The sequence below is a fragment of the Phragmites australis genome, chromosome 3 (genome assembly GCF_958298935.1).
Source record: "Phragmites australis chromosome 3, lpPhrAust1.1, whole genome shotgun sequence".
Classification (NCBI taxonomy): Eukaryota; Viridiplantae; Streptophyta; class Magnoliopsida; order Poales; family Poaceae; genus Phragmites; species Phragmites australis.
The window spans coordinates 42,632,539-42,773,119 of record NC_084923.1 but is presented as its reverse complement, the minus strand read 5'-3'; the positions used below and the strand labels follow the sequence as shown (position 1 = coordinate 42,773,119).

At 46.2% G+C, this 140,581-nt stretch overlaps 10 protein-coding genes and 1 pseudogene across 14 annotated transcripts; 6 read left to right on the top strand and 5 right to left on the bottom strand.

Moving 5' to 3' along the window:
* Positions 1-8,954: 8,954 nt before the first annotated feature.
* LOC133913191 (cyclase-associated protein 1-like) lies at positions 8,955-20,351 on the top strand. Its single transcript, XM_062356262.1, has 10 exons — positions 8,955-9,454; positions 9,770-9,941; positions 10,035-10,099; positions 11,017-11,338; positions 11,437-11,605; positions 18,195-18,304; positions 18,378-18,433; positions 18,524-18,580; positions 19,102-19,245; positions 19,935-20,351. The coding sequence occupies exons 1-10, from the start codon at positions 9,173-9,175 to the stop codon at positions 20,019-20,021; spliced, it is 1,464 nt and encodes a 487-aa protein (XP_062212246.1). The 5' UTR covers positions 8,955-9,172; the 3' UTR covers positions 20,022-20,351.
* A 40-nt stretch (positions 20,352-20,391) lies between these two features.
* Positions 20,392-23,110, bottom strand: LOC133913192 (glucan endo-1,3-beta-glucosidase 7-like). Its single transcript, XM_062356264.1, has 3 exons — positions 22,816-23,110; positions 20,845-21,899; positions 20,392-20,743 (listed from the first exon to the last, which is right to left on the bottom strand). The coding sequence occupies exons 1-3, from the start codon at positions 22,883-22,885 to the stop codon at positions 20,537-20,539; spliced, it is 1,332 nt and encodes a 443-aa protein (XP_062212248.1). The 5' UTR covers positions 22,886-23,110; the 3' UTR covers positions 20,392-20,536.
* Positions 23,111-33,315: 10,205 nt separating this feature from the next.
* LOC133913190 (ATP-dependent DNA helicase DDM1-like) lies at positions 33,316-39,850 on the bottom strand. 2 transcript variants are annotated; one of them, XM_062356260.1, is made up of 15 exons: positions 39,697-39,850; positions 39,216-39,341; positions 38,638-39,105; positions 38,436-38,537; positions 37,547-37,893; positions 37,291-37,477; positions 37,024-37,199; positions 36,054-36,310; positions 35,861-35,965; positions 35,688-35,782; positions 35,442-35,561; positions 34,416-34,535; positions 34,087-34,185; positions 33,905-34,006; positions 33,316-33,764 (listed from the first exon to the last, which is right to left on the bottom strand). In XM_062356260.1, exons 2-15 carry the CDS (start codon positions 39,318-39,320, stop codon positions 33,537-33,539), a joined length of 2,511 nt encoding a protein of 836 aa, XP_062212244.1. In that variant the 5' UTR covers positions 39,321-39,341; positions 39,697-39,850; the 3' UTR covers positions 33,316-33,536. The 2 variants fall into 2 exon arrangements, with proteins under 2 accessions (XP_062212244.1, XP_062212245.1); XM_062356261.1 differs by having other exon boundaries at positions 38,436-38,534; positions 39,697-39,848.
* Positions 39,851-41,725: 1,875 nt separating this feature from the next.
* On the bottom strand, positions 41,726-48,104 carry LOC133913189 (SWI/SNF complex subunit SWI3D-like). 4 transcript variants are annotated; one of them, XM_062356259.1, is made up of 8 exons: positions 47,516-48,102; positions 45,471-46,003; positions 44,223-44,921; positions 43,976-44,142; positions 43,673-43,899; positions 43,352-43,537; positions 42,244-42,440; positions 41,726-42,127 (listed from the first exon to the last, which is right to left on the bottom strand). In XM_062356259.1, the coding sequence occupies exons 1-8, from the start codon at positions 47,919-47,921 to the stop codon at positions 41,882-41,884; spliced, it is 2,661 nt and encodes an 886-aa protein (XP_062212243.1). In that variant the 5' UTR covers positions 47,922-48,102; the 3' UTR covers positions 41,726-41,881. The 4 variants fall into 4 exon arrangements, with proteins under 4 accessions (XP_062212243.1, XP_062212241.1, XP_062212242.1 ...); XM_062356257.1 differs by having other exon boundaries at positions 43,352-43,549; positions 43,625-43,899; positions 47,516-48,101; XM_062356258.1 differs by having other exon boundaries at positions 43,625-43,899; positions 47,516-48,099.
* Positions 48,105-57,616: 9,512 nt separating this feature from the next.
* Positions 57,617-58,636, top strand: LOC133913187 (uncharacterized). The gene has a single exon (XM_062356253.1). It carries the CDS (start codon positions 57,617-57,619, stop codon positions 58,634-58,636), a length of 1,020 nt encoding a protein of 339 aa, XP_062212237.1.
* A 1,528-nt stretch (positions 58,637-60,164) lies between these two features.
* Positions 60,165-60,928, bottom strand: LOC133913188 (probable histone H2AXa). The gene is made up of 2 exons (XM_062356254.1): positions 60,652-60,928; positions 60,165-60,552 (listed from the first exon to the last, which is right to left on the bottom strand). The coding sequence occupies exons 1-2, from the start codon at positions 60,844-60,846 to the stop codon at positions 60,334-60,336; spliced, it is 414 nt and encodes a 137-aa protein (XP_062212238.1). The 5' UTR covers positions 60,847-60,928; the 3' UTR covers positions 60,165-60,333.
* A 6,866-nt stretch (positions 60,929-67,794) lies between these two features.
* Positions 67,795-71,319, top strand: LOC133910745 (uncharacterized). The gene is made up of 4 exons (XM_062353034.1): positions 67,795-67,874; positions 68,636-69,353; positions 70,088-70,370; positions 71,164-71,319. The coding sequence occupies exons 1-4, from the start codon at positions 67,795-67,797 to the stop codon at positions 71,199-71,201; spliced, it is 1,119 nt and encodes a 372-aa protein (XP_062209018.1). The 3' UTR covers positions 71,202-71,319.
* A 4,382-nt stretch (positions 71,320-75,701) lies between these two features.
* On the top strand, positions 75,702-77,712 carry LOC133910744 (uncharacterized). The gene is made up of 5 exons (XM_062353033.1): positions 75,702-75,816; positions 76,126-76,270; positions 76,345-76,733; positions 76,828-76,974; positions 77,690-77,712. Exons 1-5 carry the CDS (start codon positions 75,702-75,704, stop codon positions 77,710-77,712), a joined length of 819 nt encoding a protein of 272 aa, XP_062209017.1.
* A 3,892-nt stretch (positions 77,713-81,604) lies between these two features.
* On the top strand, positions 81,605-88,432 carry LOC133913186 (uncharacterized). The gene is made up of 2 exons (XM_062356252.1): positions 81,605-82,369; positions 88,152-88,432. The coding sequence occupies exon 1, from the start codon at positions 81,757-81,759 to the stop codon at positions 82,366-82,368; it is 612 nt and encodes a 203-aa protein (XP_062212236.1). The 5' UTR covers positions 81,605-81,756; the 3' UTR covers position 82,369; positions 88,152-88,432.
* A 1,883-nt stretch (positions 88,433-90,315) lies between these two features.
* LOC133910743 (hypothetical protein At1g04090-like) lies at positions 90,316-93,640 on the top strand (annotated as a pseudogene).
* Positions 93,641-93,834: 194 nt separating this feature from the next.
* Positions 93,835-134,586, bottom strand: LOC133913185 (protein ILITYHIA-like). The gene is made up of 60 exons (XM_062356251.1): positions 134,396-134,586; positions 132,630-133,003; positions 132,416-132,547; positions 131,886-132,267; positions 131,585-131,728; positions 131,321-131,505; positions 131,035-131,161; positions 130,868-130,941; positions 130,413-130,489; positions 130,289-130,325; positions 129,952-130,118; positions 129,611-129,794; positions 129,456-129,533; positions 128,556-128,675; positions 128,412-128,471; positions 127,586-127,708; positions 127,253-127,346; positions 126,997-127,175; positions 126,063-126,365; positions 125,832-125,948; positions 125,644-125,745; positions 125,415-125,555; positions 125,103-125,267; positions 124,478-124,654; positions 124,278-124,400; positions 124,108-124,188; positions 123,919-124,035; positions 123,611-123,783; positions 123,156-123,233; positions 122,935-123,082; positions 122,307-122,429; positions 122,164-122,220; positions 121,975-122,085; positions 121,669-121,860; positions 121,331-121,504; positions 120,714-120,824; positions 120,553-120,622; positions 120,408-120,486; positions 120,214-120,316; positions 119,957-120,127; positions 119,689-119,811; positions 119,493-119,606; positions 118,872-118,978; positions 118,747-118,798; positions 118,565-118,671; positions 118,414-118,473; positions 118,218-118,332; positions 117,928-118,035; positions 117,699-117,836; positions 117,501-117,623; positions 117,268-117,339; positions 116,964-117,076; positions 100,160-100,318; positions 99,988-100,084; positions 99,708-99,890; positions 94,954-95,148; positions 94,703-94,870; positions 94,485-94,617; positions 94,196-94,280; positions 93,835-94,065 (listed from the first exon to the last, which is right to left on the bottom strand). Exons 1-60 carry the CDS (start codon positions 134,523-134,525, stop codon positions 94,026-94,028), a joined length of 7,875 nt encoding a protein of 2,624 aa, XP_062212235.1. The 5' UTR covers positions 134,526-134,586; the 3' UTR covers positions 93,835-94,025.
* Between the last annotated feature and the right edge of the window lie 5,995 nt (positions 134,587-140,581).

Here is a 140,581-nt window from a genome sequence, read left to right as displayed (position 1 = left end):
TTCAAATTCATCTTACACCCTGCAGGGGTACCCCTTTGCCCATACGACATGAGGATCATTCGGCTTGTGCTACCCGCTAAAGTACACACAAGGGGTACTCGTGACAAAATTTTCCAATTGAGCCTCAACCGTTTGAACATTCACCTATGGGTGCGGAGGTCCACTAGAGCTACTCTCGGAGTACCCTAGTTACGCCTAAATGTGTAGATGTAACTAGAACTATTCATCGAGCAAACTAGATACCTCTACAAGCCTATTATGCCCACAACATCTTTACGACGTTACCTCTACAAACATATTATGACCACAACACCATAGGCTAACAAGCCAAAAAATCACAACTATAAAAGGTATTCGGCTTACCTTACCATTATATTGACATGTGGTAAGTATGAAAAGTGCTAAAGTCAACTACAACAATGGTCGGTCCTTAAACGATTCAAGCGGGTCTATAGCATCCGAAACTCCCTTCTCAAGTCATCCATATTGCCTATCCGAATCTCACCTCCTCCTTACTAACTTACACATCCCTCCATCATTATTGTAAATAAAAGTAAGCCCTAAGTTCACGAACGATGGTCGAACCACCACTCAACTTTTACCGATGACCTAAGCCTTACAAAGCATAACATATTCATTTTAAATTAGACCATTAAGTGCTACTCCCTGAAATTACAATGGAGCAAAGGATAACAATAATAAGGAAGAGTAATGCAACAATTAGGATCTAATCTAAAAATCCGACTTCGACTAACTATCATACGTAACATACATATAGCATATTTTATCAAATTAAAGACATATGATCCAAAGTAATATGTGCAACATGCTCAGATGCCTTTCTTGTTCAAGTGCTTCACACAAAATATCATAATCAAGTTTCACCTCAAGAATACCTACGTCGCTATCTAGTTCGTCAATCTCTAAAAGAAAAAACGGTGCATCACAATTAACGTAACAAAATGCTATAATACATGCACCAAATGCCATAAAATTAAATGGGATATGAGGTACTGAGTAAAGAATATGAGGCAATAAGAATAATAAGAATTGAAGTGTGAAATCTTATAGTATAAAAGATTTATTTAAGATCTATTAAAAAAGGACATTAATTAAGCTAACTATTAAGACATGATATCTTATGGTATAAATTAAATCTTATGGTATAAAATTAAATGATCTTCACAATTTAAACAACACTTTCATACCAAAGTATACTTTTTCTAGATAGCACTGATCATAACTTGAATTGTCCAAGTGTTTTCATAATTTTAGGACATGGTATTAATTAACTGTGATTTAATTAAGTTGAAGCACATTTAATTAATTAATTAAAAGTATTTTATTGAGTTATAACATTTTTTACATGTATTCCATACTAATACGAAGCTAACACAATTGATTTCATAATTTTTAGAGTTCGTATGAATTAACTACAAAATATACAAGCTATCAGCAAAGTTAAAAAAAAACCTTAGTTGAATAGGAAATCAGTGAGTTCCGGGTTCGAGCGAGGTTCTCTGTTAAAAATTGCTTGGATTAATCCGGAACCTCAAGGTGAAGTTCCGAGCGAGATTCTCTATTAAAAATGCTCCGGTGTAAACTACCCATTGAATATCAGATCATCCGGTGAAGGCATTTCCCATCTCCTGTCAGAATTGCTCTGGTATGTACATTCTTGAGCATTGGACCAGCCGGTAAGTACATTTTTCTTAGAACTTCTCCAATTCATTCAAGCTTTGTTCCGACTACGGCGGCTTTTCATATATTACATCCATAAGATCTAGTAACATATATATTTGACAAACATATTAATCCTAATGACTATTATCATTAATCACCAAAATTGCAATCATGCTCTAATAGGGCTATTTTCGCTACAACTTCTCCCGGCCAACCGAGCGCACGATGAGCATCCCACATCCCTCCTTCGTCTATGGCCTGCGCCGATTCGCCCGTGACCCATTGTCAGCTCGGCCGTCCGGACAAACCGAGTGTCATCGCGATATGGCGCTCACCGCCGGTCGTACTCCGGCTAGACCTATCGGTCGACACCCACATGAGCTGGTTCCATGGCGCGGCGGGGAGGACGGGCGGGGGCAACCTTGGAAACCACAGGCAGGGCGAGGGAAGTTCGATGGCGGGGTGGCCATAGCTCGAGCGGGCGTGGGGGCAAACTTGGCAAGAAATGGGAGAAAAGGTCGAACCGTTTCACCGATTTGGGTCAATTCGATGGATCATTTCGAGTGAAAAAGTTTCGGCAGTCACCGTTTGGATGTCGATTCACGGGAATCGGTCGTGAATCAGAACCACTCTGACCATCCAAACGGGGCCTTATTTTAACTTTACTTCCAAACAAGTTTTATGCATTATTTTTCCACAGCAGCTTAGAAAAAAAAAGCGCATCACACTTGAACTACAAACAAACCCTAAAGTCTAAGTTATTTGGTCTTTGAGCATGGCCATAACTTGGAAGATATTGTTATTGGGCTACAGGTGAATTGATGACGGGTAGTGAAATATTTAGGCGCGAGGTAAGCATATTATTGTTTTCTTAATGAGAAGTTAGTGTGGTTTGCACGATAGTGGTAGATTAGAATTGTTGCATGGGTATAAAAGTGAGAATGCACATCTATTTTAAGATTATTTCGACAGAGAATTGAGCAAAGCAAATGCTTTCCAGTCTCTTTCATATTTGCTATTCTCATTCTGAGGATTTTCACTTGTTTATAGACCAGAAAGATATATTTGCCCTAAAGAAAAGTTCAAGAGAGATTATTTCCATTTCACATTCCAATGATACACATTTATCTACAACATATCTCTACAATATAAACACGACTTGGCTCCCGCATCATCTCTTATCTACTTTCGTCATCCAGTCTTTCTGGCTCGTTACTAGCTATGGATATAAAATATATTTTACTAAAAAAATAAATAAAGAAATTATGACAAAACTTAGTTGAAAATCTCCTCATCTTTTTCCGGATTCTACCTGAAATAAAACTACGACAAAAACATTACTCCCGACATATTCATTTGGCAATACTTTCGTGGCTCATCATATCTATATATATCTTGAATTTGTACTTAATATTACCACATCGATTATTTATATTTTTGTTGCATGAACAAGTTAGCTAGTATTTATAGAGTACAAGTTACATGAACAAGTTAGCTAGTATTTATAGAGTACAAGTTACATGAACATGCAAGTAAAATGTCCTACATCTTGTAGCTACAACTTCAAATAACATATATTACACCTATCCAAAATAAGGCGCGCTACACATTTTCTTGGTCCAAGTATTTGATCCGCAGCAGTTCCTGCGCCGATCCAACCCTAGAGTCGCTATCCTTCCACTCAACAATTGTGTCTCTGGTCCATGACGCTGAAATAGCGAAAGGATGGATGCTGATCTAGACTGCAGTCAGACTCCAGCAGCCATCCATGATCCATCGGACGTTTACAGAAGATCTTCCAAACCAACCACAGGCTGGTGGTGGACCACATTGGCACGCCAACACAAGGACCGTTTCCTCCCAAACACCAGCGTGTCCTGCCGATCCGTGACGTCTCCCTGCCCCTCGGGACCACGAAACCCCGAGCCCCACCTGCCAATAGGAGCAGCCGAGGCAGGCAGCCGCGCAGCGCAGCGCACGCCCGGGCCACGGACCCGGAGGTGCCCAGCGATCGATCGCGTCCGTGGCCTCGGCCGCGGCCCGCGATGGCGTGCTGCGCCCGTCCCTGCCTCGGTACGTCGCCCCTGACGTGACCGTGCGTTTCCTTCGCTCCCGCCCGCGCGGCCCCCACCGCCCTGCGGCTCTGGCGCGGTGCTGCGCTCCGCGAAGGGAGTGATGGACAGCGCTTCTCGCATCGGCCGTACAGGACATTGACCGTCCTGCCACGTCTGATCTGCAGCATCTGCTGGCACTCCTACTTGCTACTCGTGCTGGTCTATGTGGCGGTGGGGCCCGGGGTCTTAAACCGGGAGTGAATGCCGTGGAACAAACAAATGCTGCGCATTGTGCGGCCCCTTTCTGCCCCCTGAATTCCGGACTCGCCGTAGCTGTGAACTCGTGATAGGCCAGCTCGGCCGACCTACAACCACAAGGAATTCTGCGCACGAGCTAACTCTTCAATCATGTGCCAGAAAATATTACACGTGCAGCTGAAAAATCATCATAACGTTAACCGAGTCTTAGATCTCAAAATTCGTCAAGAAAATGGGTGGGGGGGGGGGGGGTACAGGGTACTGCTGTGCCCCACATCCGAGCTGTTGAAGGACGAGTCAGGGTTGAACCGTCAAAGGGAGGCTCCTCGTGTCGTGTTCGTATCAGCAGCTAGCGGGTCAGGGCCACGCCCACACTGTGCAAAGAGGTAGCGTCTCAACTCTCAATGCCATCGCATTGATCTGGCCCTTGCCTCGCCGCTGGTTGCACGGCGACGACGTCCGCGCGCGAGAAGGCAGCGCAGGGCACCCGGCCCCGGTGGTACGCTCCAAAGCTCGCGTCCGTTCCCGGTGGTACGCTCCAAAGACGCGAGACCGACAGGTTATTTTCTTGTTTCCCTTGTCTCGAGATTTGTCGGCTTCTTTTGCCCTTCCTTTTGCGGCTCGCAAATCTATGCGTTCTCTCCTCTGTGGGCAGACGCGAGTAGGATAACGTTTAACTACAACTGCAATAAGCAGTGGGGCGGTAGGTTCTTTTTTTCCTTCTCCTTTCATACCAAAAAAATGAGGGGGTGGCGGGAAGAGCTCACGCCCATCTACCTGGGCACATTTGGGAGCCTCTGGAGGACGGTGATATGTATCGGTGTACGCTCTGTGATGCTGGGACCGATATGGAGTTGATAATTGGTGAACAAATACAGTACATATCGTGTGTCGAACCGTTTCTATGTACAATAGTGTATTGCTTTCTCATAGGGGAAGATTCGTCTCCTTTCTACTGGTAAACATTTTATTTGCGAGGATTAATACAGTCTACAGGTAACACAGTAAGCTTACTTTAGCAATAAAAAACTAACTTCGTGATAAGTTTGTTTACATCGTTTCATGCGCATGATTAAGCAAAATAAATAGATTGTGGCACTGCAATCACCATGTCTAACCGTATCGGAATTCGGAACCAGGGGAAACCTTATCTCACCACACACCAAAGAGCTCACTTTATCATATAGATTAGTATGCGCCCTCGTCATGTGCACGGCTAACGCGGATGACGTGTTACGGGGCCTGAAAATGATTGTGCCGCGACTTTGAGGACCAAATTATGTACACTGAACATCGATCCCGGTCAACAGTAGATTTTTGTAAGCGTTTGCGCTGTCAGGACGTGAATCTCGAGTCCTCGGCGGGGGAAACGTGCGTCCGGCCCTACGAACTGGACAAAGGAAAGGAGCACTATCATTTGGTCTTTACCAACCTCGCAAGTTTACCAGTCCATCACAGCCACCTCTTAGTCAAATTTCACTCTTTATATTTTTATTAAGTTATCCATTTTAAAAGATTTTCTCTTTATATTTCTACACATTTCAACAAACTAATTAAATCTCATTCTTCATATCTCATTTATCTGTATTTTATTGGTAACAGTTAGTTTTTTCAAACGGCTATTTTTTCTTTAGGATGACTATAAATTGGTACATTAGTTTAGATGAATTTTCATTTAAAATTTGTAAGAGATTTTTAGTTAGAACCAGTTAAAATAGGTTTTATGTTGTTTATTCTATACGCATAAAAATCGGTGTGATTTTAAAAACTTCAAAAATTCATTTTTTGAATTTATAAAAGAAAGGAAAAAGAATGAATTTTTGAAACATGTTGCAACTGGCTGTCTTCTCTCGTCTCTCCTCTCTCCTACGTGCACAGGAGCCCAATGAACACGCGTCCGAGATGGCGAGGCAAGCGCGCAATTTGGCGATGCTGTTGGAGGCGCGTTTTCGCGGGACGGCGATGACGAGCCAAGTGGCGAGGCCGCTGGAGCTCCTCTAAGTGTTCGTAACCGTACTCGCGTAAGCTTAACACAACCTTTTTGGCCATTGGTTACTGCCTTGCAGGGTTCACGTTCGATTCGTGGTTTTCTTACGTCTTTCCCTCTGGAATTGGCAAAGCATGAAAGGTTAGTTTGAATTTTCTGCTCCGATGGATCTTATTGGTCGCTCACGATTGGTGAGTAGCAACGAGTCGTGGTTTTCGTTACCACTTGCCGCCTAAAAGTACCCAAGAAAAGCCGAAAAGAGCGCACCAGCTGAGAGTTGCAAGTCCCGGGGACGTAAGCAAATCCAATCCACCAACCGAAAGCCCAAAAATGCACCGAGGTCAAGCGGCGCCTTCACACCCGCCCCGCAGTGCGGACGTCGCCGACGTCGACCGCGCCCGCCCGGGCCTCGCGTCGTCACCAAATCGGCTGGCGCGACGTCGACGCTCGCGCGCGTGCTTGAAACCTGCCAAGGCTCGCGCGCGTCGTCGGCCATGCGCACGTCCCTGTCCGAGTATGTGCACGCGCCACTGATCCTTGACCCCGCTTTAACTGGTCTCCAACTACCAGCCAGCTTGCCCGGCCGCGACTTAAGTTGCCGGTCGTGTTCAGACCCGAGACCTCCTCGCTTGCCGTCGCGCCCTCGTGCGGCTGGCTCGATCGGCAGAGGTGGGCGGGGAAGTCGCCCGGATCGCGCGGACGGGGCCGCTTTTTTTTATCGCGCGCGCCGCCGAAAGCCGCGGGGCCGCGTGTATTTTCGGTGGCGTCCGGCGCGAACTGACGTGGGCTGTATGAATACCGGTGTTGGAGCGCCGTTGCTGCGGACTAGTACAAGTGTGGTCACGTCTCGTTCCTTCATTTATCGTCGGGATATTGAATTATTCTTCTTTTTCGTTTTGCCGTTTCTAATTCGGATAATTAGCATTGCTTGTCTTGTTGGGCATCGACTGAGATCATCCATTTTGGAGAGAAACAGAGAGACCCGTTCCGTAAGACTTGGATGGTCGTCGCCGACGCTTGTCAGGTAGCCCGGTTTTCAGAAACGTGCCGCGGTTGCAAAGGTAGCGCAAACAGCCAAGGTTTTCGAGGGTGCGTCAGATGTTGGCATGTTGCTTGGAGCGCTGCATTGCTTGCGTGTTCGAGATCCAGCTAGTACAGCCGATCTAGTAACCTAGCTGTCTCGAGCAAGTCATTCCAACCGCGCCGTTTCCGCTTCGAAGAGAAGAGTGCCTCATGCGTTGTCTGCAGCGCACGCTGCATCAATAATCGCCCTGATCTTACGTACGTGCAGCTGTTTGTTCGTAGGCCAAGCCGTGTTTACCCTGGATTCAGAAAATAAGTCTCGTTTACCCTAGATTCAGAAATCGTGCCTGTCTAGTGGTAGCTCTTTTCTTGTAGCCGGTGAGTCCAGTGATTAGTGTCGTGCCTCATACTCTCACTGATTAGCCTTGGTTGTCTACTTGTCTTATTTTTTATTTTTTTATAGCCAAGTCCTCTTTCTAATGCCTACATTGAAAGCATTAAATGGAGGTGCACGTCCGGGATCAGCAAAGTCGCACATATTTGGTCATCCACACCTAGCAGTGTCTATATGGGCTAACTGCTGTACGGCGATTACTACTATACGTAACAAGATGAATCCTGAAAGACTCTAAGGTGTGTGCGTATGTCGGTATGTATTGTGAGAGAGGAACGACTGAGTGTGTGTGTGTGTGGTTTTTTTTTTTTTTTTTAGGGAAGAGAGGAACCACTGAGGTGTGCTGCAATACTAGACAGAAAGGAGACCACCAGCCCACGGGCACAACAGGCAGACCACTGGCCGACACAGCTCGCGATTTTGAATCGGGCCGCATGGACGGTAAGCTCAGCGGGAGAAGAAGGGCCGTTCGAGTGCATCGTCAGATTTCAAGGAGCTTTGGGCCGAATCCGCACGGGCAGGCTGAAAGACTAGTGAGGTTGCGCCGACTGGACTCGTACGGAGCTCGTACAACAGATGTGTTTTCGTCTCTGAGCAAGATCTGGCCTCATCAAGCTAGGGCCTCGTACTCTATCGCGGAGGCATTCACTCATCACCTGAAACTCTGAATGTCTTAAAAAAAACTGAAACTCTGAATTCCCTAAAAAAACTGAAACTCTGAAAGCACGGCGCTTGCAAGTTCGCACTGTGTGTGTTTGGTTGTTGGTATTAAAGGCATTATGGCTGTCTGTGTGTATATTCTCGTTGAGAAGCTCCTTTGGTTTACTGTAGGTATGATTTTTTCTTATATCTAAGGATGTAATTATATGTTTGGAGTCTGGTTCGATGGATACCTCCGATTCGAGTTTCTCTCTATAACCTGATCCAGTTAATGTATTGTATCTGCTATAGTGTACAACGAACCTACTTGCTAGTCTGACATATAAAGTCGTTATATACGATCATGTAGTTAAACAAATATCTTCATATGATCATTCTATCCACAAGTAAAGATTATTATATCTGCTGTAAACAACCAAACACTCTTCTATTCAAAATCACTGCATTCACTCAACCTAGTACTTCTATATATCTTTGTAGCTAAAAACCTACATGCCCAACCAAACCCATCCACAAAGTTCTGGTTGGTCCTGGTTGATGTGAGTAGTCGAACAACAGTGAAACTAATCTGCTGATGTTGCCCAGCCTCGCCTTCTTTGTCAGCCTTTGGTTGCCTCGACTTTCGGCAGCTAGCCCAGCTCATCAATTCGGAAAAGCCGGAAAGATCATGTGCAACCCCGTCATGTACAGCCATTTGCTGTAACATTTCGGCCTGCAGAATTCTTTTGCTCACAAGAAATAAAAGTGTTCTTGATCGAACCACGCGAAGGAATTGGCGAAATCGTAGTATCAAGACCTACAGATTTCGCTGAGAGCACGGGAAAACCTAGAAAGAAAAGGTAAGGCCTTCAGTTCTTACACATCAAGGCTGATTGGCCGATTCGGTGATTCTTGAAAAACGATCGACCACACCATCTCGGGAATTTCCTGTCGCCGCAGAAAAAAAGAAGGGAAAAAAAGAAGCGGCACCGCAAGCCGAAAGGCGCAGAGCTATAAAACCGCCACGGCTGGAAGCGGCGTCCCAGAGACGCGCACGCACGGACGAGACAGAGGAGCGCACGCACGGAGGAGAAGAGAGAGGAATCGAGAACCCAAGGCGGGTTTGATTCAGCGATGGAGACGGCGCTCGTGGAGCGGCTCGAGGCGGCGGTGGCGCGCCTGGAGGCCGCCGTTGCCTCCGGCGCCTCGCTCTCGGCGGCGGCGCCGCGCGAACTCGACGTCCCGGCCGCGTCGGATCCGGCCATCGTGGCCTACGACGAGTTCGTCGCGGAGGCCGTCGGCCGCCTCACGGCCGCGGCCGAGAAGATCGGTGGGAAAGTGCTCGACGCCACCAAGGTGCTCGCCGAGGCCTTCGCCGTCGCCAAGGACCTGCTCGTCCAGGCCAAGCAGCTACAGGTACCGGACGGACGACCTCGATCTGGTCGGGTTGCATGTGCTCGGCGCGTAGATCTCTCGCTGTATTGCCTACCCGATGCGTGAAACTCCGGTGAAATGACCCATTGAGCTGAGATTCGGAGGCACATTTAGGAAATTTCGGATTTTGCTGATCAAGAGTATTGGGCTTGCTAAGATCATTCTGTTCGAGTGGTTTCTCTACAATAACTTGTTGTAGGATTATTTGCATACAGGTTACAAGTTATGCAGGCATTGTTGGATCTGAACAATGCTTCTTGTTACATCAATGAGCAAAATTTTCCTTTCTTTATGCAGAAACCTGCATCAATGGCTGACGCACAGGATTTCTTTAAGCCCCTCAGTGATGTTATCACAAAAGCAACTGCAATGACCGAAGGAAGGAGGCCCGACTATTTCAATCATTTAAAGAGTATTGCTGACAGTCTCCCTGCTTTGGCTTGGGTTGCATTTTTGGGGAAGGATTGTGGTTAGTAAAGTTGTTCCTTTGGCTTAATCTATTTACTCCTGTCGAACTGATACGTGATATCGCTGATTTCCTTTTCTTCGTACTCTCTGTAAGGCATGAGCTTCCCAACAGCACATGTTGAAGAAAGCTGGCAGATGGCTGAGTTCTATAATAACAAGGTATGCTTTTTTATGACCATTTTATATTATTGCTCTACTATACCTTGGACATCTATGCTTATAGTTGCAATTAGGTGCACATTAAAAAAAAGACTATCACAACGCTTCAAGGTTATTCCTTTCTGATGGGCTCGTATTAGATTAGTGAGACATAGTGCCTGCTGCGATTATCTTCAGCTTTGGCGTTCCATTTTGTTACTAGAAGTTTATGGTAGCAGCTAATCAATTTTGTTTTTGAGAAATGGGATTTGATGCAGTTTTATTACAGATACCCCAAATGACATTGAGTAACGCAATACCGTTTCGGGCAATATTTCTGCAACAAGAATTCAAAGAAAACAAAGTAGTTCTAGCTACAATAGATATGAAACCTTTTTGTTTATCAGCCATTAATTTAGAGGAAAAAAAGTAGTATTTACTGCTGCAAAGAAACACAATAATAAATATGCCATTCTGAAACAGAGAAATGCAACTCTATAAATACATTTACTCCTTCCTTTTTTTTATTTGATGTCCTAGAATCAGTGCCAAATTAAGTTTGACCATTAATATGTTTAAAATTATCACGATTGACTTATGAAATTAATATCACTATATTTGTCTTCAGAAATGTGGTCACGAAGTATAATTTTATCAGTATATATCGAGATAAATTTACGGAAGTATTATGTCTCAAACACTGCAAAAAGTCAATAGCGTCAAATTGAAAAGAAAGGAGGCATATGCAAACAAAAGACGACTATCCTTCTATAAGTGCGTCTCTAGAAAGATTATTTGACTTAACTTCTCTCGTCTGCTCCGATTACCAATTAATTAGCAATTCAGCTGAAAATTTTAGTTCTACTATCACTATGAAGCAACTGCTTCCTCATACTGAGTAGGTTGATGAAGCATATACATCATTTTTTTCCTCATAGGTTCTTGTGGAGTACAGGAACAAAGACCCTGATCATGTTGAGTGGGCTAAAGCTTTGAAGGATCTATACATACCTGGTCTGCGGGATTATGTTAAGAAATATTACCCTCTTGGTCCTGTCTGGGGTCCTGCTGGAGGTTCCCTTGTTTCCCAACCGAAGGCTGCTGCCCCAACACCTAAAGCACCAGCGGTTAAGGCTCCCCCTCCACCAGCTCCTCCTTCAGCGCCTCTTTTTAGCACAGAGAAGTCTCCAAAATCTTCACAGCCTAAAGAAGGGATGTCAGCTGTTTTTCAAGAGATTAGTTCAAAACCTGTGACTTCAGGTAGATGGGAAAACATGGTTTTTCTAGGATGCGAGGATTTATTATTTTACTTCCATATCTGAATAACAGACGCATTGAGCCACATTATTGTTGCACAGGGTTACGAAAGGTTACTGATGACATGAAGACTAAAAACCGTGCTGCTAGAAGCGGTGTTGTCAGCAGCACTGCTGCTGCTCCTGCTGCAGCTCCTGAGAAGACTTCTCGTGCAGGGTCATTCTCCTTCAAGTCTGGACCCCCAAAAATGGAGCTTCAGATGGGACGCAAGTGAGTTTCGCTGTGGTTCTTAAAATCGTACACCATCTAACATATTATCTAAGGCACTAGATTAGTTGGTCTGCTGGTATATTATGGGTTTGATGATTGGCAGCCTGTAACAACACCAATCAGGCCCAACCATGTTGAATATTTGGGTGACCAATTGTTTTGTTTGCTGGGTTGCTGTAGCTGATGGGATAAGTCCTTGTGCAGCACATGGTCTTTGTGGGGCTGCTGCATGGTCTTTGTGGGGCTGCCACATGGTGGTGGTCTTGCTGCCCATATGCTTTAGGACAGCATCTAGGACACTAGGACAGCATCTAGGACAGCATCTTAGACTAGAGGACAGCATCTAGGATAACATCTTAGACTAGCATCTTAGACTATAGGACAGCATCTAGGACAGCATCTTAAACTAGCATCTTAGACTAGCATCTTGGCATATGCTTGGCTGGCCATGAGCCTATAAATATGTATCCCCAACCCCTCAGGTTGGCATGGCATTTTTGTGTGAGAAATAAAGGAAAAATTGTCCCAACTCCTAGTGTCATCCTCTCTCGATGAGAGTAAGAATTCAGCTACTACCAAGAGTAAGAATTCAGCGACTAACAACTGGTATCAGAGCCTGTTTATCCTGTAGCCTGAGCATCTCCTGCTCATCTCCCCCCTCAGCCTCGCAGCAGCCCTAGCTAAGAGCAGCAGCAGCCCCGGTTGCTCCTGCTCACCCCTCTCCCTCTGCGCAGAGCAGCAGTAGCTCGTCTGAAGCAGCCCTCTCCCCACGCAGCAGCCCTCCCCCGGTAGCGCGTCATGTCCGCAGGGCAGTCTCAGCGCTCGGTCGCCTCGAGCACGCGGCGTCGGCAGGAGGCCGAACTTGCCGCGTCAGAGGAACGTGAGCGAGCGGCGGCAGAGACCGCTGCGGCGGCGGCAAGGGCGTCGAGGCTGGCAGCGGCGGAGCTAGTAGCAGCCAGAGCGGAGGCAGAAGCAGCGGCGGCGGCGGTTGCAGCGCGTGCGGCGGCAGCGGAGGTCGAGGCTCTGCGCGGCAGCACCGGCAGCTCCATTTCTGCTGACGACAGCGCCGACGCGGACCTCGAGCTGCCGGAGGCAGAGGCAGCGCGAGAGCGGGCGGCACAGTGGGCAGCGGCGCACGCCCACGAGCGGGGCGGCAGCCCAGACAGGCGCGGACGCGCCGGCGGCGCTCCTGGAGGAGGCGCGCACGGCAACGGTGGCGGACGGGTCGATGGAGAGCGCGGCCTTTACAGGCGGCGTGGCTCTCTCTCCCCGGATCGGTACCGTGGTCACCACGGGTTCCAGGCTGTTGTCAGGGATGTCGGCCCCGGCGGTGGGTGGCCTACCCTCACTAAGACAACTACGTCGAGTGGGCTGCGGTGATGAGGGTAAAGCTCCAGGTGCGGCACATGTGGGAGGCAGTCCGGTACGGCGACGTCGACTACGACCAGGATCGACGGGCGCTGGATGCCCTCATCACAGCAGTCCCGTCCGAGATGCAGTTCTCGCTTACCAATAAGCGGACTGCCAAGGAGGCTTGGGACGCCATCGCTGCGGCACGCATCGGCAGCGACCGCGCCCGCAAGTCCACACTGCAGGCACTTCGCAAGGAGTGGGAGAACCTGGCCTTCAAGCCAGGTGAGGACGTTGATGACTTTGCTCTCCGTCTCAACACTCTGTTGCAGAAGATGGTGCAGTTCGGCGATGACACCTACGGCGAGGAGAGAGCTGTCGAAAAGCTCTTCCGTTGCGTCCCCGAGAAGTACAAGCAGATGGCTCGCTCGATCGAGTCTCTGCTGGATCTCTCCACGATGTCGATCGAGGAGGCGATAGGTCGCCTCAAGGTCGTCGACAGCGATGAGCCACAATCTCTCTCGGGGCCCATCACCACTGGCGGGAAGCTCCTTCTCACTCGGGAGCAGTGGGATGCCTGCCAGGGTGACCGGAGGAAGGGGGAGCCTTCTTCCACGACAGGCGGCCGCAAGCGTGGCAAGCCGCGCAAGGCGCGCAGAGACGCCCAGGTCGGGGCGCGAGGACGTGCCGAGGGTGATGCCCGCGGAGGCGCCCAGGGCGGCGCCGCCGGCAAGCACAAGCCGGCACGAGACGACACCTGCCGCAACTGCGGCCGGCTTGGCCATTGGGCCAAGGACTGTCGTCAGCCACGACGCGGCCAGGCCCACGTCGCACAGGCGGAGGAGGAGGAGCCGGCTCTGTTCATGGCTCATGCGAGCATAGAGCTACCTCCAGCGGCACCGGCCGCAGCGGCTCTCCTCCACCTTGACGAGCCAAAAGCACACGCCCTCCTCGGCGACGGCTCCGGCAACGACAAGACTGACGGGTGGTGCCTCGACACCGGCGCCACCCATCACATGACCGGTCGACGGGAGTTCTTCACCGAGCTTGACTCTAGCGTCCGAGGCTCCGTCAAATTTGGGGATGCCTCCGGCGTGGAGATCAAGGGCGTCGGTTCCGTCATCTTCACCGCCGTGTCTGGTGAGCACAGGCTGCTCACCGGAGTCTACTACATTCCCGCGTTGAGGAACTCTATCATCAGCTTGGGACAGCTGGATGAGAACGGTTCGCGCGTGGTTGTTGAGGATGGAGTCATGAGGATTTGGGATCGCCGTCGTCGCCTTCTTGCCAAGGTAACCAGAGGCACAAATCGACTCTACATCCTTAACGTGCAGGTGGCACAACCCCTCTGTCTCGCCGCTCGTCGGGACGACGAGGCGTGGCAGTGGCACGAGCGCTTCGGGCACCTTCACTTCGAGGCCCTGAAGCGGCTCAGTGCCGCAGAGATGGTGTGAGGCCTGCCGTGCCTCGACCATGTGGAGCAGCTCTGCGACGTCTGCGTGTTGACGAAGCAGAGGCGACTCCCCTTTCCCCAGCGGGCGAGCTTCCGAGCCAAGGAGAGGCTCGAGCTTGTGCACGGGGACTTGTGTGGCCCGGTGACACCGGCCACACCGGGAGGACGACGCTACTTCCTGCTGCTCGTCGACGACCTCTCCCGCTACATGTGGGTGATTTTCCTCGGCAGCAAGGGAGAGGCTGCGGACGCCATCAGGCGCGCGCAGGCTGCTGCGGAGGCGGAGTGCGGCCGCAAGCTGCGCGTGCTGCGCACCGACAACGGCGGCGAATTCACGGCGGCTGAATTCGCGTCGTACTACGCTGATAAGGGTATTCATCGCCACTACTCCGCGCCGTACAGCCCGCAGCAGAACGGCGTCGTCGAGCGGCGCAACCAGACGGTTGTGGGGATGGCTCGGGCCCTCCTCAAGCAGAGGGGGATGCCGGCTGTCTTCTGGGGAGAGGCGGTGGTGACGGCCGTCTACATCCTCAACCGCTCGCCTACCAAGGCGCTCGACGGCAGGACGCCGTACGAGGCTTGGCATGGGCGCAAGCCGGCGGTCTCCCACTTACGGGTCTTCGGCTGCCTCGCGTTCGCCAAGGAGCTTGGCCACATTAGCAAGCTCGACGACAGGAGCACTCCGGGAGTGTTCATCGGCTACGTGGAGGGCTCGAAGGCCTACCGCATCCTCGACCCGAAGACACAGCGTGTGCACACGGCGCGCGACGTTGTGTTCAACGAAGGGCGAGGATGGGCGTGGGACAAGGCGATGGACGACAGATCGGCTCCGACGTACGACGACTTCACTGTCGAGTACGTCCACTTCGAGGGAGCTGGGGGAGTAGGCAGCTCTTCTTCGACGAGCGTGTCTACCCCAGTCCCTGAGCCTCCACCGACACCGGCGCCTGCTACTTCGACAGCACCACGTTCTCCGGCCAGGACCTCGGCTGCGATGAGTTCTTCGCCGGCTCCACCACAGCTGGCAACGCCACGCACTCCAGCACCGACAGGCACCTCTCCGGGCACGTCTACTCCAACACCAGCTCGTGTCGAGCACAGCCCGGTTGAGCTCGCTACTCCGCTCTCTCACGACGAGGAGCGCATCGACGCGTACCACGACGGCGAGCCGTTGCGGTACCATACGATGGAGAACCTTCTCGGCGACCAGCCGGTGCCGGGACTGGTGCCTCACGATCTGGAGGCGCAGTTGCACCTTGCGTGTGACGACGGCGAGCCTCGGTCGTTTGCAGAGGCCGAGAGACACGCGGCATGGCACGCCGCGATGCAGTTGGAGATGGATGCGGTTGAGAAGAACCGCACCTGGGAGCTTGCTGACCTCCCTCGTGGTCACCGAGCGATCACCCTTAAGTGGGTGTTCAAGCTGAAGAGGGATGAAGCCGGCGCCATCGTCAAGCACAAGGCTCGCTTGGTGGCACGAGGTTTCGTGCAGCAGGAGGGGGTCGACTTCGACGACGCCTTCGCTCCCGTGGCACGGATGGAGTCCGTGCGACTCCTCCTTGCGCTAGCTGCCCAGGAGGGCTGGCGTGTTCATCACATGGACGTCAAGTCGGCGTTCCTTAACGGCGACTTGAAGGAGGAGGTCTACGTGCACCAGCCGCCGGGATTTACGATCCCCGGCAAGGAGGGCAAGGTGCTCCGCTTGCGCAAGGCCCTCTATGGCTTGCGGCAGGCACCGAGGGCGTGGAATGCCAAGTTGGATTCCACGCTAAAAGGGATGGGCTTCGAGCAAAGCCCGCACGAGGCGGCCATCTACCGACGGGGCAGTGGAGGAACTGCTCTGCTGGTGGGTGTCTACGTCGACGACTTGGTGATCACCGGCACCAAGGATGCGGAGGTGGCGGCATTCAAGGAAGAGATGAAGGCCACCTTCCAGATGAGTGACCTGGGACCTCTCTCCTTCTACCTGGGGATCGAGGTGCACCAGGATGACTCCGGGATCACGCTTCGACAGACCGCCTACGCCAAGCGCGTCGTTGAGCTAGCTGGGCTCACCGACTGCAACCCAGCTCTCACTCCGATGGAGGAGAGGCTGAAGCTGAGCCGCGACAGCACGACGGAGGAGGTGGACGCTACGCAGTACCGGCGTCTTGTGGGGAGCCTTCGCTACCTCGCCCACACACGGCCGGACTTGGCATTCTCCGTCGGCTACGTTAGTCGGTTCATGCAGCGACCGACGACGGAGCACCAGCAGGCTGTGAAGAGGATCATCCGCTACGTTGCGGGGACTCTCGACCACGGCCTCTACTACCCTAGGTGCCCTGGGGCGGCACACTTCGTCGGGTACAGCGACAGTGACCACGCCGGCGACATCGACACCAGCAAGAGCACGAGCGGGATCCTCTTCTTCCTCGGCAAGTGCCTCGTTAGCTGGCAGTCGGTCAAGCAGCAGGTGGTGGCCCTGTCCAGCTGCGAGGCCGAGTACATAGCGGCCTCCACCGCTTCGACTCAGGCGCTCTGGCTCGCTCGACTGCTTGGTGATCTCCTCGGCAGAGACACTAGAGCGGTGGAGCTCAGGGTGGACAGCAAGTCCGCTCTAGCCCTGGCAAAGAACCCCGTTTTCCATGACCGGAGCAAGCACATCCGGGTGAGGTACCACTTCATCCGAGGCTGTTTGGAGGAAGGGAGCATCAAGGCGAGCTACATCAACACCAAGGATCAGCTTGCGGACCTGCTCACCAAGCCTCTTGGGAGGCTCAAGTTCCTTGAGCTCTGCTCCAGGACCGGGATGGTTCAATCTTCCCACAAGACGACGCACAAGACTTAGGGGGAGAATGATGGGATAAGTCCTTGTGCAGCACATGGTCTTTGTGGGGCTGCTGCATGGTCTTTGTGGGGCTGCCACATGGTGGTGGTCTTGCTGCCCATATGCTTTAGGACAGCATCTAGAACAGCATCTTAGACTAGAGGACAACATCTAGGACAGCATCTTAGACTAGCATCTTGGCATATACTTGGCTGGCCATGGGCCTATAAATATGTATCCCCAACCCCTCAGGTTGGCATGGCATTTTTGTGTGAGAGTAGCGAGTTGGCACAAAATGTGCGCGACTGGGACTTTGGCCTTTGGGCATAGGAAGAACCAGGAACCAGGAAGGGAAGCTAAAATTAAGGAGTTAGTTTTCAGCACTGCGTAATGACTTGATTTGATGATTTATTTGCGTGTGTCAAGGATTTAAGGATGGAACAAGATGGATTAAGGATTATTAATGGTGATTAAGGTTATTAAGGTAGAGTAGACAAATAGGTCTCTTAGTTTCCTTTTCACCTCATACGTCCTCTATTTGCATCACACATCCAACCAACCCAACACCATCTTATCATCATCTCAAGCAACCCTCACTTGCAATTCATGGTCGTGTTCTGAGTTTGGACAAGATGGGTTCACCTCGGTCAGCCAGCTTGTACTTTTGCATTCAAGCAACCACAGCTTACCTGTCCAGCTTGCATACTAGGCATGAGGCGATTGTGCATGTCTTATGATCTTCTAGAATGATTACGGCATTCTTAAATAGTTAAATACAATAATGATAAAAAATGGCAAAGGCCTACCCCAACTTGCTTGGGACAAATGCTTTGTTGTTATTGTTGTTGTCCTAAGCTATAACTAGGCATAAACAATACATCATTCCAACTTCTGTTACACTTGATATAATAATGTACTAACGTGTTACCATATGATGCCCGCCTGTTGATATGTGTTCCATCCTGTGTGACTAATGGCAGATGGGTGGTCGAGAATCAGGTTGGTAAGAAGAACCTTGCTATTGATGACTGTGATTCCAGACAATCCGTCTATGTATATGGATGCAAGGATTCTCTCCTTCAAGTAAATGGTAATGTGTATCTTAGTTTGGATGTACACTCTTCTCTATGTTTTGGTCACAGCAATTATATACTTTTTTGTAGGCAAGGTTAATAATATAACTGTTGACAAATGCACCAAATTTGGAATCGTTTTCAAGGTTAGTGTAAGCTGTTCTGGGACAAGAGGTCCTCGAACTAATTTATTGTATCATCGTAGTAACAATAAACTTAGCTACCATGTGTTTCAGGATGTTGTTGCAGCTTTTGAGGTTGTCAACTGCAATGGTGTTGAGGTCCAATGTCAGGTATTCAATGTTTATAATGTTTATATTTATATTTGTGAATGTATTTTAACTTACCTAGGTGTAAAAATGGTTTCTTGTAATTGTCCCTTACAGACAGCTCTCTGGTTCTGAATATTTTAGTATTCATTGCCTGGGATCTTGTTTTCTGCATTTTCTGCACTGTTATTCTTGCAGGAAGACATCTAGTCAGTCTATTGTAGGGAGAATATATGATATGGTTGTGGCCCTATGTATGATCTCTAATTTCTCTGCCCACTTATATGCTTTAAAATAGCTTCTTGTATTATGATTTGATTGCTTCCTTGCTTCAATGAGTCCTTCAAATCTGAGCACTCACATGCTCCTGAAAACCTTGATTATAAACTTTATTTCCTTTCCTTTTGAATTTTGTTATGTTTAAAAATTCCAACAGGTAGAATTGCCCTATAGTTTTTCATTCTCTTTAGTATAACTGACATCCGCTACATAAGTTCACTATTTGAATGTAAATTTTGTTATTTTTTTCCTACTTATACTTTCAGGGTACAGCACCAACAATATCAATCGACAACACATCTGGGTGTCAGCTATACTTAAGCAAAGATTCGCTGGGAGCTTCAATTACTTCAGCTAAATCTAGTGAAATTAATGTGATGGTTCCAAGTGGTGTCACTGATGGCGATTGGGTAAGATGTGATCTTAACTTTTTTTTCCTTTCAGTGTATAATACTGACATAGTTAACTTATTGTAGTGTCAAATGATTAAAAAAGGGGAAGAAATTTGGTAACATGCTACATTTTGGAAAGCTTTTAGGCCCATAGAACACTGATGTACAAATACTGATGGTATATTATTGCGAGTTCCTGATTATGCAGAAACAGAGTAGATGACAGTTCATTGCCACATTCTGATTTGATTTTGGAAGTTTGTTTTAGATGCAAGTTTACTATTACAAGTACCTTTATTGATTATTGTTTTATCGTCGTCTTTTTAGTTGGATATTGTGGGTTTCATCTCTAGCCTACCCCAACTTGCTTGGGACAAAGGCTTCGTTGTTGTTGTTGTTGTTTTAGATGCAAGTTTTAAGATGCCAGAATATGTTTCCTTTTCTTTAACATTTGTCTACATTCTTCTTTGCCCCTGTACCAGTATAGTTTCTCATATTATGTGACATCTTGGTACACATGCATAGCATTTTAACTGGGCAATGTAGTTAGCAGTTATGATGTCAGACTTCCTCTTCCTATTTTATTAGCATCCTAGATTCTGTCACTCCTTTAGTCGGTAACTTGGGATTGGTTGACATATCACATATCTCTGTTTCTGTAAACGTGTTAAAACTCTTTGCACCTAACTTCAGCTTTTATGTTACAGGTGGAGCATGCTTTGCCTCAGCAGTACATCCATAGCTTCAAGGAAGGGCAATTCATCACGTCACCAGTTTCACACTCTGGAGCGTAAATCTGATTACATCTGATGATGGCTGCTATTCTGTGCTTGTTTGTTTGTTGGACGCCGCCTTTGCTTGCCTTGTTTGAAGATGTTGGCATGTTAAGAGTTGTGAAGATGGTGGTATGTTGAGAGTTGTAGCCGTTTTTGGTCTCTGTTGGAGCACTGGATTGGGTCTGCCATTGTTGTTTCTGTTGTCCTTGCTCGGTGTGTGTTTTGTTTACACATGGTTCCTTTTGGTTGGTATATTTATATGCCAACAAAACTACTTGTGTGTCTTCAGCTGACCATTCTTTAACGATGTGCATCTCATTGTATTGTCATTGATGTGGATGCTTGCTTTGTTGGGTGCATCTTTTCGGCTGACTGTTCTTTAACAATATGATCAAATTTCCAGCCATGAAACCATGGGAATTATGCTCATTTCTTGACGAGATACAAGACGGGAGTACGACGCACCAGCCACCAGGAATACAAATTGCGCCACGCAAAAATAATAAAAAATAAAAGGCGCCACAATGAATTGGCTAGAAAAAGTATAAAGAAAAAGGCCATGTTAAAATCTGCAAAGCTATGAACCAGAAACCAGGAATCATAGGGAGCACTGCCAAAGGGCGAGACGATTCAGCGGCACTAGGAAGAGAGCAGCCGGCGGCGGTCCCCCTCGCCGTCCCCGGCGTGCACAGACCGGAAGGCCCTGCCGCTGCCGTCGAGCCTGGCTGCGCCGGAGTCACCTGCACCAACGGAAGCAAGAGCTCCATCAGAACCCAGATGTTCAGAAGAAGTGAATAAACTTAAACCAAGAAGAGGACAACATCAAGTGATGTCACAGCACCTGTGGCTGCTGCCCTGGCGTTGGCATTTGCGCTGGCGTCGGCGATGGAGCCGGCGCCATGGCCGGCCCCAACCCAGCCGTGCCGTTCCTGAGCAGCCCCGTCGGGTACGTCTCGGTGAGGTTGGTCTGGAACAGCCCGAAGTACCGCTCCGACGCCTTGCCGGGCTTGAGGTCCTCGTCGTACATGGCGAATATGTACGTGTCCACGGACTTGCCGGGCACGCGCGGCGTGCCGGCCAAGGACCGGAGGTGGGACACGAGGCCGGACACGAACGCGCGCGCGTTCTCCACCGTGGCGCCGGACTCGTCGGGGTCGCCCTTGTGCGGCCACCCAGTCTCGGCCACGACGATCTCCACGTCCTTGTACCCCTTGGCGTCCAGCGCCGCGCGCACGGCGTCCAGCTGCGCGTCGAACATGTTGGTGTACGTGAGCCCGGACCCGGCGTCCGGCCGCCCGGCGTTGGGCTGGAACAGGCAGAAGGCCAGCGTCTCCGGGCGCGGGTCGCTGACGTACGCGAAGTACGGGTAGGGGTTGATCAGGAACGGCGAGCCGGTCTTGCTCAGGAAGGCCAGAAGCGGGTCGAGCGCCGAGGCGAGCTCCGGCTTGAACGCGCCGGAGGACGGAGGATCAGATTGCGCGAGCACGTCCATGGCGTTCACGGTGGAGACCTTGATGCTGGAGTTGGGCGGCATCGCGTCGTACAGGTTCTGCATGGCCGGGACGAGCTGCGAGCCGAGCGTGGCATCGCCAAAGAGGACCTCGTTGCCGACGGAGACGGCGGTGATGGACGGCCCCGAGGCGGAAGCCGGGAGGTGCGCGGCGACCCAGGCGGCGGCCGCGGCGGGCGAGGACGCGAGGTTGGCGATGTCGCCGTTGGCGGCGCCGAGGAGGAGGGAGATGCCCGTGCCGGCTAAAGCGGAGACGATGGTCGGGTCGGTCCCGTAGAGGCGCACCTTGGAGATGGTCGTGGACTGCAGGAGGCGCGCGGTGGCCGACGGCGGCGGGAGGTTGTCGGCCACGTTGCCGTAGTTGATGCCGACGAAGGACTGCGGCGCTGCAGGCACGTGCGTTAGCGTACTTTGCACTTATATTATATGTAGCTGACAACATGCACAGCAGATGCTCTGTGACTTACTAGCAGTACACTTTTTTTTTTTTGAGATATAGTAGTACACTTGTTAAGGACACTAGAAATTTACATGGTTTCAAGAAAAGCTTCGCGTTCTTATGAAATTCCTACACACCTAAGCTAACCAGTCCTAACTGGAACACAAAACAACTAGGAGAATGCAGCAATCCAGTGCACAACGATGGTAAAGACCTTTCTTTTCTATTTATAAACTGAGTTTAGTCGCAACCAATTGACGTAAATCATAGGCTCAAATTCCAAACTTCACATGTCGAAAGCGAAGTCCTAGATAAAACATGTCAAAGCTCAAAATGGCCTAAAGCATCTGACAAACTGGCAAGCTGCACGTTGGTAGCTCTAGGTGTCACCGTCTCACCGGATCAGCGCACAACGCTACATATCAGCGTCGCATGATGGCAGCATGACGACCATGTCGACGGTAGGATCAATTTCCGTGTGGTTCAGAAAACTCCAGCAGATGCAAACACGGTTCTGTTCTACACGGGTTCTGTTCCTTTCGCTATCAGACAACGACGAAAACCATCTCGAGTCGTCACAGAGAACCAGTAGCTTGTTGTGGGGAAAGGAGGACGCAGAGCACAAAAAGAGATCGAGCTAAAGAACTTGGAAGCTACATAGTTTGCAATCGGCAATCAACAGCTCGAGTTACGCTGAATTTCTCTTTTAGCCTGGATTTTGTGATTGGCAACCAATAGCTCGAGTAGTTGAACTCAAATTCCCAAATATAAGAAAATAGAAATAAAAGGAAAAGGCTTTCAAGAGCTTCGGCAAGAACACAGCTCAGCCGAACAGATAGAACCATGGACAGGGAGACCCTCACCTGCGGGAGGAAGACGAAAGAGCTGCAAGAGTCCCAAGAGAGCAAGCAGAAGCCGCCGCCTCCCCGTCATCTCCACCCTCTCTCTCACACAAGCACACAGAAACAGAGAGGTACGATCTGACTCCGTCTCTCTCAGCTGTGCTGCTTCTTGTGGCCTTCACTTGCTCGCTTTTCCCTGCAGGCTGCAGCGATTTAACCCTCGATTTAGCGAGGAGGAGAAACGAAGAAAGAAGCGATGGGCGCTCTCTGACTCGCCCTCTAAAACCATCTCCAATCATATTCTCATTCTCTTATCTCCAACAATTTCACTTCAAATGAAATCTTAAAAGTAAAGAAGAGAATGCTGTTATAAAGTGAATGAACCTGAGAATCTTTTCGTAACGGAAACTGTAAAGGGAAACTGTTGGAATGCTGAAAGGAACAAAAATCTCTTCACAACAGGAATCTAGCTCATGAAGGTAATCTTTTGGGGTTAGTCTTAGACCATCTCCAACCATATTCCCTTTATTTTGTTCCCTTCCCGATTTTCTTTCTCGTTCTCATTCCCTTTATTTTCTCTCATCTTTAACAGCTTCCCTTCGAGGTGAATCCTGTCCTGAAGGAAATGACACTTAGAATCCCATCATGACGGGAACCGTGAAGGAAACCGTTGAAACGCCGAAAAGAACGAAAATCCCTTCACGACGGGAATCTAACCTCTAAAGGGAATCCCTTGGAGCTATTCTTAGGCGGAACAATAGTAAGGGCATCCCAAGAAATTCCCTTCGTGAATGAGAATTTCTTTGTAAAGTGATTTTTATTTTCTTCAGTATTTTAATAGTTTTTCTTCACGATTTTCATCACGAAGAGAATTTTAAGATCATTTCCTCTAAAACAGGATTCTCTCTGCCCTTCGAAGAGAAGCTATTGAAGATGAGAAAAAAATAAAAGAAATGAGAACAGAAAAAAAAATAATAAAAAATAAAATAAAGAAAATATAGTTAAAAATGGTTAAGGTTGTTGCTAGAGCGGGTGTAAAAGTAGACACTAAGGGCATGCGCGGTTCGGTTTTTTGAGTTTCTGTTTCTCTAGAGCTAAAAACCGAACCAAAAAATTTAGCTATGAGTTATTTTTGATAAAACTAAAAAGCTATTTTCTGATAAAATAAATTAAAAGTTAAAAAGCTAAAAATTTATTGTAAAAACTAATTAAAATATCAACTAAAAGATAGAAAAATCAAAAACCAAAAGGCTCAACTCAAACAAACATACCTAAAATCTTTTAGCAGTGCTTCTGCTCTTAGCTCCATATCAAATTTTAAATTTATAGTTTAAGATAACATAATTTAATTCTTTATTTTTATATTAAAATAAAAATAAAATAACTTACTAAACACTCTCTACATATTACAATTCTAACCCAACTAGCTCTAAATAATCTTAAGAGTTGTAGGTCAGCCAAAATAGCCTCTAACGCGCTAAAGCCCCCAACCCCTGTGCTAAAAACAAAGGCTCACTTGCGCTGGTAGGTCTTTGAACTGCGTGCCAACGAAGCCGCCCGGTTTGAACTGCGCAGCGAGGCAGGGAGGGAGGAAGGCGGCCAAGGATCAAGGAATGCCGGAGCGAGACGGCTGCGCTTGGATGGGTGACGCGCGTGCACGGCAGTCCGGGCCCGGATGTAAATGTTGGTGCATATATGAGCTTTCCTACTGAACACACATTCCAGCAACTCATCTCGCAGCGATAACTTTTCGAGGGAACAGATTCCAACATTTGGAGTTGGGACTGTTAGGAAGGGTCGGTGTAGCAAGGCTGCCATGTCTTCGTCGAACCAAAAATTCCACTAAACCATAAACATATATAGTTTATTAGAATTGTTTATTTACATTACGATTTATATTATAAAGAATAAATTATAAAACATATAAGAAATAAATAAATATTAAATAGAAAAAATAGATGATCTATATAGCCCGTATATTCATACCCCGCACGTGAAGTTGCCTTGCCGGTCTTACTTGCCGTGCTGTGCTTGGACAATGGAATCCCGGTCTTACTTGCCGTGCTGTGCTTGGACAATGGAATGCGGTCCGGGCGAATTCCTACCTACCACTAACAGTGCTGCAAGTGGCATGACGGGCACGCGTATCATATGCCAAAAATATGGACATGGAGATAGCTAGCTGATAGGTTTGCCGGTCGTTTGATGTGCAAATGGGTGCCTTTTGCGTTTTTCCTGCTGCTCCTTTGGGCTGGGTGGTCAGGTAAGCCATACGCGCCAAGGTTGACACTTGACTACGGGGAAATGGCTCACGTTATAATACTGTGCATTATTTCCCCAGAGTATAATTTCGTGCATTATGCGAAGTAGTGGTTCAATGCTCTAGCCAGCAGTGCAAATTAAAATATAAAATTTAAAGCGCACTAAATAGTCTGATTTGCGGCCGCCAAGTGTTGCTTTAAGATTTGTCTAGTTCACTCCATCATATTCTTAACCTAGAATTCTAGATTTGGACATATGGTGAACATCCCAAAATGAGATGTAAGAGCAAACAAAGGTGTAGGATCACATCTGATAGCCTTTTAGGTGAAGTGATATGAGAACTTGCCACCAATTTATCTGACATGCCAGTAGTTTCGTCTACTCTGTTCTCTGCTCTTGCTCAAGTCATAGCGGATTGACTGCTTACCTAAAAAAGCTTGCTCTTGTGAGCCATTAGTCCGTTGCGAACTAGCTCAGAATGGTGAGTACACAAAGTTATGCAATGCCACGTTATCGCGTAGCAACTAGCAAACAGATGAAACATGGTGTCTTTTGTGACCCAGCAGGGTAGCGTTTGCTATCGGGCGGACAAGGAGAGGCCTAGCGAGAACACGAGTCTACGTTTAGATTCTTGTTTTTTTTTTATGAATTTAGGTATTTTTTTAAGTTGTAAATACTGGGTCACTGTTATGCCCCTTAATTTGTGAGCTAAGTCCGCCCCTGTTTACTGTTATGTGAGGTCAGGTGGCACTTGGCAAAATTTAGGTATGGGCAGGGGACCTTTGCCTTTGTTGACAGTGGCTCTATCCCCCTCTTTTTCCGGGCAAACCTACATGATATGGTTTATATATTTTAGGATGGGTTTTGTTAGAGAATGATATTGAATAGGATAAAGTTATCTATATTTTTAGAATGAGATAATTTTATTTTCTGTTTGGTGGGGATAGATAATATTAGCTAGTTTTCTGTTTGGTTGGTGGGATTAGAGTGAATAGAATAAGTCAGTTTTCTATTTGGTTGGTGAGATTAAAATAAAAAGTATTATTCATTCATATTTATATGTATTTTATAAGCATTTGGATGAATTTGCGCATGTTTGAATTCAAGTTGAATTATATCACATGAAATAATAAAACATATCGCATGAATAATAAAAATGCATATAAATGGAGCATTATAAATGAACTTATTTTTTCACCAAATCTATAGTTAGAAACATTTTTATAAATTAATAAATCACATGAGAAGAATATTAGTGATTTTTGGAATTTATTTGAAGCATTAAAAATTACTAGAAGTTATAAAAATATGCTTCTTTAGAGAATTTTAATTAAATATTGGCTCATGATTTTTTTATCAAATCAATTAAAATGGGTTGCTCGTGAGCTCTAATTTACTCATGAAAATATGCTTCTTTAGAGCTCTAATTAAATATTTTTGAACCATTTTTATACTTCTAGATAAATCGGAGAGTTAAATGAAAAACACTGCCCGGTCCGCATGAAGCTGGATCACCGGGTCTGGCTGTTTTCTCTGGATCTCTCCATTCAGCATTATAAAAGTAATTTTTAAGATAAATCTATCCATATTATTTTTAAGTATCTAAACTCAATACATAAAAATTATTTATAACTAAAATTTAAAACCGTTAACTACACACAACTCAAAACAACCTTATTAGACTGGAGGCTGTAACAGTCTGTTTTCCATGATAAGCAAGGTGGCACTGCTTGGTTTCCGTTCTTGGCAATAGTGGGCCGTTAACTTGGCTGTTGGATAACATTGTGGGCCCACATGTCAGACGGCGACAAGGAAAATGAAGATGAAATGGAAACACATCTGGTTCACCTTGTCCAAGTTAACAGCATGCGTCGAAAAGTATTGTTTTCTGATAAACTGTGCAAAGTATATGCGTTCTTTGATAAAGGTGCCAGTTTTGTGAGAATTTTCATACATATGTGTAGTTTTGTGGAATTTGCTCATACAAAGATTAAATTCGTAGTGGTGCTGAAGAACTGCATGATCCGCAACATACCACCTATTATGAAGCTAACATGTGTGATCCGAACACATACGTTGGTGGGACATCAATGTCATACCGGGAACGTACGAAATTTTCCGCACATTAAAAAGACAAGCAAGTGGCATGTGCTAATAACGAGGATAGTCTCACGGTAATATTTTTGTTATGATAACATTTAATTAAAAATTAGTCTCTTTATTTTTTTATGAGGTCAATATCATTTAGTTACAAAATGTATAAAATTAAAAAAAGATAAAAATTATATTAGTGTAAGATAAAATTATTTATGCTCCAAACTTGTACTTAAATCGTATAAATGCTTTGATTCAATTCATATACATTTTACTCAACTACCAAAATCATACATCAAGTGTAGGCAGCCTAACTAAAATCAGAATAAGTTTGTCTTGTCTATGTGTTATGCACTGCCTTGTCACCTGCTTGATGTGATGACATTAAGTTATACGGTGCTTCTTAATCTATTATCTTAATAAGAATATTGAAAAAAATTCATTATTTTTAATAAAATTTAGCTATTGATCAATTGTATTTTACATTGACTTTTTATTTAGGTATTTGATTTTTGTAATAATTTATTTTTCTAAGACTATATTTGATATGAATACTTCTTTTTTCTATTCTTACCTCAATTTCAAACATTATTAATTTTATTTTACGTGGACTCTTTGTTTAGATACTTTGCTTCCCAATCTTTATGGAATCGAATTGCTAGTTTTCTATAATTTTCAATTTCAAATTTAGTTCTTTATTAATCATATTTGATATGAACTCTTTGGTTTAATCTAAATCGTTAGATGTTCATAACAATGAGTGATCTAGATTTATTAACGTAGTAATTTTGTGACATTGAGAGAGAACGTGGTGGTCCTTTTTAACATTCAAATCACAATATAATAGACTACGAGGGTGTTTGTAGGGGTGAAAACGAGCCGAGACAAGTCAGGCTCGACTCGGCTTGAATGAGCTTGCCTTAGGGTGAGCCAAGCCAAGCTCACTCAGATAGGTTACTGAGCTAAACATTAGACTCGGCTCGGGCTTGAAGCTGGCTCAAGCTAGCTTGAATAAGTTCGTGAGCCAATACAGGAACAAATCATGCATGTTCAGAACTCATACGAAGGGGAGAAATTGAGGTGCACAACATTATGAATCTAATTTCAGATGTTCAGAGAGCGGCGCCCGGCAGGACGGAGAGACGGCGGTCGGTGACTCAATGTGTGGAGAAGCGGCGGTCGACGGGTGATGACTTGGCTATCGCTCTGGCTCAATGCGGCGGCTGGCAGGACGGAGAGGCAGCAGTCGGCAGGTGACGACTTGGTTGTCGCTTTGGCTCCATGCGATGGCTGGCAGGACGGAGAGGCAGCGACCGGTGGGTGATGACTTGGACGTTGCTCTGGCTCCATGCGGCGGTTAGCAGGATGCAAAGGCGGTGGCCGACATGCGGAGAGACTATAGTCGGCGGGTGATGACTTGGCCACCGCTACGGCTCCATGTGGCGACTGGTAAGACGGAGAGGCGGCGGGCGGCGGGTGACGACTTGGCCATCGCTCGAGCTCCATGCGGCGGCTGGCAGGACGGAGAGGTGGCGGGCGACAGGTGATGACTTGGTTGTCGCTCTGGCTACATGCGACGCCTGGCTGGATGAAGATGCGGAGGTTAGGGGGTGATGAATGATGAAATGACAGAGAGGGGACTCGAGGTCAGGGATGATGGTCTACGGGAGTCGCCGTGTCTGAGCTCTGGCTCTCTGTGGTGGCCGACACGGGTTCATAGGGACACGGGTGGTCACGGCCTCACGAGCACGGGTGGTGAAAGGACTTGACCTAGGAAACACTAGACGTGAGCTGGGCTAGGCCGGTGAGTCCTGACTCAATGAGGAGACGTGTTGGGCTGAGCCGACTGCCAAGCCACCGAGCCGCTCATGAGCCAGCTCAGGCTCGGCTTGGTTGGCCAACGAGGTAGGAAGGTGACTCAGGCTCGGCTCGTTTAGCCATCGAGTCGGGCAGAGCCGAGCCAGGTCGAGCTCGAGCTGGCTCACGAGCCTCGAGCTTTATTTCTAGCACTAGGTATTTGGTTGGTGGCCCAACAATGCCACACTTGCCGACGGGGAGTTTGACCAAATTAGGCAAATGTTTAGTTGCACTGCAGTAGGTATCATTGGCGGCAATGTCCAGGCGGAATACGAACCTGCCAGGCCAGATCAGGAAGTTTAGTGTGTTGATGGCATCAGGCAAATGTTGTTGCATTGCAGTAGGTACCTTTGATGCCGCTCTTGCGGATTGTCCTCCTCATCGTTCCACCTTTCAATTAGATTCTACATCAGGAGTGCATGGGACATGCTTGGCCAAAGCACCACAAGGTCGGCCATGGCCTAGGTCATCTAGGTCTCTGACTATGCGGTATATTGGATTGATTATGGCGGCATCTGCTATCGTCACGCAGAGCTTTGTCAATTGTCAGGACGATAACAAGTTGCACCCAGAGCCTCCAAAGCCCAGGGCCATCCTTAACCTTTTGGAGGCCTAGGATATAATAGATGTGGAGGCCCTTCAGATTCATATGAACATGTAATCACGAAGGTTTATCTAGATCTAAGTGTGATTTTGTTAATTAATAATAATACATATGAACTAACAATCATGTTGAGAAGTAGGTTATTCCATATGTGATGCATGGAGGATTGATCATGGATTATTCCATATGTGATGTATGAAGGATTGATCATAGATTCATTGAGGAATGATATATAATCAAGAGACATGCATCAAGATAAATGAGCTTTAGATGATGCTCGGATAAGTAATGATAATACTTATAGACTAACAATTATATTAAAAATTGTTAGTAGATTATTCCATAGGAAATGTATACATCAATGTCATTAAGCTTTAAGTGATACTCATGAGATAAACAGGAAGCTCAAGAAAACTGACGATAAATCTTAAGAAAATTGACGATAAATGTGAAGGTTAAATCACTTGTGGAGATCAAGTGATTTAAGGTATAAAGTTGTCAATTAGATTTTATGAACTAACCCATGTATTTTGTGCTTGAGAGTGAGTTAGGGTTATATTTCATAAGAAGGCGTGAGTTGAATTGAGATATTCAACATGTCAAGTTGGAAGAACAAGTCTTTTGATGGGTTTGAAGGTGTTTTTCTGGTGCTTGCAAAGGCTTGAGAGATGTTGTAACTTGGTGTTCCACCTTTGAGCGCTCCCTTTCTCTTTTTAGGATTGCTTTGTGATATCCAATGCCCTTTATGGCTTAGTGAGTATAGAACGAGAGGTATGGGAGGTGTGGTGCTTTGATAGGCTATAGTTGACGTATTAGTTGGGTGTGTTTGAGCACTCGGTGTGGATCATGCGTGAATCCAGGAGTTTGTTACTCTTAGAGAGCATCGTCTCCTAGATAGTTTGGTGGTGGATTGTCCGTGATCTCCTCAAGTGAAGATTGTAAGGAGTCTCAGAAGTGTTAGCGGAACTCACCATCTTTGGAGTGGAGGAAGAGTTGGACATAGTGAAAATGAGGAGTGCATGTGTGCAACCTCATGAGAAAAAGGGTTGAAAGAGACTCGGCTCAAGTGTGACCGAGCTTCCTTAACGGAGACGTAGGATATCGGTAGATATACAAACTTCGGTAACAAATCATTTGTCTCCATATCTCTTTACTCTTGTGCATTACTTTGATATTCCAGCTTATATGCTTATATGTATGTACATTGAGTTAAATTCGTTATATTCTATCTAGGTATTTTACCTGCATCGGAACATCCGATGAACCATTCAGAATATCCGATGAACAATATCAAAACATCTGATGAACAATATTAGAATATCCGATGAATAGTATTGGATATTTCGATTAGATTTTCTTGAATATCTTGCTAGAATTGAATAATCTTTGTTACCCTAGGATTGTAACCTTCATTTTTTTAGGTGATTATGTATTAGTTGAGCATAGCATATTTAGATTTTTCACTTGTGGAAAATCTGCTGTTTTATTTCTGCCCTAAGTTTAGGGCAACTATTAAATAGAGGATGAAGTTTAAAAAATGTTTATTCACCTCCTTGTGGGCGATATTATTGTTCTTCCAAACCATACCCCGCTTTCAACTTTAAAGTTAATATGTATCTAGATATAAATCTTACATCGACACTTGCAAAACCTTGCAAAACAATGTGAAATGTATAGCCAAGGGTGGCATGCCTCAGCCCCTAGTGGGCATATGCCCCAACGTCCTGATTCCGTCGCTAGAGAGTGTACTTTTCGGTCAAAGGACGCGGAAGAGGGGTGGAGCCAGGGATGAGACCTTGAAAGTGGGAGAAGGCAAACCATCTCCCTTTTGGGAGAGAGATCGTGTGATATAGCTATACGTGTGACATCGCCGCTGACGTGTGGGGTTCACTAGAGTTGACTCATGTGTTAGTGATAACGTCACCCCGTGTAGTTACGTCAGAGAAACTGCATCCCCTCCTTGTTAGTGAATCCCATCTGGTAAATGTTATCATGTCTCACTGCAATTGTCGTCTATTCCTGGGTTCCAGCCAACTAGTTATAGGCTTATAGCAACATCCACCAAGGAGGCGGCCATCGAAGGCTGAACCATGATGGGGATGCCGCACATGCACGATCCAGCAGGTCGCTAGTAGCATTGCGAAGCTAGTTGTGGAATCTAGTGTAGGCGTGTAGCTTCCCTGCAAGACGTCTAATGTAGCGTGGTGGCTATCGGCGGATGCCACTGGTCACTGCAACATGCGAGACGAGTGAAATCTGAAAGGAGGTGGGAAATACGAGGTGGACGCCACTGTGTCAAGAAAGATCATGGGTGTTGATGTTGATCATGATTAGGGATTTAGGTCCCGTTCGGTTAAAAAAAATGTTTCAGATTCTCTGATGATTCTCCAGAATCTCTGTTAAACACGTCAAAACATGAAACGTTTCACCTTGAATCACATAAAATGTTTCTCATTGTTAACGCTACGAGGAGAATCACTCAAAATGGAGTTTCACCCGTTTCGATTCACTTCCATATCATTTTTCTTCAAGAATCCGAATCCAGAATCCCTATCAAACGTTTTCAGAAAATTAAGAATAATTCACCAAAGAAATATTTTCAAGAAGAATCTAAAACCAAAAAATTTCTAAGAGAATCTAGAATACTGCCAAATAAACCCTTAAAGTAGCCGATCAAATTTGCCGGGACAAGCATGCAGCAACTGCCCTGAACTGGTTGGCGTGACTTTACTGGCTGGGCAAGCGGTTCACTTCTGGACTAGCTAGCTCTAACCTCCAAGTAATAATGCAAAGATGCATCATGGATGTTGATGATATTTGTTGAAATCCTGAGAGCATGTATAATGGGATGTTTGGAGAAGATATTTAGAGCATGTACGATGGGTGGTTAGATGAGATGTTTATGAAAAAAATCTGAATTTTTTTTCTCAACTGCAGTAACACAGGTGCCTAGATAGAAAACCAGATACATACTTAAGCATCAATGTTTATATTAACACTAATAAGATAGTTAATTATATTTAAACACATCTAGTCTCTGTTTACATTAAAAGTTATAATTTTTATGTAGGTGCTTAACACTCTTTTTTTTAATCATCTAGCCACAAGCATCCAGTATTGAGTAGCACAGGTGCCCAGTCGGAAATCAACACGCTTACTTAAGCACCACTGTTTATATTAGTATTAACAAGATAGCTAAGCATACTTAAGTACATGTAGTATTTGTTTGTATTAAAAATTACAATTTTATATAAATGTTAAGACTTTTTTTTAAAACATCTAGCATTATTTATGCCCTAATAGAGTGTATAAGGAGCCCTAATCTCACTAGGACAAAGAGCTTCGTGGACCATATACATAAGAGGAGACACTCCATTGTAACCTAAAGCATTATGAGCATTAAAATAGAGGAGCCTCCACCAAATTTGTGTTCGTCTTTGTTCTACTTTGGATTGTTCAGGCTGTGTTGGAGAGTCGAAAAGGTACTAACCGCCGATAGCATTATTAAACAATATTAGCCGTGATCAGTCCATCCTTTTAGTTCTATACTAAACGATTTGGCATTAGCAAGCGAATTCAAAGGAGCTACTGCACTGTTCCAGCAAGCATCTATTTAGTTCTCTACGCATTACAGTTGAAACGGAAGAACCTACGCCGAGCACACCAATGCTCAAGTTAACCAATACTACGAACCATACACAGGCGTCGTGAACGAAGTCGCATGTGAAATACGGCAACGGAACAGCACACTGCTGAAGTCAGAACGCAGCTTACAAGTACTCCAATATCACAACATCGCCTAATCTACTGCTGCAGGCGCAACACCCAGTTCAATTGTTACTTGGGGCACATATATATATGCAAAATATGGCCTGACCTGCGGCCAACAAGCACCTCGTCGTCATAGCTAACATTGCGGCGGCGCTCAGCTGGTGAGCGACGAGAGCATGCCGCCGCCGCTTTTCGTGGTCACCACGACTTCCCAGCCAGGGCCTTTCAGAGGGATAAGAGGAGCGGCGTCTGTAGCAACAGGTGGTCCGGACAGGTCGCTCCGGTCCATCAGCTTCAAGAGGTCTTCGTCGCTAATGTCCGTCTGGATCATCCTGTCTGCCTCGTCCTGCTCGTCCCTGAGCAGCGCCAGCAGCTCCGCCTCCTGCATTCCCATGAGGGGTAAACCGTTATCAGCAACGATTTTCCAGCACGCATTCACTTTGTCATCATCTGTTGTTTCTGTTGTTCCCAATCTGAAGAAAACAACTACTGCTATATCTATACTTAGAATGAAACTATTACATCTAAGACGTTAGGCTTTGCCCTTTCTTGTTCAAATTGTCCCTTCCCTATCACCACATGCTCTAGCTTCAACTTTCCAAAAGCTTTCCTGATCATCCGTCCCTGAAACGATGAAAAGATGTGCAAACTTAATAGAGAAAAGTCAAGCAAAAAGTCTGAAAATACAGATCACCGAACCGCACCTCAACAGAATGTGATGTTGCCAGCCTATACACATGCACTGACCGTGTTTGACCAATCCGGTGGCATCGATCCATGGCCTGCAGATCCATCTGAGGATTCTGGACGATGAAGTAATAGTACAGCAAGTTAGAACTATGACAGGTAATTAACGTACATAACTTAAGTATGCAGGCCCATAGCTACATGTACAAACAGCACCACAGGAAATCAGTCCAAACAAGATGGCATGAAGCAAGAACGCATCTTCTAATTAATGACATTGCTAGCATATGAACATTCTATCTGATGGAGTATTACAGTGTAACTCTCATGATAATTAGAGAATTACCCAGTCACTGTCATATAGGATACAGGTATCAGCAGAAGTAAGGTTGATACCAAGTCCACCAGCCCGTGTGCTCAGAATGAAGATATTTAAGCTGCTGTTCGGGTCATTAAATTCTGCTATCTGAAACAGAAAAGTAGCAAACGAACTTGTGAGGAAACGACAGTCATAGACAACCATCTAGCAACGAACAAGCAACACAAAAGAACTACAAAGCAACTTATAACTTTTTAGTGTTTACGAAATGACATAGCCTTGCACTTCCAAGCTACACCACCTGCTTTTCAGATATCATGGCAGGGCGTGGCGGAGCCGGAGGCGGTGGGGGCAGCGGTGACGGTGAGGGCAAGCAGGTGACGGAGAAGGGGGAAGGTATAGGAGGGGAAGATGCTTCCCGATGCGAGATGATAAGGAAGGAGAGGCGCACTCTCGGTTTTGTCAGTGGCTCGGTCAAGAAGGGTCTGATGTCCAGCCGAGGGGAGATGGGATATGACCACGCGATCAGAATCCGACAACGGATGTTTCTGGCCAACGTGGATAGCCTCAACGTGAGCGGTACTACCGCGCTCTAATAGAAAGAGATGGCAGGGAAAAAAACTGGTGCAGCGGCCAACTAAACAATTTGCTAAACATGGGTGTTAAATGAGCATGCTGATAGGGAATGAGAAGTTGAGAACCATCAACTACAATTCTCCTGAAAAACGCAAACAGTATCATGGAGATATCATTATACAATGTATCCCAATCACCAAAGAATACAATTATCGAGGGTTTTTAGTTGTATTTTGAGAATGTGCAATTTAACACAAGTGCCTTCAGAACTGTGCAAGTAAAAAAGTCATTAACACCTCAGAATAATCTTCAGAGTGCCACATGCCAAATTCTTGTTCACGCGCACAATTAGGAACGTAAAGATACGTACATATGCCTAAATCCCAACATACAATACAACCAAGCATTGTACAATTCTTCAGAGTGTAGATGCTCTCAAGTGAAATAGTAACATATTGGCACAGACTAGCACATTACCTGCCGCCACCTCTCGTCCAACTTAACCTGACCATCAATTCTGCAAGCCTCAAGGCCTTTTGAATCTAGGTAATACTCAATAATGTCCAATACTTTTGTCCATTGTGAGAATATCAGAACCTAGAAATATATACCAATTCAACTATAGTTGAGAACCCAAAGATAAAAAAGTAAACTTGTGCTAGCATGTGCATGAATATAAGCCCAGCTAAAAACACAATACGACAAGAGGAGAAAACCACATACCTTGTGCTTTCGCGAGAGTAGGGAATTTAATAACCTGTCCAGAAGCTGAAACTTGCCGCATTGTTCTAGAAGCTTATTAACAGGTGGATACAGGCCTGCAAAAACACAAATAGGTGACAATGTAAAGAAATGTTGGCAAACGAGAACCTAAAGTTATAGAAAATGGGACAAACTTATTGCTCCGACTGCAGATTCCAAAAGATCAGGATGGTTGCAATTCTTCCTCAGTTGAATGAAGAGATTATTTAGCTTTGCCTTAATGCCAGGTCTCCGCAACACTAGAGTACAAAAAATTTGTCTTAGAGGGCTATTAAATTAGATACGTAGTGGTCTGCAAGTCCACAAGAATATATGCAAATGTAATACCGATATCTGATTCTTCATTCAAGTAGACATCAAATGTTTTCTCAACCAAGTGATCCTGGATTCGCTTCTGATGTTCAGTCATATTAGCATAAATGATTATCTCTTTCTTTCGTGGAAGCATCTGCTCTACATCCTCCTTCATCCGCCTTAGAAGGAATGGACGCAAAATGGCATGAAGCTTCGAAACAACATGGACCCTTCTTTTCTCCTTAGTTTCTTCTTGTTCTTCTTCATTTCCTTTCGCAGAAAAATCAAACCTTCAAGACAATAGTTGTCAGCGCAATAGAGGCGGAACAAATAAAACATAATACATGGAATATTTAACAACAATGATCATTATGGATAGCGATGAAACTGATAATGGAATATTTAAATATTTCTTCTTTTGTGGAATATTCCAAGTTTAAATAGGAACAGTAAGTATTTATAGGCTTTATGAAGAACGATACTTCAATCTCTCAATATGTAATCTACAGGAGGAAATTAATGTGTTTCAAGAGTAGAATTATAATTGTGGAACTACTAGATTCATGGGCATTATGCATGGTGATGAAACTGATAATGCACTTGGGTACTTTTAACAGACTGCATTGCATTGGTTTACCACACAATGATAGATTTAAAGGACCAGAAACTAATCCTTCACAAATCATGACAGATCAAGCAACTGTTCCATTCAATGATTCAATCCATACAAATCAGCGAAGTTATCAAGACTCAGGCAGTGACAGAGAAAACTAAATGAAAGCGCCAAAATACAGGGCAGGGAAGGTTCAAGTAAATTATGGTTAGAATCAATACAAGGCAAGAACTCTTGATTGTAGTCAGTCACTGATGAACACAAAAAGTGCTTCCAGTATATTGGTATTTGCACCTCAGTGCTGAAAGCTGAGACTACGGATCGAATGGCATGTATAAAAGGACAAATGGGAAATGGTGGACAGTGGTGAAGTGACTTAGTGAATCATACCATGATTCAAATTCCTCATGTGATGAGAAAATATCAGGCAAAATAAAGTTCAATAGTGACCAAAGCTCTGCCAGATTATTCTGAAGGGGTGTCCCAGTCAAAAGTAGCTTATTTTCCATTGGTATGCGCTTTATCTCTCTCAATAATTTACACTTAGAATTTTTCAACCGATGTCCCTGGAGAGAAAAAAATGGAACTGACATGTAAATACAAAAAAGGGGAAAAGCAATACAAGGGTGACAATTTAGAGCATGCGATTTCCATTACCTCATCTACAACAACATACTTCCACTTATAGTGAGCAAGTAATCTAGCATCTGACATGGTCATCTCGTATGAAGTCACTACTATTGGAAAATCAGGGCCTATATTTTTGGGCATGAATTTTCTTCTTATCTCTGCCCGGGCCACTTTATCTCCATGATAAATGATACTAGCCAGAGAAGGAGTAAACCTGAAATCAAGTGTCATAACATTAGAACATCAAAGACAAGAACAGTGAAATGAAACCTTGGATATATACCTTGAGATCTCATTCACCCAATTCGAGAGAGTGGACAGAGGAGCGATTATCAAGTATGGGCCATGCATGCCTTTCCCTTTCAGATGAGCAAGAAATCCAATTGTCTGGATTGTTTTCCCAAGGCCCATTTGATCAGCCAGTATCCCATTCAGTCCATTCTGCCACAATGATATTAGCCACTTCACACCCTTTATCTGGTATGACTTCAATTTTCCGCCAGTCAATAATGGCACAAGATTGGCCTGCTCTTTTTCCCACCTTTCTTCTTCTGAGAGAGTACAATCATCAGCATGTCGATCTTCACGAGATCTTGTAAGCATGGCTGCCACTGCCGTCCTAGCCTTCTTCTGAATAATATTTTATTTTAGGTTGTCAAAACTGATAAAGAATTAAAGATAGGGTTTAACCTATGAATAATGATTATTTGTCAACCTTTTCCTCCATATATATTAACTTAGAGGTCATCCCTAGAAATTTTTTTAAATAAGTTTCATAATTGTATAGCTGATCAGTAGACAACAACAAGTCCAAACAAACCATAGAATAGTATTATCCTCATATCCTGACTGTTACTGAGGAATACAGCTGCGCTCATGCTGCAGCCATCATCGAACAACCCTATCAGTCACACGTTATGAGTTTATGAACTAAAAAAAAGGACGCTACAAGTGAAACACGACCAGCACAGCACCATCCTTGGCATAATTCTACCAGCAACACATGCTTCAACAAATACTTACTATTGGTGGAAGCCCAGATGAGCAGCATAGTATTGTAATAGTACATGTCAAACACATCATCGACATAGTCCATCTATAGGAGGACAGTGAAACAGTGCATACTAACAAATAACAAAAGACGGAGAATAATATATGAAGCCTGCACTCACATCATTGTACTGTGGCGCAGCATTGCCTTTCCTCTTTCGGCCACGTCCCTTCTTCTTCTCTTCTACCGGCGGCTCTTCAGCTTGAGTTTCAACACCTTCCTGCTTAACAACCAGGCAACAACACCAAAATCAGCAAAGAAAGCAACAATAATTAGAACAAAAAAAACATAAAAACAGTTGGCACACGGAGAGAGACTCATACATCAGTGATTTGATCCATCTTCTCAAATAGAAACTCCGAAAAGAGCTGAGTCTTCGTCAGCAGCTCATCTAACTTGTTATACCGTGCCTCAGGATCAAAAGCAAGGCTTGCAGCTTCTTCCCTCTTCCTGGCTTCCTCTTCGTCCTCTGCCTTAATCCGGGCCTCCTCAAGCTGCTCTTCTTCCTTTTTCATTGCTTCTGTGATCAGGGATGCATCGCCATTGTTGGCCTCAACTTCAATAGGTATAGTAGAACTTGCTTCCACGAAATCATCAGCTTTCTCCTCCTTGACTGGCTTCAGTAGCTGCTTTTCCTCCTTCACTGCCTTAATGACAGGATGCACATCACCGCTATTGACCTCGAACTCAGCAGGCAGGGACGAGCTTGCATCCACAAAATCATCAGCCACCTCTTGCTTAATTGGATCTGTTGCAAGGGAAGAGTTCCCATTCTTTCCTTCAGAAGTTTTCTGATTTTGCACAAAACCATCACAACAGCAACTATGGTCAGGCCAAAAAGTAGAAATCTTTGGAAAGGTTCGGCACGCAAACTACACAAATCCGGAGGCCAAAGAATCACCTTGTCCTCCAGGACGGATTTAGGAGAATCCGCAGTAGTGGCGGCGGCGGCGTCGGCTTCCACCTTCACCCCGTTCGCCACGGCGACGACCATCCCTTCTACCATAAGCCGCCACCAGATTAAACCCTGCCCAAAAAAATTCAAAATAGCACAAAAAATCAGCCATCGTCCAGAACCCTAACAAGCATTTCACCGCCGCTTCATCATATCAATATCACATCATACCACGAAGAGGTTAAAACCCTAAACCCAAACATCCAATCCAGCTGCTTAAAAATACGACACACTGCTTAAAAAACTTGCAGAAATCTCCAAACTTTGTAGAAATAGCATTCTCCGAGGGACAAAAAAGGGACCATTCACTAAAATCCGCAACTTGTATTTTAAAAGAAAAAATAGAAATATTTTCCCCAAAAAAATCGTTTCCCGACAACTTCCCCGGTGAATCGTCGGACGAGAAGAAGCTGCGAAAATACCATACCTCGCGACTTGGGACCGACTTGTGCTTCTCCAAAAACACAGACGAATTAATCCGAATAAAAATAATGCCGAGAAATGGGAGTGGGGAGAGGAACCGGAGGACGGCGAGGGCTCTCGACTCTCGGGAGGAGAGCGGGTTTAAGGCGGGAAGGTGCGGGGAGCCGGGAGAGAGGCGAGCTGAATGGCCCTGGATTTGCCTACTATTTACAAGACAGCCCCCTGGGGTACGACCACCTTACCGGATTCTCCTCTTGATCTCAAATCCCTTCATGATTTTTTTTTTCTTAATGCTCTAACGATTTTTTTCACGGTTTATTTTACAAAAGAATTCCTAGCTTCATTTATTTCAGAGCGAGATTTTCTCTTTTTTTCTTTACAAATCCCTTTAAAAAAACTGTTAAAGATTAACGAAAATAAAGAAAATAAAATTAAAAAAGAATTATGAGGGAAATGAAATAAAGGAAAAATCATTTGGGATGGTTAAGGATGCCTCGTGTGACATCTCCAGCGGGGCGTGCCAGGGGTACTCCCGTAATTTTGTCTCTGGGGCCATCCAAAGTTTCAAGTTGCGTTGTTAGTTTGTTACAGCGCGTCGCGAGCTGTGTCTTTCACTTGCAGAGATACATATACTGCCGTTGCTGATCTCTTTACCCACTGTCAATCTAGGTCTACCCATAGGGTCCCACATGTCAGTGGCTGGATGTAAAGAGCACCGCGTCTATGGGGATCGTGGCCCGTAAATGGGGAGCACGGGCGCCTGCCTACCTGCCTCGATCCCTGCAGAGGTCTCGACGAAATAGACGGGGTCCACTGAACCGTCAGCTAACCTGACATGTCGGTCGGATCTCTAGTTCTCCGGTGCAACCGCGGCGGAACGGGTCTACGTGGCCTGAACGAGTGGATCGTGCGCTTCTGGTACGGTACGGCGCACGAAGCTGCCTGAGCCGGGTGCAAATAAAATAACGATCGAAGCCAAGGTACGTGTTGCTTTTTGGTCCTTTCGATGGCTTCGTCCGGAGTAATGGGACATTCATTCGGACCGTTGAAGTTCCAGTTCACCTCGCGGTCTGCAAGACTGCAACCGGATGACCATTGCAGAGCGTAGTTTGAATCGAACGAATTATCGGAATTCCAGAGAAATTTGCATGTCTCCGATGGAGTTTCACAGTATAAACAAGCCGCAAATGCAGCTTCCTTCGTCGTTTAGGCGAAGCCTCCTATATCAACTAAAGAACCTACTCCCTCCAATCTCAAATATAAGTCTATTTAGATTTTTGGCACAAGAATTGAGAGGAGAATACAATGATTATATTGTCCATCAATTATTATTGGAGTTAAGGTGACTAGCAAATTTATCAGGTCAATTAGGGTGCATTTAAATAGAAGAATGAGAGCATGTTTATTTGATAGTATAATGTTACTAACATTTACAACATATTTTTGTCAAATTCACCTAAAATTTAGTGAACAAATTTGGCATCATACTTCAGCTAGCCTAAGGATATCTTGCCACATTTTTTAAAGTCTACTGTGTAGGATCTAGAGTTTAGAAGAGAAATCATGCCACATCTGTGGCTATGAACCAAACAAGAGCTTAGGGTAGTCAAACTTATGTGGCAAAATGTCACCATAAACCAAACATGTCTTGAAACAAAAAGGTGCATTGGAGTTATGATAAACTTATATTTGTGCATTTGGAAGAAGAATGTATGAACTTATATTTGGGATTGGAGGGAGTACAAGATAGATAATAGCCCACCCACCACAGTTCTAGGAATGCAAAAGAACGATAGATGAGGGATGCTTATGCTACCCACAAGATACCACACTCCAATCCCGAAATAGCAAAGAATTATACCCTGTTTTACAGCCATAGACCGTATAAACACCATGGCACAAATTCTACATCCTGTCTGATGGAAGCACCACGGGAGGTCTCAGTGCAAACCCACGACTCCACGGTTTAGATCCTTTGCGCAGCTTCTGCGTACTGAGAAGAGGAGATTCAAATCTTCTGCGTACACCCAAGATTCAATCGAAAAATGGTGAATTTTCATAGAAGCAGTTATACAGACGATTGTACAATGTACTTCTAAAGAATGCTACACCATAGCTGATAGGTTTGAGTCTTTGAGGTATGCTTCTAAAAGAATGGAGTATAAGATCACTAGGTGTCCGGATGTCTCTCAGCTGCTGGGCCGGGGCATTGCGTTTGGCAGCCTTACACCAGGGTTGCCATATCCAGGCGGTAATCTGTTTCCAGCTACACCAGGCTGATTTGGCCTAGATGGCAATGCACCCATGCGAGCTGCAATTATCACATTTCGCTCCATTAGAAGCTTCTTTCTGGTCTTCTCAGTGTACTCTCTTGTTCGAAGGACCACCTGCTCAATCTCAGCAAATAACGACATCTTCACTTCTATTTTTTGAAACTGCACAAAGGGAAGAATCATAATTATTTTTTTGTGGAAGAAGAATCATATGTATTAATAGTATAGAACACAGTACGGGAAGAATGCACAATTATGTGAGTGGATTTTCATATTACCAGCTTTTCAATCATCAGTGCAGTTAGCCTTCGAATTTGATATTCCTCATGCTCAGCGAGAAACTTAGCTTTCACAGCAGCTGCTGAAATAGCAGTAGCCGCTGCTCGTTTTAGCCTAGTTATGGAATCATTTTGGTTAGGAGCAACTATTGAGCCCTTCCCTTCATTGGCAACTACACTTTCCGCGCTGTTAGATTCTGCATGATAGATACGACAGAGAAAGGAAAGTTAGCTGCTGAAGAATGATGGCAAAGAAAGGAAAGTTAGCTGCCGAAGAACGATGGCAAAGCTGTTTTCACAATTCTGACCCTCTTTGTAATGTTTGCACCCCTTAATTCATTCACTTCACTGTGATCCCATATCACAAAAGCCCTTACCAGGCTTTCATGGTAAGCACTTACTATATATATTCCAATGGTTGGGAGGATACAGATAGAAAAGACGACATAAATGTTTGTAAAAATCATGGACCAAGAGGAGAAGCAATAACTTGAAAGTAATTGCAGTAGTCACAAAACACATGAAGAAAAAATGAGAGAATAATTCTGAAGGTTCAATATGTTTGACTACACAAACCCCGAAACACACTTATTATTTGACAGGAGGAAGTAACTAGAAAACTATGTCAAGCTGAATAACTGGTACATAAACGGACACTAGCAATAAAAGATGTACTTTCGTTAAAAGGATTAAAAAAACTGATCATTAGGTGTTTATATTTTGTGTCAGTCATGCTGGTCAATCAGGCACATATTCATGCAGTACCAGTATTGCAAGGCACATAATATATTCCAGATCTAAAATTCTGGATTTATCTACTACTGCTCGGACAAGCTCAATCCAATGGCATGCTAGCGAATTATGATGGATATATTGTAATATAAAGATCTTGGCCAATAAATCAGCAATATAGGTTTTTGTTTGCAAGGAAATCAGCAATATAGTTAACATGTGAATGAGTCACAGGTGCAATTGGTGAAGGCAAAGTCACCAGGGGATCATCCAAGCTAGTAAATAAGAAGCTTTAATTGAAATAGAGTGCAAAATGTATGGTTATCCTCTAGTGGTTTAATACAAATAATTTTAATGAAAAAAATAGATGAAGTACCTTCCATCTTGCCATTTTCCAATGTTTGGTTTTGCTTTGGTTCTTGTACGGTAGCTGGGGTGGTAACTGCATCTTCAGTCTTATTGAGTTCAATGTTGCCTTTCAAAGATGAATCATCAGATGCCTTCACCTCAGCACTTGGTTTGTCCTTTCCTAGTTTAGGATTACTTGCGCCCATATTACTTCCTGCAACAACCTCTTGAGAAGCTAATAAACCACATTCATTCGCATTATTAGGTGGAGTAATTGTATCTTCCATGGAACTTAATAAACCTTTCATGTTGTCGGATGCACTCTTATCCACAGGAGCAGTTGGATCACCTGACTCCTTAGAATTATTGGTTTTGGGCTCCACTAAGGGGCAATCATCAGATGACACATTCTTATTGTCTGATTCTTGGTGGTCATTTGGCGAGATGGATGAATTATTTTGCTTGTCCGCAGATAAAGCATTATCTTCTTTCTCATTGATGTCTTTTTTCTCAGTGTCAATTGAATTTTGAGCCATATCCTTATCTTTTGTTTGATCACCATCTGTATTTTCATAACTGCAAATTTCATTCACATCATCAGCAAAATCTTGCGACAGCACTTCATTTTAACATAGTTGCAAGCACTGCTTACCTTACACTGACATAAATGTCTTTCAGATCATTCGGTGGATCCTCAAGAATAAAACAGTGCCTACTTGCTAATTGGAGCGCTGGAGACACCTCAGAGATAGCTTTTAGTGAACTACGGCATGAAGTGATGGCATTGTCATCTTCCACAAGGCCAGCTAAAAATGCTGCCTGCAGAGACATATTTTAGGTCTCTGGGTAGTACATACTGTATCAATAAGTAAAGACGACAAATACTAGATGGTACTTACCAGTGCCATAACAGGATTTCCTGCATCAGCAAATGAACCTTCATATTCTGGGGAGTGACCAACTGCCTCAAATGCAGATTTCAGGATATCAATAGCAACATTTGACAGTTTTTCACCAGAGGTACCAACTTCAGCAGAATTTTCCTTCACTGTAGGCTGAGCATCAAAAGATTGATTTGGCTCTTCAGTGTTTGGAGATGCAACTGAATCTTTGCCACCTGAATTCTGAGTATCTTTATTTTCGACAACGCTTTTGTCTTCTCTTTTTGCTTCTTCACAGTTGCCCTCTGTTTTCTCTGAAGGCTTCCCATCTGCAGTATCTTTTCCTTCCACTTTATCTTCAACATTCATTTTCTCAGGTGTTTCAGCAGTGCCTTTTTCAGTCAAGGCTTGCTCTGTGCTTTCCGGAATACTTTGATGAATATCTTCACCATCATGAAAGCGGTCCTCAATTTGCATTTGAAGAAAGTGTAACATGCACTGCACTTTTGTTTTAGTAGCAACATGTTCAGCAATTTCAGCCCATTTTCCGCCAAAAATTTCTAAACCTTCTAAAAGAAGCAATGTCTCCTCATCAGTCCAACTAGTACCACTAGCGCCAGAAATTTCTGCCGAATCCATGAGGATGAAATCGGTTTTGGCCATGCCTGTATCGAACTTTCCTTCGTTATAGCAATCACAACACAGGTCAAAATCTGCCTGTAAATAGAAGCAAAATCAATACCACCAATCTTCAGATTTGAAACATACCTCTTTCTGTTTCTTTTGAAAGATCGGAAAAAATGAAAGCAACAGCAGTAAGCCAGTAAGAAAAGATTTGACTTTAGAAAGATAAAGACAATCAGTACAGGCTACAACAAAGTTATTGGCAAGATACAGTGACATCGGGTTGAAGATTACAAATCTCTGCAACCCATAAGGTAGATCAGCCTTTTGGCAGTTTATGTTTTGGCATTCAAATTCCATAGCCAATACCATGATAGTTATTGCTTGTGCAATATAGACTATTGCCAATCAATTTGGGAAAGAAAAAAAAGGAGTCAAAAACAACACTGAAAAAAATATTGCGTATAGAAGAACTCCGATCTGCCTTCAAATAATACAGCATGTATCTCCACAGCGTATAGAACCCGCATCACGCGGTTACTTTATGGATAAAGTGCGGATACATTGATGTTATACACAAGGTGATAAAACATACAGCAAAATTTCGGAAGGGACAGCAGCACTGAAGCAAAAAGACCTAACCTGGGTCCGACAATGGTAGCGTTTCTGTGAGCAATCAACTGAGCAGGAATTGCAGTGGTACTCAACAGAAGGCTCGGCAGCTGCAACCACATCTTCCACAAGTACAGGATCAGGAAACAAGCTAGGCAGAGGGGCTGGAACTTCCACATCTTCTTTCTTGGGTAAAGGGATCATATATGATTGAACTGGTTCAAATTTAAACAACTGCTCAATCAGAGAAGCTTTGTCCTCATCATGAGAATTGCGTTGGCTCTCTTCTGGCTTAGTCTTCCCTGGTGGGAAAGGGTGGAAATTTATCAAGCCCCAGTGATCCAAGAACTCCAAGACTTCCTGCCGAGCATCAACCTCCCCGATCGACAACTGAGACAAATCTTTAGACTCCAGCTGCAACTGAGGATTGGCATGAAATTTCATCATGATGGAATTTCTAATCCCCAAATATACCTCAGGTGTCCGCTTCTCAGATTTGCCATTAAAAAAAGAAGGCAAGGTTTGCTTCTCAACTGGGTGGATTTCTTTCCATGAAAACCATCCTGTAGAAGAAAGGGTTATTTTTTTTGCATTTTTCTTTTGAAACCAAATTTACCTTAAGTAATGAGTAGAGGAGACGCACAACTGCACAAGGGTCATTACAAGTAATATAGTTGAAGGTGGAAACTTCAAACTCAGCATGAAACAATGGAATGCATCGCTTGCTAAGTTATGTTTGAAATACTTGGGTAGACAATAACCATGAATTACAGGAAATTAAGGAGTAATTGAAATATTAATCCTATGGAAATGGTTGCTACTATGCCTTGAATAGTTAGAAGGTGTGAAATTAAGGTGTTATACAATGATTAACCACAGTGCAAGGTCGTTACCGGCTTACTGCAATTACATAAGAGATAGGAAGTTACTGTACTATCAGATATACTATGGGTTGAACAGGGTACTACATTTTTTTTTATTCTCTAATGAGTCATTCTACCGTTTCCATCACGCAACACATTAAAATGGTACATAGAAGATACTGGCAACTGAGCAGAATTTTGAGAAAAGTCTAATAGTTGAATAATTTGACACAAAATGGCAGGAAGCTTGCATCAGTTATTGTGGTACATGTCACAAACCCTTGATTCTACTCAAACAAAGAGTCCACTGAGTTAGATATAACTTAGCTAAGCAAGATGCATTCATGGGAAGCAACTTTGGATCAGAAATAGCATATCGAGTCATAGATCTCTAGTATATAAAACACGAGTTGTTTCTCGCGTCACCTCTTCCCCTTACTCTCCTCTCACATAATAAAAAACCCTAAATTTGAACAATTTACCTACGTTTGCCATTCACCCTCATCCTCCAACCTCCCCGCCTCGTTACCGGCTACGGATATGGGACCCACTTTACTAATGAAAATAAATGAAGAAATTAGGACGTAAATTAGCAAACAATCCCCTCCTCCTTTTTCGGATTCCATCTAAAATCAAACTACGATATCGATCCCGACGTTTTCGTTCGGCGGTGCTCCCATGGCACATCCAAATCTTCACACCATGAGTTTATGTTTGATGTTACTACGGTCAATATTTGTGTTTTCGTTACAACGCACGACCACTTAGCTAGTTATACATAATACAGATCCCACAGCTATTGAGTTGCATGCACCAGCACTCTCCAATCAAACATGGAAAGTACTCAGCTTCCTCAACAACAGGAAACCCAAAAGCACATTATTACCACTTAATGGTTGTTATAAATTATAAGCTCAAGCAGGTAAATGTTTAAATTAACAGCTTCCCCAAAAAAAAATCGAGGTAATCAACCAAAAACACCTGTAATTAACAAATCATGAAGCAAAGCACGCACGCCGTTTTAGCTTATTTGCGACAAAGGCATTCGAATTGCACTACCAGAAGCTAAAACTGGTTGGCTTCCAGTAGACTAATCTACCGAACACCTCCACACAAGCATCCCCTACCAGGACGCGACCTCGTCGTGAACATACCCCAAGTCACCACACCAACCGAGAGAACACGGCAGTCTTCGTGGGGCAGAGGACTCACCGGCGAAGGTGGGGACCACATGGACGCCGGCACCGCGGGATCGGACGGCCTCGAACACCTCGTCCACCAGCGGCAGCTCCTCGGCCGGCGTCTCCTCCCCGTTGGCCCGGATCGCGTCGCCCTGCGCTCCGCCCGCCCCCGCTGCGGCCGCCGCCGCCGCGGACCCCGCCCCAGGCAGCGTGCCCGCGAGCTTGTGCGGCGACTGGCGCGCGGCGCGGGTGAGCGGCCCGCTGTGCGGCAGGTGCGGGGGCACGTGGAAGGCAGAGTTACGCTCCTTGGCCTGCCGCTTCGACGGCGTGAACGAGGACCCGGCCGATTTGCGCTTGCCACCGCCGCCGCCTCGGCGGCGCGGGGCCTCGGCCGCCGGCGCGTCGCCGTGCGCCGCGGCAGAGGGCTTGGGCTCCATGCCGCGGCGGGGGCTTGGCCTCGCTACGCGTACCACTCCCGCGGCGAGACCAGCCGGAGATGGGGAGGAGGCGAGGTGCGCCGCGTCTGCCCCCCACCACTGCTTCCCAGCTCCCCTCTTCCTCTCTCTTGCTCTGCTTCCTCTGCTGTTCGGTGTGAATGCGGGGACGTGACGCCGGGTACCCTTAGCGGCGTGGTGTGTCTCACTGACTGATGGGGTCCTTGCTACCGGTGGCTTAACTCCTGTGCTGTCCGGCCGCGGGCTGCCCTTCCGGTTTGCCTTTTGCTGCGTCTAATTGCAAAGCATGGCCTAGCTGGAAATGATTGGGTATAAACTTTTCTGAAAGGTGGTCTTATCTCACGTTTATATCATTAGGGCGTGTTTGGATTGTGGGAAATTTATCGAAAATTTACAAAACTTTTCAATGAAATTCCACATTCCTTCAGAGCGTGTTAGGATTGTGGAAATTTCCTCGGAAATTTACAAAACTTTCCAATAAAATTCTACATCATAACACCGGCTAACCCGCTAGAGAATATACAGTATGACACGATCGAATCTTTCTAACAAATTACCATTGAAGCCTATGTGAAAGCATGCTACGATTCTAATACAACTCGTGCGAAAGGCCTGCACAGGCACATCATGAGCAATTTGCATAGTCGGAAAACATTCATGTTGATACGGCCTTTGATTCTTGTATAATTGAATTTCTATTAAAAAATCATATTTGGTAACATTTTATCTTTGAAGGTCTAGATTGCTATTGGTGTCGATATATAAAATGGAAATATCTTGAAATATACTATCTAAGAATGAACAAACGTTTCCCGCATAAATGGCAATTGGCTTTGTCAGCAACATTGTAGCGCATACGGCAACAGAAGACACGTCAAGCGGAGACAGGCGACAAAGTTCATGGGTCAAGCGACCAAGCGCCAAGACGTCTGGGCTGAAATGGATCCAGGGTGGCACGTAGCTGCGGCCTAGTAAACAGAGGCGTGAAGAGATGGTGTGCTGTGCGGGATAAAAGTGATGGCAGCAGTTGGCAGTGACATCATGTTGATGAGAGACTCATTCTTCTCCTCGGTTATGTTCCTCTCTCCTTCTCCCTCTAACATCTTCGGTCGGAACCTGATCTTGTAAGAACTATCGGATTGATGAACTACAGAGAGAGAACACCTATCCATCACCCTCAAGCATGCTAACACCTAGTATCAGAGACACCGGTCTTGTGCCAATCTGGAGACTCACGAACACTTCACCTGATTTCAAAAGAAGCAAGGTGCCATGGATCCGAGTACAAAGCTTCTCTTGGACGAGATGAAAAGCATGAAGCAATCTTTGGAACACCAACTGTCGGAGGTGGAGCAGAAGCAAGAAGATCGCCTCAAGAAACTGGAACACACAATAGAATCCGTGGGTGCATGGAAACCGTACATGGAGGCCTCGATGAGCGATCTGAAGATGGAACTCGGGGTGCTTCGCAAACACCTCGATCGTGTGCTTCTAGAGCAATCCTCCCCTTCACCGGGCCTATTGGAGCATCCAGAGATGGTGGTGTGACTACATTTTATCGATCCGCTAGCCATCGTCCCAAACTGGCACCGCGTCGACATGCATCACCAGGAGATCGGATTGGGGCTAGGTATCACCCTATCTCATCTCCCGATCAAGGGTACGTTTGATCATCTCAATACTAAAGTTTACCAAGATGAATTCACTGCTATTTCTCACATAGGTAATAGAACATCTCTCACACACTCACCTCGTTCACTGTCAGATCCCTAATTTTTGTCCCCCTTCTTCTCTCTCCTCCTCTCCCTTCCCCTCCCCGTGACCCCAGCGCCCTGCCAGTGTCGCGTCGTGCCGCGCCGTCCCATCGTCACGCGTCGCAGGCGGTCCTCGCTCCCCGTGCAGCTGCCTCGCGCCCCGCGCTGCCTCGGTCCACAGCCAGCCTCCGTCGGCGCGCCGCCACCATGTCGCCCTTTCCCCTCTCCCTCTCTTGCCCCCCCCTCTCTCTCTCCGTCGCGTCGGCTGGCTCGCCCTTTAACTCCCTCTCCCGCGCGGTTGACTGGCGGGCCCCACTGAGCTGAGCCGCCCCCACTGAGCCGAGCCACCGCCACCGAGCCGAGCCGCCGAGCCCGAGCCCTGAGCCGATTCAAACAGAATATTTCGGGAATATTCCCCCCTTTTCTTTTTTTTCTGATTTTCTCTCCCGATAAAACTTTTGAAGCCCATTTTTCCTTCGTCCTAACTCCGTTTTCAACGATTCTTCCACCGATATTCATCTAAATTCGAGATCTACCCAATCATGTCAATTTCTTAATTTTTGTAAATTATTTAGTCTTTGTTTTAATTGTTGTTTGATTGTGTGCGCCTTGTCGTTGTTGCGATTGTTAGAGGAAGGAGCATTCGAGGAAGACCCCGAGGATCCGGAGTTTGAAGAAGGAGCGGACGAGGACTTCAACGAAGACAAGTCCTACAACCATTGATCATATTGATCCTATGTTTTCAAATACAACTCGTAGAGCCATTGTTTCAAATAATAGGAATGTGCATGATTAAGTTAATAGCTGTGGTTTTAAAGATATGATAGAATAGTTATGACCTAGCTTGATTATGCCATGCCTTGATGTTATTACCTTTATTCTGTTGAAACCCTAGAAGGTCCCCAATATCAACTATAATGATTGTTGGATGAATGCTTATTTACTAACATGCTTAAGATTGCTTTGGTCAAAAGAAAGAACTAGATTATTTACATATGTTAATCATGCCTTTTCAAAAATGTGAAGTGATGTGTGCTTAGTGTGTGTGCGTGTAAAACTTGTGTTCTTGGGGAAAACTCTAGAGTATTGTTGACGAGGGTGGGTAAGGTACCCCACAAAGGTGGGAACTACCTTGGGGTAAGGTTCGCTTTTGTGGTGTTCTTGCTGGGAGACTTTTGCCTCGGTCGTATAAAGACCAGTTCGTTATGACATCTTACCTAGTATCCACTCGTACAACCACATGGCCTGAATAGGCAGGACTTGACCTAACCCCTCCGACTTAGTTCGGTATTCACCCGGAGGCCGGTAGTTGTAATGGGGACCAGGAGAAGATTTGGGTGGTACGTAGCCCAAGGTCCGGCTAGTGATAATGTTAAGGCTATGTCAAAACCTTGGGATTACTAAGTGATCCTTCCTGTGGATCTTCTAAATCCTTTAACACTCTGCAGAGGTTGTACACTTTACCCACAAGATATGCACAAGCTCACACCTTAGTGCCCCATGGATATTGTGACTACATTGTGAGGTCGTTGTGTCTCATTATGACAGCTCCACCAATTGCTAAGGTGTGAGCCTGTGCATATCTTGTGGGTAAAGTGTACAATCTCTGCATAGTGTTAAACCTATCTGTATAGCCGTGTCCTCGGTCAAGGACATGCTATGGTTTGATCACAATGATTAGCTTTTCGGTGTAAGTTCCTCCTTGGTGTGTGAGTGGGCAGTGTGCCCGTGTTTTTGAAAAGAAGGGTTTAGCTTTGTGCCCTAAGCATCCTGGACTATGTGTCCGCCGACAAAAGACTTGTAGGAATTGATGGGATGGAAGTATCTCCCCCAGGACCGATAACCCCTATAAGTTCAACATACGTGTTCCCTTCAGAAATGTTTTTTAAGGTAGTTTTTGCAAATGAACCTTGCATCAAAAATTAGCCTTCTGCAAACCTAAAAGACTCTACAACCTTATTCTTGATCTACCTATATGCATATAATATTTCCCCCTTGAGGTAGGACTTGCTAAGTACCTTATGTACTCACACTTGCTAATTGTGGACCCAGATGATCCAGAGGCCGACTTCGTTGAAAGGGAAGATAAAGAATAAAGAAGCTGGTTTCGTCTGCACTCAAGCTGCCTGTAGGGCATGGGTCGCTTTTGTGTTGTTTCTGTTGCACTGTGAGATTTTGTTTATTTATACCTATGAGCCTTTATTGTAATGAACTCTGTATTGTACCCTATTATCATACTTAATCGATGTATATCTGTGATGTCTACTTCTATTGGAAATTTATACGTACCAGCTACTGATTTAGGGACTGGTATGAGCTACACAAGGTGACCCGAAGGAGGGGTCCGACATTCACATGATTCCACTGGTTACTTACCAAAATTGAATTTTCTGCAATTTGATGAATCCAACCCCAAATTATGGGAATCCAATAGCAAGGATTACTTTGATCTTTATAGTGTGTCAACTGGGTTGTGGATCAAAGTTGTGTCGATGACCTTTGTTGGTGCCGACGCACACTGGCTTTAGTCAGTTGAGCGTTGAGTGCGTCAGATATCTTGGGAGCAATTTTGCTTTATGGTTCATGACCAGTTTGCTCGTGATCAGCATGATAGTCTAATTAGACAGCTTTTCCACATGAAACAAACTTCTACAGTCACGGAGTATGTTGAACAAATCTCTGAATCGGTTGATCAATTGAATGCATATGAACCAGTAACGGATCCTCGCTATTACACCATAAGATTCATTGATGGTCTCAGAGATGATATTAGGAGTATTGTGCTTGTACAGAGGCTAAAAGATCTTGATACTACTTGTGTTCTTGCCATGTTGCAGGAAGAGGTGATGAAGCCACCTAGACAGAAGGAACATTTCAGGCCTAATGCGCCGAGTGCCAAGCTTCAATCTCTTGTACCTCATCCGCTGCCACTTCCACCAAATGCTTCAGTCCCAGGTCTTTAATGGCAGCAGAGGATAAACGAGGTATTGATTCTGCACGCGCTCAAGCTACTGAAGAGCAGTAGTGAAGCCATGTTTGCTATCACTATCAGGCCTTTCCGACCGAAAGTGATGGTATTTTTGAAAAAAAGAGAAAAAGATGACCGCTCCTCCGCGCAGCCGCTCCACCGCAAGCGCCCTGCAGAGAAAAATGCGGTGGCATGAGCCACCACAGCTCCACCGTGCACGTGCGCCACTATGCTCGCTCCTCGCTAATGGCGCTCCGCCGCGCCCAGGCGCTGCTGTGCCCGCTCCAGCTCCCATCCATCGCCACCTCCTCCTCCCCCGAGGTGATGGTGTTGTTCCCGCTCACGCCCGACCACCCTCCCCGGACAACTAGCTCGCACCTCGCACCAACGACCCCGCCCATAGCACCTCGCTATAGATCCAGTAACCCCCACTGTGGATCCGCCCTCACTCGCTAGGGATCCGGCATGGTGGATGAGGGGAGAGAGAGAGGGAGAGGGGTGTGGGGTGGGGGAGAGAGAGGGGCACGCAAAGGTCTCTGCACTGAGGCGTGGGTGGGAGAGAGAGAGAGAGAGAGAGAGAGAGAGAGAGAGAGAGAGAGGGTGAGGCCATGAGGACTTAGAAAAATCTGGAGTTCAGGCTGAAGAGAGGGGGTCGGATGCGAAGCTATGGACATGAAACTAGATTTGATGAAAAATTCGGGTCCAGAGCCTAGGCTTCTCTACCGGTCTTCTTTTAATCAGCACTAAAACTTATCACTGCCAGTTTTTAACACGAGCCGGCAGTGATGAGTCATTATCATTGCCGGTTCTTCTCTAAAACCGGCAGTGAAAATGTATCACTGCCGGTTTTAATTGATTTGGCAATGATGAGGCGGCAAAAAAGACCATTTCTGTAGTTGTGAGATAAGATATCATCTATGTGTGCTTAGCGTAAAGCTAAAGGTTTATGCTACAAATGTGGAGAACATTGAGTAGAGATCACAGATGTGGTCTTACTGTTTAGTTAGTTATGCAAGAGATTTGGGACCTACTTCCAGACTATGCAGACCAGTGCAAAGAAATACAACAACAAGTAGATTCTCCGTATCACATGTTCATGGCTCTTTCGGAAGCTGCACTCAATGGATCTGAAGCTCCTCGTAGCATGAAACTCCATGGTCATATTCAAAATGCCAAGCTATTGATTCTTATTGATTTTAGTAGTTCTCACACTTTTCTCAGCGAGGCAGCGGCAGCAAAATTACAAGGCATATCATGCATCTTGAAATCTATGCAAGTACAAGTGGTTAATGGCAGCAGTTTACAATGTCATTCTGAAATGGTAGATGTTGAATGGTACATTCAGGATCATAAATTCAAATCTACTTTGAACATTCTTCCAACTGCACATATATGATTTGATCATAGGTATGGATTGACTGGAATCATTCTCACTGATGAAAGTCCACTGAAGTCAAAAATGGAATTCAATTCCTTATAATTGGTCTTCTATCATCCTACAAGGCAATCCTGTTGATATACCTAAATGTACTCTCATTGAGCTCACCAGCATAACTGACCAAACGAGTCACACTTCACTGACAGAGACACTTGCTATTGTTTAAGAGTTATTACAAGAATATGCTTCTGTCTTTGAAGAGCCATCCGAATTACCTCATAGTAGATAATGTGACCACTATATATCACTGATCCCAGGAGCCCAACTTGTCAATATAAGACCATACATGTATACTCTAGCTCTGAAAGATTAGATAGAAAAGCAAGTTCATGAAATACTGCAAACAGGTATAATTCAACCTCGTACCAGTGCTATTTCTTCACCTGTTCTATTGGTCAAAAAGAAAGATAGTACTTGACGTTTTTGTGTTGATTATAGACACCTGGATGCATTGACTGTTAAGAGTAAATTTCCCTTACTAGCCATAAATGAATTTATGGATGAGCTTGCTATGGCCAGTTGGTTTACTAAGCTAGATCTTAAGGCTGACTACCATCATATTAGACTTGCTCCTGGTGAGGAATACAAAATAGCTTTCCAAACCCATTCAGACCATTTTGAATTCAAAGTAATGACTTTTGGATTGTGTGGAGCACCAAATACTTTCCAGAGTGCCATGAACAATACTTCTTTGATGATATTTTAGTTACAAAACATTGGATACATATGTGGATCATGTTAGACAAGTTTTACAATTGCTCATGAGAGATCATTGGCAAGTCAAGATGTCTAAGTGTTCTTTTACCCAAAAAGAAATAGCATACCTAGGCCATGTCATTTCTGAAAAGGGGGTCGCAACTACTAATAGTTGTAAGATTACTGCTATAAAAGATTGGACCACACCCACAAATGTTAAGTATTTGAGAAGCTTCATAGGGCTAGCTGGGTATTATGAAAAAAATTTCAGACATTTTGGTATAATTAGCAAGCCACTGACATAATTACTAAAGAAACACTATATTTTTCAATGGACTACAACATATGATATAACTTTTGTGACATATCATCAGAGGACTTGGTCCCAAGTCTAGTGGCTATTTACATATGAAAAGGAGTATCTTGCTTCGGCAAAGTCAGAGGATGCGAGTCCCCGAGCCAAGGCCGAGCAGCCTACAGCCAAGTGCCTAAGCCACCTGAGTGGCGAGTATGAGCTGGGGACTGGGGATTAGGGAGGTTGGGCCGCCGGGCGTGGGGTGACGGGATGTGGCCTATGGACGACACCGCAAAGGGGCAAAGGGCTCCATTTGGCCTCCGACGTCCGCCGCCAGCAAGGTCGGGGTCGTAGGCTTGCTCGCTGCAGCGCAGGGAGCAAGCATGCTCTCAGTCAGGTCACTGATCTCATCTCTCATGGACTAACGGACAACAGACTAGGTTGAGGCACTTGGCTTTGGCGTGGAGTGCTTCATAGGCTTGAGGGGTTGCTATACATTGGCGACTTGGGCTAAGCCCGTGCTAGAGCTCAATAGCACGGGCCGTGGGTCTACCCTTGCAAATAATCTCCTCGTCAAGAAGGCATGATGTTAGTGTGGTGCAGCTGCGAAGTGCGCCGCGCTCAATCCCTCATCAAAAGGAATTTGTACCCGACATACAAGTCCAGTACCTTCATCTAGAAGAATCAATATACCAAGTTACATGAAAAATATCTATTATTTTAATATTTAAGTGTTAAAAGTAGTCTCCATATTTGCTCTTAAGTTCATAAAATTACCATGTTCATTGGTGAAAAAAAGAAATATCTGGGTATTGATTTACATGGGCCCTAATCACAACCGTTATATCTTTGTCAGATTATTTTGAAAGTCCATACACAATACTTAGAATCCGTACTAAAGATGGAATCTAATATATTTACACGTACGTGTATCCAGATTAGGAGTCCGACTCAACTCCTTAATTCCTTTCCGTCGCTCTATATTAGTACAATTCAAAAGAAATCCTACCATACACCGTCCACGGATCGATTTATCGCAGTCCCCGTCCAAAGATTACTTTCTCGTCGGGCTTGATTATAGCGGCGCTGCGGATTCGTATAGGACGCCACTTAGACAAGGAGGAGGAGCGGTCACCTATGAGGGAGTGTGTGCGATGGGAAAAGAGCGGTACAAGAGGGAGCTCGACGGCATAGCTCACCAACGGCGTGAACGGCTCAGGAACGAGCTGGGGAGGCGCAGGGCATTGGCGCAGAGATCCCGGCGCAGCAGCGCAATCGGCAGTAGCCTAGAAAAGGAGATCGGCGTGTGGTGTCACCCCAGGCTGTGCGGCAAGGTCAAGGCGGCGCAAAAGGCAAGACGACAGCGACGAAGAAACATGTTGTCGCGACTGCGTTCTCGCCGTCGTCGAATCCAGCGAGACGGGCAGCGGGGAGCGACGCGTAGGCTGGCGAATCTGCGTGGCACAGGAGAACAGAGAGAAGGCGACACAAGGGTGAAGCGGCCACGCGACGACGAGAGACGATGGCAGCAGCGCAACAGTAGCGACGGCGGACTCCGGCACAAGCGCACGCGCGGCCGGCCGCAGACTACGCGATGTGCCGCATGCGGCCACAACGCCTGGCATCTAAGCTGGGTTGGTGAACAGACCAGCCTGAATAGAAGGATGGGCCGTGGTCCATATTGGGCTCTACAGAATTTTTGGAAAGAAAAATGCGTTTAGGACTTTTCAAGTGAAAAACAAATAAATGAAAATCAAATAAATAGCACGGAACACCAAAAGAATCCATATAACTCAAGGAAGTCAAAGAAAGTACTTTCACAATCTCGAGCATCAATTAGCCTTGCACCAGGACTGACAACATCAATGAGCAGAGTAGCTTCCCACAATTCATAATCGTAGCGGTAGGTGATCGACGGAAAGATTTGGATGGTAGGACCAACTGAAGAGGCTTAGACTATATTTAGTTGAATTCATTAGGGAAATAATAACATTATACATGAGATAGGTGACACTGACTAAGCTGTAGATCAGCAGAGTAGGGCACGAGAACACGGTGGTATGCAGGAGAAACCATATTTGGTTGAATTCATTAGGCAAATTCAAAAAACCGCAAATAAGTATTGATTGATTGTATATCAATGAATTTATGATGAAAGGGCTTACGGTGCTTAAATTTTTTTTATATCAATGAATTTATAATGAAAGGGCTTGTGGTGCTTAATTTTTTTTTGTCATGACTAGTCGTGCTATTTGCACAGGGCGGCTGGTGGTCTACACAGCAACAGGATTAGTAACCAAAAGCTTTCATGCATAAATAGCAAAGTCAGCCCAAACGCCCCGTCCTTAATTTGCTCTCGTAACGAGCATGCCGGGTCAAAGGTGAAACGGTACGCCACCCGCTCTCCTATTCCTCCTCCGATCCCTCCACCTTCCCTTCCCGAACGTCGTCGAGGCCACGCCGCGCCACCCTCCTCCTCCTCCTCCTCCTCTTCCCTGCATCGCACAGCCGCCGCCATCTCCAACGATGCCTACCGACGGGCCGCAGCAGCCCATTCACAGCGCGAAGGCGGCCATGGACTCCCTCGCCACCATCCTCGGCGGGGCGCTCCCGGGCTCCGTCGTCGCAGCCGACGACCCCGCGGCCGCGCTCCTGCACGACGCCGACGTCGCGCGAGCCGTGACTGGGCTCCTCCGGGGCGCCGGATCGGGCGCCGGGAACGACTGCCTCTGCCGCTGGCTCTACGACTCGTTCCGGTCCAACGTCCCCGAGCTCCAGCTCGCGGTGCTGTGCTTCGTGCCCGCGCTGGCCGGCGTGTACATGTGCCGCGCCGTGTCCCGGAAGCCGCTGGCCGGGTTCGAGGCCGTGCTCCTCGCGCTGTACGCGCACGCCGTGGCTCAGCGCGGCGCCGGGGTGGCCGAGACCGTCGCGCTCCCGAACCTGGCGAACCCGAGCCCGTACCACGACGCCAAGGTGCCGCCCAAGGCCAAGCCCGCCGAGCTCGACGTCGCCGTTCTCTCCCCGCCGCTGGAGCCGCACGGCACCATGCGTGCCACCCGCCGCGCACGCATCGTCGGCGCGGTGCTGGAGCTCTACCATGGCAAGCTCGCGCAAATGCCGGTCTCGTCCAAGATGGACTTCTGCGAGTTCTGCGCTGCCTGGGCGGGGACTCATAGCAAGCTGGACGACAACGAAAAGCCGGGCGTCGCGCCCGCGCCCTCCTCCGACGCTGGCGTCGCGGAGAAATGGAGGCGGGTTCCGCTGCCCTGGGAGCTGTTCCAGCCGGTGCTGCGGATCGTGGCGCACTGCCTACTGGGATCCACGCGCTCCGACGAGCTGAAGGCCCAGGCCGCGCGCGCTGCCGAGTGCCTGTACTGGAGGGCCACCGAGACGGTGGACGCGCGCGCGGTGCTGACCAGCAGGAGCCTCGTGAGGCTGTCGCAGATGACGGAGGAGCCCATCCCGGAGCCGTCCTTCTCGGGCGCCGTCGAGAACATGGCAGAGCTGGAGGCCATGAGGGCCAACATCCTCAGCATGAAGAACTGATAGTTGATCACGCTCAAGGAGTAAGTTGGATTGGCGGTCAGGGATTCAGGTAATGCAACCACAGTTTTCGTGATATTATGAGTAGCAATTTCTGTTAACCAGATAGGAGTACTGCATAATGCTTCTCTCTTGTATGGTCCAACAGAGAGATTGCATCGAGTAAATGGCTTTCAATACCAGGGGAGTAATCTCTTTGAAAAATACCAGTTATCTATCGATAGAAATTGGAGGAGAAGATTTGTCAAATTCCGTACCCTAAGGTTAGATCTGTGTGCCCTTCTTCTTTGGCGAGGCCTTCTTCTCCGACGAAATTAGGGTTTTGGATTGGGTTAGGGTTTAGAATTTTAGTGTGAGATTTTGTAGCCTCCGATTATAGAGGGAGCTCTGGGGGAGGCCACCGGCCCGGCGATGACTATGGGTGATGGGTGGGGCGGCAAGGCGACGGGGGCATCACCTGCCGTGGGTGACGAAGGACCGATGGTGGCAAGGGTGTCGGGGATATACTGATTAGAACGTCGGGGATGTAGTGGTTAACAATCGGCGGTGATGAAGGGCGGTGACTCCGACAGCGGAGTGGGGAAGGAGGGGTGCCGGGAAGAGAGATCGGCGGAGGAGGATGGGACGCGCTGGCGCCGGAGACGACGAGGCGGAGGGTGGTGACACGCGGGGCGATTGGCGACTGGATCAAGAGAGAGACGGCGGCAAGGGTTGAATGAGATGTTGTTAGAGTTCTTTTATATAATATGAAAGCCGATCTAGATTTTGGATGGAGATCGAAGGGTCTAGAAATATACAAATTTTTCACCACTAAATCTTTCACCAGATAATTAGACACTCCCAATCTTTTTTGTGAAAAAAAATACATCTAGTAAGTAGTGTATCTGTTTGAAACAAATAATCAGAATTGGTAGGGTTTTTTTTTTAGTTTTGGAATGTACAAGTATTGCATTTCATCGTGCGTTCCCTACATCACTTTCAAGAAACTGTGCAGAGCAAAGCGTTGTGCTTATATCCTGCTGTGGCGCAAATATCACCGTAATCAGAATAAGCAATAAAATGAGGAAGTAAATTATATAAGATTATGTCTAAAAAAGACCCTTATCACAAGATGAAAAGAAGAAAAAGAAGACGAAAAGAAGTAAGAAAAAGAAGACGGTATCATCATAAGAAAGTTTTTTATAACCGGGTACTATAAAATTTATTTCCATAAAATATAACAGGAACGATCCAGGAGAAGTTTCAGAGCAGAGAACGAGCACTGAGCAGGACACTGGGCTCACGATGAATCGCATCCGTCATTAGACATTGCAGATTCACAGCATTATGCCTTAATGCGCCAACGCCCATCTTAAATCTTCAGCACAGGAAACGCAAGACCAGATAGCGCAGGGTATCCTACTTGCATTTCTCAACAAGAACCTGTAGACCAATCCAACCAGTTCTATCAATCATCCGGTTTCCTCAAATGCATCATTCGATAAGACAGACAAATCGAATTCAAATGCAAAATGCAGAGTACCATTTCACATGGTAAAATTCTCTTGTATTCATTCATTCATGACCCAACGCACTGCGTTTGTACATCGCGCAAAATTCGATCAATCCTAGTTCCCCAAACATCTCAAATTGCGAGAAACTTCACGCCATCACGAGGACTAGACACGGACGGCCTCTCTTCTTCCACCGGCGCGGCGCAATCAAAACTCCTGGGAGGCGGAGCCGATGTCCCCCTTGTTGCCAGCCTTCTTGGGCAGCAGCGTCTGGTGGATGTTGGGCATCACGCCGCCGGCAGCGATCGTCACGGTGCCCAGCAGCTTGCTCAGCTCCTCGTCGTTCCGCACCGCGAGCTGGATGTGCCGCGGCACGATCCGGTTCTTCTTGTTGTCGCGCGCCGCGTTCCCGGCCAGCTCCAGCACCTGCAAATCAGCGAACCATTCATTCACCGCGGGCATTCAGATCACGAGATCGGATCGACGCGGATCGGGAAAAAGGAAGAGGAGAAAGGGGTGGGTTACCTCGGCCGCGAGGTACTCGAGGACGGCGGAGAGGTACACGGGGGCGCCGGCGCCGACGCGCTCCGCATACTTGCCAGCCTTGAGGTACCGCGCGATGCGGCCGACGGGGAACTGGAGCCCGGCCTTGGACGACCTCGACACCGACTTGGTCGCCGGCTTGGCCTTCCCGCGGCCGCCGCCTCCGGAGGAACTCATCGCCGCTTCGCCTTGGGGAAGTCTGGAAGCTTCGGAAGTATTCGAGGTGGGCGGAGTGGACACTGGAGAGGTGGTGGCGTGGTGCTTGTGCGAGGGCAGGCGGCGCCTGGGTATTTATAGTATTAGGGTTGGGGTGGGAGGACGGCTGTGATTGGCTGGGAGTGGAGAGGCGCGGATCGGTGACGTGGCTAGATAGCTCGGCTAGTAAAATGTTTCCTTCTCGGCTGTTTACGGACCCGTTACGGCACAACACTTCCCATATAATTTTATTTTTTTCAAGAAAACATATACTAGAACGTACGGTAATGTACCAAGAAAATAATGTGCTGCCTCAAAAAACTTATATAGCTTGTTTCAAATGCTCTGCATTTTTTTTTATTGAATATAGGCTAATTTGCTCTGGTCGAACAGCTTGAAATCTAAGCACATCTGGAGGGAGAAACAATTTTGTTTTTCGTATGAATAAAAATTCAAAATTTTCCTACATGTTTGTAGCCATCACGCAAATACAATTTAAAACATTGATTTTGTATTACTCCTTCAAGTTACAAATAAATATCATTTTGGATATCGAAACGATCCTCAAGACACAACTTTGACTAATAATTTTTGTTGTTATATATTTATAAAATATAAAAAATATTTTTATGAAAATATTTTTTTAAGGTAAATCTACTTATCATTTTAAAATATCCAAACTCAACATATAAAAGTAATTTGTAACAAAAAAAAATTAAATAATTAACTGTACGCAACCTAAAAGGACACTTATCTATAAGTGGACGGAGTATCTATTATATTTTGGGTACAATAACTTTGCAAGAGGTGGAACACCGTGAATTGAGCATCACCAAACAACTTTAGGAAAAAAAAGGTATGAAATATTTGTACTCTAGGCATTCTTCCGAGCACTTTGTGATCACACACATATTTCGTGCCATGGTAGGGTGTTAAGTTGTTCGCAAATCGGACTCTTGCATTACTAATATGTTGTACATACGAAATGATTCACAACAATGTATCATGCTCGTGAAGGCAATACATTTACTTCATTGAATTGCTGGTGATATAAGGATACCAAGTTGAACTGAAAGATTAACCGAATCAAACCTTATTTTACCTTGATAATTTTGATTTGAGACATTTCAGAACTAGTGTATGAGAAGTAACAGTCTAAGCATATACATGTTTATGACAATAAATGGTGGCTTCCATTTTCGGTCTGGTAGTACGAGTCTATTGACTGTTTTTTTTTTCACATCAGCCTCTTTTTTTTTGGTGATTTGGTCCATACATGTTCAATGGTCGACTTATTGATGTTGGGGGGTAAGTGACTAGAATCAGAGTACGAATAATACGGAGGAGGATGTTAGAACTCTCATGGGTAAATCGATAAGATCTTAATTAGCTTAATAACATGAATATCCAATCTAATGCCGAATTGGTAGAACTGACCCGATTAGAAGATGACTCCTTAGGCCGCGAAGACTCTCGCCTGCTTGATACAAGCGTTGTTGGTGTAGTCTCTGAGATCGTTGTAGATGGATGGATGTCGGGGAGGTCATGCAGGGATGACGGTGGCCTTCAAGCCGTTGCCGAGCTGTTCTTGATCGGTAGAGACACTAGGAGGACTAACTCGCCACTTTTCTAAGTCCTTAGTTAGTTACATAAGGTGTTGTGGCTGTCACGTTCTAAATTCTGTAATCATGTAATTAAGTATAATTATACATCATAAACACCATATTTTTGAAGTACTGGAGTACCTTATTTTGGGTCAATGCAAAGAGAAAGATAATAAGAGAGAAATAATAGAATTTGCAACTGAAAATGATGTCTCTCTAGTATGAGGCCCACCCACCAGCCCCACACCTCACTCCCTCACTCACTCGGCTGCAAGGCAACAACCCACCGTGCTCTCTCTCCGTCACTCACTCTCACTCTCTCACACACTTTCACTCACCCACTCTTCCCTCCCCCCCCCCCCCACCCATAACCGAACCAAGGAGAAGAGAGGAGAAGGAGCAAGGGGAGGCTAAGGAGGAGGTCTCCGGCGAGCTCTCCCGTTGCAGCCACCATAGTTCATCTTCCCCGTCGAGCCCAAATCCCTCGACAACGTCTTCTTCCCCCACAAGACGGCCAACTACCTCCCCAGCAGCCATTTCGAGCTCCGTCTTTTTCCCAACCTCCACAACCGGACCACAAGCTTGGTAGGGCGTGGTGAGCACCCTAAACCCCCTCGTATTCCTTCCTCGTGGCTAGATCGACCGAATTTGAGATCACCAAGCTCAACAATGGCCTCCACCACCATTAGAAGCAAGGATAGAGTTTCAGTCGTTTTTGACATGTGTGTGTTGTCCTACGTGGTAGAGGAGGTAAAGATGGTACTCTAGGTTCAAAATCCCTACCTTAAAAGCTACAGGAATCATTGCTGGTTAGCTCATCAAGTACCCACGGTCGAGCAGAGTGGTCTAACTGTGTTTCCCAACGGTCTGACCAACGTTCCAGGAGTCGAACCACCCAAGGGTCCAGTCTAACCGTCATACCCTAAATCTCTGTGCACGCCAGCGGTCTGATCATATTTTTCCACGGTCTGACCACCACTCCCCACGGTCTAGATTAAATCAAAGAGTCAATATCCATTATGATTAATAAATGGCTAAATTTGGAAACTAAATAGATCATATCAAATACGATTAATAAATACATACATTCAGAACTAAAAATTATAGAAAATTAGCAGCACGATTTCCATAAAGCAAAATATCTAAATAAAGAGTCCAAAATAAAATAAATTTTATAATATTTAAAATTAGGGGTAGAATAGAAAAATTAAGGATCAATATCAAATAGTCATATTAAAAAACAAATACCTAAATAAAGAGTCCATCGAAATACAATTAATCAATGGCTAAAATTTGTAATAAAAAATAGTGAAAATTTTCAAATTTTTTTAAGATAATAGGTTAAGAAGTTTTGTGTAGCTCAATTTCGTCACATAAAGCAGGCTGCAAACAAGGAACAACATGTAGGTAAGGCAAATCTATTCTAATTTGGTTGGACTACCTACATCTGATACACGATTTTGATAGCTGATCAAAATATATACAAATCGAAAAAATAGTGTATACTAGTTTATGTTGGCTAAAATAGGTTACACATTCTTGTACTCCATGGTTACGCATCCCTGTACTTCACGGTTACAGACTTTCTGTTGGCTTGTGAAAATAGAGGGATGCCATTGTAGTGCATTCTTGTCATGCATCTATATCCTTATATAATGCATCAGTTCAACTTTTTTCTACATCCACACAATCTTCTATCCTCACACAGATGATATTTCCTCCATCCACTCCAATCTGTGCATGCAGGAATCCTACTTTATTGAGTATTTGTCTGTGGCTTTTGTTTATCATCATGGCATATGAATCACAAACTGAGAATTAACACCGCTTGATGAAACAGATGTAAACCAAACTCGATGGAGTGGGAGCGGGACATGACATGACATGGCTTGATGAAGCAGATATAAACCAAATGGTGCCACAACTAAAAAAATACTCACCCGGAGGGCTAGGATGTGACTCATCATTAGAAACAAATGGCTCAACAACTGTGGCATGATCAGCGTGAGCAAAAGCACTATCATCAGGTAATATAGAGTATCATTAGGCAAAAACAGAAGTTGGTACCTGATTTTTTGCCATGATGGAAGATGGAACCCCAACATGAAGTTTTTCGATTGATAGTACTGAGTGGAGGTGACAGGTTGGATCGACCTTTCACTGATAGAGACACATAATTCATACATGATGAAAAGACAAATGATTTTCTATTCTTATGGAAGAAAAAGGTGGAAGCATGACTGTAGTGAAAATGGTCATATTAGGTTATGATTGTAATTTTGGTGATTAATGACAATATAGTCAATGAGACTAATATTTTTGTCAAGAATATATGTTAGTAGGTCTTATTGGTGGAATATATGAAGAAGCCACCATAGTCGGGATAAAGTTTGATTAAATTAGAGAAGTCACAGGAGAAATAAACTCACCAGATGGTCCGGTGCTCTAGGTATTGAACTCACTGGAGTATATTTGGTAAAAGGGAGAGAGGCCTGAAGACCTCACCGAAAGGTCCGGTGATTAGAGAAGATACACACCGGAGCATTTTGTCCAAAGAAGTTTGCAGTCATTGAATTTAAAGGTTCGGTGATCAATGTGTTGCACACATCGGACAACAAAACAGTGAAAAGAGGCAGAACGAAGATCAACGCATCGGATGGTCTGGTGATGAAGGCTGTGCACACCGGCGTATTATTTACAGAGAGGGTTGTATTGACTCGTTTGGCTGAAGTTAACTCACCGGATAGTCTGGTGATGAAGTGATATACACCAGATGACTTCACCAAAGCAATTTACACAGAGAAAAAGAAAAAGCTCAGATGGCTCAGGATAACTCACCGAATAGTCCAGTGATGGAGATGAAGTATACAACATAGTGTTTGGTTGTTCACAAAAGCTTGAGTGGGGTTTTAACGGCTAGTTTGCGAGAGTGTACTCACCGTATGATCTGATGTTAGTACTATTATTCTCGCTGGATCATCCGGTGTTAACAATTTTTCTGAGCCGTTGGGTTAACGGCTAGTGTACGAGTTTGAGGCTATAAATATCTATCCACTCAGCCATTTAAAGGTGCTGGAGTCCAAATAAGTGCATATACACCTGAGAAGACATCCAAGCCACAAAAGTACTTAATGTGATTATCCAAGATAATTAAGCATAATATTAGTGAGTGATTAGTGCTTATAGGCATAGAGAGAGTGTTGGTAGGTGATTGCTGCCTATAGAGTGGATCAATGAGTGATCCAACCTTGTACCAAGTGGTACGTCTGCACCTTAGAGTTTTGATGACTCACCAGCAAGTTTGTTGACCCTGCAACTTGGTGTGACGTGCTGTTGGAGCCGGAGTAGTTCTAAGTGTCATAATTCACCTCTCTTAGGATGTCACCGATCCCTTCAATAACTATATAAAATAAAAGGAAACTAACAATTTACAATAGAAAATTTTAACTATGTACCTGAACATCATATATATATATATATATAATGTTTAGGTTCCTCAATTCATTTTGGGTTTTCTTTTGTTTATTCTCTCTCTATATATTGAATAAAGCAATTTCACTATTAAAAGTGTAACTATATAAAAATAAAATAGCATATGTAAATACAACATGAGTCGTGTATGTAGCGATCCGCTCATACATATTATCAATCTAGTGTTAAAAAAGGCAGACTGCTCAACATACAAATTTGTCTGTGTAATTAAAAATAAAAAGCAAAGTGCATAGATTTATCATGTACCTCCAGGTAAAAGGGAAACAATGTCTAATCAGATGTCCATGGAATGTCATATTTGTAAAATTCATCAGCAACCTCTGATACAAAGGATGGATTTGCATATTATATCTCTAGAATCTGAATTAGGGCATGTGCATAAGAATTTTTGGAACCCACACTTAGCTATATGCATATCCCTAGGACAACAAAGTTCAGACAATTTTCCAATCAACAACCTCACGTCAAATGATTTAGAGAGAATTATAAGCTACCTTTTATGACAAAAAAATAAATGAAAATTTAACATTCGAGATGGTGATGCATCATTAATTTTCTTTCACCATAGGAAGGAGAATATGTAGCATCTGATATATGCTTGAAAGAGAGCTAAATCTCTATAGAAGTGGTGTTGCATAGCAAAGATTATGAAATAATAATTGATGGCAGGCCATATGCCAAAACTCAGCAATAGGAAACCATTATTTCTTGATTTCTGAACCAACCAGATCCTTACACCATAGTAAGCCAATGTGCTCTGCAAAAGTAATATTTCACCAAGCTAACCAAGAGAGGCCAAGAAGCATGTAGTCAAAATGTAGGAAAACTATTGCAAAATACAAAAAATGGAGAAAAAATCAGAAGGGTACCTTGTAAGAACATTGTACAAATGAGCTAGTTTTTTAACTGAAGTTGCTCCCGGCTTCGTTGGACTATGCCTGTATGGCAGTGGCCAGTCAGGTAGCTCCGGTATGTGCCTCAAATATAAATGCAATAGGAATAACAATAGAAAAAGAAACAAACCAGCATTAATATTTTTCATCACACCTTCTAACCTTCACCCAAAGTCCCATGACATAACAACTCACCATTAGAGAGTACAATATATGTTGTGGAGGCATGATTTAACTACTTAAAATCTTTAAAGTGCCATATCGTCCCAGGCTGCATGACAAAAACAAATCAGATCAATAATTAGCACAAGACAGTGACGAGAATGGTTTCTTATCCAACAATATGAAATCAGCAAGCAGTGATGAACTACCACAAGTCTTAAATACTCAGTGAGAAGAAGATATGAGGATACGCCTTTAGCCCATTACTAACCAGCTTGTTCGTACACGAAAAAATCAGTCAAAAATTATTCTGAAAAAATGAAATTAATCAGTTGCTGCAAAACTCATCCCCCCATTTCATGTATTACAATGCTAGCCTAGATTGAAACCAAACATACACACACTGTTGAAACTGGAGAAAATCAGATAATCTTATGAGTGAGCATGGAAGCAGACGAGAAGAATTGGATCTCGCTATCTGTGCAGGCAGCTAGCACGAACTCGTCGCGGGAGAGCGCGAGGAGAGAGACACCTAGGAAGGGCATGTCCGTGACGCAGCAATCATGCGTGCAGCGGGTGCCCGCATTGCCCTTCTCCCACACCTTCTTAGTGGCTTCGATAAACTCCTTCGTCCTCACGGCCATAAGCCCTAGAAATAGAATGAGAAACCCTAGGTTGGGAGATCGAGATGGGAATGCTAAGCAACTCCTTGTTGGATGATTCACTGTGAGGTGATACCGTTAGGGTGTGCTAGGAAGATGACAGCGTGGCGGTCGGAGATGGCGAACGGACGGGCCAGAGAGGACTGGAGGTTGAAAAGCGGGAGCAGGGAGGAGGAGGTCGGGAGGATGGGGATGGGGTAGCCGGCGAGGCGGAAGACGAAGTCGGTGGTGCCGTCCTACTCGCCCTTGAACTTGTCAGAGAGGTCCAGGTCGTGTGGCAGCTCAGAGGTGGTGAATCGGGATGGCGGCGCGGTGACAATGGACTGGAGCAGTGGAGAGGGCGGACCAGCGGGCGACGGACTGGGGTAGTGGAGAGGGCGGACCGGTGAGCGGTGTCATGGAGGGGAGGAGGTGAAGGAGGCGCAGTGGGAGGTTGGAGATGGCGGTTGGGGAGGGGAGACGTGGAGAAACGGGGTGCTCATTTTGACGGTAACGGGAGCGAAACACGGACGTGGGGTGAGAAGAGATGCGAGAAGAGATACTTTGGGCCATTGGATTTGATAAAGTCATATGAGTAGAGATCTGAACACTTTATTTTGAGAAAATATGATTTCTACGTGCACATATTAGGGTGGATGGAGAAAAGATCATATGTGTGGGGGACAGAAGGCTGTTGTGAATGTAAAAAAGAGTTAAACTAATGTATTATATCTTTATAGATAGATCGATGACAACTTAGGAGTACTATTATGTTTTGAAGAATCGCTTTCTGTCGGCAGCAATCTAGGGACAGCCTGCGTCTTAAGGGGAGGCAGTGTCGCGTCTGCATCTCTAGCCTAACGACCTCACTGAATAAGCTTGATGGCGGGAAGCTCTGGTGGGGCATTTTGGACTGCGCCTTGCGGTGTTGGGCCGTGGGCCTTGTAAGTAAGTGTGTGTTCGTCAGCCCGTGACCGAGAGGTGGGTTAAATGCCCGGCCGATCAAGAGAGAAGAGGACGATGACGTAGATGATTTCTTCTCGGACCTTCCTACCTCCTTCTCTCCCAAACCCTCGGGCGGCGCGCAAGGCGTGGACGCACCTGCCAGCTCCTCGGGCGGCGCTGGCGGCGGAGGGGAGGGCGCGTCATCCAGCGGCGCGCCCGCGGCGACGGAGAATATCGCGCCCTTTGAGGACGGGCAGTACGTGCGCCTCGTCAACCGCGGCCGCTCCGGCGGGTACCTCTTCGCCGACGACACCGGGCGGGGAGTCTCCGTCGACCTCCGCCGCAGCATGGTCAACACGGTGTGGGCCGTGCAGATCCTGCGCACCGCCCGCGCCACGCACGTCCTGCTCCGCGGCGCCTACGGCCGGTACCTCGCCGTCACGCGAAACGAGCCGCCCCCCGGGCACGTGGGCTTCTACGTCGCGCAGCGCAACTTCGACGATCCGGAGGACGACTACATCGAGTGGTGGACCAGCCCAGGGAAGCGCGGCAGCATCTTGCTCCTCCACGGCACGGCCGGCGGCCTGAGGGCGCTCCGGGCCAACGGCCGGTACCGGCGGTGGAACAGGGGCGTCACCGTCGAGGCCGTCAACCTCAGTCGAGTCACCTCGATGATGGAGTGGGAGGTCCAGGTCGTCCCCTTCACGGTGGAGAGGCCACCGTACCAGCCGCGACCACCAAGCGCTGCAATCGTAAGTTCATCGTCCGCACCCTTCTTTCTTGCACAGTTCTGGGTGGTTCTGCCAAATGCCAATTGGGTTCTGTTGGGAATTGTGATACGGGAGTGATTAAGCAATAGGCTATTGGTCAGTTTCGAGATTCTCGCACATTTGCGGTTTTGCGAATTTGGACATTCTTGGTATTGCTTATTCAAATTATTGTTGTTCAAATATTACTGTCTGTTGTGGTCAGTTCTCGCATGATCTGCTCATTCCATGTATTGGATTAACCAAGTATTTCTTGCTTATTCTTTCTTAATTCTGTTCATTACTAAAGAGGAGTTTCCATCCCAATAGCTGGTTTAGTCAATGCTGCCAAACGAATTAGAGGCTATTGTTGTTTCGATCATTCTTGTTGCGAATTTGGACATTCTTGGTACTGCTTGTTCAAATATTTATTCTTGCTTGGTTCTTCATAGGGATGCAAGTAGCCAATGAGTAGTTTTGGGTCAGCATTTAGTTCATTTTTTCTTTAATTAGGTGGGGGTGAATCTTTAGTTCATTCTTTTTGAGTTTTAGGTCGACCTAATAACATAGAAATTACAAAACTTTCATCCCTAGTTCTTCTCCCTTATTTCTGCAAGTGAAGCCCTGTCTGTTGTGGTCAATTCTTGCATGATCTTTACGCTTCATGCACATTGGGTTCTCTTGAGCGCTTGATTCTTTCCTCTGCGTCACCTACATCCTTCTGCAATTTGTATGAACAGCGATGGCATGAAGGCTGTCAGGAGGAGGTGGAAATTGCCTTTTCTCGGGCAGATGATAATGGAGGCTTCGAACGCCAGGGCTGGACAGATTTCCGGTTCGAAGGGAGGAGACTGACTGAGCTGGGAAATGAGATTGCAAATCGAATAGGCCATGGCGTCGAGTTCCAGAACATGACTCTCTTTGTTGTGGGAGGCCAACTTGCACGGCCCACCCCTCTGCTCACCGACCTGCCTTTCAGAGATGATGCCATTATCATCCTGGTGTTCATGGTTGGTACACCAGGTGAGAATCGTATTACATGCAGTCTCAGCATTTTTTTCCCCAGCTGTAGGACAATGGGACTGATCTGAAACAAATTGAGTGGTAAATTACACCATTTTAAACAAATAGGAGGCTTTGCTTCTGAAGATATTTAGTTGGTTATCATTCTATGGTCCTCGGTTCAGAAAATTGATCAACTAATGTTAACTATTTGAGTATGCATGCTAACTATTGCATTTGATATGTGTTAGAGTAAAAAAGTATGCTGGCAGAACATATTGTTTTGCTGTTGGAGCTGTTTTTCTTTGGGAGAAGAGGGGACTGATCAGCTGTATTAGTTAGGTGTATTCAGAATCAAAGGTAACCAGTGAATTCATAGTTTGCTGTGGATTAACCTAGTTTTCATGCTGTAGTAGTTTAAAGTTTTTTTAACTGCTGAATTCATAGTTTGATACAGGTTGATGTGAAGTGTTAATACTGATAAAAAACCTATCAACAGACCCAAAATGATGCTCCATTTTGCTGTGGATTCACCTAGTTTTCATTCTGTTCTCCTTAAACCAGAAAATATAACCTGTTAAAAGCTATTTTATAATCGGTGTATAAACTGTTGTTGCATTTATACTAAATTCTGAACTATTGAAGTTAGACAATCTCAAAGCGAGCTATTTCTGAAATGTGATCAAGGAGATATTGATGTAATATGTGTTATCTCGTTTTCACATTTCACAAATGTGGATTATTTAACTATGAATTGTATTTCTTCTGGGTTGTGTTTAGCTTCCTGTTTTTGACCTCTCACCTCTGATTCCAGGGCACAATGCGCTGCGCTTTCCAGATCTTGCCCGCTGAATAAACTGAAAGGATAGGATCACCAACAATTCTTCCCCTGGACAGAACTGTCAATGCCTCTACAAAGTATACAGAAGTTGGTTGGATTCTCTAATAATGCTTTTTTCTTACTCGAGTTTCAAAATCTGATGCCTTTTGAGAGTAGGAGCCTATTTGTGAATGCTCAAACAACGATGCCCTCGCACCAGTGAAGTTTAACCTAGCACAAAGTATTCAACAAAGTTCTCAGCGAATACATATGAGTTTTCGGATTCTTGAATGTGTTACATTGATGGCTGGTTCTTTACCACAAGAGCAAGGTTAGAAAACCCATGTAAAACTGCATGGATGCAGCTAGCATGGCAATGCCAATGGTACCTGTCGGTGATATGGGAACCGGGGGTCCCCGAGTTTCGAGACCAAGACAGCAGAGTGTCACGTGGCGTTATCCCTCGGGGATTATCTTCCCGAGATCCGAGAAGACCAAGTTTCGGGAGAGGGTGTTCGGGTCCATGAACAGTGGTCCTCGAGCACCTGAGTTCACCTGAGTTCCCCGATGACTCGAGAAGACTAAGTTCAGGGAGAGGGTGCTCGGGGTCATGAACAGTGGTTCCCGAGTACTCGAGTTCCTCGAGGACCAAAAAAGGGCATATCCGGGAGAGAGTGCTTGGGGCTATGAACTGTCCTCGAGCACTCACAGTTCCTCGAGTACCTGAGAAGTCCTTCGCTGGTGGTCCCCACAGGGGCTCGGCGGTGAGGTGTCAATTGGTGAGAGGTCTGTTGCTGCATTTAAGAGAGCGCGTGGCTTGTCACTTCTAACCACTCCCCCCACGCCTGCTGTCAGTCCTTGCCACAGCCTGGCAGGGAGGCGTGGGGACATTTAATGCGGCGGGTTCCATCGCGTGTAATTCTGCGCGCCTCGGGATATCGTCGAAAGGCTCGAGGCATATCGCCTGCCGCTCTGCTGTGTCAGGTTCGCTCTGACCGGGCGGGCACGTGGGGTGCTTGGTGGTTGCCCGGTGGGCCCTTCCCGTGGCACCCGCTAAAAGCGGGATGATGACGTCAGGACCAGACGGGGACGCGTTTTCAACCCCCATCACATCAAACTGCAGCCCATGATGGTTACTTTTCATTTATGGCACATTAGAACTCGTGCCATCCTTTCTGGGCACGTTAACTGCCCCGACGGGTATAAAAGGAGGGCGGGCTCCCTGCAGAAAAGGAGACCAAGAGAGTAGAACGATCGAGCTCACTGCAGACTACACAGAAGACAACGGCTTCTTCCGGACCGAGACAAGCTGACGAAGAACAAGAAGCACGAAGCTCTAGACTTAGACAAACATCCTTGTAACACAAGAGATCCTCAGAGAGGCATTTTCAGAGCATTTATAGCATACAGACAGGAGTATGGTATTACGCTCCGTGCGGCCCGAACCTGTCTAAAATCCCCAGAGCATTTATTTCCTCCTGCATCCGATCATTCGTCCCACCTGCATCTCATTTACTCCTATTTATTTCATATACGAGGTAGATTCAGAATTATCCCTCCAACCGAATCTCAAAGGGGTCCATCCGAATCCCTGCTTGTGGAGTTCATCCTCCGATAGTACCGGTGATGCTTGGATAAGCATGCCAAGGATACAAGTATGTATGTATGTATGTATTATTATTATATATACAAATATATATACATATATACATATATACATATACATACACATATATATTCTTAGCGCTGTGCTAAAAATAACTATTTAACACCCCCAACAACCCAACCCCATCACTCGTAAAAAACATTCCGCAACCGTAATTTTTAATTTATCGAGACCGTAAAAACCATTCTGTAACCGTAAATTTCAATTTATCAAGACCATAAAATGCGTATATTTAACACCCCAACAAACCAACCCGTCAACCAGTCTCGCACCCGTAAAAAATATCTCGCAACCGTAAATTTCAATTTATCAAGATCGTAAAATGCGTATAACCGTAAAAACGACTCTTGACAATAAAAACTACACAATTTTTATTATCAAGAGTCATTTTTGCGATTACAGAAGCCAATTTTTAATAATTACGGAATGGTTTTTACAGTTATATGCATTTTACGGTCTCGATAAATTAGAATTTACGGTTGTGGAATGGTATTTATGGTTATATGCATTTTACGGTCTCAATAAATTGCAATTTACAGTTGCAGAATGGTTTTTATGGTCATACGTATTTTACGGTCTCGATAAATTGAAATTTACGGTTGCGGGATGTTTTTTATGGGTGCAGGGCAGGTTGACGGGGTTGCGATGTTAAATAGCTATTCTGCGCCTATGCGTAGCTACCATTCGCGCTGCGCACATTCCGTAACCGCCAGTTACAATCCGAAGAATTGCGAGTTATAACTTATTACATAGACCAGTTACAACTTGGTCTACAACATGCACCAAATAATATGAGCCAGCCAGCTTATGTCACGTCACCCATCATCCATCCACCAGAGCGTTGCATACGGAGAATCTTTTGTTGATTCGAATCGTTAAAATGCAATATCTCTAGAACCACAGATCCTATTCTCAATCCATTTGATGCATATTATTGGAAAAAATGTGCTTAACAAAATAAGATCCATCATTTTGATGAAATTTTAGAATCATAAAGGAGGTACGTCCATATAGTTACAACATGGTGAACATCGCAGTTACAACATGGTGAACTACAGTGTTCTCTGGTGGTGGTAGGCACTTTAGTTACAATATGGTGAACTTTTTAGTAACAACATGTTGAATACTACAGTTGCAACATGGTCAAGCAGTATAGTTGCGACATGAAAAAAAATCAAATTAATTGCATCATGTAACTAAAAATAGTTATAATATGGTGAACACTACACTTACAATATAGTAGACAATCTAGTTACAACATGCATATAGCTGTAATCGCTCTGTCTGTGGTTGCAACTAATAGTTATAACCGCTATATCTGTAGTTGCAATCACTCTATATTACATGTTGTAACTCATCTATACACCTAGTTGTAACTGGCTGCAAATCGCTGCTCACGAGATGGGAACGTGCTAGGTCATCTAGTGGGCCCGCGGGGTAGATGGAGGGGAGCGCGCTGCTATTCTGTGCCTATGCGTAGCATATATGCAGCATGCGCACATGCACAGAATAGCAACTCACGAGTTGCAACTCGCCGTATAATGTATTGTAACTGCCCACTGACCTAGCGCGCTCCCCTCCACTACCCCATGGGCCCACTAGATGACCTAGCACGTTCCCACCTTATGAGCAACGATTTGCAGCCAGTTACAACTAGGTGTATAGATGAGTTACAACATGTAGTATAGAGTGATTGCAACTACAGATAGAACAGTTACAACTATTAGTTGCAACCACAGACAGATCAGTTACAACTATATGTATGTTGTAACTAGATTGTCTACCATGTTGTAACTAGATTGTCTACCATGTTGTAAGTATAGTGTTCACCATATTGTAACTGTTTTTAGTCGCATGATGCGATTAATTTGATTTTATTTTTTCATGTTGCAATTGTACTGCTTGACCATGTTGCAACTGTAGTGTTCAGCATGTTGTAACTAAAGAGTTCACCATGTTGTAACTAAAGTGTCTGCCACCACTAGAGAATATTGCAGTTCATCATGTTGTAACTACGATGTTCACTATGTTGTAACTATATGGACGTAACTTTTTTATGATTCTAAAACTTGATCAAAATATAGTCTTGATGGATCTTATTTTGTTAAGCACATTTTTTTCAACAATATGCATCAAATGGATCGAGAATCGGATATGTGGTTCTAGAGGCATTTTAACGATTCGAATCAATAAAAGATTCTCCGTATGCAACGCTCTGGCGGGTAGATGATGGGTGACGTGGCACAAGCTAGTTGGCTGGCTCATGTTGTTTGGTGCATGTTGGAGGTAAAGTTGTAACTGGTCTATATAACAAGTTGTAACTAGCAATTCTTTGAATTGTAACTAGCAGTTGTGGGATGTGCGCAACGCGAATGGTAGCTACGCATAGGCGTAGAATAGCCTTGCCGTATACACACACTCTATTCTACTCCCTACGCTAAAAATAGCTATTTAACATCTCAACATCATCAACCTGTCCTATGATGGGACCGGTGTGGTCAGATCTGCAGATTAGATGGTGCTTGAGATATTTGGGTGCAAACTTCTTCCACTAATTTAAGAATAAGAACCTCATAAACATATTCAAGAGGTTGCATGGTCAGAATCAGCAATGAAAGTTTGATGCTCTTTGAAAACACTAGATGAGCTGACAGATAAGCAAACACAGGAGCGTGCAGGGAGGCCTGTGAGGGGACCAAAGGACGAACCAGTACCTCTTGAGTCCCTGCCAACAAACAATGAAGCTGGCATAATATCGAGTATCGATTCATCTACTAGGTCATTTAACAAGTAGATTGATAATGAGTCAAAGTAGAAGATGAAGCAGAAGAAGGGACATCGCAGGACTACGAGGCTTTGTAATGACATGGACGAAGCAGAAGCTGGGCGTCGCATGAAATGGTACAGCAAGTGCAACAGAACATGGCACACTTACAAGAAATACACCATTGGTGTTTCAAGTGTGAACCCTGCAGAAGCAGGTCCTTCCGACTCAGCTGCAGATAGGAGACATCCTCATAGTTGTCGATCGTCGGCTTCGTCGAGTCATTGAGTTTGATTAATGTTGTAATTTGTGATGTGGTAGATATTCATGTGCATAATATTGTAGTTTACTGTTGTAATAGTAAGACTATCACTATGTTTGAGGTCATAACATGTTAAGTTATGATCCATTAATATATTAGTGTACGCTTTAAACAATCTATTATGTCATATTATATGTTAGGCGCTTACTTCTCACTCTATGTTTGTTTTGCTTATAAAACTGTAAATAACTTGTGAACATACAGGTATGGCGCAGCTAGAGCTGTTTGACTCTCAGCTCGACGTTAGGCACCGTTCGTGCCGCATCGCCGTGCAGGCTAAGGAGCTCCCAAAACTACGATCCCGTGTGTCGGATGAGCTCATGAGGGTTGACACGCACTGGATCCTGAGGTTTGTACAAATTCAATTTAATGTTTTATACGACTTGTTATCATCATTCGTCACTAAAAGTACTATGTTTGTAGGTTGTGTGCTGCTAGGTTACTTCCGTTGTGTCAGATGTTGGAGGTGGACGTGTTGGTGGGGGGCTCGGAGGTGCCCACGCGGTTCAGGTACGGCAAGGTCGTGCTCGCAGCCCTTGTCGACATGTGGCGTCCCGAGACCAACACGTCCCACCTTCCGTGCGGCGAGATGGCGCCCACGCTTGAGGACATCTCGCTCCTGATGGGTCAGCCTTGCACGGGTGCCGCTGTTAGGGCTAGGGACATGGGCATGGCATGGCACGATGAGCTGCTGGGGTGCTTCTCTGTCGTTCAACGGAGGGAGAACCTAGCCCCATTCAGGGCTTTTACAGGGACCGATAAGCACGACCTGACGAAGGCATTTCTCGTTCAGTTTATGGTACGAATGTCTTGTATATTTTTTCATCTCCTTTACATTACTAACAGATTAATGTATTTGTAATTGTTCATTTTTTTGACAAGCATACAATATCCACCCACTGGCAGACGACGAGGACATGCCCCACCACTTGGAGGTGTACCTCCTGCGGTTTTTTAGTTGGGTCATGTTCACCGAGACCTATGGCAACACGGCATCGAGGAGCATGATCTCGTACGCTAGTGTTGTGGACGCTGACCTAGGGGAGGTCCCAAGTACAGCTGGGTTTCTGTTGTGCTGGTTGTGACGTATCGTGGCCTGTCTAATGCCTACACTAAGACCAACAACATCGCGATCCTCACCGAGTGTCCCCTGCTACTTCAAATGTTGTCATACGAGCTCTTCACTATCGGCAGACCCATTCTCGACCATAGCACATACCAGTTCCCTGCGGACGACATCGGCGACCCCACCATGTGGTTGTTATGATGCGGACGTAGGGTAAGTGCTATGGTATTTGTGTACGTATATGTTCATTACTTTCTTTTTTTGCTTATTTAATTTTGTTTGGTTGCACAACCGACTTGGTCCAGTGTGCAGACACACAATGTGTACCTGGACTTCGTTCACTAGTTTGATGAGCTGACGATGAACGACATCCGCTATAGGCCATACACGGAGGATGAGGTACTTCGACGCGCTCCGCTTGGACTTTCGGTGCTCTGCTTATAGGACAGAGAGTACTGGCTCATGTGGTGCGTGCTCGTCTATGACATTTACTTCGAGGAGTACTCATTGTATCGTGTGATGTGGCAGTTTAAGAAGTTTCTACGCTGGCACCGGGGCCACACACCCTTCCTCTGCGGACCTAGGACCTTCGAGTTCTCGCATCCCCGGGTTAGGCACGACACTTGCTTCATGCATAACCAGTTGTTACGTATGTCACACTTTATCAGTGCTAATATGTTTTCTTCGTTGTTTCATGTGCAGAGATCGATGATCTTGGGACGTAGAGGCGCACGGTAGCTACATGGAGTTGCTTACCAGGGACGATAATCAGGTCCCTGGGTACCCATACATCTTCAGACATAGCGATGACATCGATGTGTCGCAGCTACCTGGCATGCCATTTACGAGGACACAACCCTCCCAAGACAACTACGCCACTCTACTGCCTGCAGGACGACCTGAGCGGCCAATCGTTCCACCGAACCACCTGACATACTCAGCTAACCAGGTGAGAGCGAGGATGCGTAGGGTCCCGTGGTCGAATGCGACCAGGGGGTCGTCCCCAAGAAGGGACGTAACCTATAGGCTATGTTAGCTTGATGGTCTTATGTTATTATTAGTGTTAAAGTACTATGTTAGTGCCAGTGTAATGATAATTTCTTCATGCGATTATGTTATTGTTATTGTCATAATATCTTTCATATATTGTGTTTTTGTTTTGTGATTTTATTCGGACCATAGATTCGTACCACGACCATTTCGTAACAATCACAATAAACACGTCAACCAAACATATATGACATATACAATACCCTTAGTGGTGTACCGAAGTTTCACCTAACATGCCTTAGGGAATGTAAAAAGAGTGAAAAACGATGGGACGATACACAAATTACAACGCCATCCTAATAGTGGTTCTAATCATACTGACTTAGAGTGGACTGCGAGGAGGCTCCTGAGTCCTAATAATCTCTACCATCGTATTGCGCTGACGGAGGAGGAGGAGCATAAGTAGGAGAAGGAGCATCCGTATTGTGGCATGGGCAGGTGCACCACAGATCGATGCAAACAAAATTGACCTGCAGGTATATTATAGGAGGACTTGGCATATTTGCAACCTTCCTCTACAAGTCAAAGATCTGGTGTTGCAGATGGTGAACGTAATCTTAGATATGCTGCAGAACAAGAGAATCGATCCATCTCATGTATTGGTAATTGTCGGGGTTGTCATCGGAGGCCTGTGGAAATATGAATGTCATAATGTATAATGTTTTCAAAAAAAGATACGGACGTTCATGGTGATATATTCTCACCCTACCAAGAGGACATCGGAAGAATCGATGACCCCCATGAAATCTTCTATCATACATCTGAATGACACAGTCGTACCTATGAGAGCACTTGGGTCAAGGCTTATTCGGGTGCTCGTAAACCCTTAGGTGACTTAGAGGACGAAAATCACTCATATCCTGCAAAAGGAAGTTATAGAGATGCTCAACGTACTCAGTTGGACCAAACGAATCCTCCCATCTCAATGTTGGCCTCCCTGCCCCCTTCTTCCTCGCCCTCTCCCGCCCCTACCCTCCATTGATTTATTGTGGCTTCAGTTTCTAGATACATCAACCTTCTATAGATATTGTAATAGCATATATCCTTTTACCACGGTGTAATATTACCGTCAAATTTGTGTTACCCACACACATGCAACTTTGATAATAAAATATGTACTTCATTTTTAGACCTAGTCTTTTCAGACCGTGATAATAATTGTCTTTTCTTGATGCCTCAAAATAGGTCATCTTGGATTCCTGGAGGAATCACCCTATGGGAGTGTTACAATAGCACAAGCGTCCATTGTGCAGTTGTGGTGATCGAGCTCGAATGTCGAAGTCCTTCGATGTCTAAACTTTTTGTATGAGGTTCTTTATATGCCTGGAGTTTGACGACGATTTCATGGTGTGTCTCTCTCTTTGCTTTCGTTCACACCTCCTAATTATATCTTGAGTATATCACTTTAAACTCCGGGTTTATTATCCTAAGCCTTGTTCTTTCAAGGAATGATCGACCATGTTAGGCCATCATACTATAGGGGATATATTAGAGAGACTGAAAATAATGTGTATACGGGATTAGGATGAAGGAAGCATGACTGCGGCAAGAAGCAAGGCACGAGTGCCAACAAGAACATCAACACAAAGAACAAGAACACAAGGGACATTCCGATGAACTTTAAAGACGTGAGGAGGAACATAGTCTCTGATAGGATATTCTAAGGAGGCTGGAGACCGAGCTTTAAAGGCGCGAGGAACACATACGAAGGTGTGAAGCACTCCTGCGCCGGCAAGAAGAGGTTGAGCGCGGAACGACACGTCAATGAAGGGGGATACATCCTTAGTCCACCCAGTAGAAGCCTCTTCTTATCTGCATCAATGTAATGTTACCAACAACCTTGTGTTACCTGTACACATCTAACAATGATAATAAAATTAACAGCTTCTACTATAATTGGTCATATTACTAAACATGTACTCTATTTTCATACCTATATTTTGCAAACACAGTCTTTTTGAACCTAGCCTTTTCAGAATTAGCATTCTCATCAGTAGTCTTTTTAGAGCAACTTTTTTCAGACCTAGTCTTTTCAAAATTAGCCTTTTCAGGCTTAGTCTTTTTAGCTATAGCCTTTTCAGATATAGACTTTTTAGAAGTATGCTTTTCATAAATAGTCTTTTAGAAGTAACCTTTTCAGTTGATATGACCACACCTTACTGCTGAATCAACTACTTTCTAAGGCCGATTTCCATGGACTTAGTCCATACACCAACATGATTCCACTGTATAAATACATTATCTCCTGCCCACATGTACAAACAAACCACTAGTCTCAACCTCCAAAACTCCGACGAAAATGACGTCTGAAGAAATACATGCCGAATACCCCATCTGATAGGTCAAATTGCCCATGTGCTGGTGTGGAGATATTTGTAGGGGATAAAGTCATCCAAATTCTACTACACATACGGAAGGAGTTTCTTCATGTGTCGTAACCATGAGTACAATCTACCCCAGGGCAGCACTAATGTTGGCTCTACCCCCCGGTAATAACTTCTTGCCAAACTATAAAAACAACTCAGATTTACCACTTAACATTTTGATTTTCATTGCAGTCATCGTCACCATCATGTGATTTCTTACAATGGTTATATACTGAACAGTCGAAAGCGGATGTGTTCCTCCTTCACATTGAGCAACGCGTCGCTTAGAGACGCTTCAATGAGATGGAAGCCAATGAGAGGAGGGAGGCTACGCACAAACACATTCAGGAGGAGCAACAAAAGATGAGGGAGGGGTATAACCGTATGATGTCAGATGCCCGTGAGGCGGAGGAGGAGAGAAAATGCGAGAGAGCATGTCAAGCGCGTGACGTAGGACCCGAAGCAGTGAGGAATGGAAAGTACTCATATTAATCTCAGCAGACTATATGTTATAATCTTGTTGTTTACATTCTCTAAGGCATGCTAAGTTTAGACGTGATACTTATTTAGGTCATAATGACTGTGCATAGTACATGCCAATATCCGTGTATATCTCAATTCCCATTAAAACCATTGTATTCAACTTTTCGTTTCCGTCAAATTCGGTATAAAAAATATCACATAAATATCTAATGGCATTGAATGATTCGAAAAAAATTTACAACGCAAATTAAATTATTTCGACCAAAACAAGATGTCGCCCTGCTTCACAAGACGACAACAAAATCTTATCCGATAAACAAGTGACACGTGTCACTCATAGGTTTTTTAATTTTAATAGCTAAGGCTCACAAGATCTCACTTATTCGTTAGGTGAGACCTTACTGTCGTTCCCATAACAGATAATGGTAAGACCATCTCCAACAACCACCTCAAATTTTTATCCTCAAAATACTATTACAGCATCCCTTATCTCTAACGCTGTAGCAGTGCTGTATCACTGAATATAGGCTCTGTTGGAGATAAATTTCTAATGTTACTGTAGCGCTAGAATCCTCAAATTTTACAGATCCTGTTGGAGAGACCTAACAAGACACGCCGAATCGTCTCGTTCTCGCCTGTGCTGCTGTGCAGTCTCCGCAGCCCACACGGGCGGGGGAGGGCGCACCGCACACGGCCAGGCCAGCGATACAACAGCACACCCGACCCGAGCCAACCACCCCGCAGCAGCCCAAAACCCCCTTCCGCAGCCAAATCGAGGTCTCTCCCGTCGTCGCGTGCCGAATCCCACCCCAAGCCCGGCCGGCCGCGGCATCGCATCGCATCGTGCGGAGCGGAAGAACCGAGGAAGAGATGGCCTCGGCGTTGTCCTCCCTGCGCTACGGCGACAGCCTCTCGGTGGTGGCCATCTCCGCCGCGACGGCCGTGCTCTGCGAGGCCATCTCTTGGCTCCTCATCTACCGCACCGCCACCTACAACTCCCTCCGCGCCTCCATCGAGCGCCACTCCCGCAAGCTCGACGCCATGAAGTCCGGCTCCAACTCCTCCTCTTCCTCCGGCGCTGGCGCCTCCTCCTCCGCGCAGCCTGCCTCCTCGCGGGCCAAGAAGATGGACCGCGTCGAGACCAGCCTCAAGGACGCCGCGCGGGAGCTCTCGCTCGCCAAGCTCAAGTCGGGCGCCGTCGTCGCCGCCGTGCTCTTCGTCGTCTTCGGCCTGCTCAACTCGCTCTTCGAAGGACGCGTCGTCGCCAAGCTGCCCTTCGCGCCCGTCCCGCTTGTCCAGCGGATGAGCCACCGCGGCCTGACGGGGAACGACCCCACCGATTGCTCCATGGTCTTCCTCTACTTCCTCTGCTCCATGAGCATCCGCACCAACCTCCAGAAGCTGCTCGGCTTCGCGCCACCACGCGCGGCGGCCGCGGCAGGCGGGGGGCTCTTCCCCATGCCCGATCCGAAAGTAAATTGAGGTACCAGATCGATCTCTTTGCTGGAATTTTCGTTGCTTCACGTTGTTGAATATTCTGTATCTCTCGTGTCTTACAAAGGTGAATAGATCATGATGCTAGATTCTGTCAGTTGTTAATTTTTGCATCCTAGATCTACTAATACAAATGAAATCTGGATCGGGCTCGTCTGGATGACTATTGGGTGATGGCTTCTTTCGATCCGGTTGCCTTTTAGCATCCTATTGGAATTTTGGGTGAGTCACACAAATTTGGTCAAAAGTAATGTTAATAAAGGTTGCATCCTCTGGTTATGTTAGGAGAAATAATAGAAAAACTTTTCATCATTGATCTTGTGTTCTTTGGGGGATAATCTACACTTGATATTCATCCCTGCAACAACTGGTTAGAATCAACTATATGCATATTTGTGTGGTTATAAGGCATCCAAGTTCACTGAGGACAAGACGACAAATGCCTTAGCATTAGCTCTGACTCTGATCTACTTTGGAGCTCAGAAGTGTGCTTCCATGCAATCAAATGCGCACACATATCTTGATAAGTTGGTATATCTAGATTAGGGCTCAAGATTTCACTAATTTTAGCGACTTCTCTGTTCTATCTGTGAAGAACAGGAATCATGCTTGCAGATTTGCAATTTTTTCACCCAGTATCTGAGCCATAATCTAGCTTTTTCCCTGGTAGAATATGGCCTTCTTGCAGGCAATTTGGGTTTCAAATTCCAATGGCTCAATTCATAAGTGAAATCCAGAACCAGAAATTCCAGTAATAAAAAAATGGTTGTGAACACTCAATGCCATTATTGCATGTGTGTACATTAATCCTTGAACTGTTTGTATATGGAATACATTTAGCTAGGCACAGTAGATCTAAGTTTCTTTTAGGACTGAGGATATATGCCTGCATGCTGCATGGCAATATGGAATAACCGAATAAGAGCTACTTGGGTGTCATGTGTAAGATATTGAGCACATATCAGATGTGTTTAGGTTAAATTCCACTCATATACTACATAAAGTTAATTTATCCAATCACTCAAATTTTAATGCCAAATTGATTGGAATTCTGAATCTTACCCCTTCGTGAAAACTGTGAACCTGACGGTTCCCATCAGAATTGTGAACACTGGTCTGTCTAGAACGACTCTGGCTCTTTGGGATTAAAATGTGTGGAAGCAGACTCCATTAGATTTTCATTGTGTTCCTAGGTGCGCGAGAGCCGAAATCATGACATTCTAGCAGAATGCTTGTTGGTAACTAGGGTTCGAACATAGGGATGGGTCTTCGGCTTCTCAGTGGAAATCAAAGGCATTTTCATGTGACACACGATTACGGGAAACTGTGTAATAATGTTAATGTCATCTGTCCTTTCAGTTACAGTGCCAGTCTATTTATAGTCCGTACTCAACCACTTTCAGTTATAATTTACAACATTACCCCTCTATCTGCCACATTCTTGGTATATTCGAGGGTATTTTGGTACAATCCTAAGTATATTAGCATATTTACAACTGTACCCTTCACCATCACACGGATTCCAGCGAACACCGTGCCTTTGCCCGAGCTCCCGAAGGTCTATCACAAATAGGGCCTTTGGCGTACTTTCGGTTGGCTTCATCGTGGCGTCGCGAGTTGGCCTTCGGTTGACCTCCGAAGGCCTACTAGATGCTTCAACTGCGATGATACTGGGCGTCACGAGTTGGCTTTCGGTTGACCTCCAAAGGCCCGCCAGAGGCTTCGCCTACGATGATACTGGGCGTCGAGAGTTGGCCTTCAGTTGACTTCCGAATGCCCGAGTTGCTTGCCCGAAGGGTCTATATGTCATCCGACATTTATTGAAATAACACAACTGTATTCTTTGTCAGTAAATAATGTTCACCAGAGGTCTTCAACTCACCATCCGAATGGGGTGTGTGAGGTCATTCTCCAACAGCAGCCCCCCATGGGTAAGGTTCATCTTCGATGGGCTGAACCTGTGAATCAAATGGTACGACCGAACGTCACCCCCTTCGGCCCGTCGAAGACTTCTAGTGACTCATTTTACCTTTTAGCAGATAGCCCCCGCTGGTCATTCTACTGTTTTTATTTTACTGGGTTGACGATTTTGTCCTCGTGACGTTTAGGATTCATAAACGCCAGTTGCTGTCGGTTCGTACCAAACTGTCTTTTACTGCAACGGTTCAATTTCCAATGCGCATCGTTTCAACTGCCGTTAACCTTGTTTTTTACCGCTATATATATACTCTACCCGACAACTCACTTTTTACCGCGTGCCCTCGTTGAAGCACCTGCTCTCGTATGAAGACTCCCACACCTCATTCCGAAGCCCTACGAGATCCAATGGCTTTGAGAAGCAAATCCGGCCGCCCGAAGACTTACTGGATCGAGCGATCAAAGGTTGATGAAGAAGTCTTGGTCAGACTAATCAAAGAAAGCCTGATCAGCGACGTTTCGAAGGTCAGACTCCTGAAGGACCACGAGACTCCGGCGCCCGGAGAAGACGAAGCCATTGTTTTAGTGGACTATTTTCGAGCAGGGCTTCGCCTTCCTTGCGACGAGATGGTGCCGAAAGTTCTGAAAATGTTCGAAGTCTACCTCCACCAGCTGACGCCGAACACTATCGTTCAGCCCAGTCTTTTCGCTTGGGCGGCATGGTCAGAAGGAGCGAAGGCCTCAGCCAGGGCTTTCGTTGCAGCTCACAAACTTCACCACCAGCCGAAGGCACACTATGGTTGTGTGAACTTTACTTACTGCGTCAATCTGGGGACGCCTGCCGTAGCCTACAAAAAAACAAGTGGCCGAAGGACTGGATTCAATAGTGGTTTTACCATAAGGTAGACCAAAAAGAGTACCTTGTGTCAAAATGCGAAGAATATAAAGGTAACCGAGCCTCATATGTATAGCTGAAAGAATCCCAGAAGGCGGCCCTAGAAGCCTTCACCAGGTGTGCGAAGCCCCTGAGCACGCGCGACCTTGTAGAAGAGTTCGTGGCATCCGGGGTGTGGCCTCTAAGCGAAGGCTGGTCAATCCCAACATTCGGTGCTAAAGGGCCGGAGGGTCTCTGCCGCCCCAAGCCTGATTTTAGAAGTTTGGCATGTGTGTACGTTATCCTGTTCTGTTAAACGTGCTTCAGTTTCCTACTATTTTCTTGCATTCTGTGCTTTTGAACAGATTTGACAGTGGTTGAAGTGGAAACCAAAGCCACGCTTCTCCTGGGAAAGTTTACCCAAGGTGAGGCTCAACTTTGCTCCGACCAGGCCCTTAGTCGTCGGCTCAATCAGATTTTTGATCTGCGGGGGCTTGTTTACAAGGACAGGCCGAGGCTGTCCCTGTCCTCCACGGGTCAAGCCGAAGGTGGATGCTCCCCAAATGTCGAGACCGGTGAGGCCTCTGCTACTCAACATCAGAAAAAGAGGAAAAACGAAGACCCTCTGTCGCAGGGAGCCAAAAAGAAGAAAGCTCCATCTCTCTAAAAAAAGTTTTCCCTTAGGATTGTACCAAGATACCTTCGAATATGCCGGGAATGTGGTAGTTAGAGGGGTAATGTTGTAAATTATAACTGAAAGTGGTTGAGTACGGACTATAAATAGACTGACACTGTAACTGAAAGGACAGATGACATTAACATTATTACACAGTTTTCCGTAATCGTGTGTCACATGAAAATGCCTTTGATTTACACTGAGAAGCCGAAGACCCATCCCTATGTTCGAACCCTAGTTACCAACAAGCATTCTGCTAGAATGTCATGATTTCGGCTCTCGCGCACCTAGAAACACAATGAAAATCTAATGGAGTCTGCTTCCACACATTTTAATCCCAAAGAGCCAGAGTCGTTCTAGACAGACCAGTGTTCACAATTCTGATGGGAACCGTCAGGTTCACAGTTTTCACGAGGGGGTAAGATTCAGAATTCCAATCAATTTGGCATTAAAATTTGAGTGATTGGATAAATTAACTTTATGTAGTATATGAGTGGAATTTAACCTAAACACATCTGATATGTGCTCAATATCTTACACATGACACCCAAGTAGCTCTTATTCAGTTACAATGCCGGTCTATTTACAATGCTATAAATAGACCGGCATTGTAACTGAAAGGACATATGACATTAACAATATTGCACAATTTCTCGTAATCGTGTGTCACATGAAAAAGCCTTCGATTTCCACTGAGAAGCCGAAGGCCCATCCCTGTGTTCGGTTACCCTAGTTACCAACACCAACCGAAAGTACGCCAAAGGTACCGTTTGCGATAGACCTTCGAGAGCTCGGGCGAAGGCGCGGCATTCGCTGGAATCCGTGTGATGGTGAAGGGTACAGTTGTAAATATGCTAATATACTTATGATTGTACCAAAATACCCTTTAATATGTTGGAATATGGCAGTTAGAGGGATAATGTTGTAAATTATAACTGGGAGTGGTTGAGTACGGGCTATAAATAGGCTGATACTGTAACTGAAAGGATAGATGATATTAACAATATTGCACAGTTTCCCGTAATCATGTGTTACATGAAAAAGCCTTTAATTCCCACTGAGAAGCCGAAGGCCCATCCCTTGGGCGTGTGAGACCATTCCCCAACAATGCTATTCTTGATGGTTTTGTGTATCAGTAGGCTGATGTTGTTGGATTTTGGGATAGGGAGTAAGGACACTTTGGAATGTTGTTGGGTTTCATTTTTTATAAGGTTTTGGAATGTTATGTGATTGGCCTTGGCAACTTTGAATTTTTTAAATTTTGTGAATTTTTTGAAACTTTGCACAAGGATGTGTGTAGGATTAGCTCATGTCAGTCTGTTTATGTGGAGATTGGTTATTAGTTTGAACACTTAAGAAAGTGGGCGGTCAAAATTTAAATCATTCTGGAATTTGGACATAGATTATCAGGACATGTGAACTTTGGACCAACATACTTTGGACAAAAGGCTATGTTGTTGTTGTTGTTTGGACATGAATTTGTATAGTCACAAAGGTATCTATACTAATGTTGTCCAATAGTCTGGGAACATGCATTAGCTTCTGGGACTTTGATAATATTTTCTAGCAGGCAAAGTTGCCTCTCCAATGTATGCTAACTAGTGATTTGTCTCAATACCGCTTGAGTGACTGTCGATGCTATCATCATATTTGCTTGTGCACTATGATATTTTCTCAAACAGCAATTCCCAGTTGGGTTGCTTGAAAATTTTGCTAGTTGTGTGTTTGAGCCTCTTGATTTTGTGGACAAAGTATACTGAATTACTGGTAATGGATGAATCATAGTTTTCTTATCAGAACTCAGAAGTCATGTCAAAGTCAGATTCCTTCAGTTTGGGATCCTGGGACATGGCATTCCTGTTCAACCTTTTTCAGTTTCGGACATCCCTTTCTAATTCTAGTGATTTTCTTTGTGTTTTGCTGTTTTGGATTCTGGCATGAGTATGCACATGTGAGAGTATTGTTCATTCTAGTATGACATCATTAACTTCAGTACTAAATGGTGTGATGGGAGCCAGTTATTCTATTTGTAGTTATGAGGTTAAAGACTAGAACTAAATTTCGATTAAACAATTGAGTCCTCGCACATTAACACAGGTTTCTTTTAGATATATGTAATTTGGCATGGGCACCTGCAATTCAGAAGTCTTTCAGCAACAGAACATGAATGAGATGCTCACTGCTCTCATTGGTTGACGTTTTGTTTTCCATTCTTACAAATTTAAACAGTTTTTGTTTCTTCTTCTTTCGGGCTCTTTATCTGATCAGCCAAGTCCATCACTAATGGGACCGTTCTTTCTGCAGCTGCGTTTATCACAACCTCAGGCTCGTCCTTGAGAAGACTGAATATGAATGAATGAAGAAATAGCATGGTCGCTTAGGGAATAAGCGTATCCAATTCATTTTCCACAACTCACCAGTTTGCTGTTGCATCCTCATCTACAAACTTGAGGCTTGAATATTTATTCCATAGACTGAACAATGAGCATGAATACCTGCTGCCAGAGAATGTAATTTGCAGCCGGTTTTCGAACTCTACAGTATTTTCCCGGATCTATGGCAGACGACGACATGCACTTCTGATACCTTTCTGGCTTCTGTGCGATGAAGTGATTTTAGCATCATTAACTTAGCGATTCCCTCATGTTAGGTAATATGCTGGGAACTTCCATCATTCAAATGAAAATTGAGGGTGTGGTGAAATCATTTGAATCTGTAGCCGTTTGTCAATGAGCCGGCTAGGCAGCTAGGCTCATTGACAAGTTCATCTTTTAAATTTAATTCCCTGATGGAAGCGTCCACTGGTCCACATACAAGAATTATCTGTTGCTCTGGCATGGCTGGGCCTGCTGTAGATGGAAGCCTCTGGAGGAGGATTATATCAAGAAAAACACGGCTGGTGCATTTGTGGAGACTCAGAATAAAGGTCAGTGGTGGACCGAGAACTACAGTAGAGGGCTCCATCTTCTTTCTTCTCTTCTCTTTTTCTTCTTCCAACGGCTAGGGGGCTTGAGCCTCCCCCCCCCCCCCCTGAAGATCTGTTGCTGATAAAGGTAAATGGGGATTCATTACATGTAACAAGATGCGGATTACTACATGTTACATGTGCAACTGACGCTCTTCACGCAATCACGCTGAAGCTACGGCGCTACTGCATGCAGTGAAAGGGACCAAACCTGGGGATGACTAGGGTTATATTTGAGTCTGATTGCCAAGTTCTGCAAAAGGCAGTGACCACCTCCGTCCGATTATGAGTTAGCCCCGAGCGGTTCAATCCACAGTATTAATGCGTAGGTTGCCCAGGGGAGAAAAGAAAGCTCATGATCCCTTGATAGTATATCTTAGGCGCATTATGTGGTGATGGAAGCACCCCTTGCTCCAGCAGGAAGAAGGAGGCCAAACCGGCTGGCGGCTGCTACGGAGAAGACAGGGGAAGCCTCGTGGCCGCCGCCGCCTGGAGATGATGGGGTTGGCTCTGTGACCGGTCAAATGGGCCCGACGCCGAAAGTGTCATTTCACGTTACTAGCATTTTTCAAAAATTCAAAATGGGTTTGGAATTCCACTGTATTTAAGTTCATCTTTTAAATTTAATCCCCTGATGGAAGCGTCGACTGGTCCACATACATGCACGGCGGCATAAGCAAGAAGCCTATTCAAGCAATTCCACTGTAATTTAAATTCATCTTAGTTTATATTCAAGTTACAGTTACTTTATACTATAGTGTATTTCAAGTAGCTTTGGTGTAAAAAAAGTTTTTTTTTTCGAAACCATTGTTAAAAAAGATCCAGGTGTTGGAATCATCATTAACACCCGAATTTTACTCAATTAAAAAGGCTACCTAATCTGAATCATTGGTTCCAAATCCAATGGTCAAAAAAATCGGGTGCTACCACCTCCAAAAATAACTTGTAACCCGTAGACGTCCCTACAAACGGTTTTGCTAAGAAATTAAAGAACTAAACCCTTTATGTTGGTTGTAGTAAAAATAAAAAATTTGAATTCGTATAGCCGTATCCGTATGCATCACTTGAGTTCGCACCCCATCGCTGAAATTCCAGCAGCTGAACCCATCCCGTGGCCTAGCTCCACCTCCAAACAGTGGAATAATGGCTTTAACATGGGAAGATACAACTCTATATGATTTTATACACACACGATGTATTTTTTTTTGTCTATCTTATATTTATGCATTCGTTCATTCTGTTAATCTACCTTATGATTTTTTTCATATCTTTTAACATAAATAAATAATTATAATATAAATAAATGGTCCCGAATCTTGATAAACTATACGTTTCTATATCTCAATAGAATTTTCGTATTTACATGACATGTCGAGTCGGCCACGACGGTATTTATTAGGAACGCGATCCGTAATTTTGTTCCGGACGCGTCACCGCCGCTCCGCTTGCCATCTTGGCTGCCATGCCCGTCATTTCCAGAGAAAGCTTAACGCGCCGGTCACGATGCAGCGCTGGTGTGCATTTGCAACACTGAACAGGGAGCCCACGTGAACACAGTGACGGAGACGTTTCAGGTAGGAGTGCAGCGCTGCCGCAGCCCAACCCCACACGAGCACGTCGGCCGCGCGCACCCGGCGTGCCCACGCGGGCACGCCCTCAAAGCAGATGGATGCGCAATTGCGCACGCCGCCGTGAGGGCAAAGCCGCAAGATTCCTATCCCACTCCACCAACCCAACCGATTTTTTATTTTTCAAATAAATTTTTTTAAACATATATATATATATATATATATTCATTTTAAAATTTTACAATTTTATCGGCTACCCGTCGTCCGTTGAAGGTGACATGTTAAAAAATGATGTGTTTCAATACTCTTAAATTTCAAAATACTATTGAATGGTCATGTATTTTTTTAAAAACTTTATGATGTACATGATGCTATAATCTAGCACTCCAAAACATTTCAACGCAAATAATTACATGTATAATGAGAAAAGGCAAATTTTAGAAATTTATCTTTTTTTCTCATTTTACAGGTCATAATTTTGCCTGATTTTTTTAAGGGCTAGATGATAGCATCATCTGTATTGTAACATTGTAATTTTATTTTTTTAAACCTGTTGTTAAATGAGACATGAAATCAGTGACGAGAAATATGACTCGTCACTTATAATAATAGTGGCGGATCGTAGTTATGACCTATCACTAATGATAACTCATCAGTGACGAGTCATCTTAGACCAATTATAAGTGACGAATCACAGTTATGATTCGTCATAAGTGATATGTCATCTTAACTTAGTCATTAATAACAGGTCAAGTTGTAACTCGTTACTAATAAATAAATTGGACAGACCTTCTCATATGAATAGGAACAATAAGCATTATGCTATTATTATTATTTATTTTTTTCTCACCTTAACAATATTAGAATAAGAATTATTGTACATTTCTGCTCAAATTTGATATAAGACGTGACGGTTATGCACACAATCGCGTGTTCTGAAAATTGTGCAGAAACTTCAGAGGCAAGAACTCAATCTTCAAAACCATTTTTTGGCTCAAAAAATTCTCTAAACATGACAAAATAGGGGATAAATAGATGTAACTCAATCTTCAAAGCCCCCGGGTGAGCGACTCCCCCTTCCTCCTGTGTTTGGATTTGCATTCTGTCGCATTCTACCGGCCGCTCGGCGTCCCTGAGGAGGGCTTCTCCCTCCTCGGGCCCTGCTGTCAACCCAACTGCCGTCCACTCCACGGCCACCTGCTCGTCGCGAGGCCGAGTGCGCGCCCGGCGGGGCCCCCGGCTCAGTCTCCGCCGCTCTGCGCGCCGCGGGACTACGCGCTCCTCTGGGAATTCCACGTCAGGTGTCGGTGGTGGCAATGCCGGCTACGGCTACGACCGCAGCGACACCTACTTCTGGCTCCCCGTTCCGCAGGAGGGGTACCGGCCTCGTCACCACGGATCCGTGCAAGCCACCGCTTGACCAAGTGACCTGCGTCTGCGCGGACCTCACGGACGAGTGCCAGCCGCACGGCTCGCTGCTCCACCTGCAGCTCGTGCGGCCGTCGTCGGCAGGGCCGTACCGTAAAATTATCTTTTTTTTCTTAAATACAATTATATATGTACTATTAAAAACAGAATTAATGGTATATACGGTAAATATTTATAAATAAAAGAGAAATAATTAAGAAATTTATAAAAATATAATAATATCTAAATCTCTACTTGACAAGCACTAATTACCACTTATTAAACACAATGGAATGATATTTGTGGAATATCGCATCTTTTCTTTTCTACGGCTACGAGGATAAAGCGCACGCACGCACAACCACACACTCATATACTCACACCTAAAAATAATATTATTGAAAACACTCACGTATGTAATTTATGGGCACTAGGATTTGAATTTTGGTGGCTAGAATCGTATTCTGATACGTAATATTGTAACTAGAGAAAACAAATCTAGGTGAGTTATGGTTTATGAAACGTTTATTTATATTCTATATGCTATATCATATTATCCAATTTGAACGGGCCATGAAAATCCAGTTGCAACTAAAAGCTAAAATATGCTTAGTACTTAGTAGTATAGTTCTATCTAATCTTCGTATGAAAATCCATAAGATGTATTTGTTCACAGTGAGATGAATAACCAAGTCAACAAATTGCTGATCTAATTAATAATCTAAAATTATAAAAATTAATTTGGTAAAGTAAAATTAATGGTTACATAGACCCCTTGCAGGGTTAGGCCATGTGCGATCGTACACCTTGCACTTGCTAATCGACGTCGGAATCGTCGCCGTCCTGCGTGGCAGACTTTACCGTGCGGGGGCGTGAGGCCGGTGCACCGGGGGATGTGGGGGAAGGACATCGGCGCGGGCACCTTCTGCTGCGCCGCGGACGGGACCTCCCCGCAGGAGCAGGGCCTGGCGTGCCTGAGCAACGTCGAGCTCTACCTGTCGGCGATGCCAACGCTGGAGCAGGCGCACGCGATGATCCAGCACTACGGCCCCACGGTGTTCTTCCACCCCAAGGAGGCCTACCTGCCGTCGTCCGTCTCCTGGTTCTTCAATAACGGGGCTGCACTGTACAAGCGAGTGGGAGGCGACGCCGGCGAGGAGATCGACGGCGAGGGGTGCAACCTCTCGGGCGGCGGGTGCATGCGACGGGAGTACTGGATCGACATTCCTTACATCGAGCGGGGCCTCGCCGTGTGCCGCGGCGACATCGACAGCGCGGATCTGTACGCGCACGTGAAACCCGCCATGGGCGGGACGTGCACCGACGTCGCCATGTGGGTGTTCTGCCCGTTCAACGGGCCGGCGCGGCTCAAGCTCGGCGTGGTCAGCCTCCCGCTCGGAAAGACAGGGCGGCACGTCGGAGACCGGGAGCACTTCACGCTCCGCGTCAGCAACCTCACCGGCGAGCTCATGGCCGTGCACCTACGCGTACCCCGGCGTGTACCTGCAAGGCTCGGCCCCGCTCGGGGCGGCATGCGCAACGACGCCGCGCGCAGCAGTCTGTTCGTGGACTCCAGCGCCAGGTACCGCGTCGTCGCGGCGGTGTACCTGGGGGACGGCGCGGTCGCGGAACCGCAGTGGCTGCAGTTCATGCGGGAATGGGGGCCGACGGTGGTGTACAAGTCGAGGAAGCGGATGGAACAGATGATCGGGCACCTGCCTCGCCGGCTCAGGTGTGGAGCGGAGAACATGCTGCACAAGATGCCGAACGAGCTGTCCAGGGAGGAAGGGCCGACCGGGCCCAAGGAGAAGAATTGCTGGGAGGGAGACGAGAGACGGTAGAAATTTGAAGATTTTGTGTATGGCATTGTTGAGCTTTATTGGGGAACTAAGATGATTGTACTGTAAGTCTGACCACTGAATGTTGACTGCAGTACGAGTCATGAGTGTTTGTTTTAGCCTGGACTTCCAATTGAAGCACTAGAAATTCAGAATTGCTGATTGATCACATTCAACACTATAGTTTGGGTAATGTAAACATTGTTGGGTTGTAGCAAAAAAATATGAATAAAGCTGATGTGTTTTCCTCTGTTTCTGTATGTTGTCAAAAAAGATGTTTACAACAAGGGTCAGAAGGAAAAATGACCCCATCTTCCACTATAAATTTAACTAACTACAAGTAAAGGTCATATGAGTGGAACAGAGAAAAGATTGCCCAGGACGCTGCTGTGAATAGAGTCTATGTCCTCTTGTCATCATCACTGCTCTCACTGCCATCACTGCAGGTATAAACCATGAAAAGAAAATTGTCAAGTAGCTAGTAATGTCCAACTCGATAAAACACGATAAACCATCATAAGAATCCACGATGTTGAAGGTAGTATTACTGAATTAGCTAATCACACATACCTCTCCTCGTTAAGCTTTGCAATTTTCTTTACTTCCAAGCCCGTCATGCCAAGGTACTTTTGTGCAACGGTAACATTATCTGCCCCTGGAAATCGAGGTAGTAACATTAATTTTCAAACAGTTCTGATCACACCACAGCCACGGGTTCAATGTCTTGGAAAATATCAAGTTTACCATAATCCTACCTAAAGTTTACCATAAAGTTCATTAGAAAGAGACAACAGCGCACTAAACAAGGAATAGCATGATATGATAGCGGCAAGAAACAAAGACCAAGAAATGAATGTACCTTTAGTCAATTGGAAAACATGAAGGACGCAACGTTCTGCCGCTAGACGCACAGGCGTGCTAGAATCCTTCAACGTATCAGCAATTGCTGGGCCCAATATCGGGTGATGTGTAGCAAGAGCTGAATGATTTATCTACAATAAGGAACCGTTATATTACCACCATATCACCTAGAATAAAGTTACCAGTGCACATTGAGATAGAGACTCCAATATAAACCTTTGCAGCAGCTTTGAGACAAGACAAAGATCTTCTCCTAACTTCGCTTGAATCATCATGCAAGGCCAAGACAAGCAATTGAACAAGTTGCAAGGTGCTGGCTTCCGTCTGTAACTGGAAACACAGTATCCTTCCCAGAGTTTTTGTAGCAACTTCACGAACAGGGAACTTCACAACACAGAAAAGAGTTACACATAGACACACAATAATAATAGCTACAAACAAGTAAGATGTGCAACTAGATCCAAAACCTTGTCATCTTTTAGAGCATCTCTCAGAAGATCAACAAGAGATGAAAATGATGTCGAACTACCCAATTTTGAGGGACAGTGCATTGATATGGATGAGAAAGCTAACAAAGCACCATGCCTGGTACACCAGTTTGGTGAGGTGCTCATGTTCAACAGGATTTGCACCAATTCTGAAATCTCGATCTCCTCCATGTACTGTAAATAAAGCATGGATATAGCAGTCAATAGACATAGCCAAATTAAAGAGAAGCCAAATTAAAGAGAGATATGGAAAGGGTGTTGCTTTTTTATCAACTTTAAGCTCAAAATTGTTGCAGATTATCATGTATTGTGTTGCTTTCTTCCTCTAATAAGGCAATATAAGTAACTTTTTTTTTTGTTAGCTTGTGTTGATTTGCTGCATTGCTCATCAAATATACAGATATTCATGTTTGCCTTGACTAAACTGACAAAATTTCTCGTTGTCCAAATAAAATGAAGCCTAATTATACTGTCCAGAAAACAGTGTTACTTGGACACGAACACTGTCGGAATCTGACTCAAGCCCCATTTATTTCCTGCTTCTGGTTCTGCTTCTGCTATTAGCAGAAGCCATAAAAGGCTTACAGCCTCACAGGTAGCCCAGGAACTCACCCAAGACACGCGTACACTAGCAGTGGTATTTTTGGTGCTGCAATTGCTTGTTGCCTTCTCTGTTTTCTTCTCTAATACACTGCTGACTACTACAATATGGCCTGGTTTAAACAGCTAATAACTACAGCAATTACTGCTTTAATTGGCTATTATTCTCCCTAATTTGCTAGCTGGAAATCCCTGGTTCAAACAGCTAATAACTACAGCAATTACTGTTTTAATTGGCTTTTATTCTCTCTAATCTGCTAGCTGAAAATCTGCACACATCAAGGCTTATTGTTAACAATCTCCCCCTAATCCTTATGTGTGGACTTAGAATTGATATTAACCATTCCAATCCTAGCACGAAGCTCATGAAATTTGACTCGCCCAAGTACCTTCGTTTGAATGTCAACGAGCCGGTCCTTAGTGCCGACGAAATCAGCACTAATCCTCCCATCTTCCCGGCACTCTCTGATGAAGTGGAAGCGCGCATCGATGTATTTGCTACGTTCATGGAAGACAGGGTTTTGTATCAGCGCTAAGGCTGACTTGTTATCAATTTTCAGCTCGACAGTGTCGGCGTCCCTCCCCTTAAAGTCGCCGAGCAGCCGAGCCAACCACACCGCCTGTGTGGCTGCGGTAGTGGCAGCAACATACTCCGCCTCACAGGACGAGAGTGCCACCACCTTTTGCTTGAGAGCGTGCCAACTCACCAAGCTGCTGGCGTAGAAGAACAAACCGCCGGATGTACTCCTCCTTGTGTCAACATCGCCGGCGAGGTCGCTGTCGGTGTACCCGACAAGCCGTGCCTCCGCTGTCCTCCCGTAGTGGCAACCGAGACTTAAAGTCCCAACCACATAGCGCAGGATCCTCTTCACTGCCGCCATGTGTTCCTCCGTAGGTCGCTCCATGAAGCGACTCACGTACCCCACGCTGAAAGCGAGGTCCAGCCGTGTGTGGACAAGATAGCGGAGACTTCCAATGATCCTCCGGTACTGAGTGATGTCCACCTCCGCCGCCGTGCTATCACGACTCAGCTTGAGCTGCTCCTCCATGGGGGTGTGCGCAGGGTTGCAATCCTGCATCCCCGCCATCTCTAGGATGCGCTTCGCGTAATGCGCCTGGCACAGCGTGATCCCGTTGCTACTCTGCTGCACTTCGATGCCAAGGTAGAAGGAGAGCAATCCAAGGTCGCTCATCCTGAACCTCACCTTCATCTCCTCCTTGAAGCGGTTGATCTCTGCCTCGGCTGATCCAGTGATGATCAAGTCATCCACATAGACCCCGAGGAGCAATAGCGAGTCGCCATGGCCAAGCCTGTACATCGCCGCCTCATGCGGGCTCTGCTCGAACCCGAGAGCTCGCAATGTCGTGTGCAACTTCTCGTTCCAAGCCCGCGGAGCTTGCCGCAGCCCGTAGAGCGCCTTCCGTAGGTGCAGCACCTTATGTTCTGCTCCGGAGACGACGAAGCCCGGTGGCTGCGTGACGTACACCTCCTCCCCCAAATCATCGTTGAGGAAAGCCGACTTCACATCCATGTGATGCACCGGCCAGCCATTTTGCGCAGCAACAACTAGCAGCAACCGAACGGACTCAAGACGAGCAACGGGTGCGAATACCTCATCAAAGTCAATGCCCGGTTGCTGCACATAGCCCTTGGCAACGAGGGGAGCCTTGTGCTTGATCACTACTCCTGCCTCGTTCTTCTTGAGTTTGAAGACCCACTTCAACCCAATAGGTCGATGCCCATGAGGAAGCTCCACCAGTGACCATGTCCCGTTCTGCTCGATGGAGTCCATCTCGCGCATGGCCGCCTGCCATGCTGGATCGTGCTCTGCTTCAGCGAAGGAGCATGGCTCTCCATCCTCGCTGACCAGCAGCAGCCCCTCGCCATCGACGATGCGATTGGCAAGGCCTGGTGCCTCTCCCCCTCCAAGCACGTTGTCGATGCGACGGTAACAGAGAGGGGAGGAGTCGTGGTACGCATCCAGCCTGTCGGAGTCGTTTGGCGGAGGAGAGACGAACTCCAGGAGCGAGGCCACTGCGGGAGAAGCCCGTCCCCGCGGATGTGGGGGCTGCCTCTGCGGGGAAGACGGGCATGGGCGACGAGATCGTCACTGTGGGCATCGGCGCAGCAGGATAAGCGCCTTCTGCGCTGCCTGCGGACGGAGCCAACGCGCCTGGGTGGATGTAGTTGACCACTGCCTCCACATGGAAGTCAGGTGTGGCTGTTCCACCGTCTTGCAGCACCGCCTCCCAGTCCCAACTGGCGTCCTCGTCAAAAACGACGTCACGGGAGATGTCGACGCGCCGGGACCGAGGCTCGAGCATGCGGTATGCCTTGGAGCCATCCTCATAGCCGATGAAGACCATCGGGGTGCTGCGGTCGTCGAGCTTCCGCAGGCTTAGTCGTGTATCCTTTACATAACCAAGACACCCGAATGTACGCAAGTAGCTTACCGCCGGCTTGCGCCCGTGCCACGCCTCAAATGGCATCTCGCCGTCAAGACTCTTCGTCGGCGCCCGGTTGAGGAGGTAGACAGCCGTGGTCACAGCCTTCCCCCCAAAATTCAGCGGGCATCTTCCGCTGTTTCAGGAGGGCGCATGCGATGGTGAGGATGGTCTGGTTCCTCCTCTCCACCACGCCGTTTTGCTGCGGCGTGTACGGCGCAGAGAAGTGCCGCTGCACGCCGTGGTCCTCGCAGTGGCGCGCGAATTCAACGGAGGTGAACTCGCCGCCATTGTCCGTGCGTAGAACGCGGAGCTTGTGCCTGCTTTCCACCTCCGCAGCAGCTTGGAACTTCGTGATGGCCGCTGCAGCATCACTTTTTGTTGTGAGAAGCGCTAGCCGCTACGCTAGCCACATGTAGCGGCTGGCGTCATCTATCAACAGCAAAAAATAGTGGCGCCCGCCTAATACCAATTGAAAGGCCTATAGCCTCACAGGTAGCCCAGGAACTCACACAAGACACGCGTACACTAGCAGTGGTATTTTTTGTGCTGCAATTGCTTGCTGCCTTCTCTGTTTTCTTCTCTATTTATACAATGCTGACCACTACAATATGGCCTGATTTAAACAGCTAATAACTACAGCAATTACGGCTTTAATTGGCTATTACTCTCCCTAATTTGCTAGCTGAAAATCCCTGATTCAAACAGCTAATAACTGCAGCAATTACTGCTTTAATTGGCTTTTATTCTCCCTAATCTGCTAGCTGAAAATCTGCACACATCAAGGCTTATTACTAACAAGCCACAAGTCAGAAGTCAGAACAAACGAGGTCCTAGAGAAGTGGCTTCTGGAGGAAAATAAACTAAAGCTGAGAAGCTCACTGAGATACGCTTTTCTGAGAAGTTATGTGCTGAGAAACTAAAAATTTGTTATAGAAGCCAACAGCCTATTTCCAAAAGCAGCTTTTTCAGACAAGCCAAAAACACAGCTTTCCAAACAAGCTCAAAAGCAGAAGCTCAAACAAACAGGCCCTCAGACTTAGATGTCCAACTCGACAAAAAAAGACACGGTAAATAGCACTTTGAATCTGACACGGGTGTCGAGTGTCTGACATGGCAAAATAAAAGGATCTCGGTGTCCAAGTAACACTGCTAGAAACATGCTGAGCACGTTTTGTTAGAACTTATTATTTTATAGGTCAAATACTGCACAATAGAATACAGACTGAGAACTCTTCCTAAAATAGGAGAATGCTGACTTGCAATTGTAGTCATCCGATCGATGCAGAGAATCTAGCTGCATTCACCCGTTCTGGAATCCATCACTAGGGAAGAAAGTAGCAATTGCATCTCGAGCAACAATCCTCTTGTTTCAATCGAATAACTCAAACAAGAGTTTCCATTCTCATTGTATGGGGATTTCTTATTTGACAATCTTTATTGCTCAAAATAAGAACATGATAGTATCTTGAGTTATATGTTGAAAATATTGCCTTTTTCTTTTGCTATTTCCACAGGGCTTGAATTTGTCTTATCTTTCTTTTACAACAGCCAGCAGACTGTAATTTTTCTTTTATTACAGCTCAGACAGATGAACACAATAAATTATTTCTGATAGCATCAAATTTTTTGATACATCTAGAATATACAAGTAAAGAGGGATAAAAAAAAGAAAGATTTACCAGTACCTGAGACAATGTACCAATTACTTTTGCAGCACAACTGCGGACATCATCAGCATCAGCCTGCAGCAGATCTTTGAGAAGAGCACATCCACGTGATCTTATTGCAGAGCTAACACTTTTGCCAGCATGATTGATAACACCTTTAAGCGCAGAAAGCACACTTTCTTTAACAGATTCATCTCCTGACTGAAAAAGGAAAAAAAAAAACTAAATTACTTTTGAACTAGTGGTGGCATCCTCTCTCTCACACACACAAAAGGAGCAGACAGAACATACACACAACCTGCAACATGGAAAGAAGATCGCTAACTAAAGGATCCACCCGTGTGCTAAGTGCACTAAGCTTTCCAAGAGCAGCTGCGGCCCTCGTACGGACAGACCTGCAATTCAATATATTCACATGTGGAGGTAAAGGAATAATTGAAAGAGCTGTAGAATAAGAAGATAATACTGACCTGTTGTTATCCTGTAGACATTTTACAAATGTGGTCTGAAGTTGTGGAAGAAAGGGCTTAAGTGCAATTCCTCCTTTTGTTATGATGATTGTGAGGGTTGATAGGATGGCCGACTTAACTTGCCATGGAAATCGGTCGCCAAGGATGCGAATAAGAGGTCTACAAAAAAAAGGGAGTAGTCACAATGCCGGCATGCCATAGACCAAAAAATCAATCAACCTAGCATGTGAGCAAATACGAGATCGAGACAGTTTGACAGTATGTTTAGAAGGCTATTTTGTTTTCTGGCCATGATTCTCCAATGGAAAAGCTAGGGAATAAAAGATCCACATTACAACCTGCCTGTATTTGCTCTATTCCAAGTCTGTTATTGTAAGTAAACAAAGCGAAAGCTACAACGTAGCAGCAATAATGTTAATGTTATAAGCATAGTTCAGTAATGCATTCCAGGATCTAAATGAGACTTATGGTGGAGCAGCAGATAGGTGTGGAAATTTAAAAAATGATTATTACAAAATAGCAGATAGGAGCAGCGAAATCAATACTGTTAAGGGTACAATAGTCAAGGGTATTACGGTAATCTCCTAGTCCTATGGACTACCATAGAATACAAGTTGCTAATCCTAATGTAGAAAGAAAAATATACTATGATAATTGTGGATGGTTTGTATTGAGCCTCGTGAGTTGTTTATATAAAGTACATGGTGGCTTGGATCTCAAACAATCCTACAGATAAGATGAAAACTAATCCTATCCTACCATATCTGCCAATTTGGCGCGATCGCGACTCATTCGCCGCCCGGGCTCGCCACTCATCTCCTTGCCACTCCTTTAGCTGCTGGCCGAGCCCCTGTCATGCTGCCCGGATTCGGCCACCTCTGCCCGATTCCGGTTGAATTTGGTTCGCCAGGCACCGAGCCGCCGCTCCACCCGCCTGATTCGGCGATTCCCCACCGGATCAAGCTCGTTGAGCCACCACGTTCAGATTCGACCGCCCCGCTAGCCTGCTCTGTAGTACCACGCCACCGCCCCAGCTTGCTTCACTCGTGCGTGTTTGTGTACTGCAGCTGTTCTGCTCTCCTTGAAGGTGGTGGATTTGCTTTGGGCTTCATCTTGGTGGGCTGCATTCCTTGATGGGCTACCTTTTGGGCTGCTGTGCTATGGGTTGTTCTATGGAAGCGTGGTGTGTGAGATGCTGGTTCATTGGATTTTGGTACTATGCTGCTAGCTTCTCTTCCATCTAGCTTTAGCCTTTGTTTTCTCACTACTGTCTGCTAGTGTCACAGTCTCGTATTAGAGTCTTTGCAATTCCGCTGCGTCCACAACTAAGTCTTAGTCTCTCTTTGAGTTCGTCTATGCCTTGCGAGTCCACATATTCATTCGTCAATTAGTCGATTTGTCGGTGTATTTAGAACCAGGGGTCCCTAAGTCCCGAGGCCAAACCGGCCGCCCACCACATATCACCACCCTGCAAGGTAAAAGCAGAGACTCGGGAGAGGGTGCTCGGGGCTGCGCGTGGCAGCCCCCGAGGACTCGGTGCCCCGAAGGTCCCTCTAAAGTGCTCGGGAGAGGGTGCTCGGGGCTGCGCGTGGCAGCCCCCGAGGACTCGGTGCCCCGAAGGTCCCTCTAAAGTGCTCGGGAGAAGATGCTCGGGGCTGCACGTGGCAGCCCGCGAGGACTCGGTGCCCCGAAGGTCTCACTCAAGTACTCGGGAGAAGATGCTCGGGGCTGCACGTGGCAGCCCGCGAGGACTCGGTGCCCCGAAGGTCTCACTCAAGTACTCGGGAGAGGGTGCTCGGGGCTGCACGTGGCAGCCCGCGAGGACTCGGTGCCCCGAAGGTCTCACTCAAGTACTCGGGAGAGGGTGCTCGGGGCTGCGCGTGGCAGCCCCCGAGGACTCGGTGCCCCGAAGGTCCCTCTAAAGTGCTCGGGAGAGGGTGCTCGGGGCTGCACGTGGCAGCCCGCGAGGACTCGGTGCCCCGAAGGTCTCACTGAAGTCCTCGGGAGAGAGTGCTCGGGGCTGCACGTGGCAGCCCCCGAGGACCCGGTGCCCCGAAGGTCCCCCCAAGATGCTCGGGAGATAGTGCTCGGGGCTGCACGTGGCAGCCCCCGGGGACTCGGTCCCCAGAAGGTTCGCGCAAGATCGTTCAAAGACTCAAAGGGCCCCGTCGCCAGAGTGTCATCCAGTCAAGGGCCCGATGCCGCATTTAATAGGCGCGCGTGGCCTGGCATTCTGACATCCTGACATTCTCGGCTGCCCACGCCCCAGTGTCAGACCCGGCCATGCCCAGGCTGGGGGGCGTGGGTTCATTAAATGCACGGGTCCCGTCCCGTTTCCACTTGCGCACCTCGGGATAACGTTACCAGAATCGAAGCACTCGGCCTGCCACCCTGCCCTGGCAGGAGAACAAGACAGAGTGGGCGCACCGGGCACCTCTGAGGCTGTCCGGTGGGCCTTTCTTTTATGGCACCCCGATACTTCCACAGCGGCTAGTGGTCGAATGCGCGCCGCCTTCCTCCACCGCCCCTGTCACTTCGCCAAAATGAGATGATTAGGCCTTTCTCCGTGGCACCTGGGCATTGGCATCCCCTCTTTCCCATTCAGGATATGTCGAGGTCGGCGCATCTATAAAAGGAAAGGAAGGAGGACGCTAGAGAGGACGGATAGACAAAGACAGAAAAAGAGAACAAGGAAAGAACAGCCCCGATCGCAAGACGATCAAGAGACCAGCTAGCTAGAACATAGGAGCCTTCGACTCTTTTGTAAAAGAGTTCTCCTTCGAGAAACAGAGATAACACTCACACAGGAGTAGGGTGTTACGCCTCCGCGCGGCCCGAACCTGTCCAAAAACCCGGTGTCCCCGCAAGCCATCGCATTTATTTCCTTTTCCGCTCATTTCCCGTGCAAACTTTTCTAGGATCATCCCCCCGGCCGAATCTCTAAAAAGGGGTCTCTCGGGATCCCTGCGACAGGAGTTCACCCTCCGACAGCTGGCGCGCCAGGTAGGGGGGAATATCCCTAGATTGTTTGTTTCCCTTTTTTCTCCACAGGAAAAGATGGCCGGTGGGCATCGTCTTCAGCGTTCCGGCTCCACTTCCAGTAACGGGACGCCGCCCCACGGCCAAGAGGTTTTTCCCGCCCAAGGGGATCAGGGCGCTGGGCCCATCAGCGCCGCCGCTGCCGGTGTGCTCTCCGACCCCCAGCAGATGGTCAGGGCCCCGGCCGCTAGGTCCGCCTCTGGATCACGTCGGGCGCCGCCCCGGCGCAGGCTCGCTTTTAGTGAGGCCAGCCCAGGGAGCGCCTTGCTTGCAGCGCAAGCCCTCCTCAGGCACCCTCCCATTCAGGCCACGCCAAACACTCCGGAAGGCCGATGGATGCAAGACATCGCCGCGTTGGTCGGCACCGCTCGCCGCCAGGTGCAGGTCGAGAGTCCTCGCGCCACTTTTCAGCGCGGTGCCGCCAGAGTCGGCTCCTCAGCGGGCAACACCCGCACGGGCCGTGGGGTCTCCAGGCGGAGCGTCATCCCCCAGGACGTGTCGGAGGCCCGGGACCTCCGCTTGCGCCTCGACGAGCGCAGGGGCCACGAAGATGCCCGGGTCACTCTCGAGCGTCAGCGGGAGACCCGGCAGGGGGTTGGGGCAGAGGACCAGGCTTCCTCTCTCCCGGCCCACGACCACCGGGGATCCCCGGCTCGCCGTTCCTCTCCACCAAGAACCCCCGCTCGTGCTGCGAGGTACGGCACCGGTTGCCGCGCCTTCACTGCCGAGCTCCGCCGGGTGAGGTGGCCTTCCAAGTTCCGCCCCGAGCTGCCAGAGAAGTACGACGGGTCCATCGACCCCGTCGAGTTCCTCCAGATCTACACGACGGCCGTCCAAGCGGCCGGAGGCAGCGAAAAGGTGATGGTAAATTACTTTCATGTTGCCTTGAGGGGTTCCGCCCGCTCCTGGCTTATGAACTTACCCCCAGGATCTATCAGCTCCTGGGACGACTTGTGCCACCAATTTGTGGCCAACTTTCAGGGTACGTTCGCGCGTCCCGGGCTGGAGTGCGACCTCCACGCCGTCCAACAGCAGGAAGGGGAGACGCTGCGTCGATTCATACAGCGTTTCAGCCAGGTTCGCAACACTATTCCGCGAGTGGCCCCCCATGCTGTTATTGTTGCCTTTCGGCAGGGCGTACGCGATGAGCGGATGCTCGAGAAGCTAGGCACGCACGAGATCGAGACCCCTGCGGAACTTTTCGCACTGGCCGATAAGTGCGCCAAAGCGGCGGAGGCCAGGGCATGGCATGCTCCTCGCCCCACTTCCGATCGACCAAGTTCTTCCCGCTCTGATAGGCGGGAAAAGAAAAAGAGGAGGAAGCGCGAGGCTGCTCCTGTTGAGCCAGCTCAAGCCCCCGCTCGTGGAAGGCAGCAAGAGCCCGATCGCCGACAAGAGCGTCGGCCCGAAGCCGATCGGCGCCCCGTCAGGACTCCTGCTCGGGCTCCTCCTAGGGCCTCGGCGCCCGCGAGGGCCCCAGCGCCGGTTAGGGCATCCGCTCCAGCAAGAGCCCCGGCCCCTGGTCGGCCCCCTATTCCAGCGAGGGTCCCCGCTCCCGCGGGGCCTGAGCCAGGTAAATGGTGTCCCATACACCAGACCAGATGGCACGATCTCACGGAGTGCCGTACGGTCAAGGGACTCGTAGAGCAGCGCCAGAGGGAGCGCGACGAATCCCGCGGGGGAGGCAATACCGAGGTCATCCCCGACAATACCGAGCTCGGCTTCCAGGAGCCCGAGCATACGGTTGCCTTCATCAACGGAGGCGCCTACACACCCTGCTCGCGCCGTGGCATCAAAGTCATGCGGCGCGAAGTGTGCTCGGCAACCCCGAGCGAGGAGGCCGCAAGACCCCTGAGGTGGTCGGATGCTCCGATCACGTTCAGCATGGCCGACCACCCCGTCAGTACTGCAGCTGTGGGGCGACTGCCTCTGGTCGTGTCTCCCACTGTCTGCAATGTTAAAATCGGCAGAGTGCTGGTCGACGGCGGCGCCGGTCTCAACCTCCTCTCCAAAGAGGCCTTTGAGAAGCTGCAAGTGCCTTCCCGACGCCTGAAGCCGTCGCTCCCCTTCTGTGGAGTAACGCCCGGGCACTCCCTGCCCCTCGGGCAGGTTGAGTTGCCTGTCACGTTCGGAAGCCGGGACAACTTTCGTACGGAGAGCGTCCTCTTCGATGTCGCGGAGCTCCCTCTCCCCTACAACGCCATCCTCGGGCGTCCGGCGCTTGCCAAGTTCATGATGGCCGTGCATTATGCATACCTTACGGTTAAGATGCCCGGCCCCGCAGGCTCTATCTCCGTAACCGCTGACTCCGGTGGCGCTGTCTCCTGCGCCGAACAAACCTATATGGCCTTAGTCTCAGCGCAAGCCGAGGCTGATGGCTCTTCAGGGGGCCCGGGACCCTCTACATCCAGACCCCGACTCGCCGCCGACACTTCCGTTCCAACGAAGGAGGTCAAGGTGGGCGAAGACGCTGCCCAGGTTGTCCGTATCGGCAGCGACCTGGGCAGCAAATAGGAAAGCGCGCTCGTCGCCTTCCTCCGGGCTAACGCAGACGTGTTTGCCTGGCAACCGTCCGATATGCCCGGGATCCCTAGGGAGGTGATCGAGCATCACTTGGCCGTGCGTCCGGACGCTCGCCCGGTGAAGCAGAAGGTCCGGCGGCAGGCGCCAGAGCGCCAGGAGTTCATCCGCGAGCAAGTCCGCAAGCTCCTCGACGCCGGATTTATCCGAGAAGTCCTCCACCCCGACTGGTTAGCAAATCCAGTCGTCGTCCCGAAGGCCAACGGCAAGCTCCGCATGTGCGTGGACTACACCGACCTTAACAAGGCTTGTCCAAAAGATCCTTTCCCTTTACCTCGCATTGATCAAATCATAGATTCAACTGCGGGATGTGATCTTTTGTGCTTCCTAGACGCGAATTCTGGGTATCACCAGATTCGCATGGCCATAGGGGACGAGGAAAAAACTGCTTTTACTACCCCGGTGGGGACTTATTGCTACATGTCAATGCCCTTCGGCCTGCGCAACGCTGGATCATCCTTCCAGCGCGCCATTCGAATCACACTTAACTCGCAGGTCGGCCGCAACGTCGAGGCCTACATCGACGATCTCGTGGTCAAAACCCGAGACCGCGCCACCCTGCTCGAGGACCTTGCCGAGACTTTCGACAGTCTCCGCTCTACCCGCCTCAAGCTCAACCCGGAGAAATGTGTCTTCGGGGTCCCGGCGGGCAAGCTCCTTGGTTTCTTGGTCTCTGGCCGAGGAATCGAGGTCAATCCGGAGAAGATCCGGGCCATCGAGCAGATGCGACCCCCGGCTCGACTCAAGGAGGTCCAGCGCCTCGCCGGCTGCATGGCCGCCCTCGGGCGCTTCATCTCCAAGCTCGGGGAACGGGGGCTCCCCCTCTTCAAGCTTCTGAAGAGATCCGGTCATTTCGACTGGACGCCGGAGGCCGAGCAGGCCTTCCGCGACTTAAAGAAATACCTTACCTCGCCGCCCGTTTTGGTGGCTCCTTCTCAAGGTGAGCCCCTGCTACTTTACGTTTCGGCCACTCCTCAGGTTGTGAGCGTAGTATTGGTGGTGGAGCGAGACGAGTGTTCAGGGCCGGATGCTGGGTCCCAGCTCCCAGAGGCCCCCGACCACTCACCTGTCCTCGTGGCTCCCCCGGAGCTAGGGGTCGAGCCCGAGCACGCTGCTCTTCCTAGCCAAGGAATCGAGCTCGAATGCCCGGCCAACCCCGACCATGCCGTCGCCCCTGGGGGCTGTAGCAGCCCCCCGGGCGGGGCCACCGTCCGGGCCCGCCGGGCACAGCGACCGGTGTACTTCGTCAGCGAGGTCCTCCGGGAAGCCAAGACAAGGTATCCTCAGGCTCAGAAGCTGCTCTATGCCGTGCTCGTCGCCTCCCGGAAGCTGCGCCACTACTTCCAGGCGCACAAAGTCTCAGTGGTTACCACTTATCCCCTGGGACCCATTCTCCGAAATCGGGAGGGCACCGGGCGCGTTGTCAAATGGGCAGTAGAGCTGGCGGAGTTCGATCTACACTTCGTTAGTCGCCAGGCAATTAAAAGCCAGGCGCTCTCCGACTTCTTGGCAGAGTGGACCCCCATCCCCTGCGTCGACCCAGAAGAGTTTTCTGCCTATCCCGGGCGCGACATGCCCGGGTACTGGGTCATGCACTTCGACGGCTCCCTCTCGCTGAAAGGCGCAGGGGCCGGAGTGGTTCTCACCTCCCCAACGGGTGAAGAGCTCCGGTACGTCGTACAGTTGCATTTCCGCGCATCCAACAACATGGCGGAGTATGAAGGTCTCATCGCCGGCCTCCGGGCTGCGGTGGGGCTCGGGATTCGTCGCCTCCTGGTCAAGGGGGACTCCCAGCTGGTCGTCAACCAGGTCTCCAAGGAGTACCAGTGCACGGATCCTCAAATGACGGCGTACGTGGTCGCGGTCAGGAAGCTCGAGAAACGCTTCGATGGCCTTGAATTGCGGCATATCCCTCGCCGCGACAACGCTTCGGCCGACGAGCTATCTCGCCTGGCCTCATCACGTGCGCGCGTCCCTGCCGGAGTCTTTGAAGAAAGACTCACACGGCCTTCCATCCTGCCTGCCGAACAGGGTGAAGGGGAAACCTCGAACTCAATTCAGGGGACCCCGGCGGTGCCCTCAGTGGGAAGCCCCGTCAGGCCGCCGCCGTCCGGCGAGTGCGCTGTGCTCGCCGAATGTTCTCAAGATGCCTCGTGGATGTCTGACATCCGAGGGTACTTGAAAGAAAGGTTCCTACCCGAGGATGAGGCGACTGCCGAAAGGGTTGCTCGGCAGTCCAAACGCTATGCCATTGTAGACGGGGATCTCTACCGACGTAGCGCAGGAGGTGTTCTCCTGAAATGCATCTCTCGGGCAGAAGGCGGCGATCTTCTCGCTGAGATCCACGAGGGCGAGTGCGGTGGCCATTCATCGTTCCGCACGCTGGTCGGGAAAGCCTTCCGGCAAGGTTTCTACTGGCCCACAGCTCTCCAGGATGCTTCCGAGCTGGTTCGGCGCTGCAGGGCATGCCAGTTCCATGCAAAGCAGGTTCACCAGCCAGCTCAGGCTCTCCATACCATTCCCCTGTCATGGCCTTTCGCGGTCTGGGGTTTGGACATTTTGGGTCCATTCCCCCGAGCAATCGGGGGCTATGCGTACCTATATGTCGCTATCGACAAATTCACCAAATGGCCGGAGGCAGTCCCGGTCGTCAAGGTGACCAAAGGCACGGCGCTCCAGTTTATCCGCGGCATCACTGGTCGATTTGGCGTCCCCAATCGGATCATCACCGACAACGGCACCCAGTTCACTAGTGCCTTGTTCGGGGACTATTGCGAGGATCTTGGCATCAAACTTTGCTTCGCTTCCGTCGCTCATCCTCGGAGTAACGGGCAGGTCGAGCGTGCCAACGCGGAGATACTAAAGGGCCTCAAGACCCGGACCTATGACGTGCTCGCTAAGCACGGGAAGGGATGGGTAGATGAGCTGCCGGCCGTGCTATGGGCCAACCGGACTACGCCAAGCCGCGCCACCGGGGAAACTCCTTTCTTCCTCGTCTACGGCGCCGAGGCGGTCCTCCCCTCCGAGCTTACTCTAGGCTCCCCTCGAGTGCACGCGTACTCTGAGGGTGAGCAGGAGCATCAAAGGCGCGACGACGTAGACTACCTGGAAGAGCGCCGGCGGCGTTCTGCTGTCCGGGCGGCTCGGTACCAGCAGAGTTTGCGCCGTTATCATCTGCGTCACGTCCGGGCCCGGTCTTTCGAGGTGGGGGACCTAGTTCTCCGGCGCATCCAGTCGCGCGAAGGAATGAATAAGTTGTCCCCTGTGTGGGAAGGTCCGTTCACCGTGATCGCGGTCCCCCGGGCAGGTTCTTTCAGGTTGGCAACGGAGGAGGGGCAGCCACTCCCGAATCCGTGGAACATCGAGCATCTCCGACGCTTCTACCCGTAGATGGTCAAGCTCGCGGTTCAGGTTGATAAGGCCGGGGGCTTCTCCTCGCCCGAGCAATCTGGAGGCTTCGCCCCGTATGGTAAATCGCTGTCGCCCAACCTTGTAAATATCGTACATTCAGTATTTTAATAAAGCAATCACTATGGCAAATTATTTCTCTGGATTCCCTATGTTTAACCTGTCTGGTGAGGTGCTCGGTTGTGCGAGAAAAAGTTCGCTCTCTCGTTTTTTCCCATTGATAAAAGAATCCCAATCGGTATACATGCGAGCAGTCGCCGCTGACTTACGTCCGACGTGGTAGGCTGTGGTGTTCGGTGTCGTGACGGGCTCCCGGGCACTAACCGAGTTTCGGGGCGCTCTGAGTAATCCCATCACTCGAGCTGCTCGAGTAGGCCGGAGCTCAGGCCCCCGGAGCGAGCTGTCGGTGCTCGGTCTGGCCTGTCATACCCGGGTGCCACCGAACCATAGGACCTCTAGGTTATGCCTCTGTCCGCCCTTGTCTTCCGGTTCGGGTATTCGAGAGGTCTCGGGTCGAAAAAACAAGAGCAGTCTAAGGCAAGTACCGCACTAACAAAGCGCACCAGACAAAGAAATTCTGCATTTTCTCTATCAAGTCACAGGACAGCAATCACAAGCAGCTCGGCCGCGAGGGCTTCAATGCCCCGGTCTCTGGTCGGCCCCCAGGGTTCTTCGGGTGGTCCTACCGCCTAGGCTTGGGTGGTCGGGATCACCCGACCCTAGGAGCCTCGTATGCCCATGGGCGGTCGGGCGCTCCGTTGAAAGGATCAAGTTCCCGGGCCCCCGGGCTCGGAATCAACCCCTTCTAGGTCGGCTGGCCGGAAGGCCGACGGCTGCCCGGTGAGTGGTTATATTCAAACAAATCTGCTTTCAGTAACTTTATGTTCCCGAGTCATTCTCGGGGGCTCTCGCACTTTAATCTGCTCGGTGAGGTGGTCTCCTGGTCCGTGAACAAACCCTGCCGCGTGTCGGCCTTTTTCTAGAACGACAGAGCGGTTCGTAGAAAGGAGTACCGTGCGTGCGATAACGTTCGACCGAAGCCCTTCGTGGTGGTCGTGGTGGTCGGTCCGCTCTTAAGGACCCCGAGCACTACCGAGACCTCAGGTGCCCTGGGTAATCCTATCACTCGAGCTGCTCGAGTAGTCCGGAGCTCAGGCCTTGGGGGCAGGCTGTCAGTACTCGGTCCGGCCCTTTCTTGAGCCCGGGCACCACCGGACCGCGAGGACTCTTGGTCACATTCTCGCTCGCACGCGTCTCCCATCTACCGGCTGAGTGGTCGCAAGGCGAAAAGGTGTTCACTGGGCACGGCGTGTTCCGGACAGGGCTGTTCTATCTCCCGAGCAAGGAGTCTATGTCTTTGTTTCTTAAGCTAGGCAGTGCGGACTCGCGAGAGCTCGAAGGCTGGCTGCGCCAACACCAGCAACCACAACTATTTCGTTTCTCGGGGATGGGAAGGTCGGGAGCGGCCCGACTGAGTACTCCTCGGGACTTCCAGGCAGAGCGCCGGAGGAAACATTAAGCATACAAAGAAATTGAAGTTGCGAGCCCAAGGAAAAGCTGCCATTATATTCACAAGACCTGGACAAAGCTTTTTCTAAAGGTTCACTCCTACATCTGCAACAAAAAAGATAAGGGCGCCGCCGGCCTAGTCTGCGGCAGAGGCGTCGGCTGAGTCTTCTGAGTCGTCCTCGGGGGCTGGCGGTGGTGGCACCTCCCGCCTGAAGCCGGCCGCCACCGCAGAGGCGGTACTACTAACCGCTGCCCGGGCGGCCTCCTCCTCAGCCTCGACCACTCCCTCCCGCGCCGGCTCCAGCGGGAAGTTCGGGTCCCTGCTTCGGTAGCAGGCCAGGACATGCTCAGCCACGGCATGAGCCAGGCCACGTCCCTCCCGGGCAGCGAGCTCCTGGACTGCCCAGGGCAGGGTCTCGAGGCGCTCGCAGACTTGCTGCAGCTCCAGCACTTGCCGTGCGGGGCCGTCGCCCTTCGTGTCGCCGACGAGCCGCCCAAGGCCACCTTTCTCCATGGCCCGTCGCATCCGCCGGAGTATATCCTCCAGCATCTGCACCAGGTTAACCCGCGAGACGAAGGCCGCCTCGAGCTTCTCCTTGGCGACCCGCAGCTGTGCCTCAAGTCCCTGGTCCCCGGCCGGACCAGAAGAACCGCCAGCTGCGGCAGGGGCAGCATCCTGCTTCGCCTTGGCCACCACCTCGGACAGGGCTTGTTCACGGGCGGTCAGTTCCGCCTCGTGTTTCGCATTCTCTTCCGCCCTGGTAGCCGCGGCGGCCGCCGCGGCAGCTGCCTCGCCTTCCCGGCGACTCAGCTCGCCTTCCCGGCGACTCAGCTCACTCTCCCGCCGGGCCAGCGCCTCCTCCTGCTGGACCACCGAGTCCTCCCGGGCTCCGAGGTCAGACGCTGACAGCGCGTTGTCCACTTCCCGGATGGAGACGTCCTCTTCCCAGCGCTTGATTTCTCCTCTGATCCTCTGGAGGTCGTCTTCCCAGCGCTGGAGGTCGGCGCGCGTCTTCTCGACCGCACCCTCTCGGCGGGCCAGCTCGGCCTGCCGCTCCTCTGCAAGCCGCTCCCGGGCCGTGACTGCCGCCTCCCTCACCTGCGCCTGCCCCATCCTGGCAAGGGCATCGGCAGCCTGCCGCCTCGACGCCTCGGCCAGGCGGGCGGCGTCTTCAAGTTCCCGCGCGGCTCCCGCGCGGATGTCATCAAGGAGTTTTTGCTCCCGCACGGTTGCCGCACGGGCCTCCTCTCGGGCGCTGGCCAGCTGCGCCCTCTCCAGTGCCAGGCGGGCGCGCTCGGCTTCGAGCTCCCCCTCCTTGGCATCCACCGCCGCGCCCAACTGCCCGACGGCAGCTCGGACGCCTTCAATGGCGGCCGAGAAGGGATCGGTAGGCCGGCCAGGCACCGCGGGCGCCGAGGGCTCCCGGGCTTCTCCGCCGGATCCCTCCAGGGGGACCAAGCTCTCCGCCGGGCCCTGCGCCGCCATCCGCCCCGGGCTCTGACTGGCCGGGGTAGGCTCCTCCGGAACCAAGGCCTCGGACGGCGGCTGCGCTCCTGCATCAGCCGCCTTGGCCACCGGTCCCGACGAGGTATCCGCCTCCACTGTTCTCCGCCCCGGGCTCTCCGCGCCCGGGGTAGGCTCCGCCGGCGCCGTTTCCGTAGTCGCCGCCACTACCTCTCTCCCCACAGCCGCCCCGTCGATTGACGCCTCCACGTCAATCGGCGCCTCCGCCGTTCCTACACTTGCCTGCGCTGGCGCAGCGGGCAGGTTCGGCTCCGCCCTTGGCGCCTGCTCCTTCTCCGACGCCGCAACGGCTGCGGCCGGCCTACGGGAGACAAGTAAAAGAGCCAAAACTTAGTTCGGGCCGAAAATACCCATGGGAAAGCAAGAGAAATAACTCACCGATATCGCCACTTGGCCGCTGGGAGCCGGACGTCCGGGTCCGGTGACGTCGGTCCGGACCCCTCCCGCCGCCTCTTCCGCTGGGGGCTCGGCTGGGCCACAGAGCGGGCCTCGGGTGCCGCCGCCCGAGTCTCGGACTCCGCCGTGCAGGTCGCCGGCGTGGTCGCAGGCGTCGGCGCGGGCCCCATCCGCACCAGGCGCGGCTCCAGCACCGGGAACGCCGCCGCTGCCGTCGGCGACGGCGGAGACTCCGGCAGCAGGATCAAATTCCGGGGTCTTTTTCCCCGGTCTCCCGGCGTCGACTCCGCGGCAGCTTCGGGGGCAGCCTCTTCTCCGGCGCGGCGGCTGCTGGTTGCGGCAGCCCCGTCGCCGGCCTGCGCCGCGCTGCCAACGCCCTCCTCGCCCAGGAGATCTTCCAGCCCGGGGAGTTCGGAGGCCTCGGGACTCCGGCTTCTTGGCCGGTCCACGGGCCCCTGGGCGTCGAACTCCGGCAGCCGCTTCAGGATAGCCACCCGGTCGGGATTGGCGCAGAGCGCCATCTCCGGCCACGGAAGCTCCGCCCGGCTCATGTCCTCCGACCCGGTGATCACTCGGATCATCCCTCGCAGCTCCGCCTGCCCCAGATCCCAGCTCGCGCCGATCTGGGTCCTGGTGATGTCCTCCGGCCCGGTGTAGAACCAGCTTGGCCGGGCCCGCTCCCGCAAGGGCGCCAGTCGACGTCGCAGGAAGTCCGCGACCACCATAACGGAGGTTAGCCCGGACTCGCGCAGCTCCAGGATGCGCTCCAGCACCGGCTTTAGCCTCGCATCTTCTGGCGGCGGCGCCTCCCACGTCGATCGCCGAGGTTCCGCCGCCTTCTCTGGCAGTTCGAGCCGCTCGTGGGGGTCGGTGTCGACGAAGAACCAGTCCCGTCGCCACTCCTCCCACTTGCTGCGCACCGCCTGGGGGATATATTGGTCCCCCAGGCCTTCCCGAAGCCGAAGGTTGCAGCACCCCGCAACATCCGCCGTGGAGTGCCCCCTCTTCTTCCCCACCGGTCGAAGGACGAAGAAATGGCGAAGCAGCGTCGCCGACGGCACCACCCCCACGAACATTTCGCAGAGATGGGCGAAGACCGCCAGCGCCACGACGGAGTTGGGGCTCAGGTGCGCCATCTGAATGCCGTAAGTCTCCAGCACTTGCATGAAGAATGCGGAGAACGGCGGCACCAGCCCCGCCGCCACGAAGGAGGTGAAGAGGACCGTTCGTCCGGGAACGGTCGTCGCCGGCGTCAGAGTTGCCGGCTTCACCGCCACAGCGCCTTCCTGACCCTCCGGCACTAGCAGCTTCCTAATTTTGTCCGCCGCCTCCTCATTCCTCAGGCGAGACTCCGGCAAAACGCTGATCGGAGCCCGATCCCGGCGTCCCCCTCCGACCTTCGACATCTCGTCGGAGAAGAGGGTGGTTTTCGGTGGAAGGAGAGAGAAAAGTAGAAGCACGAAGGAAGCAGAAGCGCGAGTGCGAGGGAGCGTGAAAAAAGGGAACGGACCGATCCTTCCCCCCTTTTATATCTCAAAATTCAAAAACTGCCGCCCCGACGGTTCGCTCGGCGAAGTGTCGCCTCGATCGGCGCAACTGACAGGCGAATCTCCCGCCGATCGCGCGATGTCAGCGTTTTGCCAGGCGTATTTTCCTCGATCTGCGCGGCAACCGCACGGGCCGCCCATATGATTATCACACCCCTCGGAAGTTGTATGGACACGCGTCCACTCATTTGCCCGTTGGGGTCTGCTTGATGTCTAGAAACCGCAGGGGCCACCTCCGGAAAGCTTGCCGCGTGGCATTCGGCCCGCCTTGACCTCGGTCACGACGAAGGGCCCATTCGCAGTCTCTGTCCCATCGGCTGCCAAACGGGCCCGGGGGCTACTGTCGGTGTATTTAGAACCAGGGGTCCCTAAGTCCCGAGGCCAAACCGGCCGCCCACCACATATCACCACCCTGCAAGGTAAAAGCAGAGACTCGGGAGAGGGTGCTCGGGGCTGCGCGTGGCAGCCCCCGAGGACTCGGTGCCCCGAAGGTCCCTCTAAAGTGCTCGGGAGAGGGTGCTCGGGGCTGCGCGTGGCAGCCCCCGAGGACTCGGTGCCCCGAAGGTCCCTCTAAAGTGCTCGGGAGAAGATGCTCGGGGCTGCACGTGGCAGCCCGCGAGGACTCGGTGCCCCGAAGGTCTCACTCAAGTACTCGGGAGAAGATGCTCGGGGCTGCACGTGGCAGCCCGCGAGGACTCGGTGCCCCGAAGGTCTCACTCAAGTACTCGGGAGAGGGTGCTCGGGGCTGCACGTGGCAGCCCGCGAGGACTCGGTGCCCCGAAGGTCTCACTCAAGTACTCGGGAGAGGGTGCTCGGGGCTGCGCGTGGCAGCCCCCGAGGACTCGGTGCCCCGAAGGTCCCTCTAAAGTGCTCGGGAGAGGGTGCTCGGGGCTGCACGTGGCAGCCCGCGAGGACTCGGTGCCCCGAAGGTCTCACTGAAGTCCTCGGGAGAGAGTGCTCGGGGCTGCACGTGGCAGCCCCCGAGGACCCGGTGCCCCGAAGGTCCCCCCAAGATGCTCGGGAGATAGTGCTCGGGGCTGCACGTGGCAGCCCCCGGGGACTCGGTCCCCAGAAGGTTCGCGCAAGATCGTTCAAAGACTCAAAGGGCCCCGTCGCCAGAGTGTCATCCAGTCAAGGGCCCGATGCCGCATTTAATAGGCGCGCGTGGCCTGGCATTCTGACATCCTGACATTCTCGGCTGCCCACGCCCCAGTGTCAGACCCGGCCATGCCCAGGCTGGGGGGCGTGGGTTCATTAAATGCACGGGTCCCGTCCCGTTTCCACTTGCGCACCTCGGGATAACGTTACCAGAATCGAAGCACTCGGCCTGCCACCCTGCCCTGGCAGGAGAACAAGACAGAGTGGGCGCACCGGGCACCTCTGAGGCTGTCCGGTGGGCCTTTCTTTTATGGCACCCCGATACTTCCACAGCGGCTAGTGGTCGAATGCGCGCCGCCTTCCTCCACCGCCCCTGTCACTTCGCCAAAATGAGATGATTAGGCCTTTCTCCGTGGCACCTGGGCATTGGCATCCCCTCTTTCCCATTCAGGATATGTCGAGGTCGGCGCATCTATAAAAGGAAAGGAAGGAGGACGCTAGAGAGGACGGATAGACAAAGACAGAAAAAGAGAACAAGGAAAGAACAGCCCCGATCGCAAGACGATCAAGAGACCAGCTAGCTAGAACATAGGAGCCTTCGACTCTTTTGTAAAAGAGTTCTCCTTCGAGAAACAGAGATAACACTCACACAGGAGTAGGGTGTTACGCCTCCGCGCGGCCCGAACCTGTCCAAAAACCCGGTGTCCCCGCAAGCCATCGCATTTATTTCCTTTTCCGCTCATTTCCCGTGCAAACTTTTCTAGGATCATCCCCCCGGCCGAATCTCTAAAAAGGGGTCTCTCGGGATCCCTGCGACAGGAGTTCACCCTCCGACACGATTTCTTTCCAGTCGTTATTAATGCAACTTAGCCATCCAGATCTTTCTGTAACTTTAGTGACAACTTCATTTGTTGTCTCGCTACTTGTCATTGCTGTGTTTGCCATTCTTGATCTAGGATGTTCTTGTGTCATCTTGATATTTCCTTAGCTATAGTGACAACTTTATTTGTTGTCTTGCTACTCGTCGTTGCTTTGCTGCGATCCTTGACCAAGAGCATTCTTTTGTGTCATCATCACTATTCTACTCCCATGCTTCGCTTTGCACTTCTTCGACTTGATTCGACATGATTACCAAGGCTCCACTCTACAACGGCTTTGACAGTTTTTGGATTTATTAGTTTTATTTTGTCTAAGTTTATTACTTAGTATCACCACTTTCAAATGCAACGCTATTGCATACGCCTTGCATTTGAGAGGATGTTAAGGGTATAATAGTCGAGGGTATTATGGTAATCTCCTAGTCCTAGAGTTTCCCTCGTGTACTCTATATATTGCCCCTATGGGCTAACATTGAATACAAGTTGCTATTCCTAACAAATACTTAACCTATAACCAACATAAAACTTGTGGGGCAAATGCAATACGCTAACCGGTCATTTCATTCAAACTGTTAGCATCTTTAGTGCCTATTTATAATGGGAAAAAATGAAAATGCATGTAAGGCACTCTCCGACTCGGCAGCTGGAAATGTCGTAACATGGAGTCAGCTGTATGTTGTTGGGCTTCTCATAGCAGACACACACACACACACACACACACACACACACACACACACACACACACACACACACAAAAAACCCCACTAAAAGGGACAACCATAAAATTGAGGCTATTTCAACTTTCAAGAAGATAAAAGCCATACCCTGTAATTGGAACTACAACCTCCTTAAGAGTCTTCTCACTTGTCATGTCAATTAACTCTCCAAGACCTTCAGCTGCCTGTTCCTTTGTCTCGGCCGACCCACTAATCAAACCCTGGAGTTCAACAGAAAGATGTATCAAATGTGCTCAAGCCTGAAATTGATGACAAGAGAAAGAAACCAAGACTAGTCTAATTTTGTGATGCACATTCTTACTCTGGAAATTCAAAATGTGACAACTAATGATATGGTACATCATTGTAGTAGGTACATTATTATAATTAAAAAAAGTTCACAAATAAATACCTGCTGAAATATAGGAAGAAAAGGCTGCAGTGCTTTAGGAAGACATAAGCCAGGCAGAAGCACGGGCACACCCTGAAATTGAACATGAAATTATTAGTCTAAGACAGAACAACAATTTCAAAAATTTAGTACAACTGAAAAACTTGTGGCTAAGTTTTTTTCTTCTTTCAAGCTAGGAGGGGACTGCAACATGTGTATAGAACAAATGTTAGTAGTTCGAATCAAAGTAGCACCTTTCGCCTTCTACGTTCTTTATCTCTTGCTGTAGAGACAGCATCACGCACTAATTTTATATGCGCAGGGAGCTGTTCCTTTGGAACAGAGCCAACAACTCTTGAAAATGCTTCCAAAGCAGCCTGTTGACAATTATCAGTGAATAAGTCTCAAAAGGAGAGAAGTGAAACAATAGAGTAGGGATAGTAGGTACTCACTGATACAGTAGCCTTATCTGTATCGCTCAGCAAAATAATTAGGGTTGACATCATATCAGGAGCCTCATCAGCCAAATATAATTTAGTATTTTTAAAAAGGAAACCAATTAGATAAGCTGAACCCCGCCTCATAGATGCCTGCAGGAAAATAGTTTGTTAAAAAAACTAGAACGAAATCAGGCCTAATATTGTTCCAACACCCAAATAAAAAAGTATCCGGCCAGACAACCTGACTGTCATTGACCCCCTTTAAAAGCTCAGGTATCAAAGTTTCAACTCCTTCATCAATAACCAACAAAACAGTTTCAGCAGCTTTCCTCGCTGAGTTTTGTACATCCTATAGAGATTAGAGACAGAAAATGTGAGCAACAACAGAACATGCAACTACCATTCCTACATAGATTGTCAAGCACGAGTTAAATGCATCAAGAAAATGTGTCTAAGTAGAAATAATGAATCACATGAATAAGAAATTAGTTAGATGCCTAGATATAAAATGTTGCTCAGAATGCATCTCACCGCATCTTCGTCATCCATAGCAAGAATCAATGCTGGGAGGACAGTTCCAATATGTGAATTCAAACCCGGCCCAGCAACCTCCGCTAGAGCTCCCAATGCATGTGCATTAAATGAACTGCACCAATAAAGTAATATGTCAATAAATAAAGGTTGATCTAAAAATAAATAAACAATGTAATATCAGTAGTCAACTCACGAAAGGGGGGGCTGGACTAATTTGGGCAATATATGGGGCAAAACAGCTGTAGTTCTGACACTGTAAAATCAGATCAAAAGGTCAATATTTGTCTAGAGTTCAAAGTCAGACATCTGACTTCACAAAACTAATGAGAGACAAAAAAAAAAACCTTAGAATCTGCTTTAAACCATCAAGGGCAGTTGCAGAAGTATCATCATCTTCCAAAGCCCTTAGTAGAGTCGGGACTATCTCATCAATGGCTTGCAGTCCAGCACTCTATAAAATGTAAAAAGGTCAACAACAAGACATGGTAAATCATCCATAATATTTGAATAGGTTCAGATCAAATACCTTATATAGAGTACTAAATGCTAACCCAGCAGATTCACGAACCTCTTGGGTGCTGTTACGAGTAGATACTGCTAAATGAGACATCAGTATAACAACAACAAAAAATGTACAACCAGAAAACAGACCTGTCACATAGAGCAGTACGGATGGTAGGAATAAGTTCATCCATGAAACTTAATAGCTGATGTTTTCCAGCGCTACCCATAACCTCACTCAAACCAATGCAAACTCCCTGAAAGCGAAAAATCAAAAGTATAGTGAGCATTCAAGATTGTATATTCAACGGAATATATTGTCTATTCAAATAAATTAACAAAAATACAGCAAGGCAATGGCTGCCAAGGGAACTTCTGGACTAGCAGGGATTTTCAGAGGACAACATAATTCAACAAAACTATGAATATTTTCACCTCAATATGTACAAGAAAATACAATGTCACTGTAAACCTCGGTGGAATCATGGAAGTTCCATAAAACTCCTAAATCCCAGCCTTGATGGACCATTTCTGGATTGGGTTAGGCCCATCAGACCGGCCGGCCCAGCCCAAAAAAGATACAAATAATATTTGAACTATAAGTCTACAGATCTATTCCACTGAAAACAATAAACAATATTTTATTCAAAAATACATATAATACTGCTATTTTATTAGGAGAAATCAAATGATTAAAATTCCGGGCTTTTCCAGGCATTAGATACAAATTATAGTTGCCCTCCATAAGCATAATTGGCTAAGATAACTTACTTGTCTTCTGCTAGCATTTGGGTCTTTGAGTCCTTGTGAAAGGATTGGAATAATAGAGGGCAAAACTCTCTCGCCAAGCTTCCTTACAAGCTCACCAAGTGATCTCCCAGCAACCTGAATAATGATAATACATAGCGAAATCAAAGTTAGACTAACTCTCCACAAATATAAAAAAAACACATGGAATAGCTCAAACCTGCTGCCTTTCTGAGGAAGATGATGCAAGAGATGAAATAAGTGTGTCCATAAGTACTGGCATTATCTCTTTCAGAGTTCTTGGAGTGTTTGCAACAATTGTCTTCCAAACATGCAGCGCAGCCTGAGATTTAAAAAGGAAAAACTTTAGAACAAGGATGTTCTGAACAGTGGCATATTCTTACAGCATGATGGAAAACAAACAATACTCACTAATTCTCACAAAGATGGTTATTTAATGAAGATATCTAAGAATTAAACATATATACCTGCCGGACGGTCAAGCTGACATCAGAACGGACCATATAAATGGCAGCAAGAACTTCATTGCGTTTCTCTCTTCCAAGTACTTCAATAATTGCACGACCCTGAGCCTCTGTACTAGCACCTTCATCATCACTTCCGCCCTCAAGGATTGCCTTCCCAGAAGTTCCAGCCACCTAAAGACAACAATATTACAAGATGATGCAACATAATAAAGAAAACCCAAGACCTGAATTCAGTAGTACATAAAGGAGGTATCGACCTTGAACAGGAGATCTCCAAGAAGTTCAACAGAACTTTGTCGGATACGCCAGTTATCACTGAAGATCCCATCCTCGATAGCAGGAAGCAAGAGAGGTAAGGACCTATTCAACAGCACAAAAAATCCATCATATATCAATAAGACAAAAACATTGCTAACAAAATCAGCAGCTAACTAATTCAATGAGAGCGTACGATGTTGCATAATGCTCCACAAAGACATGACCAGCAGAAAGTGCAGCATCACGAACAGATTCATTCTCATCAGCAAGCCCTGGTAAGAGTAAATAATTAGCGAGTCAATGTGACAAAAGCAGAGATAGGAATTCAACTATCTTACCATCTAATATAGCAGGAAGAACGGCCTGTAGGTAGTTCTGAAAAACACCACCCAAGGACCTTGGCAAATACTATAAAAGATATAACAGTCAGAAATAATGTTTCTATATTACAGGAATATAGTCATATGAGAACACAGATAAGAAAATAGGGATAAATTACACGGAAAAGTGTAAGATGTCCATCTCGAACAGAAGCCTTCTGATGGGAACAATTCCGGATGATGTCTGGAAGAACATGATTAAAATAATCTTGGCCAAGAGCAGCTAAAACCTGGAAATAGAAGATAATTAACATAGTTATATACTAAAAGACTACTCTGATTGCACCAACTATCCATTGCATAAGCAATCATTAAAATGGAAAAAAAACTTTAGTTTTTCCTGGAACACCCTTTGCTACAATTGTACTGGACAAGGGTAACCATGAATGAACTTCAGACGCAACAGAAAGAGAAACAAAAAAATCGACATGTGCAGTTTTCTAAGGGAATATGTATATTAGTGTCTAATCCTCAACATCCATTCATTAGATTTTGAAAAAAAATCAAATTGCCCTGCAACAGGATGAAAACAGGAACTGTACTTGCTCTGGTTTAGGGCTAGTTCTTTAAAAGAAACTACAAAAACTAGAACACATGGCAACTGCAGTAGATGGTTCCACGAGAATTGAAAAGCATAACCGCCCCATGGTAAACATACTCTGCAAGAACAAAATAAAAGAAATGCGATACTACAAATACACTCTGAAGGCAGGCAAAAAAGAAAAGAAAAACTAACCTCACTCAGTCCCTGGGCAGCTCCAGATCGTTCAACATTACTATTATCCGATTTGAGTGTATCTAATAACCATGGCACAAGATCTGGGAAGATTTCTTCACCCATTCCTCTTATAAGAGACCCAAGAGCTCGAGCAGCCACAGCCCTCACTTCAGGTATAGGATCTACGAGAACCTGGAAGATATAGTCAAACAAAGTATAAGAAGCAAGGAAACTTCACTCCGTTAAATCAACAAACGAACTGCTACCAGTAGTTGCTCACATCCAAACAAACGAACTGCTACCAGTAGTTGCTCACATCCACAGTGTGGCATATGCAGCAGAGGCAGAGAACTTACCTTCTTAACTTCTGGTAGTAGCAATCCAATGTATGGGATCATATCCTTTGGTTCTGTAACTAAAGAAGACATGTTTCCAACAATTTGAGCAGCTTTCTTCTTTGTGTCAACACCCCTCTCCCTCAGTCCTCTATGAACAATAGGCACAAGCAACGCAAGCGATGGTGCATCTATTGAGTTAATAAAAGTAGTCTGCAAAAAAGGGTCAGATGATGTAAAGCTAATCAATTACTCTTGATCCACAAAGTGATGCAAGCAACTGAAAGTCAAAAGTTTGGGTGAACATTAACTTAAATTGTACATTACCTGAAGAAGGATGTCAAGAGAGTGTTTAGTGTGCTCATTTGGATCCATCAAAGCTGACAGAAGAATAGGGACAAGTGCAGATATTTCAGGATTCTTTATGACACTTCCAACCTGGAAAAACAAAGCAGTGTCCATTGGAGATAAGGCACAACAACATAAGTTGTCATTGTAAATGAGAAAAAAAATTACCTCCTGGAGAGCTGTCTGTCCTGCCGCTTGGACTTTTGGATGTGTGTCTGTTAGCACCTGGCAAAGATATACCATAATATATAAAACTTGATGCTAAGTTATATATGCAGCTTATAAGGTAAAAGACAAATTCCATCATATACCTCTGTCAACTTTGGAACAATCTTCGGAAGACACTGAGATAGCTGCTGAGGAGCACAATATGCCATAGCACCAAGAAGTTGAACGCTGCTTTGCTTAGTCCGCCATGCTTTATCTTCTAGACCCTGGAAAAATTGTACATGATACCCATCCAAATATGTGCTTTAAGGAAAACATACTGAGTGTATCACTCTAGCTAAATTAATTCACTATATGTTGCCTTCAGAAAATACATGTGACTTTGTATCAGAATTTTTCAGAAGTAACTGAATGTCTATTTCATTTTCATCTTCTTTTAAGAACAAACGAAAATAAGAAAGCAACATTGCCAGAATGTGATGTAAAAAATCACAAATGTTTGGGTAACAGTGGCCACTGAGACATTCTGCTCTTTCTAGTTAATTAACTGAAAAGTCATGGCTAAATAATGTAGAAATACATGCAACTATTAGTTTCTGGTGCCAATGGTCTAAAGTAGTGCAACTGAAAATTGGTGAAATTGAGGAAGATTTAGTGGTTGGGTCAAATTTCAATATATAACAAAGATGAAGTGACCAGTTGTACCCTACAGATCATTTGGAAACAATAATACATTATAATTTGATAGTATCAAACAAGACATATTTATACCTTAAGAAGCGAAGGAAGGACGAGCTTCACACCATGACCGGTGAGATGAGACATCATTGCCCGAGCAGCACCCTCGGCAGCTTCACGCACTGCCAGGACTTGATCAGAGAAAGACACGAGTAGCAAGGGTAGCATATGAATGACATACCTACAAGTCAACAAACAAAATGAATCACTTCAAATCAGACAAATATTTTGAAGTAAAGAGGTGCCTCACTTACGGTTCAAATAGTCTGCCAAGCTTCTCACACAGGCACTCAAATCCAAGCAAAGCTCCTTCACGAGATTTTGCAGACATTCTGGGAGCATATGATGTGAATGACATGACAAAAGAGATGTAAGAAACAAATACTAATCCCATGTTGCAAAAATGCATGAATGAGGCACTATGTCTTCGAAATTCCAGCTTAAGGGGTGCAATTGAAGTCACTCAGTCTAGACGCTAAAAGAAAAAAATATTCCACAAAAGCATCAAGGCTAAAAGGCCATGATTCTAGACAGTCTTTCAATGCATAGAGAATAACGGAACAAGAAAAGTGAATACAAAAGTCTGCAGTCTGCAGCAAATGATTTAGTGGAAAATGGTAATCAACATGGTGATTGGTGGATGCATCGACCAATTTTACTCATCGAGTCCCTATGTAGCACAGGTGGATGAGGTAACAAAAAAGCCAACCTGTCTTCCAAACATTGTCGTAATGTTGCAGCAATACCATACTTCTTCAAGGAATTAATCCCAAATCCTTTAACTACCCCAGCAAGGCCAAAGGCTGCACCTCGTCGTTCACCATACTTTTCACATTTCATCATCCGATCCAGGAGTCTAGATACAAGAGCTTGAGACTCCTCCTGGTTACAGAGAAGTGAACATTATAATCAAATAAACTAGAAACAGAAAGGCATAAGAAAAGTGGGTACCAAATGGTTATGAGGCCATCAATGCAAAGACAGAAAAAAAAAACAATGGTGCAAAACACAACTCACCTGTTTGGAGACCATAAGGGGGGACAAACAGTCTGAGACAGCACGTTGAACTGCCTCTGATGGGGTGTTAAGGACAGCTAACAACTTCTCAATAACACTGTGAACTTTAGGATCGTCCTGTTATACATGCTATATTTAGTACTATGTATATATTTTTTAAATAAAAGATAGTTAAGTATCCATTGCTACCTTTGACAGATGCTTTGCAAGAGCACCGGTGAATATTACAACACCTTCCCTGACAAGATCATATTTTTCCTCATCTGATGCCTGTGAACAATGGATTATACAACAAATAAGAAAAACCATGAGTCATATCATAATCAAATCACATTATTATAATTATTAGAGTGACTTGCCTTTTTATTCAAGTAGCTCTCAAAAATTGGAAATAGCAAGGGAACATTTTCCTTTCCATGCTTATCAATAATAAGGATGCCAGAATTAATCATTCTACCACGAACATCCACATTAGGATCAGCCTGTAAGTTCAGCATAAGAAGCATTAAAATTTCAGTACAAGAGGCATTACAATAAGGAAAAAAAAGGAAATACTTACCAGAGCACGTGATATGAGAAATGTCATGACAACAGGAAGATCTTTGGAAGCCAAAACATCCGCAATCGAGTGGAGTGCTAATGCAATACCCTGTCTACCAAGCCAGTGTGTGTCTCCAAATTCAACTCCAGGGCCAAGATCACGAATGTACAGAGAAAAAAGGCTCGAAAGTGCATCCTGCCATGATACGATGCCATCATCAGAAAGTCTCTTCCAAATCAGCACGAATTCTTTGATCAAGAAATCTATTCAAGGTCCATTGGAATATTTTGCAGTTAAGCAGACACGATAACATTACTATGTACTTCCTACTCACATACATGGCATTATAGCTGTCAAATTTTTTCTAAATGCATGCCATTCTATGATTTTTTATATGAGCCTTTACCACTTTATCCTTATATACACGTCTTTTAATGATCCACTTCCAGCTCCAATGTCCTTTACTAATCTAGAGTAACACATCATCCCAAGAGCAATAACTAACCTAATGCAGTCTTTAAATATGGGTAGCATGCTTTTTCGTAAGTGTGCCCTGGTTGTTGTTCAAAATCCTCTATATAGTACTACAGTAGTGGAGGGAGTACAAATGCAGAACAGAAAATTTGAACCATTGGAGACTTACTTGCATTTTCTCTGGATTTTCATCCAATGCAGCAGCCAGAGCCTCAGCAGCGGCAGCACGAACGTTATAATTGTTATGGGAAAGTGCATCAAAAATACCAGAATAATCAGTACAGACATCAAAACCAAAGCGGTCCCATAAATCCTCTGCTAATTCAGCAACCACCTAGAAAAGGTATATGTGCCAATGGACAAGAAAGTAAACAATATGTCTTGCTCTAGAAACAAAAAAACAGTTCAACATATTTCAAGAACATAAAAAAGAATAATAGAACAGCTCCATGTCAAATTTTGTAGGGATGCTGTTACAAACCTTCTCGGGATCATGTGCAGCAATCCAGAGGCTTGTTGATACCTGCAAATCCCGTTGCATAGAGTGCATAGGAACACACTTTATAGCAGTTAAGCAGGCAAGCCTAACGTGCACTTCTTTTGCATATACTCCAACAAGAGCCTGAACAAAGAAAGGTGTAAGAATATCATAACATCAGATGAAACAAAATAAGCTGAAATATTGTACACTTGTACTACAAAATAACAACCTGTGCTAACTCATTGCTTCTTATACCCAGGCATAACTCGTTCAGCATAGGCCCAACCGAAGGATGATAAGCAGGAACAGTGCTTAGCACATGATAAAGAACCTAGCGCCCAAAAAATTAAGATAGTGAATACTAGGAGAATAAAACAAAGAAAATAATTAAGTCTGAAAGAACAAAGAATGTTTAACTGATAACATCCTAGGACGAGGAAGAGGTAGTATTGGGTCCAGATGCATAGATAGTATGCGAAGCACTTCATCATGAAGACATGTCTTTTTTGAAGAACTAAGGATCCTTTCCATTATCTGAACCAAAAAGAAGTAAATTAAATAGAAAAAAGGAGGGAAATGTACAAAGAGAAAGGTTAAGAGGAATAAAAGTGAATTTATGATAGGACTAATGACAAATGGAAGAAATACCGGAAAGATAAAAGTAAATGAATCTGCTGGAAGAGGTCCTGCTTTGCATGCAATTGTCAGCCCATTTACTATTTGTTCAAAGAGGCCAAGTGATGACTTCTTCTCGGTATCTTCTTCCATGGTCACAGGCATAAGGTCCAAAACCATTTCAAAATCATCAACAGATATCACACGAATGGCAGCAGCAATCTCAGGTGCCCAATTGCAAAGAGGAGGGGCCGTGCAGCGAGCTAGACTCAACATTGCACAAAATGCAGCATCACTTACTATTGCAGAACTTAGCAATGGTTCGACATAATTTACCTGCATGGCACACCATCAAGTTTTCAGCCACAACAGATATAATAAACACAACTGTATCACATTGCAAACTATGTCATACGCCAAAAAAAAAAGGATACAAAACCTAAAATATTTCTTCAAAATATGCTCTATGACACATTGAATGACCAAAGCACAACTTTCAAGCGTATATCTAATGGTCAGTTCAGTTATCACATACTCACATATGCCTAAATTGCATGCATTGACTGTCCATAATATGTACTGTTGTCACAACAAATTAACATACTAGTGTGTATATTAAGAGACCGCAAACCATCAATCTATGTTAGTCCCATAATTAACATTCTGAAATATAAAAAATTCTAAATACCTTGCATTGGTACAGAAACAAAATAAGCAGTCGATTTATGTTCAGTTCAATATCTTTAAATGATTTATTCGATATTTTGGGCAGCTTTCTGGCTTTGAACCTTAGATAAACAAGGTCTGATCCAATGTATTCAATATTACTGCCATAACTGGAAGTTCAGTATTACTCCCACTATCAAGCCATCTTCAATGTTGTGACAAAGTTCTCAATTCTCATAAATGCAATACATGAGCTGTTACAGAATTTTTTTAAAAAGGGGGGAATGAAAAGATTGCTAACCAGAGAAGGCAGTTGACCGTGAGTAAATATAGGATTAGCAACAGCCAATTCACCAAGAGCATCCAACATTAAGTTGAGATTCTTCTGCACTTGCCAAACCTTCTCACGTACAGATGTTTCCTCCTTCAAAAGTAACTCTCTGGCCTCCTCTTTTGCGGTCTTGGCCTTGTCGACAGGAGCTGGAAATTTTAAACGTAATTTTTTAACAAATAAGACACTATATATAGCTTGTGTCAGAACTAAGAGCTTGAAATACCAGTCTTTTTTGTAGATTTCCCAGTTTCTCGCTTGCCAGTGCCTGAGGACTCTCTCCTCTCAGTCTTTGCCGGGACACCAGATCGAGCAGTGTCCTACAAAATACATCAAGGCCAAAATTTGACATACAGATTAGGTTAACAATAAGCCATTATATATGAGCTAGACGCATGTGGCTTTTGCCGTCCACAACTCCACATATCTAATAATATAGTAGATCCCATGTTCATGTATTTTTTGGCAAATCCTCAGAGGCTACATATTCACTACAAAATTCAATCAAAGCGAATCAGAAAATTAGCTTGTAAGAACTAAAAAGAGAACCAAATATTACCGCATCTTGATCATCGTATGCACGAAAACGCCCCTTTGCAAGTTTTGTATTTCTGGAAGCAACAGCCTCGGCAACATAAACTCCTTGCTCGGTTGACAACTGCCCCTCTGGGGTATAGAATATCTACATTGGATTTAGAAGAACTTGTAAGACTAAGAAGATATTACTAAAAGCACAAAAGCAACAAATATCAGGCCATCATTGCACGTGAAGTAACAACCCCTCATCAAAAAGATAGACCTTTGTTCTATTTAAGCATTTAGGCTATCAAGGCATATTAAGGCTCTGCTTGGCATTGCAATGGCTTCTCAAAAGTGATTATTTTATGTCAAATTTTGGATGCAGTTGTTAGTTGGAAGCATCTTTTTTGGATCTGTAACATAAAAAAAAATCACCAGAATTGGCAAATATTCTTCTAACAAACTAGATTCCAATACGCAGCACAGGACAGCACAAACAGACCGTATTTTTTAGCTTGTATTGTGGAACATAAGAGCATTAATATCTGAAAATATCCCAGTGCATAAGTTGTGTAGGTGGGAAAAGTGGTATGAACATTATCGGCATCATAAGATGATAAAGTAAACTAATCAAAGCTTATGGAACAAAAGCAGCAACACAAATCATTTCAGTGACAAGGAAAACACTTGCATGCATGCTCAAAACTGCACAAAAACCATAATACCAGTCCAAGAATGAATATACATGATCATATAGTATTGTTTACTATTATGACCTAAATTCATGGCTTAGCCATAACAAAAAGATTTCCAAGATCCTTTATTTAGTTAAAATTAAATTTCATCAACAAGCCCTCGATGTTCACCTTAATATCATTCTCAGAGAAGGTATCGTGCAAAGTGCGCTCCTGGAGCCCTATGAAGTGCTGGAAAAATAACAGTGTCAATAAAACATTAGAAACGGAGACTGAAAGTTTCATTTGTGATAACAAAGAGATAAGATAGCAGACCTTCTCAAACTCTAGAAATGTATCGTTGGGAGTAATTGTCATCAGTGTTGATAATGAACATAATGCTGCACGCTGTTCTTGCTTGTTGGAACTAAATAGACCATCCTGTGAAAGTAATTCCTGAAAAGAAAAACTATCGGTTATTGACCAAAAAATGATAGAAGTGAGAAGGAAAATTTTGGAAATTAAGTAATAATGGAGAAATTGGCATGAGTAAAGAACTCGTGTTGAAAAGGGATTTCCTCGAAAGACATTGTATAATAGCAATGCCAAAAATAATTTCCTGGAATGAGTAGTCAAGGGTGTGCCTCGCCTTTTCTCGGCAGGACATATCATCAGGTGAAAATTGTCAAATATGGCACCTTGCCACCATCAAAACCAAACTGATCCGAAATTGACTAGGGACCACCAAAACTAGTCATTTCCCCCCATAAAACAGCCAAGATAACCCTATTTTGGATGTTCTTTTACAAGTATCATTTGTTTTTGTATTGCTGTCTTAAGTTATATGAATGCCAACTTTGCGAAGATAGCCCAAGACCATAATAAACTTGCACCAAAAAGGGTTGAGAAACTATATAAACTTCTGTAGAGTAAACCAACCATGATTAATCTATCTTGTTCAGGCAGATTTAAAAATGCACCGATTGTAACCAGGCCAGTTGCTCTAAATAACCGAACCCTTGTTTGTAGTATGTGATAAGAAAAATGCAGTACATAGAGTGATTTTATATCATGTTCCACCTCAATGCCAATCAATATGAATTTAATGAGGCGTCGTGGCCTAATATCTGCTAAGGGCATTGCTAGAACACTAGCACAAATCAACAAAAAAAAAAAAAAATCCTAACTTTCAAATAAAGCAGTCTATGATATTAAAAATCCAAATTTTAGAATTACCTTGCAGATAACAGAAATGTTGGGAGAAATTATGTCAACAAAAGAGATATCTTGTTGTCTCAACCTTCTCTGCAACCTCTGAAATTGGATGAAGAAAGCAATCAGACACACAAACAAGTGTAAGGAAGATAGCTGGCAAGATGCGAAGATCCAACCTTCCATACACCAGCTTGGCAAGTGGAGCTGGAAACACAAGGGTGGTGGGAGCATAATATAAGTTGAGAATATGATCTCGAACTATGCTCAACAGCATAAGGTGCAATAAAAAACAAGCACTTGACAAGGACCTCAGTAGATGGAATGAATGGTAGTTGCAAATCTGTAGAGCTGTCCACATCACTGATTCAAAAAAAATTGTGTCAGGATACGCAAATTTAGAGGATTTAGACGAAGAAAAAGTAACAACAAAACAAAAAGCAGATGACTCCAAGAACAAGACGAAGAATTAAGAATAAATAAGCGTTATCCAATCACTTATAGGACTAGAAATGCGTACCCTTGTTTCAATATTGACAATCTCTCTCCAACATATGATAACCATTTAGTGAATAAGAATAGAAGATCTTCAGCTAGGCCACCAGAGCATGAGAGTATTTTCGTGGTAGCATCATAAGCTACCTTTCTGACTTCCCAACTTGGATGGCAAACTAGATATATAAGCAGCTGTACAAAATGACAATGAATCAATACAGACTACAGCCATACAGCTGATATCCGATGGGCAATTACTTATCCAGTACTAAAAAAGTTAGATGCAAATTGTTGTTTTAAAAGAATTTCAGATAAGAAAGTCAAGACTTAACAGCTTGGTGCATTCTAGCCAATATATATACCTGTAGCAATGACTGGATAGAAAAATATTCTCGAACCCTGCAATTAAAAAAATGAATTAAGTCAAGGAGGGAAAAGGTACAGGTCTAACGCACAATAGCCAATTTAATGAGGCGAATTCTAGACCTGGAGAGATGCTCTACAAGCAGTGATTGAAGAAGGTCCACAGCGGCTAAGCAATCATCATCTGCTAGTTTGGAAAGCTGCCAGGAGAAAACACAGTGTTACATATACATTAGTACAAAAAGCTTTATTTTTCAAGTAGCATCAAATGATCTGAAAACTTAGAAGATTTTATGCCAATGATTACACTGATCCACCAGAGTTTTTGTAGTCATTGATAATTCATTCTTCAAGCACATTTTCATAATAAAGGCAAATCATCAGATTTTAAAGAACAAAGAAAAAATAGAGTGAGATGTTGGAAGTACATCCCCTTCTTGTAACAATTTGGATATTAAAAAGAACAAACTACTTCAAGGCTTTCGTCATCAAGCAGCCATGCAAAGAATACATAGTCTTAATCATTTTGCAGACTAACAAATTATTCTTTATGGAAATTCAAAGAACACTGGAGTTACCAACTGTACAGATATTAACGAGGGTTCATTTTGAGCAATCAGTGCCCAGAGCTTCTCCTTCATAACAGCGCCATCTGCATATTCATCAAAACCATATTTATGAAAAAAATGTACTTGCAAATATGAACAAAATATACACTAGAATACAAGAAGAAATAGTAGCAAACCTGCTTTTGTATCAACAGCAGCAAGCCTCAATAAAGCAAAGAGTGCATAGATTCCATCCAACCGCTGTGTTGCCTTGCTGAAGCCAGCTTTTGACAACTGAATCAAATGATCCAATAAAGAAGTAACCTGAAGCATAACAATTTTATCAATATTTAATATGCATCAATGTTTAGTGCTAGCATTTCATCTGCATTTAAATCACTCTTCCCTAGGAAAAAAAGAAAAATATGAAGTAAACAGGAAGATGGTTCTTTTTGCAGATAAAACTGGAAGTAACTCACATACCTTAGTCAAAGAATCAGACTTTTTGCATATGACGCGTATTAATTTTAGATGCCCTTTCCTTAAAGTGTCTTTCTCTTTGAAGCCTGCAGCTATACATGAAACAACATCCGGTTGGACAGCTTCAGCTGATACTGAAGCCCAGGACCCTAATGCTGATAGAATCGCCAATTTCACCTCCTCGATACCTGTCATGAGATAGCCAAACTATGAATTGATGCCATTACTTGAAGGTATAAAACATGGAATGGAATTATTGAACTTCACCATCATCCTTGTAACACATCAGAAGGAAACTAGATACTGAGGGAGCAAGTCTGCCTATTTGCTTCGGGGGAGATCTTGATAATTGCTCTAAAGCATTTATCATTCCAATTCTCTGGTATGGAAGTGATAGTTTCCCCTCTGAGCCTGCCCAAACCAAGTTTGTCAAGAGTTATATGAATCATAGTGCCAAATTCCAAGCTGTGTTAAAAATGATTTAAGCTGCCAAATGTAAAAAACCATTAATATAAGATAATATGATAGGTCAACAGATATCAGAAAATAAAAGCTATGTATGTACAACCTCCTAAAATTGCTTTGATAGCATTGAACATAGAAGGTAGAGTATCCGGATCACTTGACTTCTCACTTAATGTTCCAACAATACTCAAAGCATTAATCCTTCTCTCTTCATCTGAATGCCGAGCCTGCTGCAGAACAACTGGCATAAACTCCATGGAATACTTGCTTAGGTCTAAACAGACTGTCTTTAGAAGATATGCAATAGATTGTAGCACGATTTCAGGATTTCTTTTCAGCATCCTTATGCATGATGGGACAACATTATTTGTAAAATCCTCGTGCCCAATATCCAAGAAAAGAGGCTTAAAAGCTTCAGTGGCTGCTTTCGATGGTCGGTCTTTCGAACTCAAGATGGTTTTGACATACAAATCAAGGAACACTGGCTGAAAAGAGATAGTAACAGATTGTCAAACACGTGAGAGAATCTACAAAAGGCTTCCAGAAAAAATCAGGTCACACAGTAGCATACTTTTGGGATGATTAGATAAATGCTCAACTAAAAATAGCTAAAACATGGGGTTGAAGGTTTACCTTGTACTCAGCGGATAATGATGGTGATGTAATGGTGAAATCCAGTATTAGATTTAAGAATGAAGGAGAATCCCTCAATGAAATCCTCAAATCTCTGACCTCCTCAATGTACATCTTATATATTCCAATAGGCTGGAAAATGGAACAAGATAAGAAATGGGCAGGAGCCAATTCTGACTTGCTGTGCAGTTATTTACTACTTTCTAAAAATTACCTCGGAGAAAAGTTGAATGAATAACTGTTTGCAAGTGCGGCGCCGACGAAAGGACCCATCCATAAGAACTTGACATAAGACTGCCTGTGCATTGGCCAATCTAGAGAAGGCACCTTTTGAAAGTGTAGCAAACTGGCTCCATTTCAAAAGATAGTGTGACCATCTGAGAAGCTTGAAGCTTGTAAGGGGGCTCGTAACCTTTAGATTCTTTTCCATAGATTGAACAAGAGCCGCAGCAAAGGGCTTCATGAAGGTGGGTTCACCAAGAGCCTGAATAACCATATCATCTACCGCTTTTCGTGATGCCCGATCATCATATATAGGCAATGTCTGGAAAATGAGATCGACTAGCAGCGCGGTATCTGATGATGACGCTGCATGTAAAACAAAGTAATTTAAGAAAAATTATTTCGTAACGACCCCCTCGGTCAACATTTAATAAATGAGCAGCCGAAGTATTAGTTTATATGCACATAAAAAATGAATTCACAGATGAATGCTAAAAAGGTTCCTTCTTGAAAAAGAAAAAGGGGAAAGAGGCGTGTTTCACCCTATCAATTCTCTATGATAGAGGCAGATAGATTGTCTCAGGATCTGTGAATGTGTTTGAATGTTGTGGAAGTTTACACAGAAAAAAAAATGAGCATTGGTGACATAATAATATCTCATAATAACATTCAACAACACGTGTTTCTCAAAGTTCATTAAAGCTAATGTTACAAGATGCTGGATCCAAAATATTGGGAATTGTCTACACACAGGAAGCATAGAATCTTCTAAGCTCTAGAATCTGGCCTATTTGCAGGTATACAACTATTATTATCAGGGATCAAAGTCATCAAACAGCGGGTGGTGGTAACAATACTCCAAACCCATAGCACCTTGACAGATAAACAAGAACCTGAAATCATATTGAAGCATAGCTTAAGTATAGGAGAAAATCAGTAGCAATCTGGTTGCGACATCAGACAGCATAGGTGTTAGTACATGCTCCGTATAAGGAATCCTGGTATGAGCTGAATAACGCTATAATTTCGTGGCAATCATGTATCTCACGGGAGGCTCCGGTTGCTCTACACATTAGTTAAAATCTCATACGAGCTATCTCAAATTGTTGAACCAGGATAGGATAGGCCGCACACTATTGATTGTGCAACAGAATCGACCATAGCTAAACCCTTCTGCAATGAGGCATATGCTTCCAAACTAAACCGAAACCCGGTGCAAAACAAGGGAAATCAGTAGTTGAACTGCAAAGCAATCGCTTGAACCAAGCGGGACTAGCATCATGAATTGTCTACAAGCTCCATTCACATGTATAAAACTCACATTCAGAACAAGTAGGTTAGGCCTATACAATAAAACTCAACCCCACAAACTACTATGATCTCAACAACTACAATTACACCACAGATAGGATCATCGAAGAAGAGCAAAGGGACGAGCTAATCTCAGTCGAAACTCGAAAGTCCGCACAAGCTACCTAGCACATCTGCAAAAGCTAACGAGCTACGATCCGCTGCAAGTTAAGCGGAATTGAGCAAGCGAACAAACACGCAACACGTCACGGGAGACGGGGAGATCCAGCTCGCGCAAATCGAAGCGAATCCACGGTCAAAAGCTCGTCCGATCGCAGAGCCCCACGCTGCAAAAAGTAGGAGCACGGGAACGAGCGGAGGCACACGAGAGAGAGAGACCAAAACCGCGGACGACGGCGAGCGGGCGATCCAGAGAGGGAAGAGCGGAGGCGATGATAGGGCGGGTACCTGAGGCCTTCGCGACGAGAGGCAGCAGGGTGTGGCGGAAGAGGCGGAGGCGGCGCTTCGCGGAGGAGGTGGAGACCTCGGCGGAGGCGGCGCGCAGCACCTCCTCCGCCGCAGTCTCTTGCGCGCCCATTTCGCGGAGGCGGGGCGCTGCGGCGGCGGGGGGGGGGGGGGGGGTGGGGAGATTGGGTAAGCAGGTGTGGTCTTGTGTGCTGCGGCGGCCAAGGACTGCGCAGCCGGAGGGTTGGGCAGGGCCTCGCAGTGGTTGCCTGGTTGGGGGTTTAAGGGCACCAGAGGTGAAACTGTAGATAGATTGGTCGAGACATCTTGTATTTATCGTATAAATTCTAAATTTTATAGGTATATCAGAGTTAGAATTTTGTTAATCAGAATTTAAAGATCTATTTGTTTCGGTCGTGGCTTTTAGACAAGCTGATTTTATAAAAGTTGTGAGATTAGTTTTTATGTGAATAAAGTGTATGATATATAATATTATATTATCAGTCTCAAAACATCATCTTAGAATCTATTAAAAGCACATTTAAATCAGCTTTTGGATTCCAATTATAAAACTAGCTTATAATTCTCAGAATCATTTTACATATCGTTTTCGAGAATCAGCATATTTATTTCAACTTTTGATTCTGCAATAGAGCCTAAGACAACATATCTACGAGTCACGTTTGACAGCCATATGGGCCAGGTAAGTAATGGTAGGCCACAGACGTTACTTTGTGTTATCTTGTAGGTTCGTTATGTAAGTGATTAAATGAGTGTAGTACAGTTCCCAGTAATCAGTTATGGTTGATGAAAGGTGATTCTAAGCTCGATTCCAATGTGACAGTATCACGTGGCATTGGTTTGTTTGATTCAATGTATCTACCCAAATCAATCTCGCATGTGCTTCTAGATGAAAGCTAGGCCGGCTGTAATTCTCATCACAAATATATGTTTGTAGGTGGTAATAGTACGACTCCACTTCTTAATAGGATTAAAAATAGTGTATCCAAAACATATATACTCTACGTAAGTTTTTTTATATAGTAGTGATGCACTTGGAAGTATAATAGTGTTTTACTAGCGATTCCTTTAATATAAGAAAAAAAGGAGCGGGTTCCTTTTAGCGAAAAAAAAGTGTGATTCTAGCCCTTCAATTCCATGGAAAGATACATGCAGTGGCGTGGTTATATAATTACACACTGTGACAAAATTATCACAAAGTACATATGTAATCTTATCGCATAAATATACATAACTTGTACATCTTATCAGAAAGCTAAGCATTATGGCACATGCCATCAACTTTTACCATTCTTCGACATGGTTGTTGCACATGTACAAACGCGGTACTGCTGACTCTCTCTCCATCTGACATGTGGGACCAGGACACCTCAGCTACTATGCTGCGGTGACGAGCTAAGAAAAAGCATCTTGCATCGGACCGAGGGCAGAGATAGATGCGTTAGTGCTGGTGAAAGACATGGCAAAATGATCTAAAATGAATACTCACCAAGACACCTCGAGGTCGTCAACAACTCGTCAAAGTTCAACGTGGTTAAAGCCCAAGACACTGACTAGAGAGAACGACAGCACAGTTTGATTTGACAGCATGCTAATCCGCCTCTTAAGTACCGTCTCTTATAATTCCTAGCGTTGTTTCTGATTCTTTTTTTCGTGTTTTTTTAGAGGACCGTGATGAACTTTTGATTATTTTTTCTTTTGAGACGGTACTTTTGATTCTACAACAACTCTCTAAAGCTCTGTTCGCCTGTCCAGTGGCCCACAAATCCCAGCCCGCCCGCACAATCGCAAAGGCCCCGGCGCTGCCACTGCGGCCCACTGGGCCGAGCGGCCGAGCCGGCAACCAGCAGGCCAGCTACGCGGCCCCCGGGGACGGGATCTGTCGGCTGCCCCTGTCCGCTCCAAACAATCCGATTGGAACGAAAGGTTGGGATTCAGGCGGGCCACGCGCGCAGCCCGAAACGCATCTGATCTCTGGTTCGAGCCTCTCCCCGCACCGCCATTGGCCGGCACGCCCGTCGTCCATCCAGCGAATTCCACCGAGTGGGAGAGCGGCGAACTGGCGATTGCGGCGCGCGGCGTAGAATCACGCTAGCGCAGAGGACTATTGAGGAGAGCGGATCACGGGCCTCACGGCGGCACGCGGCGCGGCATGCAAAGTCTTTTTTAAGTCCATCTTTAATAGATCCTTAAAAATTCGTAACCTATAATACTATTACAGCATTCCCTAATATTATTACAGTATCCTTTATTTTATATCATCTCTAACAGCTACAATATTTCTTACCTTCTATTATTCTCCTCTTTCTCTTGGATCCACGTACATACGTTATGAACAGTGATAGAGGCTTCCGTATCCATCCGCATAAATACCGCCGCCCACCTCTCATCCGCAACACTGTTTACCCGATACGAATTCTGTTGGAGCCAGATACCGGGCGTCACCATTCCTCATTTTACTGTACCACTCGAAAAAAGTACAGATGCAGAGTTCGTTGGAGATGGCCTGAGGTACGGTTCGCACTTCTCAGTGCAGAATTTCATACAATGAAATATTCCAAGTTTTTTTAAGAGGGCACGACTAACACACATCCTATTCACACACATACACATTCCATTCACATGCACGGAAAGGGATCGAAGGCGCTAAGCCTCAGTGTACGAGAAACACGTAGCATTACTGAATACTTGCGTGTATATCCATAACATATCTAAAATGTAGTCTTACTTATGGGTGAAGCAGCGGCTCCAAATCTAGCCTTTCTCGTCAAGTCGGAGTGCTCTAAAGCCGCCTCGTCACTCTCGGTTCCACCGATACCAGTGCACGTGGATGGCCGTGAGGTGGAGCTGCTCTGCTTGTACCTCACCATGCATGACTAGCACTTAGCTAGTGCGGGCGGAGCAGAGGCATAGGGCAACATCAAGGAGTGGGTGAGGAAGAGGGACGTGGGCAAGGCGGGTGAGTGGATGGCAGTCGGTGTATGGGTGGAGTGAGTGGTATTGGACAAGACGCTTAGATGTTGTGAAAATAGGGGATAAGATAAAATGTCGTGGACTATCTATATGGACTCGATATTGATTGTTGAGGGAGTAACATAATTTTTTTCTTTTTTGATTTACGTAGGAGTTGAACTGTTTGGTGTAGAGTTCATGTGAACCTCATTCATTCAAAATATGCTCTAAACTCCACTAAAATAATGCTCTAAACTAGTTTATATTAGGTGGCTATGCATGTTTTCTTTGTAGAAATGTTTGATTTTATGTTATATTGTGAGGAATTGTTCAAATAGTATTCTAATTAATCATTAGGAGGATCATTTGATTAATTATAACCTCAATGATTAATCGAAATGCTATCTCAGTAGTCCCGATATGTGTTTTGTGTCTAATATCGGAACACGTACCTTTCCAACATATAACATCACAACAAGTCTTAAGAAAGAGCGAGTAATTAATATTAGATTACAAGTTTCTTAAGCATTCGATCATTTATAACAATTTAAACAAAAGATTAGATCAACTACAGTGGAAACAAAAACTATAGACAACCAAAAAGAGCGGAGTCACATGTCCTTAGGCTCCACCCAAAAGCTTCGCCACTCGAGAGTAGTTGCATACTCAGGCCCGCCACCAACATCGACGGGCGTGAATTAGCCAAGCACCGTCTCTTTCTCACCAACAGAACCTAAAAAAGTAGCGTGAGTACGGATGTACTCACAAAACTTAATCAAATATATGGCACATATAAATTGTTCAACTCCAAAGATTATGCATTGAACTATTAGCAAGAAAAGACCACATGTTTAAGTATAACATATGCGACCGCATCTTAGACAAATATGTGTGAGCATCTAAACTTAAGCGACAACCTCTCCAAACCTATAGCAACATGAACGTAATTGTAAAGCGAACCAACTCCCAACATGCCATATACAAACCACCATGCACATTCATGACTCTACGTCTGCTGCAAATAGACAGAAGCATGCTCATAACCGAGAGCGCCACATTTCAAAAAAAAAAAACACTCTACAGGGATACAACTTTACCTATGCGACTTAAAAACCATACGACTTGCATAACCACATAGGTCCATACAAAAGGGTACTCATGTCAACCTTTTCTAATAAGCCCCGTCCATTTGATGATGCGTCAATAGGTGCGGGGTCATCCAGAACTACTCATAGAGCAAATTGGATACCCCAACCAGCCTCTCATATCTGACACCATCGACTCGCACGCTAAAAAGCCATAGCTACAAAAGTAATCGGCTTATCGTTCACATATGCGACATGTAATAAGTACGAAAAGTGCTAAAGCTAACTGCAACAATGATCGATACTTAAACGATGCAAGCGATCTACAGCGTTCGGATTCCTCTCCCAACCTACCCTGGGGAACTCCACATCGGGACATGAGAAACACCCCTAACACCATACACATCTCGCCTCATCCTCACTACTCAACCAACTCAACATCATCGTTGTATTTTGTGAACACTAATTAAGCCCTAATCTCACGAGCAATAATCAAATCATTGCTCATCTTCTACTGATGACCTATGCATTACTAAACATATTAAATCGATCTTGTAACTTAGACAACAACATTGTTAACCAGGATCCAAGGATATGATTAGGGTTTTGAAGTTTAAAACTCCGGATAAGCTAACCTAAGTCCATCTAGCTTTCAAAGGCTGGTGGTCAGACCGACATTGAACTGGCGATCAGACCGCCGGCGTATAGAAGGTTTTGACCTCTGGTGGTCAAACCGATGTTGTGCTGGCGGTCAGACTGCTGATCAACGGTCAGATCAGCCATAATGGCGGTGTGACTTATATATAGGGTTTTTAACTCGGATTCTCTGGCCCTAACTAGCGGTCAGACCGGCCCTATTGGCGGTTAGATCGTCAGACCTTACCGGCAATACCTTTGCGGGGTCACCGGCGAGGACTCCGACGAAATCTTCAACGATGAAGGGTACCAAAAAATGCTCTATGAGACTAGTGAAGTGCTTTTAAAGTAATTTGGACAATATTCACCGAGTTAAACTCAAAATACCTCATGGATTGAATCTAGGATAAGTTGAACTTGTGTCTTAATGACATGAGGATTGAATCGAGCTCGGAAATAACGGGAAAATGGTAGAGGATGCCTCACCTTAGTGTATGACAGCTTCCTAACAGATCAATCCACTCCGAAGAAGCTCTGATTTGGAGATCGGACTCCGGGGTGGTGTGCGGGCTTAGGGTTGGACGAGCGTGTCTCCGGAGAGGGAGAAGAGGGGAGGAGCTAGGGAAAGTTCTCCTGCTCTCTCTAAGGTGGACTGGGGAAGAGAGTGAAGGAGTGAGTGTGAGAGAGAGGGTAAGAGAGAGTGGTCGATTCACTTAAGTCGAGCCTCTACGCCCTGATGATCAAACTGTCAATGCTCCTGATCAGATCATGGTATGTCTACGTGGCAAACCCACGTGACTGTACATCTGGTGGTCAGACCACGGGTAAACCCGGTCTGATCGCGAGTGGGGTTTCTTACTGAAATCTTTCTAACTTCCATCTTTGCATACTTTACTAACTCCGATGCACTTAGGGTATTTCTAACGAGCTCTAAACTATGTCCATGTATCTTTGGAATATGTTTAACTTACTTCAATAAAAAAAAATGCGTATAACATACACAATAATGATTGAGAACGTTTAATTACGTAATTAATTTTTTAAAGTGACATATATGTAGCTATGTGGTGCCCATAGCCTTCTTAACATTGTACAGTATCTGATTTAGAAAGAAATCCTAACCTCGTTGACGTTGTGCCACCACTTCAAAGGTGCAGCAAGTTAAACGTGTAACTAGTTCTAAGTGGTGGTCGCTTATTATCACGACAGTATAGATAAGCCACTTATGAAACACGGATACTTTTGAAAACACGTGTATTCGTATTGGACACATATCAACTATTTTTCTAATTTCAAATAAATAAAATAATTCAGATACTTGTGGGATACCTCCACTTATTCTAAGTTTGAAATTAGAATGTGCTCACCTGTGACAGAGTGTATTCTCCAGCACCTTCAAAATGAAGTTGAAGAGTCTGAAGGAGAACAAGATTGAGAGTCCAAGTTATTTTCATGCAAATGGTTAATTTCTGTATTTTTATCGTTATTTATGTAC

What these genes read in the sequence shown, in the direction of transcription:
- LOC133913191 (XM_062356262.1), top strand. Translation starts at nt 9,173, where the DNA reads ATGGAGACGGCGCTCGTGGAGCGGCTCGAGGCGGCGGTGGCGCGCCTG. An exon ending in GTGTTGAGGTCCAATGTCAG is followed by an intron (nt 18,581 to 19,101) that starts GTATTCAATGTT and finishes TTATACTTTCAG; the next exon opens with GGTACAGCACCAACAATATC. An exon ending in GTGTCACTGATGGCGATTGG is followed by an intron (nt 19,246 to 19,934) that starts GTAAGATGTGAT and finishes TTTATGTTACAG; the next exon opens with GTGGAGCATGCTTTGCCTCA.
- LOC133913192 (XM_062356264.1), bottom strand. Translation starts at nt 22,885, where the DNA reads ATGACGGGGAGGCGGCGGCTTCTGCTTGCTCTCTTGGGACTCTTGCAG. An exon ending in CTTTCGTCTTCCTCCCGCAG is followed by an intron (nt 21,900 to 22,815) that starts GTGAGGGTCTCC and finishes ACGTGCCTGCAG; the next exon opens with CGCCGCAGTCCTTCGTCGGC. An exon ending in CGCCAGGGCAGCAGCCACAG is followed by an intron (nt 20,744 to 20,844) that starts GTGCTGTGACAT and finishes CCGTTGGTGCAG; the next exon opens with GTGACTCCGGCGCAGCCAGG.
- LOC133913190 (XM_062356260.1), bottom strand. Translation starts at nt 39,320, where the DNA reads ATGGTAGAAGGGATGGTCGTCGCCGTGGCGAACGGGGTGAAGGTGGAA. An exon ending in AGATGGATCAAATCACTGAT is followed by an intron (nt 38,538 to 38,637) that starts GTATGAGTCTCT and finishes CTGGTTGTTAAG; the next exon opens with CAGGAAGGTGTTGAAACTCA. An exon ending in TCCTATATGACAGTGACTGG is followed by an intron (nt 34,186 to 34,415) that starts GTAATTCTCTAA and finishes TTCATCGTCCAG; the next exon opens with AATCCTCAGATGGATCTGCA.
- LOC133913189 (XM_062356256.1), bottom strand. Translation starts at nt 47,921, where the DNA reads ATGGAGCCCAAGCCCTCTGCCGCGGCGCACGGCGACGCGCCGGCGGCC. An exon ending in GAAATCCTGTTATGGCACTG is followed by an intron (nt 44,143 to 44,222) that starts GTAAGTACCATC and finishes ATGTCTCTGCAG; the next exon opens with GCAGCATTTTTAGCTGGCCT. An exon ending in GGAAAATGGCAAGATGGAAG is followed by an intron (nt 42,441 to 43,351) that starts GTACTTCATCTA and finishes TCTATCATGCAG; the next exon opens with AATCTAACAGCGCGGAAAGT.
- LOC133913187 (XM_062356253.1), top strand. Translation starts at nt 57,617, where the DNA reads ATGCCTACCGACGGGCCGCAGCAGCCCATTCACAGCGCGAAGGCGGCC.
- LOC133913188 (XM_062356254.1), bottom strand. Translation starts at nt 60,846, where the DNA reads ATGAGTTCCTCCGGAGGCGGCGGCCGCGGGAAGGCCAAGCCGGCGACC. An exon ending in TCGAGTACCTCGCGGCCGAG is followed by an intron (nt 60,553 to 60,651) that starts GTAACCCACCCC and finishes GCTGATTTGCAG; the next exon opens with GTGCTGGAGCTGGCCGGGAA.
- LOC133910745 (XM_062353034.1), top strand. Translation starts at nt 67,795, where the DNA reads ATGGCGAACGGACGGGCCAGAGAGGACTGGAGGTTGAAAAGCGGGAGC. An exon ending in GACCACCAAGCGCTGCAATC is followed by an intron (nt 69,354 to 70,087) that starts GTAAGTTCATCG and finishes TTGTATGAACAG; the next exon opens with CGATGGCATGAAGGCTGTCA. An exon ending in GTTCATGGTTGGTACACCAG is followed by an intron (nt 70,371 to 71,163) that starts GTGAGAATCGTA and finishes CTCTGATTCCAG; the next exon opens with GGCACAATGCGCTGCGCTTT.
- LOC133910744 (XM_062353033.1), top strand. Translation starts at nt 75,702, where the DNA reads ATGGACGAAGCAGAAGCTGGGCGTCGCATGAAATGGTACAGCAAGTGC. An exon ending in GACACGCACTGGATCCTGAG is followed by an intron (nt 76,271 to 76,344) that starts GTTTGTACAAAT and finishes CTATGTTTGTAG; the next exon opens with GTTGTGTGCTGCTAGGTTAC. An exon ending in GTTTATGGTACGAATGTCTT is followed by an intron (nt 76,734 to 76,827) that starts GTATATTTTTTC and finishes ACCCACTGGCAG; the next exon opens with ACGACGAGGACATGCCCCAC.
- LOC133913186 (XM_062356252.1), top strand. Translation starts at nt 81,757, where the DNA reads ATGGCCTCGGCGTTGTCCTCCCTGCGCTACGGCGACAGCCTCTCGGTG.
- LOC133913185 (XM_062356251.1), bottom strand. Translation starts at nt 134,525, where the DNA reads ATGGGCGCGCAAGAGACTGCGGCGGAGGAGGTGCTGCGCGCCGCCTCC. An exon ending in TTGTCAATATTGAAACAAGG is followed by an intron (nt 129,795 to 129,951) that starts GTACGCATTTCT and finishes TTTTTGAATCAG; the next exon opens with TGATGTGGACAGCTCTACAG. An exon ending in AGAGCTACTTGAATAAAAAG is followed by an intron (nt 124,189 to 124,277) that starts GCAAGTCACTCT and finishes CATTGTTCACAG; the next exon opens with GCATCAGATGAGGAAAAATA.